This window comes from Oncorhynchus mykiss, chromosome 27, assembly GCF_013265735.2.
Source record: "Oncorhynchus mykiss isolate Arlee chromosome 27, USDA_OmykA_1.1, whole genome shotgun sequence".
Lineage (NCBI taxonomy): Eukaryota > Metazoa > Chordata > Actinopteri > Salmoniformes > Salmonidae > Oncorhynchus > Oncorhynchus mykiss.
This window is the reverse complement of record NC_048591.1, coordinates 39,657,440-39,801,618: the sequence shown is the minus strand read 5'-3', so window position 1 is coordinate 39,801,618 and position 144,179 is coordinate 39,657,440. Positions and strand designations below refer to the sequence as shown.

The 144,179-nt window shown below is 43.2% G+C and overlaps 5 protein-coding genes across 8 annotated transcripts in view; 2 read left to right on the top strand and 3 right to left on the bottom strand.

Moving 5' to 3' along the window:
* The window catches only part of LOC110507223 (ventricular zone-expressed PH domain-containing protein-like), a 156,891-nt gene extending 136,461 nt beyond the window's left edge, over positions 1–20,430 (bottom strand). Inside the window, exon 1 of the mRNA XM_036965017.1 lies at positions 20,307–20,430. The gene's annotated coding sequence lies outside the window, so the exon portion shown is untranslated. The remainder of the gene's footprint in view (positions 1–20,306) is intronic.
* Positions 20,431–26,984: 6,554 nt separating this feature from the next.
* On the top strand, positions 26,985–47,052 carry LOC110508032 (lysosomal amino acid transporter 1 homolog). Its single transcript, XM_021588473.2, has 8 exons — positions 26,985–27,665; positions 27,858–28,223; positions 28,645–28,774; positions 31,141–31,228; positions 42,193–42,302; positions 42,512–42,607; positions 44,822–45,007; positions 45,142–47,052. The coding sequence occupies exons 2-8, from the start codon at positions 28,024–28,026 to the stop codon at positions 45,256–45,258; spliced, it is 927 nt and encodes a 308-aa protein (XP_021444148.1). The 5' UTR covers positions 26,985–27,665; positions 27,858–28,023; the 3' UTR covers positions 45,259–47,052.
* A 3,926-nt stretch (positions 47,053–50,978) lies between these two features.
* LOC110508033 (Golgi integral membrane protein 4) lies at positions 50,979–86,901 on the top strand. 3 transcript variants are annotated; one of them, XM_036964982.1, is made up of 16 exons: positions 50,979–51,695; positions 71,832–71,906; positions 72,030–72,079; positions 75,954–76,007; positions 76,091–76,241; positions 76,400–76,482; positions 79,172–79,255; positions 81,260–81,478; positions 81,633–81,962; positions 82,655–82,977; positions 83,126–83,202; positions 83,401–83,465; positions 84,496–84,696; positions 84,826–84,888; positions 85,020–85,088; positions 86,229–86,901. In XM_036964982.1, exons 1-16 carry the CDS (start codon positions 51,509–51,511, stop codon positions 86,364–86,366), a joined length of 2,169 nt encoding a protein of 722 aa, XP_036820877.1. In that variant the 5' UTR covers positions 50,979–51,508; the 3' UTR covers positions 86,367–86,901. The 3 variants fall into 3 exon arrangements, with proteins under 3 accessions (XP_036820877.1, XP_036820879.1, XP_036820878.1); XM_036964983.1 differs by having other exon boundaries at positions 50,980–51,695; positions 84,496–84,654; XM_036964984.1 differs by lacking the exon at positions 84,496–84,696.
* Positions 86,902–100,406: 13,505 nt separating this feature from the next.
* On the bottom strand, positions 100,407–107,058 carry LOC110507222 (acidic leucine-rich nuclear phosphoprotein 32-related protein). The gene is made up of 7 exons (XM_036964981.1): positions 106,880–107,058; positions 105,261–105,390; positions 104,603–104,696; positions 104,372–104,499; positions 103,714–103,856; positions 102,590–102,787; positions 100,407–100,584 (listed from the first exon to the last, which is right to left on the bottom strand). The coding sequence occupies exons 1-7, from the start codon at positions 106,888–106,890 to the stop codon at positions 100,467–100,469; spliced, it is 822 nt and encodes a 273-aa protein (XP_036820876.1). The 5' UTR covers positions 106,891–107,058; the 3' UTR covers positions 100,407–100,466.
* A 13,000-nt stretch (positions 107,059–120,058) lies between these two features.
* On the bottom strand, positions 120,059–133,630 carry LOC110508028 (serpin peptidase inhibitor, clade I (neuroserpin), member 1). Of its 2 annotated transcripts, XM_036965220.1 has the most exons (8): positions 133,346–133,630; positions 131,615–131,845; positions 129,732–129,926; positions 128,684–128,888; positions 128,370–128,467; positions 122,981–123,067; positions 121,363–121,452; positions 120,059–120,897 (listed from the first exon to the last, which is right to left on the bottom strand). In XM_036965220.1, the coding sequence occupies exons 1-8, from the start codon at positions 133,596–133,598 to the stop codon at positions 120,821–120,823; spliced, it is 1,236 nt and encodes a 411-aa protein (XP_036821115.1). In that variant the 5' UTR covers positions 133,599–133,630; the 3' UTR covers positions 120,059–120,820. The 2 variants fall into 2 exon arrangements, with proteins under 2 accessions (XP_036821115.1, XP_036821114.1); XM_036965219.1 differs by lacking the exons at positions 120,059–120,897; positions 121,363–121,452 and adding an exon at positions 121,487–121,620 and having other exon boundaries at positions 133,346–133,615.
* Between the last annotated feature and the right edge of the window lie 10,549 nt (positions 133,631–144,179).

Below are 144,179 nucleotides of genomic sequence, written 5' to 3'. Positions count from 1 at the left end.
AGAGAGGGCAGTGACTGTTTGGTAATAATGGCTAGTTGACATGTTTATCTCCTGCACAGAGAGGGCAGTGACTGTTTGGTAATAATGGCTAGTTGACATGTTTATCTCCAGCACAGAGGGCAGTGACTGTTCGGTAATAATGGCTAGTTGACATGTTTATCTCCAGCACAGAGGGTAGTGACTGTTTGGTAATAATGGCTAGTTGACATGTTTATCTCCTGCACAGAAAGGGCAGTGACTGTTTGGTAATAATGGCTAGTTGACATGTTTATCTCCAGCACAGAGGGCAGTGACTGTTCGGTAATAATGGCTAGTTGACATGTTTATCTCCAGCACAGAGGGTAGTGACTGTTTGGTAATAATGGCTAGTTGACATGTTTATCTCCTGCACAGAGGGTAGTGACTGTTTGGTAATAATGGCTAGTTGACATGTTTATCTCCTGCACAGAGAGGGCAGTGACTGTTTGGTAATAATGGCTAGTTGACATGTTTATCTCCTGCATGTTTTCACATTGACTAATGTATGTTGTCTCAGTCATGTTGTCTCTAAGTCCTATAACAGGAATGTGTGCTTGTGCGTGTAGGAAGAATATCACATCCTGGTATACTGGCATCAGAACAGGACAGAATGCTGCCTGGGGTCTACACACACACACACAAAAAGACACACACAAACAGACACACACACACACACACACACAGACACACACACACACACACACAAACACACACACACACACACACACACAAACAAACAGACACACACACACACACACACACACACACACACACACACACACACTCTTAGTTATGCACATAATTACGGCGTGGCTTTGTGATATGGGGCAGCAAGAGAGGGGGATGAGGGAGGGAGCTTAGTTTCTATTCCAGGGAATGTTTACAAGGAGTGTTTGAATTCCAGAATTCACTCAACTAAAAGACCAAACGAAACCAGATAAATATTCACTTTCCAACCCTTCGAATAGCTCTACTGTTAATCACCATAGGATCAGAATGGCAGAGCTCCACCTGTGTGACATGTTTTGCATGTTATTTTGGCATAACATGTTTTTGCCGATTACACACTGAAAGTGAATGCTTAGACAAAAGCATCAAACCCTTAACTTTTGTAACCATGCCTTAAACAAAGGCACCAAAAGTACAAACACATTTTCTGCTTTGCACTTTGTTTGCAATTCTGCAACACACCTTGCAAAACACTACATTCTGTTTCTTACATTTGACACTTCATTCAATAATGAAATCTCTTGCAATCATTGGGAAAACACTTCTATTCAAAATGCAAAACATACCTGAAATTGGTAACACCCCCCCCCACACACACACACACACACACACACACACACACACACACACACACACACACACACACACACACACACACACACACACACACACACACACACACACACACACACACACACACACACACACAAAAACACTTCTACAGTAATTGAACACCAATTAGTCTGAGCCTTTCCACTACAAATAGACCTCAGGTAAGATCACCTCTTTTGTGAGAACTATGCAAACATGGAGGCAGTGAGAGTGAGAAGAGTAGGAGGAGGACGAGGACAAGAACAAAGAAGGGGACCAGGCAATAGACAGAGACATATTTCCGACAACATTAGGGCCACTTTGGTGGACCATGTCATAAATCATGGCCTGACGATGAGGGAGGCTGCGCAGAGAGCCAGCCCAACCTGAGTCGCTACACGGTAGCATCCATAATACAGACATTTAAACTGGAGAACAGGTATGTCTCCAACTTTCTACACTAGACTGTACCTATGTAATTGTTGCACATCATTCTGCATCACAGTACATTACACTGTAGTCCTTCAATATTATGTCTATGCTCCTCAGTGAACAAAAAATAAATTGATATAGTGCTGTGAAGTACATGTAATACAGTTTCAATGTTACTGTGTACAGTATGTAAAAAAGAACCTAACCAATGACATCATATGCATTTTCTATAGAACTGCCAGACAGTTCTGTGGGGGCACGTGCCTTGCCTGTAGCTTGTAGTTTGACTGAATGTGTCTCACCCAACCCACTCCCCCACCCCCAACCCCATCCTTGTGTGAAAATGAAGACATTGTAGTCCTGTGTTTTGAGTTACACCATATTCACGGTACAGTGTATGCATTTTCTGTTACAGAGAGTCTCAACTTTGATGCAGCTGCACAGCCTCATAAGTTCATTTTCATTGATGAAGCTGGATTCAATTTAGCTAAAATCAGGAGTTGGGGCCGAAATGTTATAGGACAAAGAACTATTGTGAATGTCCCTGGGCAGCGTGGGGGAAATATCACCTTTTGTGCCGCCATTAGTCTGCAAGGAGTTCTCCATCACCATGCCACCCTCGGTCCCTACAATACTGCACACATTATCATATTTCTGGATGCACTACATAATGCAGTTGTACAGGACGGACCAGAGCAGCCCTGGTTTGTTGTCATCTGGGATAATGTTAGTTCCCACCGAGCTGCTCTGTTCAGGGACTGGTTCACCTACCACAATGACTTCAAAGTTGTATACTTGCCCCCTTACTCCCCATTTCTCAATCCGATTGAGGAATTATTTTCGGCTTGGCGTTGGAAAGTGTATGACCGACCAATCACATGCCCGCCTGCCTCTATTGCAAGCAATGGAAGAGGCATGCAGAGATATTGAGGTGGGGTCATTCCAGGGTTGGATACGGTACGCAATGCAATATTTTCCCCATTGCCTAGCCAGGGATGACATTGCTTGTGATGTGGATGAGGTGATGTGCCAGACCCTAATAGAAGACGGGATCCATAAACCATATTTTTTATTTACCATTGCACTGTACTTTTACTGTAATTATTTTGTTTACATACAGTAACATGTTGTATTGAGTACTGTAATTCTACTTTTCTTTGTGTTTTAGGTTGTTGTAAAAACCTGCAATGGCAAAAAAAATAAGCTGTATATATTTTTTTCTGAAGCCTTTCTATTTTTGTGTTAATTGAAATGTGAGTAGATGTACTGTACTGGAACAATCTTTCACAGAAGCTTGTATGAGAAAATGTAAAAGGTATACAAAGTACTAAAGACAGACAGTGTTTTGTATAAAGTACATCAGTGTGTTGCTGCTTTGAAAGAGTAATTCAAATGGTGTATGTGTGTATCATTTTGTTGCAAAAATGCCATTTTGAAAAAGGATTGTTAGGTTTTGATTGCAGAGTTTCATTTTGACATAGAAGTGAGATGTTTATCTCCAAGTGTTGTGTGCAGAGTTTTGACTAGAGGTCGACCGATTAATCGGAATGGCCGATTAATTAGGGCCGATTTCATGTTTTCATAACAATTGGAAATCGGTATTTTGGACACCGATTTGGCAAAAAAAAAATTACACCATTATTTAATCTTTATTTAATTAGGCAAGTCAGTTCAGAATACATTCTTATTTTCAATGACGGCCTAGGAACGGTGGGTTAACTGCCTTGTTCAGGGGCAGAACGGCAGATTTTTACCTTGTCAGCTCGGGGATTCAATCTTGCAACCTTACAGTTAACTAGTCCAACGCTCTAACCACCTGCCTCACGAGGAGTCTGACTGTTACGTGAATGCAGTAAGCCAAGGTAAGTTGCTAGCTAGCATTAAACTTATCTTATAAAAAACAATCAATCAATCATAATCACTAGTTAAATACACATGGTTGATTATATTACTAGTTTATCTAGCGTGCATATAATCGATGTGGTGCGTATTTGCGAAAAAGGACTGTCGTTGCTCCAATGTGTACCTAACCATAAACATCAATGCCTTTCTTAAAATCAATACACAGAAGTATATATTTTTTAAACCTGCATATTTAGCTCAAATAAACCCAAGTCAGTAGGCAATATTAACCAGGTGAAATTGTGTCACTTCTCTTGCGTTCATTGCACACAGAGTTTTCGGATATAAAGAGAGACTTTATTGAACAAAAGGAACATTTATTGAATAAATGAATGTCTTCTGAGTGCAAACATATGAAGATCATCAAAGGTAAGTGATTAATTGTATCTCTATTTCTGACTTGTCTAACTCTTCTACTTGGCTGGTTACTGTTTGTAATGATTTGTCTGCTGGTCAGTGTTCTCAAATAATCGCAAGGTATGCTTTCGCCGTAAAACATTTTTGAAATCTGACACCATGGTTGGATTCACCAGAAGTTCATCTTTAAACCTATGTAAAATAGTTGTATCTTTTCTGAATTTTTATAATGAGTTTTTCTGTATTTGAATTTGGCGCTCTGCAATCTCACTGGATGTTGGCCAGGTGGGTCCCACATAACCTCTCTAGGGTAAGTGGGAATATTGAAGACTCATGTGAAAAGGAACCACCAGCTTTCATATGTTCTCATGTTCTGAGCAAGGAACTTAAACGTTAGCTTTCTTACATGGCACATATTGCACTTTTACTTTCTTCTCCAACACTTTGTTTTTGCATTATTTAAACCAAATTGAACATGTTTCATTATTTATTTGAGGCTACATTTATTTTATTGATGTATTATATTAATTAAAATAAGTATTCATTCAGTATTGTTGTAATTGTCATTATTACAAATACATTTTAAAAAATCAGCCGATTAATCGGTATCAGATTTTTTTTGGGTCCTCCAATAAATTGGTATCGCCGTTGAAAAATCGTCATTGGTCGACCTCTAGTTTTGACACAATAAGCCAAATTCTGCAACAATTGTGTAAAGCACTTGTTGTAACTGATTGTGTGAGTCTCATTAATTACTAAAGAAAAAGTAACTGAGAATAGATCTCCTGGGGGCTATCCTGACAATAGCAGCATCGCAGGATGAATGAATAGAAGAAAAATGCTGCAGAACTGCACGAGTAGACAACCATGGGAGTGTTTGTGTGTGTGTACATACTTAGGGATGCTTCTGCAGTCTCTATTATTTATGTCCTGCAGTTACACAGCTGTGGAGCAGCAAGAGGGAGAAATGACAAGAAATTATCGGTCAGGACAGGGAATGGGTATACTGAGAGAGTATAACACACAAACACACACAAAGGTGACACATACAAGCAACACATCACTTTTAGAGGCCAGCATCTTCAGCCACAGAGAAAGAGAGAGAGAAAGACAGAAAGTGACAGAGTGACTGAGAGAAAGAGAGACAGACAAACAGAGTGACAGAGAGAGGGTGACAGAGAGAGTGACAGAGAGAGTGACAGAGCAAGAAAGAGAGTTACAGAGAGAGAGAGACAGAGAGAGCACTTGTGGTGAGTAAGCACAGCCCAGCTACAGCAACAGAGCACAGAGTAGGGCTGTTACGGTGACCGTATTACCGCCACACGGCCGGTCACGAGTCATGACGGGAGTGAAATTCCACGTGACCATTTAGTCACGGTAATCTCCAAGCTCTGATGGTTATTAGTAGCCTGCCAAACTTGCTAACTGCCTGGTACTAAGCACTCTACTGTCCCTCTAATCACTCTGATGTCAATGCAAATGTATCGCAAATCGAATCAAACACTTCATGAGAGCCCATGACCGCATGTTGCGCAACATTTCTATAGGCTGCGCAATTGTGTGAGAAAACAGAGTGATGGCCTCTACTAAAAAGAGGAGGATCCCATCAGCTTTCTATAGGCTAGGTCTACTATATTTATTTCTCAACTTTCCTAATATTAAGCAGATTGCTTCTCTTTACAACAGGAATATAGTGTACCTGGCTGGCATGAAAATGAACTATAGGAAAAGCGTCCTTCATTCACTATTTAATTGCACTGTTTCAAGACAGGTGCATGATAATAGTCCATTCTAAATCCAAACAAATTTCACACATATATTATTTTGTATATGTAAAGACAAGATTAAATCAATAATAGTCTGATGGGTGACCATATTAGCCTATCACATGTGAATGATGCCCAGCTTAAGGCAAGAAACTGCTGTCGTGACTGACGTGACTATCATTAATGCGATGATGGTTATCTTATCAAATCAATGAACTATGTTTAATTGATTACGTGATTATATTAATAATGTAACAATTAACTCAGTAACTTGGGACACCACAGGAAAACTTATTTAACGAGTTACTATCTCCCTAATTGAACTCTTATAAGATATATTCATATGTATAGATAACAGTTACTTACTAATGTTTTATTTATTTTATTTATTTTACCTTTATTTAACCAGGTAGGCAAGTTGAGAACAAGTTCTCATTTACAATTGCGACCTGGCCAAGATAAAGCAAAGCAGTTCGACAGATACAACAACACAGAGTTACACATGGAGTAAAACAAACATACAGTCAATAATAAAGTATAAACAAGTCTATATACAATGTGAGCAAATGAGGTGAGAAGGGAGGTAAAGGCAAAAAAAGGCCTTGGTGGCAAGGTAAATACAATATAGCAAGTAAAACACTGGAATGGTAGTTTTGCAATGGAAGAATGTGCAAAGTAGAAATAAAAATAATGGGGTGCAAAGGAGCAAAATAAATAAATAAATTAAATACAGTTGGGAAAGAGGTAGTTGATAGGGCTAAATTATATGTGGGCTATGTACAGGTGCAGTAATCTGTGAGCTGCTCTGACAGTTGGTGCTTAAAGCTAGTGAGGGAGATAAGAGTTTCCAGTTTCAGAGATTTTTGTAGTTCGTTCCAGTCATTGGCAGCAGAGAACTGGAAAGAGAGGCGGCCAAAGAAAGAATTGGTTTTGGGGGTGACTAGAGAGATATACCTGCTGGAGCGTGTGCTACAGGTGGGAGATGCTATGGTGACCAGCGAGCTGAGATAAGGGGGGACTTTACCTAGCAGGGTCTTGTAGATGACATGGAGCCAGTGGGTTTGGCGACGAGTATGAAGCGAGGGCCAGCCAACGAGAGCGTACAGGTCGCAATGGTGGGTAGTGTATGGGGCTTTGGTGACAAAACGGATTGCACTGTGATAGACTGCATCCAGTTTGTTGAGTAGGGTATTGGAGGCTATTTTGTAAATTACATCGCCAAAGTCGAGGATTGGTAGGATGGTCAGTTTTACAAGGGTATGTTTGGCAGCATGAGTGAAGGATGCTTTGTTGCGAAATAGGAAGCCAATTCTAGATTTAACTTTGGATTGGAGATGTTTGATATGGGTCTGGAAGGAGAGTTTACAGTCTAACCAGACACCTAAGTATTTGTAGTTGTCCACGTATTCTAAGTCAGAGCCGTCCAGAGTAGTGATGTTGGACAGGCGGGTAGGTGCAGGTAGTGATCGGTTGAAGAGCATGCATTTAGTTTTACTTGTATTTAAGAGCAGTTGGAGGCCACGGAAGGAGAGTTGTATGGCATTGAAGCTTGCCTGGAGGGTTGTTAACACAGTGTCCAAAGAAGGGCCGGAAGTATACAGAATGGTGTCGTCTGCGTAGAGGTGGATCAGAGACTCACCAGCAGCAAGAGCGACCTCATTGATGTATACAGAGAAGAGAGTCGGTCCAAGAATTGAACCCTGTGGCACCCCCATAGAGACTGCCAGAGGTCCGGACAACAGACCCTCAGATTTGACACACTGAACTCTATCAGAGAAGTAGTTGGTGAACCAGGCGAGGCAATCATTTGAGAAACCAAGGCTGTTGAGTCTGCCGATGAGGATGTGGTGATTGACAGAGTCGAAAGCCTTGGCCAGATCAATGAATACGGCTGCACAGTAATGTTTCTTATCGATGGCGGTTAAGATATCGTTTAGGACCTTGAGCGTGGCTGAGGTGCACCCATGACCAGCTCTGAAACCAGATTGCATAGCAGAGAAGGTATGGTGAGATTCAAAATGGTCGGTAATCTGTTTGTTGACTTGGCTTTCGAAGACCTTAGAAAGGCATGGTAGGATAGATATAGGTCTGTAGCAGTTTGGGTCAAGAGTGTCCCCCCCTTTGAAGAGGGGGATGACCGCAGCTGCTTTCCAATCTTTGGGAATCTCAGACGACACGAAAGAGAGGTTGAACAGGCTAGTAATAGGGGTGGCAACAATTTCGGCAGATAATTTTAGAAAGAAAGGGTCCAGATTGTCTAGCCCGGCTGATTTGTAGGGGTCCAGATTTTGCAGCTCTTTCAGAACATCAGCTGAATGGATTTGGGAGAAGGAGAAATGGGGAAGGCTTGGGCGAGTTGCTGTTGGGGGTGCAGTGCTGTTGACAGGGGTAGGAGTAGCCAGGTGGAAAGCATGGCCAGCAGTAGAAAAATGCTTATTGAAATTTTCAATTATGGTGGATTTATCAGTGGTGACAGTGTTTCCTATCTTCAGTGCAGTGGGCAGCTGGGAGGAGGTGTTCTTATTCTCCATGGACTTTACAGTGTCCCAGAACTTTTTTGAGTTAGTGTTGCAAGAAGCAAATTTCTGCTTGAAAAAGCTAGCCTTGGCTTTTCTAACTGCCTGTGTATAATGGTTTCTAGCTTCCCTGAACAGCTGCATATCACGGGGGCTGTTCGATGCTAATGCAGAACGCCATAGGACGTTTTTGTGTTGATTAAGGGCAGTCAGGTCTGGGGAGAACCAAGGGCTATATCTGTTCCTGGTTCTAAATTTCTTGAATGGGGCATGTTTATTTAAGATGGTTAGGAAGGCATTTTTAAAAAATATCCAGGCATCCTCTACTGACGGGATGAGGTCAATATCCTTCCAGGATACCCCGGCCAGGTCGATTAGAAAGGCCTGCTCGCTGAAGTGTTTCAGGGAGCGTTTTACAGTGATGAGAGGAGGTCGTTTGACCGCTGACCCATTACGGATGCAGGCAATGAGGCAGTGATCGCTGAGATCTTGGTTGAAGACAGCAGAGGTGTATTTAGAGGGGAAGTTGGTTAGGATGATATCTATGAGGGTGCCCGTGTTTAAGGCTTTGGGGAGGTACCTGGTAGGTTCATTGATAATTTGTGTGAGATTGAGGGCATCAAGTTTAGATTGTAGGATGGCTGGGGTGTTAAGCATGTTCCAGTTTAGGTCGCCTAGCAGCACGAGCTCTGAAGATAGATGGGGGGCAATCAGTTCACATATGGTGTCCAGAGCACAGCTGGGGGCAGAGGGTGGTCTATAGCAGGCGGCAACGGTGAGAGACTTGTTTTTAGAAAGGTGGATTTTTAAAAGTAGAAGTTCAAATTGTTTGGGTACAGACCTGGATAGTAGGACAGAACTCTGCAGGCTATCTTTGCAGTAAATTGCAACACCGCCCCCTTTGGCAGTTCTATCTTGTCTGAAAATGTTGTAGTTTGGAATTAAAATGTCTGAATTTTTGGTGGTCTTCCTAAGCCAGGATTCAGACACAGCTAGAACATCCGGGTTGGCAGAGTGTGCTAAAGCAGTGAAAAGAACAAACTTAGGGAGGAGGCTTCTAATGTTAACATGCATGAAACCAAGGCTATTACGGTTACAGAAGTCGTCAAAAGAGAGCGCCTGGGGAATAGGAGTGGAGCTAGGCACTGCAGGGCCTGGATTCACCTCTACATCGCCAGAGGAACATAGGAGGAGTAGAATAAGGGTGCGACTGAAAGCAATAAGAATTGGTCGTCTAGAAAGTCTGGAACAGAGAGTAAATGGAGGTTTCTGGGGGCGATAAAATAGCATCAAGGTATAATGTACAGACAAAGGTAAGGTAGGATGTGAATACAGTGGAGGTAAACCTAGGTATTGAGTGATGAAGAGAGAGATATTGTCTCTAGAAACATCATTGAAACCAGGAGATGTCATTGCATATGTGGGTGGTGGAACTAATAGGTTGGATAAGGTATAGTGAGCAGGACTAGAGGCTCTACAGTGAAATAAGCCAATAAACACTAACCAGAACAGCAATGGACAAGACATATTGACATTAAGGAGAGGCATGCTTAGTCGAGTGATCAAAAGGGTCCAGTGAGTGGAGAGGTTGGTTTAGGGTCACGGCGATTTAGACAGCTAGCCAAGCCAACCGGTAGCAAGCTAGCATAGGATGGAGTCTGTTGTTAGCCACCTCTTGCGTTCGGTCAGTAGATTAGTGGGGTTCCGTGTGGTAGAGGGGATTAATCCAAATCACACAACAACAAAAATAAGAACAATAGATATAGTTATAGAGGCCCGAGAAGAAAACATAATAATTCAAATAAATAAATTGTCCGATTGTCTATTCAGATAGCAGCCGGAAAGACAGCTAACGGTTAGCGGGCCGCAGATGGGCGTTCCGGTAACGTCGCGACAGAGGAGCCAGCCGGGTCTCCTTCAGGTAGATAACGTCGGCAGTCCGGTTGTGAAGGCCCGGTGGGGCTCCGCGTGGGCAGTGAAACGGGTCCGGATAGGTGACTGCAGCCCAGGAGTGAATGATGGAACTCAGGCGTGATTGACGGAGCTGGCTAGCACCGGAACAATCGATGTTTGCTCCGGAATCGACGAAAGCCGACTGTCACACGGATAGCAGCTAGCTAGCTGTGAGATCCGGGTATGAACGTCCAGAGAGCAGTTGAAATCCAGGGACATGGAGAGAAAAAAAAAATGGTCCGGTATGTTCCGTTTCCCGAGCCGCGCTGCGCCGTACAAAACTGGCGATAGATTTTCGATAGATTTTCGAACTAAAGGACAGCCGATGACCACAAACCGTGGTTAGCTTCTGATTAGCTTCTGGGCTAGCTCCTGGCTAGCTTCTGGCTAGTTTCTGGCCAGCCTCCTGGAGTTTCTGGCTAGCTTCCTGAAGGATTGCAGATCTGAGGTAAATAATACTTTTTTATAAATATAAATTGGTGAGGCTGGTTGCAGGAGAGTGTTTAGAAGAAGAGTTGATGGAAAATAAAAATAAAATGTATGTGAAAAAAAGTTGTAAATATATATATATACAGGACACGACAAGACGAGGACAAAAGACGTCTGAACTGCTATGCGATCTTGGAGAATGTATTTTTACCTCATATCAGTCTCATTCTGAACGTCGTAATATTCTATAAATCTGCACGAACCCTAGTCTACATGATGACACAGCTTACACAAATTGGCTTAATTATTTATTTACGAGCTAATTAAATAAATCACACAGAAATACATAAACAGCCACATTATAGGTTGAATTGATTTCTAAGATTATGCAATGAAAAGTCCCCAGTGGACTAACTCCGTATGACGGCTGGTTACACAATGAAAGGGGTGGGGAACGAAACAGAGGGAGAAGGAGAGACAAAATAATGCAACTGTCGTACAGGGTGTATACAGTTGAATAATACGCTCATCGTAAATATGGATATTTAGCACCCAAACAAACGCTCGTTCAGATTTAGAAATGCAATGTACATATTTACACTTGTATGTCTTTGTTGTCTCCCTCTGTTGAAATTTCCCAATCCGTTTGTGTCACACCCTGATCTGTTTCACCTGTCTTTGTGCTTGTCTCTACCCCCCTCCAGGTGTCGCCCATCCTCCCCATTATCCCCTGTGTATTTATACCTGTGTTCTCTGTTTGTCTGTTGCCAGTTTGTTTTGTTAGTGAAACCTACCACCGTTTGTTCCCCTGCTCCTGTCTGCTTCTTGCTCCTGTTTCCTAGTCCTTCCCGGTTTTGACCCTTCTGCCTGCCCTGACCCTGAGACTGCCTGCCGTTCTGGACCATTTGCACCTTCTCTGGATTACTGACCCCTGCCTGCCTTTGACCTGTCGTTTGCCTACCCCTATATTAGAAATACACTTTTGTTTCTTCGACACTGTCTGCATCTGGGTCATACCTGAAAAAATAACCCTAATTTATAAACAGTTCTTATTTGATTAATGATGGTCGGACCCATCTATATGAAGCTTGCCACAAAAGTGGACTTTGCGTTAGCCTTCAAAATAAAGGTATGGCATAATTCTACTATTGGTATTCATTTGCATCACAGTCAATGACATACTTCTATTTTGAAGGCAAACTGCAAATTCCACTATTGTGCCTAATCCTTATTGTGGCCAGATGAAGCTAGCTGGCTGCTTATAACGTTAGCTTGGGGCAACAGTGTTAAGTAGCTGGCTAGCTATTTATTTTCATGAATTGAAGTTCAATTTCAATAGCCGAACATCAAGTGGCTACCTAGCTAATACTTACTCACAAGGATTCCTAAATCATTGCTAAGAATAATGAAAATGACTGCAGTTTCTACTGGTCATTGCTTTCAAGCTGGTTGTATTGGTGCTAGCTAGGTACCAAGCTAAAGCTAGCTACCCCAGAAGTTGCGGTCGAACAAATGATGACACATTGTTCGTGGCCGGTGTTTTCTTGTTTGCAGACTTTCATGTACAGCTTTGACAGTTCTAATGTATCTTTATTGACACGCAAAGACCCAAACGGCGTTCCATAGTATGTATGTCATGAAGATAATAGTAGTGACGCTATTACTGTGTAACTCCGGTAGGGCAACATCTGAAAACGAGCGCACTTGGTAGTGTGTACCTGTGCTCAACCAGTTGGCGAAAGCCAACATCACCCACGACTTAGAACAGTTGATTGTCAAGGGCAATTAATTCCATTATCTTGGCTTTAATGGATTTCGCCTTTGAGTTGTCTCGCTGAAATGTTCTTACTCTTTCAAATGGACCCCTCAACTTGTTGACTGCACGATCCACACAGCAGACATTGTGTGGGCTAGGTGTTACATCTGCTCCTGCCACACCCTCTACTGGTCATCCTGTGTCTCCTTGACCTGCCGCCTCTCCCCCAGTGTTCTCTCCCTCTCCCTCTCTGTGTGTGCGTGGTTGTGTGGGCAGAGACAGGTGTGCTCGAGTCAGAGCAGATCCCCACCAGCTGCAACCTGTTCCATAATCAAGACCTCTACAAAAACTTAGTCCTGCCACTTCCACACTGCCAGATCGTAATCTCTGATCAGTCAGTCTATGTTTCTAGCCGTTTGTTACTATTGAGATCCTGTTATCCTGTTGTGCCTGTTTTCCTCGCCTGACACGGTTTTCCTCTCCGCTACAGTTCTGCCCGCTCCGACTCTGGTCCCTGTCTCCAGTCCCACGTCTCCTCATCCTGCTACTCTGCCCTGGATTCCCCACTTTACTGCTCCCTTGGATTCCCCTCCGGACCTGCTTACCCTGTCCCAACCCCTCTCGCTCCAGCCTCAGCACCTGGTTTCCTGCAACCTGCCCGAACTTCCCCTGGCCTGCACTCCATCTTCCCCCTGTGTTTCAATAAATACCTTGGTTACTTCATCCCAGTCTCCTCATCTGAGTCTGCTCTTGGGATTCCTTATTCCACTCCGCGTAACACTAGGTTACGAATGCTGTGTTGCATATATAACGCAACATTTTACGTGGAGTCATTACGTCATGTACCTACGTAATATAGGTATGCACGGTAGCATTGACATCGGTTTTTAACATCGGCGTAAAACTAGACAATCGGGCCGATACAGATGTTGCCATTTTTAGCTAATATCGGCCAATCCTGATATATCGTGCATCCCTATCACAAATAGTTTCATAATTATTGTAGTTTCCAGTCAATCTAAAAAACTGGAGGCCCTTACACTTCAATGTTGTGATGCAAAAATATATTAGCAAAATGCAAGGGTTTTACCAGGTATTGTTCATCCTGATCAGACAGGTTTTTTACATGGACGATGCATTGGAGATAATATACGATAACTACTAGAAATAATAGAACATCATGAAACATATAAGAAGGCAGGAATTGTATTTATAGCGGATTTTGAAAAGGCATTTGATAAAGTAAGACTGGATTTTATTTATAAATGCCTGGATATTCCAATTTTGGTAATTCTCTTATAAAATGGGTAAAAATAATGTATAGCAACCCCCGGTGTAAAATTGTAAATAATGGCTACTTCTCAAAGAGTTTTGTATTGTCAAGAGGAGTTAAACAAGGGTGTCCGCTGTCACCATATCTATTCGTTATGGCCATCGAAATGCTAGCTATTAAAATCAGATCCAATAACAACATTAGAGGATTAGAAATCCAAGGCTTAAAAACAAAGGTGTCCATGTATGCCGATGACTCAAGTTTTATATTAAGTCCATAAACTAGATCCCTGCAATGTCTCATTAAAGATCTAGATAACTTTTCTGTACTCTCTGGCCTAAAACCTAATTATGACAAGTGTACAATATTACGTATTGGATCCTTAAAAAATACAACTTTTACATTACCCTGCAGTTTACCTATAAAATGGGCTGATGGTGAAGTAGACATACTCGGGATTCATCACACAAAAGATATAAATAAGCTCTCCACAATGAATTTCAAAAGAAAACTTGTAAAAATAGACAAGATCCTGCAACCATGGAGAGGTAAATGCCTGTCTATTTATGGAAAAATTGCCCTGATTAACTCCTTAGTCATATCTCAGTTTACCCACTTGCTTATGGCGCTGCCTTCTCCTGATGATTCGATTTTCAAATCATATGAGCAAAAATATTTCGCTTTATCTGAGACACTAAACCAGACAACATAAAAATGTGCCTATCTATATAATGAATATAAATTGGGTGGGTTGAGATTATTAAATATAAAAGCACTAAACCTCTCCCTGAAAGCTTCACTCATTCAAAAGTTTTATTTGAACCCTAAATGGTTCTCAAGTAGATTACTAAGAAAAGCTCATCCATTGTTTAAAAATGGCCTTTTTGCCTTTGTGCAGATTGCCATGTCTCATTTTCGATTAACTGAAAATTATACTTTTTTCAAAGTATCTCTCTTTTTCAAACAAGCATTGCAGAACTGGCTATAATTTCAATGTCACCCCCCTGAAAAGATAGAACAAAAATTACAATAAATATTATGGCTGAAATCAAATGTGCTGGTTGATAAAATACATGTATTTATGGGAAAGGGTATTTTGTTCTTAAATTATATTGTAAATTGGAATGGTAGAGTTATGTCCTTCATGGAGTTATCAGAATTGTACGGAAAGGTCTGCTCAATCCAAGAGTACAACCATTTGATTAAAGCATTGCCCCAAAAATCGAGGAGGCGGGTGGCAGCGGGAGGAGGAAGGGAACTGGTCTGTCTGCCCAATATAAAGGATCAAAACTGGCAGAGGAATAAAACATAGCATAAATAGGAAAGTATACAAGTTTAATTTGAGGACCAGGATGTTGACAACTGTGCCATACAGATTGCAAAATAGTTGTGAAGAGATTTTTGATGTACCAATTCCATGGTATGAGTTGATATATAAAACAACGTAGGATTCAATACTTTGTGCTTTTGCTGAAATTATTATATATAATTCTTGCACCAACAAAATGTTGAATATTTGGGGCATAAAATCATTGAATCTCTGCAGATTTTGTTGTGAGGATACAGAATTAATAGACCATTTATTTTAGTATTGCTGGTCTCAGCTTCAGGAATGGCTGAAAATGCATAGCACTGATCTAAAATTGACCCTAGAAATAGTACTGTTAGGAGATCTGGAGAGACCGGGTCAGTCAATTACTAATATACTAATACTCTTAGTAAAAGTATTTATCAATCTGTAGATTCTATTCAATTAGATAGATTGAAATTGTACGTTAAACATCACAGCATAGTTGAAAGATATGTGTTGCATAGAAACCCAAAGTGGGTGGCCAGCAGAGATAGATGGGATATAGACAGCCTCCAGTATTTATGCTGCAGTAGTTTATGTGTCGGGGGGCTAGGGTCAGTTTGTTATATCTGGAGTACTTCTCCTGTCCTATTCGGTGTCCTGTGTGAATCTAAGTGTGCGTTCTCTAATTCTCTCCTTCTCTCTTTCTCTCTCTCGGAGGACCTGAGCCCTAGGACCATGCCCCAGGACTACCTGACATGATGACTCCTTGCTGTCCCTAGTCCACCTGGCTGTGCTGCTGCTCCAGTTTCAACTGTTCTGCCTTATTATTATTCGACCATGCTGATCATTTATGAACATTTGAACATCTTGGCCATGTTCTGTTATAATCTCCACCCGGCACAGCCAGAAGAGGACTGGCCATCCCACATATGCTCACTCTAATTCTCTCTTTCTTTCTCTCTCTCGGAGGACCTGAGCCCTAGGACCATGCCCCAGGAATACCTGACATGATGACTCCTTGCTGTCCCCAGTCCACCTGACTGTGCTGCTGCTCCAGTTTCAACTATTCTGCCTTATTATTATTCGACCATGCTGGTCATTTATGAACATTTGAACATCTTGACCATGTTTTGTTATAATCTCCACCCGGCACAGCCAGAAGAGGACTGGCCACCCCACATAGCCTGGTTCCTCTCTAGGTTTCTTCCTAGGTTTTGGCCTTTCTAGGGAGTTTTTCCTAGCCACCGTGCTTCTTCACCTGCATTGCTTGCTGTTTGGGGTTTTAGGCTGGGTTTCTGTACAGCACTTTGAGATATCAGCTGATGTACGAAGGGCTATATAAAATAAATTTGATTGATTGATTGATTGATTGATGGGCTGAGGGAAGCTGAGGGTTGGTATGTGGAATTGGAGACAAGTGGGAGTGGAGTTGCTGTGTGAGAGATAGAATGATGTCCATAGATATAAGTAAAAAAGAAAAAAAAGTCAAAATAAAACATAATAAAAGTACATTTGAATGACACTAAGTGGCAGTGTTTTTACAACTAATGCCGGTTTGCCTGAGGCTGATGCCGTGCAGCTGTTTGTACACATGCATATACACACACTCTCATTCAAATAAACACATACAAGAACACACACACACATGTAATAGTGCCATGCACACAAACATATACAGTTGGCATTGCTGTTATGATTTTAGTTGTCCTTGATGTCCTTTGTTTTAAATGTATTATTTTGTTTTATTTTTAAACATTTGTTTTGCATTGTTGTTTGCTGTTTTCTTCTGTCTTTTCCTTTTTTCTCTTTAGTTCATTATCTTGGCTGTTGGTGCATTGGGGGGGGTTCTTGGGGGGGGAATGGAATTGTAATTGTATTTTTTATTTATTTTTTATTTATTTTTCTTCCTGGCGGGGACTGTGGGAGGGGTCTCAAATGGTTGAGGGAAAGCTAATGGGAATCTGTTGAATGACTGGTATGATGTAGTTATTGAGCGGCTTCACTGTATTCAATAAATAATAATACAAAATTTAAAAATAGTTTCATATTTAATCATATAAGTTTTACAACATTTAGAAGAGCCTTTGAATGCATACACTTTCAGAGATACAGTTATTTAGTTATACCGTCCTTAATGATATCACAAAACAACAAGTGATTTGACATGATTATTGTTTGGAGCCCCACCAACCATTTCCCACATGCTTTATGAATAAATATTGTTTCATTATCCAGTTTTGGATGTTTGGGCAGATTCTCTCTCTACATACAAAGGATTTTTGAGTTCTCCATACTGCTGTGCATGAGAAAGAAAGTTCACAACCGATCGTTAAAGTCCTAGATCCGGACCCATTTCCCCCCCTTCGTCTCTGGTGGGAGAGAGAGGAGGGGGGGCTCTCTTTGATCCTCACCCAGGAGGAAAAGTCATGACAACAGCCATGCGTTTTTTGTGCAACTTTTCCAAATCATAGTCACACACCTCATATAGCCTAGCCCATAGACCTATATGTTTTGATAAGGTTTGTATCACAACTAAAGTGGCCAAATAATTTCTTAAAATTAAGCACATTAATCCGCTTTACATCGGGTGTAGATGTCACAGTCGTGTGTATAGGTGGCAGGGAAGTCAGGCGAAGGAGAATCAAAACTTGGAATGGAGTAGTTTAATAACTTAAAATACATAACTACAAAACCATGAAATACAATGAGACAAAGTGGGTACAAGGACCCGTCGCACACCAAATACAAAACACGAATACTGAACATAAAACAATCTCTGACAAAGACATGAGGGGAAACAGAGGGTTAAATACACAACAGGTAATGAATGGGATTGAAACCAGGTGTGTAGGAAGACAAGACAAAACCAATGGAAAATTACAAATGGATCAATGATGGCTAGAAGACCGGTGACGTCGACTGCCGAGCACCGCCCGAACAAGGAGAGGCTTCGGCAGAAGTCGTGACAGTAGAGCTTAACTGGCATACATAAGCAGCGCGTGAGTTTCAAGTTTGAGGAAGATAATTTTCACCATAAAAATGCACCTTTATATTAAAAGCATTTTATGCATAATCGCATTTGCGGTCACTTCTGAGAATTATGTTTTCCTGCTAATGGAATATTCATGCTTATAGCCTACTGCTGTGTGTGGATTGCTGCACTTATAATGTTAAGAAATAGCCTAATAGTTTATCAACATTTTAAGCTAAACGCTCTGATCTATTGCGTCAGGCTCATTGCTTAAAACAGTTTTTTATGCTAGTGGTTGTATTATTTTGGGATCTATCGCATCCCACAACTGTCCCAGACTATGTTTAGAATATTTATTTCTAGCACAGAATAGAATAGATCAACTTTTGTACTATGGGGGATAGTAGATTGATAAAGGTTTGTCCTTTTGTTGTTCGTTAGACCTACTCATCTTGTTGGCTGACGAAAAGTAAATGACAGTTCTTCCAATATCTTCAATATGCGCCACAAAGTTGTGTCCCCGATGTGTCAGTCTTCACTTGTAGCCTGTGAGAAAGACCCAATCACATGACGGAGAACCATGGGTGTCAGAGGTGCTTCGGCACGCAGCCGGGAGAAGGGAATTATAATTAGTACATTTAGCCCAAGGGCAAAACGACCACTGCCCACAAAATACATGGATATTTTTAGAGGGCATTACGGCCACACAATGGGGATGCAGCCGGGAAATTCAAGGCATTATCAAGTGCTTGTCAAATTGTCAATGAGAGATTAGTGAACTGTGTACAGCCTGCGCAAAAAAACACAGTAGAGCTTATGCCTTTCATGCGACTTTTTTCAAAACATCAATAGAGTCCCATCATGCAGCCTTAAAATGTACTAAAATCAATACATGTACATTTGCCCAACATTTGTATCACAACTAAAGTTACATAAATAACTCTAAATTAAACATATAGTTGTACCTGTTTCTTTGGTAACCGCTCAACACAGAATAGCCATGTGCGCACTCCCTCAAATAATTTGGAGAAATATCCTTTGATTGTATTCTTCATACTATATAATAATGCCACGGAATTCTAAGCAAATCTCGTTTGAAGATGCTCCCCCAAACCCCATTTATCCACCTCAGTCACAACAGAGACAACTGAGGGGTCCCAGAATCCCTAACATACACACACAGAGATAAAACAACATAACACATTCACAAGCCACCATGTCTCTCACACATACTATTTGATACCAGCAGCCCATTTCATCATAAGTCAAGCAGTCAGTGAGGGTTACATCATCTGTCCCTTGAATTGAATTGAATTGAGAGAGCGAGAGAGAGAGAGAGAGGGGGGGGGGGGGGGGGGGGGGGTGAGAGAGAGAGAGAGAGAGAGATCTGGTGTTTTGGGGGTGGTAGAGCTACTGCCTATATATCCACACAAAAACACACACAAACACACACATTAATTATTTAAGCCTCTGGATTCGACAGTTGGCAGTTATAGTCCAGGCTGCAGCTTAGCCTAAAAGCAGAAGTATGTATGGTAAACCTAGACAGTTTTGAGCACTGCTGGTGCTCTAATGTAGAGTGCACTCTGCAATGTGTCCCTCTCCACTCCACTGCTCAGAACTCCATGACCTTGAGGAGCAGAGACTGGAATGTGAGCCAGCCACTCAGGAGAGGGGACGCAGAAACTCTGCATGACACAACACAGGATGGTTCATTCACCATGTCAGGTATTGCACCTCAGCTTCCCATGTCAGAGGCTGAGAGGCATTCCATAGCTATGGCATGGAGCCCTTTAGGTCTCGCTAGAAAAATGAGAATGGGACACTCAGGCAGCAGTGACAGCGAAAGAGAGAGGGGTGCAAATAACACCCATGGAAACGCAAGCATCATTCCGCATTAAAAATATTTTTAAAAAACACTTAAAACATTAGATATATACAATAGAAATGGTAGGTCATATCAATTACACCAGTATATCGATGTTCTCTCAAATGGCCTAGTATACAAATGCGCCGTCAAATTACAAAACAAACCCGGCGCCTCTGTCTGGATGTACTTGTTTCCCTCCATATGGACCAGCATTTTTCGTTACAGGAGTTTTGTTACATTATCATTCAACAATTCCACATTTACAGACCTTTATGTATGATTTTTGACCTCTATAATATCCATTTGATGACACACACTCCGTGTCCTTAAACTTTTCCGACATAGCAAGAGATGTCACACATTTCCATGGTATGCTATCGTGTTTAACCGGGCATTACTAAACAACAACAACGGCACAAATCCCGGTAATAACATTTTAAATCGCTCACCCTTTATTCTGTAGAAGTCAGTCAGTTTTGTGGGGGAAAGAAAGAAGCCTTTTAAAATCCGTTAAAAACCGACTAAACGTATAGACTTCACCCGCGGTCCCACGAGACGTTTTCTCCTCACTTACAGTCCTCGTGCGCTGTGAAAAGCGCGCCATCCGGTGGTAAAGATTCGCGCTCGGGGCAACAGGTGGATTTGTTCATCCATTCCCAGGGAATTTGGACAATTTGTACGAGATTATATTATATAGTAAAACTAGTTTATAAACGGTTTATGAATCCATTACACGTTAGACATTATCAATGACTAAAAGTGCACTTGTCTATAGGCCTTTAGACTCTGTTAGCTAAATGATTCCGGCAACTGTGGGCTACATACTTTGTGTTATTTTCTGGGCCAGGTATATGCCTGTGTCCCCTGGCCAAAACTGGTATACATACTGCATTACCATCAGATTTAAAATGTCAGGCACAGATCTGGCCCACACACTGTAAACCATCAAATTAGAATGGTGTGACCCCGCTCTGACCCACACATTATGGAATGATTGATTGTTGAAGGTATGGCCCAGATCTGAAACAAATTATTGTAAAACAGAAAGATGCGCCCCAGGTCTGGCCCACATACTGCACAAAGGTATGGCTGACTTCCCGCCTAGGTCCCCAGTCCAAATATGGACAAGATGCAGGCTACATTAAACCAGCTAAACCAACATTAAACCAGATAAACCAGCATTAAACCAGCTAATCCAGCATTAAAACAACTCTACTCCCCAAATTGTTTTCAGATACTCTGCTATTAAATACTGTACTTAAAAGAGAAGAGAGCAGATGAAGTCAAACCAAAAAAATCTGGTTTATTACAAGTTGCAACAGGGAACATGAAGTGTAGCCCACAAAAGCCCATAAATATTTCTAAAATAAGTAACATTGACTAGAATTGGATTAGTGCCACAAATGCTAAAAGGTGAGCATTTTAAAATGTTAGCCAGATAAACAACAACAACAAAAGCATGGACTGCTGTTATATATGGTCCATAGACAGTTTACAGGGTAAAAACATTTGGTTGAACTATCCATTTAATTACTGTTTCCCCTTCCCATGGGAAGCCCTCTGATGTTCATGGGATTCATTGTTTTTCTGTATTTAATATCAGATTTTTGCACGGTTCTATTGTATACACTATTTGTGTGCCCAGTGTAAGTAGGGATGGAGGTCACCAGTTGGCTTCAAACGCTAAAATTATATAAAATAATAAAAAAATCTAATCTACTGACTTTGAACTGTGTCTGCTATTCGGGAACATTCTATTTAAACATTTTAACAAAGCACACCATCAGTTATTCAAGTAAGAACAATTTATTAATAATAACAATCCCTGAGAAGTCTACCTGTGTGTTGAAAGGGAAGATGTGTCTATCCTCAGTGTCAAATGAACACATCCTCCCCGTCTCTCCCTCCACCAGGTGGCACATACCATTCTCCACCCTAAAATATACCCCTCTCGCAGCAGTTGTCTCCCTCACTTGAGATACTTCTGTACATTTTCATTAAGTTCAATGCTTTTTAGATTCGGATAGTGGTTGGTTACCACATATATTCCAAGCTCACAAGAGTGAATAGGGTAGTTAAATAAATACTATTTGTGTTCATACTCCCAATAATTAACATACAGTGCCTTGCGAAAGTATTCGGCCCCCTTGAACTTTGCGACCTTTTGCCACATTTCAGGCTTCAAACATAAAGATATAAAACTGTATTTTTTTGTGAAGAATCAACAACAAGTGGGACACAGTCATGAAGTGGAATGACATTTATTGGATATTTCAAACTTTTTTAACAAATCAAAAACTGAAAAATTGGGCGTGCAAAATTATTCAGCCCCCTTAAGTTAATACTTTGTAGCGCCACCTTTTGCTGCGATTATAGCTGTAAGTCGCTTGGGGTATGTCTCTATCAGTTTTGCACATCGAGAGACTGAAATGTTTTCCCATTCCTCCTTGCAAAACAGCTCGAGCTCAGTGAGGTTGGATGGAGAGCATTTGTGAAAAGCAGTTTTCAGTTCTTTCCACAGATTCTCGATTGGATTCAGGTCTGGACTTTGACTTGGCCATTCTAACACCTGGATATGTTTATTTTTGAACCATTCCATTGTAGATTTTGCTTTATGTTTTGGATCATTGTCTTGTTGGAAGACAAATCTCCGTCCCAGTCTCAGGTCTTTTGCAGACTCCATCAGGTTTTCTTCCAGAATGGTCCTGTATTTGGCTCCATCCATCTTCCCATCAATTTTAACCATCTTCCCTGCCCCTGCTGAAGAAAAGCAGGCCCAAACCATGATGCTGCCACCACCATGTTTGACAGTGGGGATGGTGTGTTCAGCTGTGTTGCTTTTACGCCAAACATAACGTTTTGCATTGTTGCCAAAAAGTTCAATTTTGGTTTCATCTGACCAGAGCATGTTTGGTGTGTCTCCCAGGTGGCTTGTGGCAAACTTTAAACAACACTTTTTATGGATATCTTTAAGAAATGGCTTTCTTCTTGCTACTCTTCCATAAAGGCCAGATTTGTGCAATATACGACTGATTGTTGTCCTATGGACAGAGTCTCCCACCTCAGCTGTAGATCTCTGCAGTTCATCCAGAGTGATCATGGGCCTCTTGGCTGCATCTCTGATCAGTCTTCTCCTTGTATGAGCTGAAAGTTTAGAGGGACGGCCAGGTCTTGGTAGATTTGCAGTGGTCTGATACTCCTTCCATTTCAATATTATCGCTTGCACAGTGCTCCTTGGGATGTTTAAAGCTTGGGAAATCTTTTTGTATCCAAATCCGGCTTTAAACTTCTTCACAACAGTATCTCGGACCTGCCTGGTGTGTTCCTTGTTCTTCATGATGCTCTCTGCGCTTTTAACGGACCTCTGAGACTATCACAGTGCAGGTGCATTTATACGGAGACTTGATTACACACAGGTGGATTGTATTTATCATCATTAGTCATTTAGGTCAACATTGGATCATTCAGAGATCCTCACTGAACTTCTGGAGAGAGTTTTCTGCACTGAAAGTAAAGGGGGCTGAATAATTTTGCACGCCCAATTTTTCAGTTTTTGATTTGTTAAAAAAGTTTGAAATATCCAATAAATGTCGTTCCACTTCATGATTGTGTCCCACTTGTTGTTGATTCTTCACAAAAAAATACAGTTTTATATTTTTATGTTTGAAGCCTGAAATGTGGCAAAAGGTCGCAAAGTTCAAGGGGGCCGAATACTTTCGCAAGGCACTGTAAGCCTTGTCCTGAGACAGAAGGATGTTCATTGCCAAAGCGATGCAGTCGCTAATCTTAACTACTGCAGTTGTCTCCCTCATTCAAAGCTTCAGAGCTGATTCCAGTATCTTCTGTTTAAAGGATGGCCACATGCACACGCCATTCATCACCGACTCCACCTCCACATCTCCACATCTCCATTTTCATTTCTCTTCATAAATTCAACAACTTTGTAAAGGGCTTTTGGGGAAAATTATGAATAAATGTTTAAAGATAATCGTAATTCTACAATACTCTACCCCAGGGATTCGCAAACTTTTTCGGCCCACGACCCCATTTTGATATATAAAACTTCTCGCGACCCCAACCATATGAAAACAAATATGTAATTAACAGCCAATGTTTACTTTTTTATTTGGGGCTATGGCAGGCAATTGAAAAGCAGTCTAAAAGTATTTCTGACTGTCTTCACAACTCACCATCACATCATTTTAATGTGGAGCTATGACAGTCCATTGAAAATTAGTATGACATAATTAATGTATCTTACCACCGTTTATGAGATGGGTGTGGCTTGACGCATGTCGTGTCCAAGCTCCTCAAAGTCAAGGGGCGTGGTCAACAGTGCGCACCTCATCTCTGCTGTCACATCCAACCTGGATCGATATTTGGTTAGCTTCACACAGGCAACTGGTAGCCTACCATGAGTTTTATGGTGCTTTCAAGGCAACTGGGAACTCTGAAAAATACGACGTCAAATAATGACGTCAGTGATCTTTAGGTCGGAAATCGGAGCTCAAGAAATAGGTCCGAATTCCCGAGTTGGAATTCGGAGTTGGATGACTATTCAAAACTATTTTTCCCAGTCGGAGCTCGTTTCTTTACAAGTTCACAGTTTTCTTGAACGCATTAAACACGGAAGTCGGAGTTGTCAGAGTTCCCAGTTCCCCGCAGGGTATATTCCCTGTTGTTCGTCAAAATGTTCGTGGTCATCTCGGCCTTCATGTAACAGTACAAATTTAGACCGTCCCCTCGCCCATAGCCGGGCCTTCTGCACACATCAAAAGTCACCCTCGCTCCACAAAAGCCGCGGCCCTTGCAGAGCAAGGGGAACTACTACTTCAAGGTCTCAGAGCAAGTGACGTCACTGATTGAAACGCTATTTAGCGCCCACGCTAACTAAGCTAGCCGTTTCACATCTGTTACACTCGACGTGCACACTTCCTCCTTTTTCCGCAGCAACCAGTAATCCGGGTCAACAGCATCAATGTAACAGTACAAATTTAGACCGTCCCCTCGCCCATACCCGGGCGCGAACTAGGGACCTTCTGCACACATCAACAGTCACCCATCGTTACCCATCGCGCCACAAAAGCCGCGGCCCTTGCAGAGCAAGGGGAACTACTACTTCAAGGTCTTGGAAGTGACGTCACTGATTGAAACGCTATTTAGCGCCCACGCTAACTAAGCTAGCCGTTTCACATCTGTTGACTTTCCTCCTTTTTCCGCAGCAACCAGTAATCCGGGTCAACAGCATCAATGTAACAGTACAAATTTAGACCGTCCCCTCGCCCATAGCCGGGCGCGAACTAGGGACCTTCTGCACACATCAACAGTCACCCTCGAAGCATCGTTACCCATCGCTCCACAAAAGCCGCGGCCCTTGCAGAGCAAGGGGAACTACTACTTCAAGGTCTCAGAGCAAGTGACGTCACTGATTGAAACGCTATTTAGCGCCCACGCTAACTAAGCTAGCCGTTTCACATCTGTTACATTCACAGCTATCGTCCATTTGGAGAGCATAAGCTGGGGAGTTTTTGAGTCATTCAGTCAGAGCATACATTCTTCGTTTAACAGTGTTATCTGACAAAGGTATTGTTGTGAGTTTCTGTCCCTCTGCCTCCCCACACATTGTTTTCACCATATCAATTGCGGACAGTAATATCAAAGTCTCTTCAATAGTGTGTGGTTTTATAGTGTTGCAGGCTTAGCCATTCACTGTGGGAATTATTCAAGTGCAACGGTCAAGTGCGGCCCTTTCCCATGATCTATGGGCGCTCTCCGGTTGAATCTAATCTTTTAGATTTTAATAATTTTTGAAAGGTTTTTACGGTTAACCACATTACAATAATTTTGAGATACAAAGACGATATTATAATACATATATTTTTTTGTATATATTTTATTTTCTTAGGGATTTTGGAAATTCTCCCACAACCCCATTTTCACATTGGGCGACCCAAATGGGTCACGACCCCTAGATTGGGAACCGCTGCTCTAGCCTGTGACACTTTTCTACTTCCTGTGAGGGAGAGGAACAACATCAACATTGCGTTGATATGGTAACTTCACCTATTTTTGCACATTTTCATTAAATTCAATGCTTTTAATTAACTTGACATCCTCACAAACATGGGTTAGGCCATGAATGTTGTAAACCACATACTGGAGGACCATACAATTGTCTAAAGTGCTGCACAAATGAGAGAATGAAAATGGCAACATAGACATCTCCTTGGATGCATTTATCCCAACCTGAATAGCCAGTGTGGGACTTAATCGTCTTGATGATAACTCTAGCTGGAGTATCACAGGTAACAGAGGTGACAATTAGAGAGAACTGTTTACCTTTGATGACAAACCCCTTTGCAACTCATTAACTAGATCTCTCTGTAAGGATCGGCGCTGGGAGAGGAGAAGCAAGTACAAGGAGTGAACATTTAATGGATAACAGACAAGAAACTAACAAGGACAGCGTCTGGACAGGGGAAAACGTAACGACATCAATGCTGACAAGGGGAACAAACTGAGGAACAGACAGATAAAGAAGGGGAAATCAACAAAGTGAAGGAGTCCAGGTGAGTCCAATGAGTCGGATGCAGTCGTTTCGACGTATCTATCTGGGACTTTAGACCAGGTTTTTAACACATCCTCCCCATCTCTCCCTCCACCAGCTGGCACTGAAACACGAGTGAGTGAGGTATTGCTTCCCACCAGGAGAAGAAGAGCGTCAGATGAATCCTTGGGTTTTCTTGTGGTGGTGTCTGCTGGGGCCAGTGTCTTGCATGATCTTCAGGAATCTGGTGGACAACGGGCCTCCCGAATGGCGCAGTGGTCTAAGGCTCTGCATCGCAGTGCTAGCTGTGACACTAGAGATTCTGGTTTCGAGTCCAGGCTCTGTCGCAGCCTGCTGCGACCGGGAGACCCATGTGGCGGCGCACAATTGGCTCATCGTCGTCCGGGTTAGCGACTCCTGTGGCAGGTCGAGCGCAGTACATGCTGACATGGTCACTAGGTGTATGGTGTTTCCTCTGACACATTGGTGCGGCTGGCTTAAGGGTTAAGTGGGCATTGTGTCAAGAAGCAGTGCGGCTTGGTTGGCTTGTGTTATGGAGGAAGCACGGCTCTCGACCTTTGCCTCTCCCGAGTCTGTACGGAGATGCAGCGATGAGACAAAACTGTACTAACAATTGGATACCATGAAATTGGGGAGAAAAAGGGGTAAAAAAAAAAATGTTTTAAAGGAGTCTGGTGGACTAGAGGTAGACAAGAGCAAAGCAACTGTTGAGGTTGCCTATTGACTATAATGATATGCATATAGCCTATTGACTATAATGATATGCATATAGCCTATTGAATATAATGATATGCATATAGCCTATTAGACAAACCAACAGAATATGTAAAATGACAAATAACGTTCTCCAAACTATAATAGGTTGTAGGCTACCCTAAATTTATCCAAGTTAATGATAATGAAAAGACTTCAACTCAATTAGTTATGGGCTGGACGTTGGCTCTCTGTAGGATGCTTATCACACCACTGCATAACACCCAGCAGATGGTGCTAAATCCTTATTCTTGTGGTTCTCAGTTCTGTGTTTTTGGCAGAAAATGCGGAAGTGAAATAATGGAATTTGATGCCATTCCGGAGGACAGGAATAGGCAACATGACTTTATATATTACAATACAATAACATTAATAGGAAATTAAATAGACAAGCGGAATATATCGCTCAATCAAATCATCACGACAGCCGTGTTGAGATGGAGAGCCGTCGCACAGTAACACGAAGGTCGAGAAATCAACACACCAGGTGAGAGATGAGCTGCATTTGCTTTGTTGACAACGTAACAAAGTATCAACATTGTATCAGAGTTGCATTTTGTTGCTGAAACCAAAAGAGCAGTAACAATGCATTTAATTTCTTACTTCTCCCGACACCACTCCTCCTAATCTCCACTGCCAATTCGTAATTCTATCCATGGTCATGTATATTGCCTTGCAGATTGATCAAATTATATCTATTTCGGAAAGCGCCACACGCCTGTAGCCTAGGTGTGGTGCATCCGATGGTGGGCTCGAGGGCGTTTTGTGTCAACAAACGAAAAGTTCCACATCATCGCGCTCGGATTCTTCCACGGAGGCAGAGGGACTGAAGGTGGGACGCCCCCATGGCCCACGCCCGCTTCCCGGGAAGGATTGCAAACGTGGCTGCTAACCTGACTTCCCCGGTGCTGGGTCGACCACTGTGCTCTAATGGGACGCCCTGGATCCTCTATCTGTTCGAGCAATGCGTGGATAATGTGTGGGAATACTGGAGCGTAGTCATCGGGCTGATCTCAATGTTCTGTTTCTTGCTGTCTACTCTACCGTAAGTTTCAATATTCTGTTTCTTGCTGTCTACTCTACCTTAAGTTTCAATGTTCTGTTTCTTGCTGTCTACTCTACCGTAAATTTCAATGTTCTGTTTCTTGCTGTCTTCCGTAAATTTTCCACTGCTGCAGTGGGAAGGCGTTATATAAGGAAAAAGTATATTGTCTTTACAATACTAATTCAAATAAATTATCACAGATGTTGTGATCAACGTTTCTCTGACCTCCAATGACAGATGAATTAGCCCATTATTGATGTATTACCATAGCAATGAGAGAGAGTCTGTGTGGCTCTGCAAAACCAAGTTTATGAGACCTCTAATCCAAGAGATCTAATCCAAGTATCTGTTTACATGCCACATCACTCTCCTTTTCTTACCCCTTCTCTGCCTCCATTTAATATCTTGTTGTCCCCCCCAGACAAATCTATGAGGCTTATCGCAATGGTAAAGTGGAGGAGGCCATGTCGTTTGGCTTTCTGCTCTTCCTCTTCAGTGGGGACCTCAGCAGTCTAATAGGCTGCGTCCTGACCAGCCAGCTGCCCATCCAGGTATCTAACAAAAGGCACAACTTCAACTTGGTCTGCAAAGTATGAGTATGGGCAGAGGCATAAGGGAATTATTGGTTTGATTACTATATCACTTTCTGCCCAGGCATGCCCTGATGCATTGTATAGCTGCTGCATTGAATAGCTGCTGCATTGAAGCACAATGGAGTTGGTGTCACTGCATTTACATTCTATCCCAAAGGCATGTTTTCCTTTTAACTTTTCCCTGACCCTTGCCTATATGCTTACCAGCAGAGGGTGCCACTGTCAATCATATTTTATTGTTCTCTCTTTCTCTGTCTCTCGCAATTCAATTCAATTCAAGGGCTTTATTGGCATGGGAAACATGTGTTAACATTGCCAAAGCAAGTGAGGTAGATCATTTTTATTGTTTATTTCACTTTTGTATATTAACAGTAAACATTACACATACAGAAGTTTCAAAACAATAAAGACATTACAAATGTCAAATTATATAGTGGGGCAAAACAAGTATTTAGTCAGCCACCAATTGTGCAAGTTCTCCCACTTAAAAAGATGAGAGTCCTGTAATTTTCATAATAGGTACACTTCAATTATGACAGACAAAATGAGAAAAAAAATCCAGAAAATCACATTGTAGGATTTTTTATGAATTTATTTGCAAATTATGGTGGAAAATAAGTATTTGGTCACCTACAAACAAGCAAGATTTCTGGCTCTCACAGACCTGTAACTTCTTCTTTAAGAGGCTCCTCTGTCCTCAACTCGTTACCTGTATTAATGGCACCTGTTTGAACTTGTTATCAGTATAAAAGACACCTGTCCACAACCTCAAACAGTTACACTCCAAACTCCACTATGGCCAAGACCAAAGAGCTGTCAAAGGACACCAGAAACAAAATTGTAGACCTGCACCAGGCTGGGAAGACTGAATCTGCAATAGGTAAGCAGCTTGGTTTGAAGAAATCAACTGTGGGAGCAATTATTAGGAAATGGAAGACATACAAGACCACTGATAATCTCCCTCGATCTGGGGCTCCACGCAAGATCTCACCCCGTGGGGTCAAAATGATCACAAGAGCGGTGAGCGAAAATCCCAGAACCACACGGGGGGACCTAGTGAATGACCTGCAGAGAGCTGGGACCAAAGTAACAAAGCCTACCATCAGTAACACACTACACCGCCAGGGACTCAAATCCTGCAGTGCCAGACGTGTCCCCCTGCTTAAGCCAGTACATGTCCAAGCCCATCTGAAGTTTGATAGAGAGCATTTGGATGATCCAGAAGAAGATTGGAAGAATGTCATATGGTCAGATGAAACCAAAATATAACTTTTTGGTTAAAACTCAACTCATTGTGTTTGGAGGACAAAGAATGCTGAGTTGCATCCAAAGAACACCATACCTACTGTGAAGCATGGGGGTGGAAACATCATGCTTTGGGGCTGTTTTTCTGCAAAGGGACCAGGACGACTGATCCGTGTAAAGGAAAGAATGAATGGGGCCATGTATCGTGAGATTTTGAGTGAAAACCTCCTTCCATCAGCAAGGGCAGATTAAATGTGGCTGGGTCTTTCAGCATGACAATGATCCCAAACACACCGCCCGGGCAATGAAGGAATGGCTTCGTAAGAAGCATTTCAAGGTCCTGGAGTGCCCTAGCCAGTCTCCAGATCTCAATCCCATAGAAAATCTTTGGAGGGAGTTGAAAGTCCGTGTTGCCCAGCAACAGCCCCAAAACATCACTGCTCTAGAGGAGATCTGCATGGAGGAATGGGCCAAAATACCAGCAACAGTGTGTGAAAACCTTGTGAAGATTTACAGAAAACGTTTGACCTCTGTCATTGCCATCAAAGGGTAATTAACAAAGTATTGAGACCAAATACTTATTTTCCACCATAATTTGCAAATAAATTCATTAAAAATCCTACAATGTGATTTTCTGGATTTTTTTTCTCATTTTGTCTGTCATAGTTGAAGTGTACCTATGATGAACATTACAGGCCTCTCTCATATTTTTAAGTGGGAGAACTTGCACAATTGGTGGCTGACTAAATACTTTTTTGCCCCACTGTATATACAGTGTTGTAACAATGTACAAATGGTTAAGGAAAATAAATAAGCATAAATATGGGTTGTATTTACAATGGTGTTTGTTCTTCACTGGTTGCCCTTTTCTTGTGGCAACAGGTCACAAATCTTGCTGCTGTGATGGCACACTGTGGAATTTCACCCAGTAGATATGGGAGTTTATCAAAATTGGATTTGTTTTCGAATTCTTTGTGGATCTGTGTAATCTGAGGGAAATATGTCTCTAACATGGTCATACATTGGGCAGGATGTTAGAAAGTGGAGCTCAGTTTCCACCTCATTTCTCTCTCTCTCAGATTGTGACAGTAGTGTTCTACATCTTCACTGATCTCCTGCTCATCTCCCAGTTCCTCTACTACAAGATAAAGAACAACTCATCTAAAAGTAAGGCCTGCCGGATCACGATATTACACTGTCCGCCCAATATGGAAACGCAAGAGAATGCCATGGTTGTGTATGTGTGAGAATCAGCATTGTTCCTTGCATTGTAGTGAGAGTGCTGTAGGTTCATATTTCCATTGTAAGTGTAATTCTGAGGGTGCAGTCTGTGTACTCACATTCTGTGTTACATGTATACCTTATTGACAATGCTAACAGCTATGCCAAGTTATCCATGCCTAATGTGTGTGTGTGTGTGTGTGTGTGTGTGTGTGTGTGTGTGTGTGTATATGTGTGTGTGTGTATGTGTGTGTGTGTGTGTGTTTTCAAGTAAAATAGTTCCCACTAAAAGTTGATGACTGACAAATTCTCACATTGTAAAGCTCCTTTGTCAGTCCAGTTTGCAGCCGAGGGCTGTGAAACAAAAGGAAGACATATTGGATTACTTAACAGTACGAGTGTGTGTGTTTGTGTGTGGCTGTGTGGGTCAATTAAAACCGAGAGAGGGAGGTCCTTCCCCACTTTCTCCATAACTCCGGTATCTAACAGGTATTTGCATTTATTATGGATCCCCATTAGTTCCTGCCAAGGCAGCAGCTACTCTTCCTGGGGTCCAGCATATATTAAGCGAGTAGTATACATTATGATAAACATTTTAAATACATTTTACAACAGATTTCACAATACATTAAGTGTGTGCCCTCCGGCCCCTACACTACTACAACATACAATCCAGTGTATAGTGTGTGAATAGTGTGTATGTGTGTGTATAGTAGTGTGTTTGTGCCTGTGTGTGTATAGTAGTGTGTATGTTATGTGTGTTTGTACCTGTGTGTGTATAGTAGTGTGTATGTTATGTGTGTTTGTACCTGTGTGTGTATAGTAGTGTGTATGTTATGTGTGTTTGTACCTGTGTGTGTATAGTAGTGTGTATGTTATGTGTGTTTGTACCTGTGTGTGTATAGTAGTGTGTATGTTATGTGTGTTTGTACCTGTGTGTGTTATGTGTGTTTGTACCTGTGTGTGTGACTCTTCTGTCCTCGCTTTTCCATAAGGTGTATTTGTATCGTTTAAAAAATATATTTTACTGCTTTTTTAAAATGTTTTATTAAACCTTTTTTTTTTACCAGGTAAGTTGACTGAGGACACATTCTCATTTACAGCAATGACCTGGGGAATAGTTACAGGGAAGAGGAGTGCGTGCTGCGTGAGTTACTTGATGTGGAATAGAGTTCCGTGTAGTCAATCTCTCCTCTACATTGAGCTATGAGAGATTGACATGCATATTATTAATGTTAGCTCTGTGTACATTTAAGGGCCAGCCGTGCTGCCTTGTTCTGGGCCAGTTGTAATTTGTAAGTCCCTCTTTATTGCAACAAAACTGTAGCCTGTAGGACCTGACTTGTTGATATTGTTGTTAAGAAGGTAGAGCTGCGCTTTATTATGGACAGACCTCTCCCCATCTTAGCTAATGTTGCATCAATATGTTTTAACCATGACAATTTACAATCCATTCCCACATTATTCATTACAAGATTCAGCTCAGGCTTAGGGTTTAGTGAGTGATTTGTCCAAAATACAATTATTTTAGTTTTAGAAATATTTAGGACCAGCTTATTTATTGCCACCCATTCTGAAACTGACTGCAGCTCTTTGTTAAGTGGTGCAGTGATTTCACTCGCTGTAGTATCTGACGTGTATAGTGTCGAGTCATTCGCATACATAGACACACAGGCTTTACTCAGAGTCATGTCATTAGTAAAGATTGAAAAAAGTAAGGGGCCTAGACAGCTGCCCTGGGGAATTCCTGATTCTACCTGGATTATGTTGGAAAGGCTACCATTAAAGATGAAAGAAAAACCCTCTGTGTTCTGTTAGACGGGTAACTCTTAATTCACAATATAGTAGGGGTCGTAAAGCCATTACATCCTAAGTTTTTCCAGCAGCAGACTATGATTGATAATGTCAAAAGCTGCACTGAAGACAAACATAACAGCTCCCAAAATATTTGTATTATCAATTTCTCTCAGCCAATCATCCGTCATTTGTATAAGTGCCATGCATGTTGAATGCCCTTCACTATAAGCGTGCTGAAAGTCTGTTGTTCATTTATTTACTGTAAAATAGCATTGTATCCAGTCAAACACATTTTTTTCCAAAAGTTTACCAAGGGCTGGTAACAGGCTGATTGGTCGGCTATTCTTGGGTAGCGGAATTACTTTTGCTTCCCTCCAGGCCTGAGGGGGCACACTTTTTTGTAAGCTTAGATTGAAGAGATGGCAAATAGGATTGTCAATATTGTCTATCATCCTCAGTAATTTTCCATCCAAGTTGTCCAACACGGGTGGCTTGTCATTGTTGATATACAACAATTTTTTAAATCTTTTCCACACTCACTTTACAGAATTCTAAATTACAATGCTTGTATTTCATAACTTGGTCAGTTATACTTGGATGTGTAGATTCAGCGTTTGCTGCTGGCATGTCATGCCTTAATTTGCTAATCTTGCCAATTAAAAAAATAATTAAAGTAGTTGGCAATATTTGTGGGTTTTACAGTGAATGAGCCATCTGATTCAATGAATGATGGAGCTTTTTGCCTTTTGTACAACATTTTTATTTAAGGTGCTCCAAAGCTATCCCTCTTTATATAATTTATCTTTGTCTCATAGAATAGCTTTAAAAAAAATGTTCTGTTTAGTCACATGATTTCTCAATTTGCAGTAGTTTTGTCAATCAGTTATGCAGTCAGACTTATTTGTCATTCCTTTTGCCTCATCCCCCTCAACCATAACATTTTTCAAATCCTCATCAATCCTTTGGGATGTAACAGTTTTTATAGTGCATGCTTACTAGTAACTGGTGTACGCAATTTCTTAAATATTTCAAGTGCGGCGTCTGGTTGCTCCTCATTACACACCACAGACGAGGAAATATTATTTACATCATCAACATAGGAATTACTACAAAACCTCTTGTAGGACCTCTTATACACAATATTTGGACCAGCCTTTGGAACTTTGGTTTTCCTAGCTATGGATACCATATTGTGATCACTACATCAGATGGATTTGGAAACTGCTTTACAGCAGATTTATGCAGCATTAGTAAAGACGTAATAAATACATGTGGATTTCATTCATGTGCAGTTCGTAAACACGCTGGTAGGTTGACTTATAACGAATACTGACTGTTAAGCCCTTGGTGGTCTATAGCAGCTTCCTACAATAATGGGGTTTAGGTGAGGCAGATGAACCTGTAGCCATATTACTTCAACATTACTTGACATGAGATCCTCTCTAAGCTTTACAGGAATGTGGCTCTGAATATCGACCGCAACACCACCCCCGTTGGCATTTCTGTATTTTCTGTAGATGTTATAACCATGTATTTCTACCACTGTATCATCAAAGGTATTATCTAAGTGAGTTTCAGAGAGGGTCAGTATATATGAGTGTCAATGTTTAATAGCAAGTTATTGATTTCATGAAACTTGTTCCTTATTGTTATTGTTGCTCCTTAATTATTTGTTACATTTTAATTTAGATTTTTTTTTCTTAACTATATTGTTGGTTAAGAGCTTCTAAGTAAGCATTTCACTGTAAGGTCTACCTACACCTGTTGTATTTGGCGCATGTGACAAATTCAATTTGATTTGATTTGTTCCTTAGGCTATATACACTACATGACCAAAGTATGTGGACACCTGTTCATAAAAGATCTCATCCGAAAATGATGGGTATTAATATGGAGTTGGTCCCCCCTTTGCTGCTATAACAGCCTCCATTCCTCTGGGAAGGCTTTCCACTAGATGTTGGAACATTGCTGCAGGAACTTGCTTCCATTCAGCCATGAGTATTAGTGAGGTCAGGTACTGATGTTGGGCGATTTGGCCTGGCTCGCAGTCGGCGTTCCAATTCATCCCAAAGGTGTTTGATGGGGTTGAGGTCGGGGCTCTGTGCAGGCCAGTCAAGCTCTGTTGCCACAAAGTTGGAAGCACAGAATCCTCTAGAATGTCAAACTGAATGTATGCTGTAGCTTTAAGATTTCCCTTCACTAGAACTAAGGGGCCTAGCCCAAACCATAAAAAACAACTCCAGACCATTATTCCTCCTCCACCAAACTTTACAGTGGGCACTATGCATTCAGGCAGGTAGAGTTGTCCGTGAGTCATCACTCCAGAGAACACGTTTCCACTGCTCCAGAGTCCAATGGCGGCGGGCTTAACACCACTCTAGACGATGCTTGGCATTGCGTATGGTGATCTTAGACTTGTGTGTGGCTGCTCGGCCATGGAAAGCAATTTCATGAAGCTCCCGATGAACAGTTTTTGTGCTTATGTTGCTTCCAGAGGCAGTTTGGAAATTGGTAGTGAGCGTTGCAACCGAAGACAGACAATTTTCTGCGCTATGCGCTTCAGAATTCGGCGGTCCTGTTCTGTGAGCTTGTGTGGACTACCACTTCGCGGCTGAGCTGTTGTTGCTCCTGGACATTTCCACTTCACAACAACAGCACTTACAGTTGACTGGGGCAGCTCTAGCAGGGCAGACATTTGACGAACGGACTTGTAGGAATGACAGTCACTGAGCTCTTCAGTAAGGCCATTCTACTGCCAATGTTTGTCTATGGCAAGTGCATGGCGGTGTGCTCGATTTTATACACCTGTCAGCAACGGGTGTGGCTGAAATAGCCAAATCCACTCATTTGAAGGGGTGTCCAAATACTTGTACGTTAATGTGGGCTATTTTTTAGCACCTTTCTGAGATGCTTGATTGTTTTACATGATCGGCTTATCAGAAGTTGACATGCCAGTGATATTTACAGTATGTTGGAGCTGATAGTACAGAATGAGCTGCACACAGTGGACTTCCTACTAGGACACACGCCTCAGTGCTAACAGTGTAACTCTGGTTCATAGACATATGATAACTACATACAATAGCTATAGGATCGACAGAGGCGTTCAGGGGACTTAGAGGGACATACAGTGCCTTGCGAAAGTATTCGGCCCCCTTGAACTTTGCGACCTTTTGCCACGTTTCAGGCTTCAAACATAAAGATATAAAACTGTATTTTTTTGTGAAGAATCAACAACAAGTGGGACACAATCATGAAGTGGAACGACATTTATTGGATATTTCAAACTTTTTTAACAAATCAAAAACTGAAAAATTGGGCGTGCAAAATTATTCAGCCCCTTTACTTTCAGTGCAGCAAACTCTCTCCAGAAGTTTAGTGAGGATCTCTGAATGATCCAATGTTGACCTAAATGACTAATGATGATAAATACAATCCACCTGTGTGTAATCAAGTCTCCGTATAAATGGACCTGCACTGTGATAGTCTCAGAGGTCCGTTAAAAGCGCAGAGAGCATCATGAAGAACAAGGAACACACCAGGCAGGTCCGAGATACTGTTGTGAAGAAGTTTAAAGCCGGATTTGGATACAAAAAGATTTCCCAAGCTTTAAACGTCCCAAGGAGCACTGTGCAAGCGATAATATTGAAATGGAAGGAGTATCAGACCACTGCAAACCTACCAAGACCTGGCCGTCCCTCTAAACTTTCAGCTCATACAAGGAGAAGACGAATCAGAGATGCAGCCAAGAGGCCCATGATCACTCTGGATGAACTGCAGAGATCTACAGCTGAGGTGGGAGACTCTGTCCATAGGACAACAATCAGTCGTATATTGCACAAATCTGGCCTTTATGGAAGAGTGGCAAGAAGAAAGCCATTTCTTAAAGATATCCATAAAAAGTGTCGTTTAAAGTTTGCCACAAGCCACCTGGGAGAGACACCAAACATGTGGAAGAAGGTGCTCTGGTCAGATGAAACCAAAATTGAACTTTTTGGCAACAATGCAAAACGTTATGTTTGGCGTAAAAGCAACACAGCTGAACACACCATCCCCACTGTCAAACATGGTGGTGGCAGCATCATGGTTTGTGCCTGCTTTTCTTCAGCAGGGACAGGGAAGATGGTTAACATTGATGGGAAGATGGATGGAGCCAAATACAGGACCATTCTGGAAGAAAACCTGATGGAGTCTGCAAAAGACCTGAGACTGGGACGGAGATTTGTCTTCCAACAAGGCAATGATCCAAAACATAAAGCTAAATCTACAATGGAATAGTTCAAAAATAAACATATCCAGGTGTTAGAATGGCCAAGTCAAAGTCCAGACCTGAATCCAATCGAGAATCTGTGGAAAGAACTGAAAACTGCTGTTCACAAATGCTCTCCATCCAACCTCACTGAGCTCGAGCTGTTTTGCAAGGAGGAATGGGAAAAAATTTCAGTCTCTCGATGTGCAAAACTGATAGAGACATACCCCAAGCGACTTACAGCTGTAATCGCAGCAAAAGGTGGCGCTACAAAGTATTAACTTAAGGGGGCTGAATAATTTTGCACACCCAATTTTTCAGTTTTTGATTTGTTAAAAAAGTTTGAAATATCCAATAAATGGCGTTCCACTTCATGATTGTGTCCCACTTGTTGTTGATTCTTCACAAAAAAATACAGTTTTATATCTTTATGTTTGAAGCCTGAAATGTGGCAAAAGGTCGCAAAGTTTAAGGGGGCCGAATACTTTCGCAAGGCACTGTAAATTAGGTTACATACACTAGGACTTCCAACGCTCCTGGGACATTGTACATTTTGTTCTACAGCACTACAACAACTCAGTGACACAATGGTAGTGATTATCTGAGCAGGGCTTGGGTCATTGATAAGTCATTTTCTCAACGCAGCCTTGAAATGCGTGGACAGAGTCCAGGAGCCAAGATTATATGGATGGACTGTCATTCTTGTAGAGCATCTTATAAGTTATGCCAACAGAGTTACAGTAGTCTTTTAGCCAGATGTATAATGCCAGTAGCCTGCTGAATCTCTCACAGCCGTGACCCAATGATGGTACCGGGCCTGAAATAATTGGCCGCTTTTTGGAAACTTTAAGAAGCTAGAATGAAGCTAGAAAGGAAACTGAACAGAGGGCGAAGGCGCAGGTACCTTTGGATCCGATCATGAAGCAGAAGCCCCCAGGGATGAAGGTGCCGGAACCTCTGGATCCAGGGCGAAGAAACTGTTTGAAGTCTGTGTCCAGTCCTGGCTTTCCATCACCAAGGAGGGCCCCATTGCCAGATGCCTCTGCTTTCGACTTCCACAGTGAGTGACGTATCTTTATGGCTGGTTGATAAGATCAAGAACAGGAACATCCACCAAGTCATCCAGAAGCAGCTTACTGACTCCATTTTCCAGGGAAGAGGCAGACACCTTCGGAGAGGGATCCCTGCCGAGAAACGTCCAGTTGGCTGTGGAGAGCCGTCATGGCGGAGACATTTCCACCAGGCCAGAGTGGCGTCCGGCTACTGGAGTAGAGGAGAAAGAAAAAGTAGGCAGGTGTGGATTCCCCGGTAGCTGGTGTAGTATTCCCCAGTAGCGTGTGTAGTATTCCCCAGTAGCGTGTGTAGGACTCCCCAGTAGCGTGTGTAGGACTCCCCAGTAGCGTGTGTAGGACTCCCCAGTAGCGTGTGTAGTATTCCCCAGTAGCGTGTGTAGGACTCCCCAGTAGCGTGTGTAGGACTCCCCAGTAGCGTGTGTAGGACTCCCCAGTAGCGTGTGTAGGACTCCCCAGTAGCGTGTGTAGGACTCCCCAGTAGCGTGTGTAGGACTCCCCAGTAGCGTGTGTAGTATTCCCCAGTAGCGTGTGTAGGACTCCCCAGTAGCGTGTGTAGGACTCCCCAGTAGCGTGTGTAGGACTCCCCAGTAGCGTGTGTAGGACTCCCCAGTAGCGTGTGTAGGACTCCCCAGTAGCGTGTGTAGGACTCCCCAGTAGCGTGTGTAGGACTCCCCAGTAGCGTGTGTAGGACTCCCCAGTAGCGTGTGTAGGACTCCCCAGTAGCGTGTGTAGGACTCCCCGGTAGCTGGTGTAGGACTCCCCGGTAGCTGGTGTAGGATTCCCCGGTAGCTGGTGTAGGATTCCCCAGTAGCTGGTGTAAATTCACTACTTGTTTGCTAAGAATAGCCACTTTGCCCCTGTAGTCCTCTGCAAATAAACAGTTAAAAGTCTGGGCAGTCCACATTGTCCTTGAATAGAGCTAAATAAACACAGCTCCAGCAGGGTTGAAAACATTCAATAGCGACTTCCATTTCAGACTGTCAGACAGCTAGGCGAGCTGGGCTTCTATGTCTCTGTCCTTATAAGGATTTTTCAACTAAGTGAACAAGAGCACACTCCCCCTTTAAATCCTCTCACAGCGGTGAGCACGCAAGCAGTGTCTCTGCATGTACTGTTGGTAGCAGCATCGGCTAACGTTGGTAGCTATACAACACAGTTCCAGTATAGATTGCAGGCTAACGTTGGTAGCTATACAACACAGTTCCAGTATAGATTGCAGGCTAACGTTGGTAGCTATACAACACAGTTCCAGTATAGTGTCATGACGTTGGCCTGTGGGTAAGGTTTATGACCCCCCATGAATACCTTTCTCTATTTCCTCTCTTGACTCTACAGAAGGACTCTTGAATAGCCTTTAAACATGTTAAACATAGAGAGTCTGAACAGAAATGGGTTGTAAAACTATGAAGCACACCCTTCTCTCCCTCCACTATATAAGCCCTTTACGAAAATATAACTTTCTGTTTCGATGACATAAGGGCGACTGTCCTATGTTGAAAGTGTTCAGATTATAAACTGTTCCGAGGACGTGAGGACGACGGTCCCACGTTAAAAGGACTAACATGTCAACTACAGAACTAAGCCATCCTCAGCGTGAGCTTTGGCTGTGAATGGTATGAACTTTGAACTATTATTCACTCCAGAAGTGATACCTCCTAGCCGTTGAGTTAGCAGCGGCCACTGTAAACATGGGCTAGGAAATGACAAAGGACCTGCACTAACAAACAACACGATACTGCAGAGTATTCAGTTTACAACCAGAGACACCTTTCAAAGGACAAGGAAGATCTCTGTTGGGCAACACGGCCTTCTATCTACCACCAACCTACCGAAGCGCAGCTCAGAGTAAATATTTATTGCATTTTCCTTTTCCAAATGGACGCATAAGATACTGTAGAATAGAATGCATAAGATACTGTATTTACGATAGCATAGCATCTCCCTTTGTTACGCAAGTCTTCAAGTCTTCCTTCTCTTTCATTCAACCCCCCCCCCCCTTGTGTAACCAGACGTGTATCTGTTCCATCCACCAGGGATGTTTCATTTATGACATAATTTGTAATCAATGTGTGATCCATTCGGTATATAAGATTATGTGTGATTTGTTGGATATTTAGTTAAGAAATAATTAAACCCAATTTTGTATTGCTGATTAAACTTGTTAGCCAGGGTTTGTGAAGATAACCAAGAATTTACAACTTTCAGATGAGACTAAACAAGGTGATGATTAAGTATTGACGTAAAAGATTACCAGGTCTTTAAGAGTTTATTCAGAAGATAACAGCTCTAGAAACATTATTTCGTGGTGCCTCGACTTTCTAGTTAATTACAATTACATGATTAGTTTAATCAGGTAATATTAATTACAGAGAAATGATTTTATAGAATAGCATGTCATATCACTTAATCCGGCATAGCCAAAGACACGACAACAGGTTGCAGGCTAACGTTGGTAGCTATACAACACAGTTCCAGTATAGATTGTAGGCTAACGTTGGTAGCTATACAACACAGTTCCAGTATAGATTGCAGGCTAACGTTGGTAGCTATACAACACAGTTCCAGTATAGATTGCTGGCTAACGTTGGTAGCTCTACAACACAGTTCCAGTATAGATTGCTGGCTAACGTTGGTAGCTATACAACACAGTTCCAGTACAGATTGCAGGGAAGAAAGTGTGTCTGAAATCGGTCACCTCTACAATACAAATACCTAGGTGTCTGGTTAGACTGTACACTCACCTTCCAGACCCACATCAAACATCTTCAATCTAAAGTTAAATCTAGAATTGGCTTCCTATTTTGCAACAAAGCATCCTTCACTCATGCTGCCAAACATACCCTTGTAAAACTGACCATCCTATCAATCTTCGACTTCGGCGATGTCATTTACAAAATAGCCTCCAATACCCTACTCAACAAATTGGATGCAGTCTATCACAGTGCCATCCGTTTTGTCACCAAAGCCCCATATACTACCCACCATTGCAACCTGTACACTCTCGTTGGCTGGCCCTCGCTTCATACTCGTCGCCAAACCCACTGGCTCCATGTCATCTACAAGACCCTGCTAGGTAAAGTCCCCCCTTATCTCAGCTCGCTGGCCACCATAGCATCACCCACCTGTAGCACGCGCTCCAGCAGGTATATCTCTCTGGTCACCCCCAAAACCAATTATTTCTTTGGCCGCCTCTCCTTCCAGTTCTCTGCTGCCAATGATTGGAACGAACTACAAAAATCTCTGAAACTGGAAACACTTATCTCCCTCACTAGCTTTAAGCACCAACTGTCAGAGCAGCTCACAGATTACTGCACCTGTACATAGCCCACCTATAATTTAGCCCAAACAACTACCCCTTTCCCTACTGTATTTAATTTATTTATGTATTTTGCACCCCATTATTTTTATTTCTACTTTGCACATTCTTCCACTGCAAATCTACTATTCCAGTGTTTTACTTGCTATATTGTATTTACTTTGCCACCATGGCCTTTTTTTGCCTTTACCACCCTTATCTCACCTCATTTGCTCACATCATATATAGACTTGTTTATACTGTATTATTGAGTGTATGTTTGTTTTACTCCATGTGTAACTCTGTGTTGTTGTTTGTGTCGAACTGCTTTGCTTTATCTTGGCCAGGTCGCAATTGTAAATGAGAACTTGTTCTCAACTTGCCTACCTGGTTAAATAAAGGTGAAATAAAAAATAAAATCAAAAAACGTGAGGTACAGCAACACTGTGGGTGCGTCTGTGTGTGTGACCCATGTGTGTCTCTCTCTCTCTCCCAGAGCGCCCCATGTTGAAGTGGTTGTGTTTCCTGTGGTGTGGGGCTTCCACTGTGGCCCTGCTGATTCTCCCCAAGTTCATCACTGACAACAACACCTCTGCCAACACTGAGGTGTGTGTGTGTGTGTGTGTGTGTGTGTGTGTGTGTGTGTGTGTGTGTGTGTGTGTGTGTGTGTGTGAAGGCGATATCACCCCATGTGAGTTGTATCTCATCCTATATATTTCAATTCAAGGGCTTTATTGGCATGGGAAACATGTGTTAACATTGCCAAAGCAAGTGAGGTAGATAATATATAATAATATATATCTCTCTCTCTTCAGAGTGCCTCTAACAGCGTGGAGATTTCTGGTTATGCCTGTGGATACGTGGCCTCCATATTCTACCTCTCCTCTCGTTTTCCACAGCTCTACAAAAATGTAAGTGACAGTCTATGGGTGTGATTATGGAGGTAAGATGTGACAGGATGGCAGGGTTAGGGGACATGAGGAGTGAGAGGGAAGAGGGTGACAGGAGGGGAAGGAAGGGGTGATAAAGGGTTAGGGTTAGGGGACATGAGGAGTGAGAGGGAAGAGGGTGACAGGAGGGGAAGGAAGGGGTGATAAAGGGTTAGGGTTAGGGTTAGGGGACATGAGGAGTGAGAGGGAAGAGGGTGACAGGAGGGGAAGGAAGGGGTGATAAAGGGTTAGGGTTAGGGGACATGAGGAGTGAGAGGGAAGAGGGTGACAGGAGGGGAAGGAAGGGGTGATAAAGGGTTAGGGTTAGGGGACATGAGGAGTGAGAGGGAAGAGGGTGACAGGAGGGGAAGGAAGGGGTGATAAAGGGTTAGGGTTAGGGGACATGAGGAGTGAGAGGGAAGAGGGTGACAGGAGGGGAAGGAAGGGGTGATAAAGGGTTAGGGTTAGGGGACATGAGGAGTGAGAGGGAAGAGGGTGACAGGAGGGGAAGGAAGGGGTGATAAAGGAAGGCTGAATGTAGTTGGGGCCAGAAGAGAAAAAGGAATGCTGTTGTTTGATTTTTAAAAATGAGAACCAGGCGTGAGAGACTGGTGTTTTGTACTGAGTGATGTCACAGCATCTGGACTGGTGTTTTGTACTGAGTGATGTCGCAGCATCTGGACTGGTGTTTTGTACTGAGTGATGTCACAGAATCTGGACTGGTGTTTTGTACTGAGTGATGTCACAGCATCTGGACTGGTGTTTTGTACTGAGTGATGTCACAGCATCTGGACTGGTGTTTTGTACTGAGTGATGTCACAGCATCTGGACTGGTGTTTTGTACTGAGTGATGTCACAGCATCTGGACTGGTGTTTTGTACTGAGTGATGTCGCAGCATCTGGACTGGTGTTTTGTACTGAGTGATGTCACAGCATCTGGACTGGTGTTTTGTACTGAGTGATGTCACAGCATCTGGACTGGTGTTTTGTACTGAGTGATGTCACAGCATCTGGACTGGTGTTTTGTACTGAGTGATGTCACAGCATCTGGACTGGTGTTTTGTACTGAGTGATGTCACAGCATCTGGACTGGTGTTTTGTACTGAGTGATGTCGCAGCATCTGGACTGGTGTTTTGTACTGAGTGATGTCACAGCATCTGGACTGGTGTTTTGTACTGAGTGATGTCGCAGCATCTGGACTGGTGTTTTGTACTGAGTGATGTCACAGCATCTGGACTGGTGTTTTGTACTGAGTGATGTCACAGCATCTGGACTGGTGTTTTGTACTGAGTGATGTCGCAGCATCTGGACTGGTGTTTTGTACTGAGTGATGTCACAGCATCTGGACTGGTGTTTTGTACTGAGTGATGTCACAGCATCTGGACTGGTGTTTTGTACTGAGTGATGTCGCAGCATCTGGACTGGTGTTTTGTACTGAGTGATGTCACAGCATCTGGACTGGTGTTTTGTACTGAGTGATGTCACAGCATCTGGACTGGTGTTTTGTACTGAGTGATGTCGCAGCATCTGGACTGGTGTTTTGTACTGAGTGATGTCACAGCATCTGGACTGGTGTTTTGTACTGAGTGATGTCACAGCATCTGGACTGGTGTTTTGTACTGAGTGATGTCGCAGCATCTGGACTGGTGTTTTGTACTGAGTGATGTCACAGCATCTGGACTGGTGTTTTGTACTGAGTGATGTCACAGCATCTGGACTGGTGTTTTGTACTGAGTGATGTCACAGCATCTGGACTGGTGTTTTGTACTGAGTGATGTCGCAGCATCTGGACTGGTGTTTTGTACTGAGTGATGTCACAGCATCTGGACTGGTGGCTCCTGCAGAGAACTCACTGTCACTCCCAATGTGATAATAGTTCCTAGGGATGGCCTTGGGGGAGGGGGAGAGCACAGTACAAACACACACACACATTTTTATATATTGAGTGTCTTTGTGAGCATGCATGACTTACCAACAACAAATCATGCATACTAACACATTGTCAAACAATGTGAAAATATGTTCGGAACTAATATTATTTTGGAATTTAACAAAAAAGTAGTTAAAATGAAGAAGTAATAGAATGGGGTTAAATGATTAACTACATAACATGTTTTGAAGACTCTAAGCCTTAAATCTTCACTTTCTCTGTTGGTTTTGAGGTCTAAAAGATAACATCTCCCTGTTGTTTCCAGTTTAAGCGACAGTCTACAGAGGGCACGTCGTACATGCTGTTTGCCCTGGCCATGATGGGCAACGGGACCTACGGGCTCAGTGTCATTGTGGTTCTACCAGCTCTGGCCGGCTCCAAACAGGCCTTCATTCTCAAACATCTGGCCTGGCTCATCGGCAGCCTGGGAGTCCTCCTCCTAGACTTCTTTGTATCTTTTCTTTTTCTCCGAGATCATCATTTCACAAAAAAATGGATAAGGATAAAGAAGTGAAAGTGTTATTTTTGTCTCTGGAATATTGTTGACTTGTTGTGGTGTGTTTGAATGAGCCTTAACTCTCCCAGGTCACCGCCCAGTTTATCATCTATAGGAAGAACCACTCCGCTAAAACCATCAAGAAGATGAACGTTCCTGAAGTAGAACCTCTGCTCTGTGAAGAGGAGGAACTGTCCACATTCTAGAAAACACATGAATGAAGGTGTATCGTTAGAACACATGATTGAAGTTCTAGAGTGAGAACACATGATTGAAGTTCTAGAGTGAGAATACTTGATTGAAGTTCTAGAGTGAGAATACTTGATTGAAGTTCTAGAGTGAGAATACATGATTGAAGTTCTAGAGTGAGAATACATGATTGAAGTTCTAGAGTGAGAATACATGATTGAAGTTCTAGAGTGAGAATACATGATTGAAGTTCTAGAGTGAGAATACTTGATTGAAGTTCTAGAGTGAGAATACTTGATTGAATACATGATTGAAGTTCTAGAGTGAGAATACATGATTGAAGTTCTAGAGTGAGAATACATGATTGAAGTTCTAGAGTGAGAATACTTGATTGAAGTTCTAGAGTGAGAATACTTGATTGAAGTTCTAGAGTGAGAATACTTGATTGAAGTTCTAGAGTGAGAATACATGATTGAAGTTCTAGAGTGAGAACAGTAAGAGATTTCCAGAAATCGTCTCCATAATGCTGAGTGGAGACCTAGAATAATCCAACCAATGTTCCCTCCATTTAAATCCAGGTGAATTAAAGGGGGCGTCTTATGTTTGAGGAATGTAATCTCAGTAGAACCATTCTCTATATCTTTGTAAGGGGGCTCATATGATCTATTCCCTATGTTTTTCTTATTACACTAAAGGCCTATAGGGTGTGTCTCAGTGTCACATTCCTCTAGTCTATGTTTGTCAATGGTTAGAGGTCCTGTGTTTTCCAGGATAAGATTGTCAATACACTCTGAACTGTTCACACAGCATTGTCGTCTAGGTAAACAGTACAAGAAGGAATCATAACAGGGATTGTTCCTGTATGTAGGTTTAAAAAGATCATACATTGCACCAATGGTAGTGTATCACATTGACTATTGATGTGCCACAAAGTAGTGGGCTGCACCAACAGTAATCTATTTTTCACTTGTGGTGAATTTGTTATAGTTCACCTTGGTTTGTTGTAGGAGCAGATTCCGTTGTAATTGAATCCCTATATAAGTTGTAGTTGGTAAATTGCTTGGAGTGTTACACAGTGTTTAGATTGTGAATATGCAGTGGGTTAAGCCTGATATCCTGTGCCTTGCATCTACATATATTTCTGTGTTGTTGCAGTGGAGGTCGGAGGGCTGTTTGACGTCTTCACACTGGTGCTTTTAAAGCAGACAGTTCTTTGGCTGAAATCTAACCTTTAGATAAACATCCTCCTTTCCTTATGTTATGGCCCAGTTATGTTACCTTTCAGTGGCCACAAATAATGGAAGGAAGGAAGAGGGAGGGTTTTTGGCAGCATTCAGTCACAGCCTTGAGCATTGTGTTCTCACCCCTTATTGTGGAGTTGTATCCAGGAACTGTTTCATAAGTTGATGTGCCATAACTTGGTAACATGGAGTCATGATGAGAGAATAGAGCTACTGATTACCGATGGTCACAGCACTTTATTAGTCTGTCATGGTTGTGATTGGTTGATTGACACCACAGAGTTCTCTACCTTGTCTTTCAGTGGGGGTGGGGGGGTTGTTTATCTGACCCGGGTTACCCCATCTTGTTTGAACCGGGTGAAAAGTGATTGTATTCCTTTTGGAACCAGGCTGCCTCCCGGGTGTGAGCCAGGTGCCCCGCTCTGGCCGGCGGCGAAGTCGGCACAAAACAAAAGTGATGTAATTAAGCATCGTGTAATGAGTAGGATTATGTGTTTTCAAATGCTAAAGTGATTACTATTGATAAAAACAATCCTTTATCTGCCTTCCCAATAAAAACTAGTTTGAAAATTCTAACATTTTATTTGATAGAAAATAGATGTATGTTTCTGGACAATGTACCTAGCTGACCTGTTGACAACGTGATTGAGCGGCGCAGATTACTGTTTGATTTGAGAAGTGCACTCCTCCCTCCCCGCTTTCGCCTGATGACGTGACAGGCCATTGCCCGGTTCAACCCAAGCCAGTGTAATAGAACTCCCTCAGTGACATAGGAGTCATGCCTGGTGAAAATGTAAATCAAAGCCAATCAAAAAACAATTGTTGCATGATCCGAATACAACAGGTGTCGACTTTACCGTGAAATGCTTACTTAGTTGTTCAGTTGTGCACTGGGGCCTCCCACTCCTCTTTCTATTCTGGTTAGAGCCAGTTTGCGCTGTTCTGTGAAGGGAGTAGTACACACATCTTCAGTTTCTTGGTAATTTCTCGCATGGAATAGCCTTCATTTCTCAGAACAAGAATAGACTGACGAGTTTCAGAAGAAAGTTCTTTGTTTCTGTCCATTTCGAACCTGTAATCGAACCCACAAATGCTGATGCTCCAGATACTCAACTAGTCTAAAGAAGGCCAGTTTTATTGCTTCTTTAATCAGTACAACAGTTTTCAGCTGTGCTAACATAATTGCTAATGATCAATTAGCCTGATAAACTTGGATTAACTAACACAACGTGCCATTTGGAACACAGGATTGATGGTTGCTGATAATGGGTCTCTGTACACCTACATAGATATTCCATAAAACATCAGCCGTTTCCAGCTACAATTGTCATTTACAACATTAACAATGTATACACTGTATTTCTGATCAATTTATGATATTTTAATGGACAAAAAATGTGATTTTCTTTCAAAAACAAGGACATTTCTAAGTGACCCCAAACTTTGGAACATGTTGGCAGGGGTAAAGTAACTATGCATAGATATTTCACCTTTATTTAACCAGGTAGGGGGTCAATGCAAATAGTCCAGGTAGCTATTTGATTAACTGTTCAGCAGTCTTATGACTTGGGGGTAGAAGCTGTTAAGAAGCCTTTTGGACCTAGACTTGGTGCTCCGGTACCGGTTGCCGTGCAGTAACAGAGAGAACAGTCTATGACTTGGGTGACTGGAGTCTTTGACAATTTTTAGGGCCTTCCTCTGACACCGCCTGGTATGGTGGTTCTGGATGGCAGGAAGCTTGGCCCAAGTGATGGACTGGGCCGTATGCCCTACCCTCTATAGCGCCTAGCGGTCGGATGCCAAGCAGTTGCCATACCAGGCGGTGATGTAACCAGTCAAGATGCTCTCAATGGTGCAGCTGTATAACGTTTTGAGGATCTGAGTACCCATGACAAATCTTTAATCTCCCCTGAGGGGGAATAAGAGTTGTCGTGCCCTCTTCACTACTGCCTTGGTGTGTTTGGACCATGATAGTTTGTTGTTGATGTGGACACCAGAGAGCTTGAAGCTCTCAACCTGCTCCACTACAGCCCCGTCGATGTGAATGGCGACGTGCTCGGCCCTCCTTTTCCTGTAGTCCAGACTAGTTAAGCGTTGGAAGGAAATATAAAGGAGTGCTTGTGTTTTAGGAGTGAAATGTGATTAAACATGATGTGACAAAGTACAGTATTTATTGTACGAGATAGTCTAGAGTTACAGCTGGGCTTTAAAAAGCACAGTTGTGATTGGTGGACTTTCCATGTAAACTTTCAGCCAACCACAATATGAAGCAATAAATGAGTGTAAAATAAGGACTATTACTACTTTTACGTGAAGTATTGAAAAATATCAACATTTAGGCTTTGGAAAAATTGGCTTTTGCAATATGGCTGACCAGCAAATAAATGTGGCCATGAAACAGCAGGAAATCCATGAATGAAGAGAAATTATGATGACACTTATTTTCTCTGTGATAAACCCCGTAGATAGTTGAAAATGTAGTTTCTTATTTTTATATTATTTTAAAGGGTAATGAATTATTGGTTGTATCAGATGTAACTTTTTTTTTCCTTTCTCTTGATAAATTAAGTTTTAATTCTGGTTAGCTCAAAGCCTTTCTTCAAAGTGTTTCCTATAGATATCTTCCAAATCAGAAAATGGAATAGTGAGATATTTATTTATTTACAGTCTCAAGAACAAGGAAAATGTCTGAAAGTGTTTTTACTTGAATAATGACACTGTATTGCTCTTTTAAGATAACATGGTATTTTCTTTTCTTTATGCTTTAGCCTATGTTACATGCAATATTTATTTAATTAAAGATATGCCCCAGTATCTCAGCTTTGTAGCTCATTGTACACAAGTTAAGCATTCCAATATGATGTTTATGTAACAAACAAACATCTCAATAAAATGCAATATATATCAAATGTGTGTTTAGTTTTTTTCTTTTGAGGCAAGACAACACACACAATTTAGTATTTTGTGTAATATTTGGCAGGCACACAGTTTCAGAAAATATGTATTACAGATATAGTAATTAAAATATATCTACAAACTATAAATATATGGTTAAGTCATCCTATACCATCTACCTTCTACAGTAGCCTTTGATAAGTTGGTGGTTAACCCTTAAATGGGATGCACAGTCTCTGCAACACATCATGTGCATTTTGTAATTGAAATATTCAACATCATACAGTATGTCCCAATGTCCCGATGTCCCAATGTCCCAATGTCCCAATGCTATGAGGTGTTTGATGGGTTGAGATTGGCGTTGTTTGGGTCGAGAAGATGAGGGCAACCACACCTTTAGACCCAAGGGAGCGAACGGATTTCATTGGGAGCAGTGTTTCCTCTGGAAAAATGTGTAGCAGTGGGGGCAAAAATGTTGGGGGGGTGAAGGACAGAAGCTCAGTTCTGGTGACTTTGCTGACTGACATTCTACTCCAAAATGAATGAAAATAAAATTATGCTAAAATATAAATTCCACCTCCAGAAATGAGCCCAATAACATATTGGTAAAATGATTACCCGTGGGGTAATCCATCTGTACGTGGGGTAATCCGCAGGCCGTGAGGTAATCCATCTGTACGTGAGGTAATCCATCTGTACGTGGGGTAATCCATCTGTACGTGAGGTAATCCATCTGTACGTGGGGTAATCCATCTGTACGTGAGGTAATCCATCTGTACGTGAGGTAATCCATCTGTACGTGAGGTAATCCATCTGTACGTGAGGTAATCCATCTGTACGTGGGGTAATCCATCTGTACGTGAGGTAATCCATCTGTACGTGGGGTAATCCATCTGTACGTGAGGTAATCCATCTGTATGTGGGGTAATCCATCTGTACGTGGGGTAATCCATCTGTACATCTCACAGAAACGACTTTGTCGCTATTCCCCCCTCCCACTACTTGCCACTACTCTTTCTGAACTAAAAAAACTAATCTGTCTCATCACAATTTTTTAAGTCACTCCCCAAAAATAATTTTGAGGTAGGGTGGCATTTTACCCCAAATAGATCCCCACTCTCTTACTTAAATAAAGGTGGAATAAAAATGTAATTAAAAATGATTGTGCCGTGGCGGGTCTAACGGTCGTCTCGCGCCGAACTGCGCATGTGCAGCCCGTCAACTCAAAGGCAACTCCTAAATAAACTCCTATTAAAACGTATCAGTTTGTCACTTTCACGAGGTTGGAGTACTAACATGTTCAAATACGTAAGAGGTTTGCTCGAATCTAAGTTGTGGCTTTAGATTTCGAGAAAATAAATAGTTAAGTAAGATTTTTTTTTACTTATCTTATTGATTTATCAATCCCCAAACCCCGGCCTGGTCTGTTTTGCATGAGTTCCCGGAAGTCTCGTGATGTTGCGCCTCTGGGTTTAGAAACTCTGTGCTCAAATCCTCCAACACCCCGCCCACACGATCCCAAAATTGTTTGACCGAACCCTACGTGACCAATGAGAAAAGTAAATTCCGTGGAGGGCGGGTAGTTGGCTTTCATTGGGGAATGACTTCCTAAGTAGTTGCTGTTGGGTGGTGTCTTCGCTGCTTAGGTGACACGTAACTAAAGTTAAAGGTGCTGTAAAGGCCTCGGAAATATCTGGATTTTGACTTCTGCTACAGGGCTTGGCAAAGTCTGAACACATTGCACTATTACATCCTATCTGGGTTTGTTTCGGAATAGAGTAGTGCGCATTGTTTCTACATTACCCACATTAACAAAGTCTGCTTCTTATGAAATATCGGAGAGAGTTTGCTGTGTGTAGTGTAGTCAAGCAAAAATCCAAGGAGAAGTAACAACAAACTGGGATTCCTTCGTGGATGTGGCTACACCGTGTTGTGGGCTAAAATGAGTCCAACATCTTCACTAAACTTTCCCCAACTCTAAAGTGTTTCTGCGCCCTCTGTCTAATAATGCTTGGGGACGACTGAAGTGATAAGGGGCTTGAGAGGTAGTAGTATAAAGTTTAGCTGAACTTTCCACAGAAGTGACCGGGAGATTGTTTGTGCAGGCAGCGAGGAGAGGAGCTATTCAACCATGGGGAACGGAGTGTGTTCTCGGAGGCAGCGGAGAATCTTCCAGTCTCTCCTTCTAATCACCGTGGTGTTCGGGATTATTTACGGGGGGATGATATCGTATGAGATGCACAAACAGCTGAAGAGGACAGAGGCGATGGCTGCCAAGTACCAGCAGCATCAGGAGTCGCTCTCGGCGCAGCTTCAAGGTAAACGTTTTCCCCAGCCGACGTTTTAAAAAGATAAGGAGAGAGCAGTTGCGATTTTAGAATTTTTAATCTTGGTGGGGCAAACAAAACAAACACTGTGCATGCCAGCAAATCCACTAACTAACGCAACACTGATGAATAGATCATTTGTGGTATAACGGTGACACATGGTGTCCACAAACTGTTAGGGCCTACATAAAGCTGTCCCAACATCTTACCACTGCTACAACTGGCTATCGGAGCCTTGTCTGGCAGCGAAACAGTTCATTCAGCTTAATTTACTGCCTTTAAAAAATATATATGGCTGATTTATGTGGTTTCTAATGTCAATTGAGATGTACAAAATATGGCATATGCGGGACGACAAGCGGATAAGGGGCAATCTGTAATTTCGATTAAGACATTTAATGAGCGGGCTAGGATGGATGTAGTCATAACTTTGTTTAGCACTTTTGAAATGTACAGTGACAGAATTCAGAACATGGGCCGTTCTTAGTGTTCTCCCTGTACTCCAAGTCAGAACCATAGGATAAATAAACAGGGCATATAAGCAGACATTGAAAGCTCTTACAATATTCGATTATTACATTTCTCTAAAACCGGTTATAGGCTACCACGTCAGAACAGTAGGTGAAATTAAGAGGGGGAAATAGACCAATTTATTAGGGTGAGGCACATGGGTTACTAACAGCTTACTACACAACATACACTTATTACTTTCTTAGCTACAGTATACATATCTCCCTGGAATATTTTTGTAAACATTTTTAGATTGAACCTTTATTTAACTAAGCAAGTCAGTTAAGAACAAATTCTTATTTACAATGACGGCCTACCCCGGCCAAACCAGGACGACGCTGGGCCAATTGTGCGCCACCCTATAGGACTCCCAATCACAGCCGGATGTGATACAGCCTGGATTCGAACCAGGGACTGTAGTTATGCCTATTGCATTGAGATGCAGTGCCTTAGACCGCTGCGTGACTCGGGAGCGAAATTACATATTATTACATAATTTATGCAGCAGCATACAATACATTTTTGGACTCGCCTTGTTATGCTATGCTCACTTGAACAGGAAGGTGGCGCAGCAGTCCTTTGTGGGCAAATTTATGGCAATTGGGAATTTCTCGCATGGAATAGCCTTCATTTCTCAGAACATGAATAGATTGACGAGTTTCAGAAAGTCTTTGTTTCTGGCCATTTTGAGCCTGTAATCGAACCGACAAATGCTGATGCTCCAGATACTCAACTAGTCTAAAGATGGACAGTTTTTTTGCTTCTTTAATCAGAACAACAGTTTTCAGCTGTGCTTACATAATAGCAAAAGGTTTTACTAAGGATCAGTTAGCCTTTTAAAATGATAATCTTGGATTAGCTAACACAACATGCCATTGGAACACAGGGGTGATGGTTGCGGATAATGGGCCTCTGTACACCTATGTAGAAATTCCATTAAAAATCATCCATTTCGAGCTACAATAGTAATTTACAACATTAACAATGTTTACACTGTATTTCTGATCAATTTGTTATTTTAATGGACAAAAAGTGCTTTTCTTTCAAACAAGGACATTTTCTAATTGACCCCAAAGGTTTGAACGGTAGTGTATATATTTTTATTACATTTATTTTAGCTAACAATGTGGGGCTCAAAACAGATGGGTCTCTGCCCCACCTAACCCTGAATGATGGGTCGTCACTGGGAGAGAGGGAGGAGCTCAGGGACTTTATTTTAATTACTTTCTTGGCCTTCTTTACCGATATCTGCTTTTACTAAAATATACAATTGTATCAGTTGCTTTTAAAACAAGTGTCAAAGTTTTTAGCTGTCACAGCGGTGGCTTCTTGTTGACTTAGTTGGCATTGGCTGGCTCAGATAACTGTATTGAGCGTAGAGGTCGACCGATTAATCGGAATGGCCGATTAATTAGGGCCGGTTTCAAGTTTTCATAACAATCGGTAATCTGCATTTTTGGATGCCGATTATGGCCAATTTATATTGCACTCCACGAGGAGACTGCGTGGCAACGCGAGTGCAGGCAGCAAGGAGCCAAGGTAAGTTACGAGCTAGCATTAAACTTATCTTATAAAAAACAATCAATCTTAACATAATCACTAGTTAACTACACATGGTTGATATTACTAGTTTAACTAGCTTGTCCTGCGTTGCATTTAATCAATGCGCTGCCTGAAATTGTGTCACTTCTCTTGCGATCAGTGTAAGCAGAGTCAGTCAATATTTAGTCTTAGGGTTGCCACCTGTTCGATAGAATACGGTACGGTTCCGTATTTCACTGAAAGAATAAATGTTTTGTTTTCGAAATGATAGTTTCAAGATTTGACCATATTAATGACCTAAGGCTCGTATTTCTGTGTGTTAAAATATTATAATTAAAATCTATGATTTGAGATTTGATAGAGCAGTCTGACAGGGCGGTGGTAGGCACCAGCAGGCTCGTAAGCATTCATTCAAACCACACTTTCCTCCGTTGCCAGCAGCTTTTCACAATGCTTGAAGCACAGCAGTGTTTATGACTTCAAGCCTATCAACTCCTGAGATTAGGCTGGCAATACTATAGTGCCTATAAGAACATCCAATAGTCAAAGGTCTATAAAATACAAATGATATAGAGAGAAATAGTCCTATAATAACTACAACCTAAAACTTCTTATCTGGGAATATTGAAGACTCATGTTAAAAGGAACCACCAGCTTTCATATGTTCTCATGTTCTGAGCAAGGAACTGAAACGTTAGCTTTATTACATGGCACATATTGCACTTTTACTTTCTTCTCCAACACTTTGTTTTTGCATTATTTAAACCAAATTGAACACGTTTAATTTATTTGAGACTAAATTTATTTTATTTATGTATTATATTAAGTTAAAATAAGTGTTCATTGTTCCTTCAGTATTGTTGTAATTGTCATTTATTACATATATATATATATATATATATATATATATATATATATATTAATAAAAAATCGTCCATTTAACTCATCAGCTGAGTTTAGCACACATCAGTCCCCAAGCTAGGCTATAGCCTAGAATAGATATGTACCGGGGCCTAAGAGGTTATTTTGAGTTTGGTCAAGAGGAGTTTCTTGATAAAGGAATAATGGCTCTATAGTAGGACACACACTTGGTGGCCTTAGTGTCCCAAGGCATGCTCTGCACCTCTGGAAACCTCACTTGCCAGCTCAACATCAGACAGGTCACTAGGCTAGCTTCCTAAACACGTAGGTCACTCCTCTACAGTCGGTTTCTCTAAGTAGGCCCTGGCCTTCGGATGATGAAACCACCAATCTGATGTTTGGTTGTACAGTTGTACTTTCTAGGATAGTTCAACATGGACACTGTTCAATTTCCACATACTTTGTTGTATAATTGAGGCACGGCTACACACATGGTTCTTGCTCCATGTTTTACATGTACTGTATGCCTGGTTGGACAGTGAAGTAAGAACACATGGACCATTTCAAATGGATTGGATAGCCCTTCACTCACGTTCTGTCAGGGGGTAACTCACTTCAGCCACCTCACTTTGGTGTGGAGGGGTGATTATGTTCTCTTCACTGTCATTCAATATCTACTCTCTGCTGTTAATAGCCTTAATGTGACCTACAGTATATTTAGAGATGGACTGTTACACAGCCTGTGGGGGAAAATCGATTGACAGTTTTTTTTTTTTTTACAACAGAGCAGCTCTTAACTGATGAACGCTACTAGGGTTTTTGCTGGCCTCAACTCTGCCAACGGCTCTGGTAGCCGAGTTGTACTCAGTAGACTACTCTCTATTTAAAGGTTCTCTACTAGGCATTTAGCAGACACACGCATGTGGAACATTTTACAAGAACTGCATTGAAGTGGGAAGCTAAGTTTTAATCAAAGGGATTTTTTTTTTTATCATTCAGAAATACATTGTTATATTAGGAGCCCTAATCTGAAATGTGATTTTTCTTATGAAACAGCAGAAGGGTGAATGTTGTAGAGACACTAGACAGTGAAACATAAGGACGAGTGTTTAATTTTATATCCCACTGAAAGAGAAAGAGGCCACTGAGGATGGCTCTGGAACTGTCCTAACCTTTCACCCCTCACTCCTATCACATACTCACTCCTGTATGTGTGTGTGGGGGAAATACAAAGGGAGAGAGAAGGATTTTATTGCCATGAGGAGAGAGACCTTGCATGCTCAGTCATCTCTTTGCCTTCACCAGTTGTGTTGGAGGAGGTGGCCATGTCTGGATACCCAGGTGTGGAGTTGTCACCCAGAGGAGAGGGAGCGGCTCAGTTAGGGATACCTGAGAGGGACAGGTGAAGGTGACTCTAAAGACCTCCTGGAGGGCTATGGTGCATAGAGATGATGTAATTGTTATTATACATTATGTAGACGTCAGGGCTCCTCTTTCACCTCGCCATGATAAGACCACTGTGTCCAGAAGTCCTAAAGGCCCTTCCTCTCAGACCAACACCTACCTGGTTTCTCCCCTGGCCAGGTGAGTAGTCGGAGTACGGGGGAATTGTAGCCGACTACACAGGTTCCATCTGCACCTGTAGAATGCCCTGTCTGTTTGAAGATTGAGACCGATCTCACCTGTATAGGGTTGCCCAGGTGAGAGCGTATTGGATAGATGGACTTGAGCCCAGCTCTACCAACCAGAGGTCCAGTCCCTACTGGTCTGTCTCACCTGTATAGGGTTGCTCAGGTGAGTAGAATTACAATGGAGGTGGAACCCAGCCCACCACACACACCTCCCCTCGAGGCCCAAGAGTTCCGGGAGAGGTCTATGAGAGTGTGTGATCTGACTCTGGGCCCAGTTCACTCCAAAGGTCAACTTCATAGTGTGCCTTCTGTTCTCTCTCTCCATACACTTTATCCGCCATAAGGGACTGTATTAACCATTGGGGGACTCACTCTTGTGGGACCTCTGCCATGCTCACTGAGCTGTTATTTTGGGTGCTTTTAAGGTATAGTGTAAATGACGGGAAATTCCACATTAACAGAATTACTCTTTGACTCATTTTTGTTTTTTCGCTTTAAAATCTATGCCAAACAAAAACCATTAATTTCAAAGTTTAACAAACTATACAACTCTATGCACAAGGACTACTTTTAACCATTTTCACCAAAACATGTCCAAAATGAATTTAAAGCTGCGCTATGCAGAAATCGCTCCGCCATTTCCTGTTTGCAAAAATTCTAATAGTTTGCCTAATTTCAGTTTGACAAAACAATCAACTATAGTGTATTGAACCATTGTACCATCTGAACTACTGTGACGTCTTTTCCACAAATATTTTCAGCTGTTTGAAGCGGGTGTAGAAAACCCTTAACAGGATTGGCCCCTTTTAAAAAAAATAAAAAATGTTAGCCTAAAATGTCATACTCAAATCTAACTTCCTGTAGCTCAGGACCTGAAGCAAGGATGTGCATATTCTTGATACCATTTGAAAGGAAACACTTTGAAGTTTGTGGGAGAATTGTAGGAGAATATAACACGTTAGATCTGGTAAAAGATTAGATCTGGTAAAAGATTAGATCTGGTAAAAGATAATACAAAGAAAAAAACATGTGATTTATTTGAATTTTCCCCCCCATCGTGAAAGGCAAGAGAAAGGCCATTATCTGACTTTGGACTCTAAGCGCACTTTAGATTTTGGCCACTAGAAGGCAGCAGTGTATGTGCAAAGTTTTAGACTGATCCAATCAACCATTGTATTTACAGTGCCTTGCGAAAGTATTCGGCCCTCTTGAACTTTGCGACCTTTTGCCACATTTCAGGCTTCAAACATAAAGATATAAAACTGTATTTTTTTGTGAAGAATCAACAACAAGTGGGACACAATCATGAAGTGGAACGACATTTATTGGATATTTCAAACTTTTTTAACAAATCAAAAACTGAAAAATTGGGCGTGCAAAATTATTCAGCCCCTTTACTTTCAGTGCAGCAAACTCTCTCCAGAAGTTCAGTGAGGATCTCTGAATGATCCAATGTTGACCTAAATGACTAATGATGATAAATACAATCCGCCTGTGTGTAATCAAGTCTCTGTATAAATGCACCTGCACTGTGATAGTCTCAGAGGTCCGTTAAAAGCGCAGAGAGCATCATGAAGAACAAGGAACACACCAGGCAGGTCCGAGATACTGTTGTGAAGAAGTTTAAAGTTACAAAAAGATTTCCCAAGCTTTAAACATCCCAAGGAGCACTGTGCAAGCGATAACATTGAAATGGAAGGAGTATCAGACCACTGCAAATCTACCAAGACCTGGCCGTCCCTCTAAACTTTCAGCTCATACAAGGAGAAGACTGATCAGAGATGCAGCCAAGAGGCCCATGATCACTCTGGATGAACTGCAGAGATCTACAGCTGAGGTGGGAGACTCTGTCCATAGGACAACAATCAGTCGTATATTGCACAAATCTGGCCTTTATGGAAGAGTGGCAAGAAGAAAGCCATTTCTTAAAGATATCCATAAAAAGTGTCATTTAAAGTTTGCCACAAGCCACCTGGGAGACACACCAAACATGTGGAAGGAGGTGCTCTGGTCAGATGAAACCAAAATTGAACTTTCTGGCAACAATGCAAAACGTTATGTTTGGCGTAAAAGCAACACAGCTCACACCATCCCCACTGTCAAACATGGTGGTGGCAGCATCATGGTTTGGGCCTGCTTTTCTTCAGCAGGGACAGGGAAGATGGTTAAAATTGATGGGAAGATGGATGGAGCCAAATACAGGACCATTCTGGAAGAAAACCTGATGGAGTCTGCTAAAGACCTGAGACTGGGACGGAGATTTATTTTCCAACAAGACAATGATCCAAAACATAAAGCAAAATCTACAATGGAATGGTTCAATAATAAACATATCCAGGTGTTAGAATGGCCAAGTCAAAGTCCAGACCTGAATCCAATCGAGAATCTGTGGAAAGAACTGAAAACTGCTGTTCACAAATGCTCTCCATCCAACCTCACTGAGCTCGAGCTGTTTTGCAAGGAGGAATGGGAACATTTTTTAGTCTCTCGATGTGCAAAACTGATAGAGACATACCCCAAGCGACTTACAGCTGTAATCGCAGCAAAAGGTGGCGCTACAAAGTATTAACTTAAGGGGGCTGAATAATTTTGCACGCCCAATTTTTCAGTTTTTGATTTGTTAAAAAAGTTTGAAATATCCAATAAATGTCGTTCCACTTCATGATTGTGTCCCACTTGTTGTTGATTCTTCACAAAAAAATACAGTTTTATATCTTTATGTTTGAAGCCTGAAATGTGGCAAAAGGTCGCAAAGTTCAAGGGGGCCGAATACTTTCGCAAGGCACTGTATCTTCAAAATGTTGTTTTGAGTCTGCCAAAATATGCATAATTGGTCTGTGCAGATCCTGAACTTTGGTGACTGATTACGGTAAAATCTCTCTCAGGGTTTTATGCAACCACATATTTAAAAAACTATTTTATATCTCTGCTCCGAATTAAGATTAAAAGATGCCTGCATAAAGAATGGGGTGTCGGCTATGATATGACACATTGACTGTTGAAAAATCTATTTTGCTTATCAAACTACAGTAAGTGAAGTGGATTTACACCCGGTAACGGAATTACAGTAACGGAATTACAACTTGGGTCCCTGATCTGTACCGCACAGAAATTCATAATTACGGATGTTTCACAAGTTTGGACATCACAGTGCGGCACAGTTGAGTAGAGTGCAGTACAATACAGCTGAGCACAGGGTACAATGTACTGTACTGTATTGGACTGTACTGGACTGTACTGTACTGTATTGGACTGTACTCTACTGGACTGTATTGGACTGTACTGTATTGGACTGTGCTCTACTCTACTGTATTGGACTGTACTGTACTGCATTGGACTGTACTCTACTGTATTGGACTGTACTCTACTGTATTGGACTGTACTCTACTGGACTGTACTGTATTGGACTGTGCTCTACTCTACTGGACTGTATTGTACTGGACTGTACTGTATTGTACTCTACTCACTGTACTGAAGGGAGGACAGTAGCAGGTGAACCGACTGTACTGTACTGTACTGTACTCACTGTACTGAAGGGAGGACAGTAGCAGATGAACCAACTGGACTGTACTGTACTCTACTCACTGTACTGAATGGAGGACAGTGCAGGTAAACCAACTGGACTGTACTGTACTCTACTCACTGTACTGAATGGAGGACAGTAGCAGGTGAACCTACTGTACTGTACTCTCTGTACTGAATGGAGGACAGTAGCAGGTGAACCTACTGTACTGTACTGTACTCACTGTACTGAAGGGAGGACAGTAGCAGGTGAACCGACTGTACTGTACTGTACTGTACTCACTGCACTGAAGGGAGGACAATAGCAGGTGAACCAACTGGACTGGACTGTACTGTACTCTACTCACTGTACTGAATGGAGGACAGTAGCAGGTGAACCAACTGGACTGTACTGTACTGTACTCTACTCACTGTACTGAATGGAGGACAGTAGCAGGTGAACCTACTGTACTGTACTCACTGTACTGAAGGGAGGACAGTAGCAGGTGAACCTACTGTACTGTACTGTACTCACTGTACTGAAGGGAGGACAGTAGCAGGTGAACCGACTGAACTGTACTGTACTCTACTCACTGTACTGAATGGAGGACAGTAGCAGGGGAACCGACTGAACTGTACTGTACTCTACTCACTGTACTGATTGGAGGACAGTAGCAGGTGAACCTACTGTACTGTACTGTACTCACTGTACTGAATGGAGGACAGTAGCAGGTGAACCTACTGTACTGTACTGTACTCACTGTACTGAAGGGAGGACAGTAGCAGGTGAACCAACTGGACTGTACTGTACTGTGCTCACTGTACTGAAGGGAGGACAGTAGCAGGTGAACCAACTGGACTGTACTGTACTCACTGTACTGAAGGGAGGACAGTAGCAGGTGAACCAACTGGACTGTACTGTACTCTACTCACTGTACTGAAGGGAGGACAGTAGCAGGTGAACCAACTGTACTGTACTGTACTCTACTCACTGTACTGAAGGGAGGACCGTAGCAGGTGAACCAACTGGACTGTACTGTACTGTACTCACTGTACTGAAGGGAGGACAGTAGCAGGTGAACCGACTGGACTGTACTGTACTCACTGTACTGAATGGAGGACAGTAGCAGGTGAACCAACTGGACTGTACTGTACTGTACTCACTGTACTGAAGGGAGGACAGTAGCAGGTGAACTAACTGGACTGTACTGTACTGTACTCGCTGTACTGAAGGGAGGACAGTAGCAGGTGAACCAACTGGACTGTACTCTACTCACTGTACTGAAGGGAGGACAGTAGCAGGTGAACCTACTGTACTGTACTGTACTCACTGTACTGAAGGGAGGACCGTAGCAGGTGAACCAACTGGACTGTACTCTACTCACTGTACTGAATGGAGGACAGTAGCAGGTGAACCTACTGTACTGTACTGTACTCACTGTACTGAATGGAGGACAGTAGCAAGTGAACCAACTGGACTGTACTGTATTGTTCTCTACTCACTGTACTGAAGGGAGGACAGTAGCAGGTGAACCAACTGTGGACTGTACTGTACTGTACTCTACTCACTGTACTGAAGGGAGGACAGTAGCAGGTGAACCAACTGGACTGTACTGTACTCTACTCACTGTACTGAAGGGAGGACAGTAGCAGGTGAACCGACTGGACTGTACTGTATTGTACTCTACTCACTGTACTGAATGGAGGACAGTAGCAGGTGAACCAACTGGACTGTACTGTACTGTACTCTACTCACTGTACTGAAGGGAGGACAGTAGCAAGTGAACCAACTGGACTGTACTGTACTGTACTCACTGTACTGAAGGGAGGACAGTAGCAGGTGAACCAACTGGACTGTACTGTACTCTACTCACTGTACTGAATGGAGGACAGTAGCAGGTGAACCAACTGGACTGTACTGTACTGTACTCACTGTACTGAAGGGAGGACAGTAGCAGGTGAACCAACTGGACTGTACTGTACTCTACTCACTGTACTGAAGGGAGGACAGTAGCAGGTGAACCAACTGGACTGTACTGTACTCTACTCACTGTACTGAAGGGGGGACAGTAGCAAGTGAACCAACTGGACTGTACTGTATTGTTCTCTACTCACTGTACTGAAGGGGGGACAGTAGCAGGTGAACCGACTGTACTGTACTCACTGTACTGAAGGGGGGACAGTAGCAGGTGAACCAACTGGACTGTACTGTACTCTACTCACTGTACTGAAGGGAGGACAGTAGCAGGTCACCCAACTGGACTGTACTGTACTGTACTCTACTCACTGTACTGAATGGAGGACAGTAGCAGGTGAACCAACTGGACTGTACTGTACTCTACTCACTGTACTGAAGGGGGGACAGTAGCAAGTGAACCAACTGGACTGTACTGTACTCACTGTACTGAAGGGGGGACAGTAGCAGGTGAACCAACTGGACTGTACTGTACTCTACTCACTGTACTGAAGGGAGGACAGTAGCAGGTGAACCAACTGGACTGTACTGTACTGTACTCTACTCACTGTACTGAATAGAGGACAGTAGCAGGTGAACCAACTGGACTGTACTGTACTCTACTCACTGTACTGAATGGAGGACAGTAGCAGGTGAACCAACTGGACTGTACTGTACTCTACTCACTGTACTGAATGGAGGACAGTAGCAGGTGAACCAACTGGACTGTACTGTACTGTACTCTACTCACTGTACTGAAGGGAGGACAGTAGCAGGTGAACCAACTGGACTGTACTGTACTCTACTCACTGTACTGAAGGGGGGACAGTAGCAAGTGAACCAACTGGACTGGACTGTACTGTACTCACTGTACTGAAGGGAGGACAGTAGCAGGTGAACCAACTGTACTGTACTCTACTCACTGTACTGAAGGGGGGACAGTAGCAAGTGAACCAACTGGACTGTATTGTACTCTACTCACTGTACTGAAGGGAGGACAGTAGCAGGTGAACCAACTGGACTGTATTGTACTCTACTCACTGTACTGAATGGAGGACAGTAGCAGGTGAACCAACTGGACTGTACTGTATTGTACTCTACTCACTGTACTGAATGGAGGACAGTAGCAGGTGAACCAACTGGACTGTACTGTACTCTACTCACTGTACTGAAGGGAGGACAGTAGCAGGTGAACCAACTGGGCTGTACTGTACTGTACTCTACTCACTGTACTGAAGGGAGGACAGTAGCAGGTGAACCAACTGGACTGTACTGTACTGTACTCTACTCACTGTACTGAATGGAGGACAGTAGCAGGTGAACTGACTGGACTGTACTGTATTGTACTCTACTCACTGTACTGAAGGGGGGACAGTAGCAAGTGAACCAACTGGACTGTACTGTACTGTACTCTACTCACTGTACTGAAGGGAGGACAGTATCAAGTGAACCAACTGGACTGTACTGTACTCTACTCACTGTACTGAAGGGAGGACAGTAGCAGGTGAACCAACTGTACTGTACTCACTGTACTGAATGGAGGACAGTAGCAGGTGAACCAACTGGACTGTACTGTACTGTACTCTACTCACTGTACTGAAGGGAGGACAGTAGCAGGTGAACCAACTGGGCTGTACTGTACTGTACTCTACTCACTGTACTGAAGGGAGGACAGTAGCAGGTGAACCAACTGGACTGTACTGTACTGTACTCTACTCACTGTACTGAAGGGAGGACAGTAGCAGGTGAACTGACTGGACTGTACTGTATTGTACTCTACTCACTGTACTGAAGGGGGGACAGTAGCAAGTGAACCAACTGGACTGTACTGTACTGTACTCTACTCACTGTACTGAAGGGAGGACAGTATCAAGTGAACCAACTGGACTGTACTGTACTCTACTCACTGTACTGAAGGGAGGACAGTAGCAGGTGAACCAACTGGACTGTACTGTACTGTACTCACTGTACTGAATGGAGGACAGTAGCAGGTGAACCAACTGTACTGTACTCACTGTACTGAATGGAGGACAGTAGCAGGTGAACCAACTGTACTGTACTCACTGTACTGAATGGAGGACAGTAGCAGGTGAACCGACTGTACTGTACTGTACTGTACTCACTGTACTGAAGGGAGGACAGTAGCAGGTGAACCAACTGGACTGTACTGTACTGTACTCTACTCACTGTACTGAATGGAGGACAGTAGCAGGTGAACCAACTGGACTACTGTACTGTACTGTACTCTACTCACTGTACTGAAGGGAGGACAGTAGCAGGTGAACCAACTGGACTGTATTGTACTCTACTCACTGTACTGAATGGAGGACAGTAGCAGGTGAACCAACTGGACTGTACTGTACTGTACTCTACTCACTGTACTGAATGGAGGACAGTAGCAGGTGAACCAACTGGACTGTACTGTACTCTACTCACTGTACTGAAGGGGGGACAGTAGCAAGTGAACCAACTGGACTGGACTGTACTGTACTCACTGTACTGAAGGGAGGACAGTAGCAGGTGAACCAACTGGACTGTACTGTACTCTACTCACTGTACTGAATGGAGGACAGTAGCAGGTGAACCAACTGGACTGTACTGTACTCTACTCTACTCACTGTACTGAATGGAGGACAGTAGCAGGTCACCCAACTGGACTGTACTGTACTCTACTCTACTCACTGTACTGAATGGAGGACAGTAGCAGGTGAACCAACTGGACTGTACTGTACTGTACTCACTGTACTGAATGGAGGACAGTAGCAGGTGAACCAACTGGACTGTACTGTACTGTACTCGCTGTACTGAAGGGAGGACAGTAGCAGGTGAACCAACTGGACTGTACTGTACTGTACTCACTGTACTGAATGGAGGACAGTAGCAGGTCACCCAACTGTTTTGTGACTTATGATTTCCCATTGTAGCCATCCAGTTGCAGTAATTCACTTACAAGATTGGTAACTCAGTTACAAGATTTAATTAATAAACACAATTGATATCAGTAAAATCACAAACTAAAATCACAAACCATTACTTGTTACTTCTGTTTTTACTTTTATTTAACTAGGCATGTCAGCTAAGGCAGAACGTTCAGGGGCAGAACATCAGCTCGGGGGTTTGAACTTGCAACCTTCCAGTTACTAGTCCAACGCTCTAACCACTAGGCTACCCTGCTGCCCCACTGTTAAGCAAGGGGGAAAAAATGTTAAAATACCTTCCAGATAAGTGGGTTTTTTGGTAACGGGATTAAGAGGCAATATTTCTTAGATTTACAGACGGTAAACAATTTATCCAAAACAAATGATGTTGATATTAGTTGGCAGGGGTCTTTATGTCAACATGATTGTGTTTTTAATGTATTTCTGAAACCTTTAAGACTTTTTCTGGTAGATGTTGTCGAAGACCCCTTTCCCATCTGTTTATCCATTAAATCAAAGCCTTTATGCCTCATTTTTAAGATGGAACGTTTTAGAAACATTTATATTTGCCTTTAATTTGCCTTTAATTTCCCCAAAGTATAAACTCTTAGCTTTAACTTGACACCCAATTTGAAATCATCCTATGAACTTCCCATGTTGGTGCTCATGGCTCCTTTTACATGGACATGCCTTGAAGCTGCTGAGATTGAGACCTGGGAAACGGTTGTTTTTTCCTGGTTCAACAGGGCTTTCACTTGATTTGTTCCTTGAACAACATGGCTTTCTCTGGGTTTGAACACTTGACTCACTGTTGTTCTAGACTTGATTCAGTGCCTCTCCCTCTCCGCCTTGCCCCCCCTTCCCCTTTGTCAGCCCCCCTTCCCCTTTGTCAGCCTCTCTTCCCCTTTGTCAGCCCCTCTTCCCCTTTGTCAGCCCCTCTTCCCCTTTGTCAGCCCCTCTTCCCCTTTGTCAGCCCCTCTTCCCCTTTGTCAGCCCCTCTTCCCCTTTGTCAGCCCCTCTTCCCCTTTGTCAGCCCCTCTTCTCCTTTGTCAGCCCCTCTTCCCCTTTGTCAGCCTCTCTTCCCCTTTGTCAGCCTCTCTTCCCCTTTGTCAGCCTCTCTTCCCCTTTGTCAGCCTCTCTTCCCCTTTGTCAGCCTCTCTTCCCCTTTGTCAGCCTCTCTTCCCCTTTGTCAGCCTCTCTTCCCCTTTGTCAGCCTCTCTTCCCCTTTGTCAGCCTCTCTTCCCCTTTGTCAGCCTCTCTTCCCCTTTGTCAGCCTCTCTTCCCCTTTGTCAGCCTCTCTTCCCCTTTGTCAGCCTCTCTTCCCCTTTGTCAGCCTCTCTTCCCCTTTGTCAGCCTCCCTTCCCCTTTGTCAGCCTCCCTTCCCCTTTGTCAGCCTCCCTTCCCCTTTGTCAGCCCCTCTTCCCCTTTGTCAGCCCCTCTTCCCCTTTGTCAGCCTCTACTCTCCCTACCTCTTTCACCTACCTCTCTCTTCTGTCTCCCAGTAGTGTGAGTTTTTTCTTCACAGTTTGACTCCTGACTTCTCCTCAATCTATTGAACACTGACTGGCTTGACAGACAGAGATGCGTGGCCTAACTGAAGAGAGATCACTGAGAAAGGAACACAGTGGAGCTGTAAAGCTCAGACTGCTCTCTCATGTCTCTGTTTTGGTCTCTTGTAAAGGATGGTCCCAGTCTATGGGTATCTCTCAATAGTCTAACCTTTCTTCCTCTCTTCATTTCCTTCACCCACACTAATCTGAGAAGAGGACAGGTGAAAGTACAGGTAGGCTGCCATATTGCTTCCACTCCCCTTGTGTCCAGTGTCCGTATTGAGATGTAGCCTACCCAGAGTGTATGTTGTGGAATTTAACCCTAGCATTAAAGGGAGTTAGAAGCACTGTTGCTCTGTTTAATAAGTACACACTGTAAACCTGTGATGTTGTATAATGAATGTATAATAGGTCTTTGTTAAGCTGCCTATTGTAATCAAGCCACTGTAAAGGCACTCTGATAACAGTAAAGGCGCTCTGATAAGGAAAGGGGACACCTAGTCAGTTGTACAACTTAATGCATTCAACTGAAATGTGTCAGTACCTGTAAGGAAAAGTTGAATCTGCTGCTCAGATTTTCCAGGTGGTATTACAGGGATATTTTCCTTGGGTTTTCATGGTGTCACTCTAACCCTTTAAAGTCTGGGGAAACACAATGGCCAGGTATTCTGCCACACATTGTTTATGGCCAAATAGCATTCCAGTTTGCTCAGATTTTTGGTTAATTATCTCTCTCTCTTGCTATATATGTATATGTGTGTGTGTGTGTGTACAGTGGGGCAAAAAAGTATTTAGTCAGCCACCAATGGGGCAAGTTCGCCCACTTAAAAAGATGAGAGGCCTGTAATTTTCATCATAGGTACACTTCAACTATGACAGACAAAATGAGAAAAAAAATTCCAGAAAATCACATTGTAGGATTTTTTATGAATTTATTTACAAATTATGGTGGAAAATAATTATTTGGTCAATAACAAAAGTTTATCTCAATACTTTGTTATATACCCTTTGTTGGCAATGACAGAGGTCAAATGTTTTCTGTAAGTCTTCACAAGGTTTTCACACACTGTTTCTGGTATTTTGGCCCATTACTCCATGCAGATCTCCTCTAGAGCAGTGATGTTTTGGGGATGTTGCTGGGCAACACGGACTTTCAACTCCCTCCAAAGATTTTCTATGGGGTTGAGATCTGGAGACTGGCTAGGCCACTCCAGGACCTTGAAATTCTAATTACAAAGCCACTCCTTCGTTGCCCGGGCGGTGTGTTTGGGATCATTGTCATGCTGAAAGACCCAGCCACGTTGCATCTTCAATGCCCTTGCTGATGGAAGGAGATTTTCACTCAAAATCTCACGATACATGGCCCCATTCATTCTTTCCTTTACACGGATCAGTCGTCCTGGTCCCTTTGCAGAAAAACAGCCCCAAAGCATGATGTTTCCACCCCCATGCTTCACAGTAGGTATGGTGTTCTTTGGATGCAACTCAGCATTCTTTGTCCTCCAAACACGACGAGTTGAGTTTTAACCAAAAAGTTATATTTTGGTTTCATCTGACCATATGACATTCTCCCAATCTTCTTCTGGATCTTCCAAATGCTCTCTAGCAAACTTCAGACGGGCCTGGACATGTACTGGCTTAAGCGGGGGGGACACGTCTGGCACTGCAGGATTTGAGTCCCTGGCGGCATAGTGTGTTACTGATGGTAGGCTTTGTTACTTTGGTCCCAGCTCTCTGCAGGTCACTCACTAGGTCCCACCGTGTGGTTCTGGGATTTTTGATCACCGTTCTTGTGATCATTTTGACCCCACGGGGGGAGATCTTGCGTGGAGCCCCAGATCGAGTGAGATTCAGTGGTCTTGTATGTCTTCCATTTCCTAATAATTGCTCCCACAGTGGATTTCTTCAAACCAAGCTGCTTATCTATTGCAGATTCAGTCTTCCCAGCCTGGTGCAGGTCTACAATTTTGTTTCTGGTGTCCTTTGACAGCTCTTTGGTCTTGGCCATAGTGGAGTTTGGAGTGTGACTGTTTGAGGTTGTTGGCAGGTGTCTTTTATACTGATAACAAGTTCAAACAGGTGCCATTAATACAGGTAACGAGTTGAGGACAGAGGAGCCTCTTAAAGAAGTTACAGGTCTGTGAGAGACAGAAATCTTGCTTGTAGGTGACCAAATACTTATTTTCCACCATGATTTGCAAATAAATTCATAAAAAATCCTACAATGTGATTTTCTGGATTTTTTTTTTCTCATTTTGTCTGTCATAGTTGAAGTGTACCTATGATAAATTACAGGCCTCTCTCTCTTTTTTAAGTGGGAGAACTTGCACAATTGGTGGCTGACTAAATACTTGTTTGCCCCACTGTATGTATATTTATATACACACATACACACACTACCGTTCAAAAGTTTGGGGTCACTTACAAATGTCCTTGTTTTTGAAAGAAAAGCAATTTTTTGTCCATTAAAATAACATTAAATTGATCAGAAATGCAGTGTAAACATTTTTAATGTTGTAAATGACTATTGTAGCTGGAAACAGCAGATTTAAAAAAAATGGAATACATTGGCGTAGAAGACAGGCAGATTTTTTATGGAATATCTACATAGGCGTATAGAGGCCCATTATCAACAACCATCATTCCTGTGTTCCAATGGCATGTTGTGTTAGCCTTTTAAAATGATAATCTTGGATTAGCTAACTGATTCTTAGAAAACCCTTTTGCAATTATGTTAGCACAGCTGAAAACTGTTGTACTGATTTAAAGAAGCAAAAAAACTGGCCTCCTTTAGACTAGTTGAGTATCTGGAGCATCAGCATTTGTGGGTTCGATTACAGGCTCAAAATGGCCAGAAACAAAGACTTTCTTCTAAAACTCGTCAGTCTATACTTGTTCTGAGAAATGAAGGCTATTCCATGTGAGAAATTGTCAAGAATCTGAAGATGTGTGTACTACTCCCTTCAGAACAGCGCAAACTGGCCCTAACCATAATAGAAAGAGTGGGAGGCCCCGGTGCACTGAGCAAGAGGACAGGTACATTGGTGTCTAGTTTGAGAAACAGATGCCTCACAAGTCCTCAACTGGCAGCTTCATTAAATAGTACCCGCAAAGCACCAGTCTCAACGTCAACATTGAAGAGGCGACTCCGGGATGCTGGCCTTCTAGGCCTGTATAGGACTATTTCCCTCTATACCATTTGTATTTAATTAACCGTTGACCATTGGTGGCTGTTCTTATAGGCACTTTAGTATTGCCAGTGTAACAGTATAGCTTCCGTCCCTCTCCTCCCTGGGCTCCGAACCAGCAACACAACGACAACAGCCACCACATCGAAGCAACGTTACCCATGGAAAGCAAGGGAAACAACCACCCCAAGGCTCAGAGCGAGTAGTGCGCGCTAGCTAGCCAGCCATTTCACTTTGGTTACACCAGCCTCATCTCGGGAGTTGATAGGCTTGAAGTCATAAACGGCGCAATGCTTGACGCACAACGAAGAGCTGCTGGCAAAACACACGACAGTACTGTTTGAATGAATGTTTACGCGCCTGCTTCTGACTACTACCGCTCAGATACTTGTATGCTCAGTCAGATTATATGCAACGCAGGACATGCTAGATAATATCTAGTAATATCATCAACCATGTGTTAACTAGTGATTATGAAGAAAATGGTTTTTTATAAGATAAGTTTAATGCTAGCTAGCAACATACCTTGGCTTACTGCATTTGCGTAACAGGTGTAACAGTCTCCTTGTGGAGTGCAACGAGCGAGAGGCAGGTCGTTATTGCGTTGGACTAGTTAACTGTAAGGTTGCAAGATTGGATCCCTCGAGCTGACAAGGTGAAAATCTGTCGTTCTGCTCCTGAACAAGGCAGTTAACCCACCGTTTCTAGGCTGTCATTGAAAATAAGAATGTGTTCTTAACTGACTCGCCAAGTTAAATAAAGATTAAATAAAGGTGTAAAAAAATATATATAATTATTAATTATAATCGGTGCCCAAAATGACCAATTTCTGATTGTTATGAAAACTTGAAATCGGCGCTAATTAATCGGCCATTCCGATTAATCAGTCGACCTCTACTCCAGAGTACAGGCCTTGGTGTAATGCTCATTCCCTTGACGATAAAGGCGAATCCGACCATCAAATTCCGTGACACGTCAGTGAAGAGCACTTCTTGCCAGTCCTGTCTGGTCCAGCGATGGTGGGTTTGTGATCATAGGCGACGTTGTTGCCGGTGATGTCTGGTGAGGACCTGCCTTACAACAGGCCTACAAGCCCTCAGTCCAGCCCCTCTCAGCCTATTGAGGACAGTCTGAGCACTGATGGAGGGATTGTGCGTTCCTGGTGTAACTCGGGTAGTTGTTGTTGCCATCCTGTACCTGTCCCGCAGGTGTGATGTTCGGATGTACTGATTCTGTGTAGGTGTTGTTACACGTGGTCTTCCACTGCGAGGACGATCAGCTGTCCGTCCTGTCTCCCTGTAGCACTGTGTTAGGCGTCTCACAGTACGGACATTGCAATTTATTGCCCTGGCCACATCTGCAGTCCTCATGCCTCCTCGCAGCATGCCTAAGGCACATTCATGAAGATGAGCATGGACCCTGGACATCTTTCTTTTGGTGTTTTTCAGAGTCAGTAGAAAGGCCTCTTTAGTGTCCTAAGTTTTCATAACTGTGACCTTAATTGCCTACCGTCTGTAAGCTGTTAGTGTCTTAACGACCGTTCCATGTGCATGTTCATCAGTTGTTTATGGTTCATTGAACAAGCATGGGAAACCGTTTTAAACCTTTTACAATGAAGATCTGTGAAGTTATTTGGATTTTTACAAATTATCTTTTAAAGACAGGGTCCTGAAAAAGGTCAGTTTCTTTTTTTTGCTGAGTGTGTGTGTGTGAGAGAGCTCTGTGACGACATACTGTGGAGTTCCACACCTGACCTTCAATCAACAATGGCAATGCCAGAATACACATTCTGAACCAATACTGAACACGCTCACTCATTCAGACGCAGCAAAGGATCTGTTTGCTTGTTCTAAGCCATTTTTGTGTGTTTTTAAATCTAAATGTTTGTATCATAGACGTCTTTCTGTTTAGCTTCAACTCCAGATGGCTCTGGGAGAACAACCTAGCACATTAACACTGTTTTCTGTTTCCCCCTGTCTTTTTCCTCCCTTCTCTCTTTCCCTCTCTCTTTCTCCTCCCTTCTCTCTTTCCCTCTCTCTTTCTCCTCCCTTCTCTCTTTCCCTCTCTCTTTCTCCCTCCCTTCTCTCTCTTTCTCCCTCCCTTCTCTCTCTTTCTCCCTCCCTTCTCTCTCTTTCTCCCTCCCTTCTCTCTCTTTCTCCCTCCCTTCTCTCTCTTTCTCCCTCCCTTCTCTCTCTTTCTCCCTCTCTTTCTCCCTCCCTTCTCTCTTTCTCCCTGTCTTTCTCCCTCCCTTCTCGCTCTTTCTCCCTCCCTTCTCGCTCTTTCTCCCTCCCTTCTCTCTTTCTCCCTCCCTTCTCTCTCTTTCTCCCTGTCTTTCTCCCTCCCTTCTCGCTCTTTCTCCCTCCCTTCTCTCTCTTTCTCCCTCCCTTCTCTCTCTTTCCCTCTCTTTCTCCCACCCTTCTCTCTTTCCCTCTCTTTCTCCCTCCCTTCTCTCTCTTTCCCTCTCTTTCTCAGTGGTGTATGAGCATCGCTCGCGTCTAGAGAAGTCTCTGCAGAAGGAACGTCTGGAGCACAAGAAGGCCAAAGAGGGTGAGGGAGACAAAACGGCAGCCAATAGAATATACATTACTACATGAAGTACTTTAATTCTCAATTTTACACTCTTTACAACCATGTTGATTCCATCATGTCTTCCCCTTTTGTCTCCAACAGATTATCAGGTGTTTAAACTTGAAGCCCAACAGTCACTGAACAAGGAGAAGGTAGGCCTGAGTCCCCAACTCTAGTAGTCGAGATGGAAAGTTATGCAGTTAAATTCAGCATTAATGTGCCCATCTGTTTAGTGGGACTGTTAAATGATTCTGTCTGACTGCCAACATCTCTCCAGACTGAGGAGCAGTTGTATTCCAATGGTTTTATTAGGTCAGCGGCACTGATGTCACTTTCTGCTGTGGGCTGAAATGCCTCTGATTTGGTTGGGGGATGTTATTCATAATATTATAGGAGGAGTGGAGACAGGCATTGTAAATATTGTTGATATTATAGGAGGAGTGGAGACGGGGATTGTAAATGTTGTTGATATTATAGGAGGAGTGGAGACGGGGATTGTAAATGTTGTTGATATTATAGGAGGAGTGGAGACGGGGATTGTAAATGTTGTTGATATTAAAGGAGTGGAGACGGGGATTATAAATGTTGTTGATATTAAAGGAGGACTGGAGACAGGGATTGTAAATGTTGATATTAAAGGAGGACTGGAGACAGGGATTGTAAATGTTGTTGATATTAAAGGAGGAGTGGAGACAGGGATTGTAAATGTTGTTGATATTAAAGGAGGAGTGGAGACGGATTGTAAATGTTGTTGATATTATAGGAGGAGTGGAGACGGGGATTGTAAATGTTGATATTAAAGGAGGAGTGGAGACGGGGATTGTAAATGTTGTTGATATTAAAGGAGGAGTGGAGACGGGGATTGTAAATGTTGTTGATATTAAAGGAGGACTGGAGACAGGGATTGTAAATGTTGATATTAAAGGAGGACTGGAGACAGGGATTGTAAATGTTGTTGATATTAAAGGAGGAGTGGAGACAGGGATTGTAAATGTTGTTGATATTAAAGGAGGAGTGGAGACGGATTGTAAATGTTGTTGATATTATAGGAGGAGTGGAGACGGGGATTGTAAATGTTGATATTAAAGGAGGAGTGGAGACGGGGATTGTAAATGTTGTTGATATTAAAGGAGGAGTGGAGACGGGGATTGTAAATGTTGTTGATATTAAAGGAGGAGTGGAGACAGGGATTGTAAATGTTGTTGATATTAAAGGAGGAGTGGAGACAAGGATTGTAAATGTTGATATTATAGGAGGAGTGGAGACAGGGATTGTAAATGTTGTTGATATTAAAGGAGGAGTGGAGACAGGGATTGTAAATGTTGATATTATAGGAGGACTGGAGACAGGGATTGTAAATGTTGTTGATATTAAATGAGGAGTGGAGACAGGGATTGTAAATGTTGATATTAAAGGAGGAGTGGAGACAGGGATTGTAAATGTTGATATTATAGGAGTGGAGACAGGGATTGTAAATGTTGATATTAAAGGAGGAGTGGAGACGGATTGTAAATGTTGATATTAAAGGAGGAGTGGAGACAGGGATTGTAAATGTTGATATTATAGGAGGAGTGGAGACAGGGATTGTAAATGTTGTTGATATTAAAGGAGGAGTGGAGACGGATTGTAAATGTTGTTGATATTATAGGAGGAGTGGAGACGGGGATTGTAAATGTTGATATTAAAGGAGGAGTGGAGACGGGGATTGTAAATGTTGTTGATATTAAAGGAGGAGTGGAGACAGGGATTGTAAATGTTGTTGATATTAAAGGAGGAGTGGAGACGGGGATTGTAAATGTTGTTGATATTAAAGGAGGAGTGGAGACAGGGATTGTAAATGTTGTTGATATTAAAGGAGGAGTGGAGACAGGGATTGTAAATGTTGTTGATATTAAAGGAGGAGTGGAGACGGGGATTGTAAATGTTGATATTATAGGAGGACTGGAGACAGGGATTGTAAATGTTGTTGATATTAAAGGAGGAGTGGAGACGGATTGTAAATGTTGATATTATAGGAGGAGTGGAGACAGGGATTGTAAATGTTGTTGATATTAAAGGAGGAGTGGAGACAGGGATTGTAAATGTTGATATTATAGGAGGACTGGAGACAGGGATTGTAAATGTTGTTGATATTAAATGAGTGGAGACAGGGATTGTAAATGTTGATATTAAAGGAGGAGTGGAGACAGGGATTGTAAATGTTGATATTATAGGAGTGGAGACAGGGATTGTAAATGTTGATATTAAAGGAGGAGTGGAGACGGATTGTAAATGTTGATATTAAAGGAGGAGTGGAGACGGGGATTGTAAATGTTGATATTAAAGGAGGAGTGGAGACAGGGATTGTAAATGTTGATATTATAGGAGGAGTGGAGACAGGGATTGTAAATGTTGTTGATATTAAAGGAGGAGTGGAGACAGGGATTGTAAATGTTGTTGATATTAAAGGAGGAGTGGAGACGGATTGTAAATGTTGTTGATATTATAGGAGGAGTGGAGACGGGGATTGTAAATGTTGATATTAAAGGAGGAGTGGAGACGGGGATTGTAAATGTTGTTGATATTAAAGGAGGAGTGGAGACAGGGATTGTAAATGTTGTTGATATTAAAGGAGGAGTGGAGACGGGGATTGTAAATGTTGTTGATATTAAAGGAGGAGTGGAGACAGGGATTGTAAATGTTGTTGATATTAAAGGAGGAGTGGAGACAGGGATTGTAAATGTTGTTGATATTAAAGGAGGAGTGGAGACGGGGATTGTAAATGTCGATATTATAGGAGGACTGGAGACAGGGATTGTAAATGTTGTTGATATTAAAGGAGGAGTGGAGACAGGGATTGTAAATGTTGATATTATAGGAGGAGTGGAGACAGGGATTGTAAATGTTGTTGATATTAAAGGAGGAGTGGAGACAGGGATTGTAAATGTTGATATTATAGGAGGACTGGAGACAGGGATTGTAAATGTTGTTGATATTAAATGAGTGGAGACAGGGATTGTAAATGTTGATATTAAAGGAGGAGTGGAGACAGGGATTGTAAATGTTGATATTATAGGAGTGGAGACAGGGATTGTAAATGTTGATATTAAAGGAGGAGTGGAGACAGGGATTGTAAATGTTGTTGATATTAAAGGAGTGGAGACAGGGATTGTAAATGTTGATATTAAAGGAGGAGTGGAGACAGGGATTGTAAATGTTGATATTATAGGAGGAGTGGAGACAGGGATTGTAAATGTTGATATTATAGGAGGAGTGGAGACAGGGATTGTAAATGTTGATATTAAAGGAGGAGTGGAGACGGATTGTAAATGTTGATATTAAAGGAGGAGTGGAGACGGGAATTGTAAATGTTGATATTAAAGGAGGAGTGGAGACAGGGATTGTAAATGTTGTTGATATTAAAGGAGGAGTGGAGACGGGGATTGTAAATGTTGTTGATATTAAAGGAGGAGTGGAGACAGGGATTGTAAATGTTGATATTAAAGGAGGAGTGGAGACAGGGATTGTAAATGTTGTTGATATTAAAGGAGGAGTGGAGACAGGGATTGTAAATGTTGTTGATATTAAAGGAGGAGTGGAGACAGGGATTGTAAATGTTGTTGATATTAAAGGAGGAGTGGAGACAGGGATTGTAAATGTTGATATTAAAGGAGGAGTGGAGACAGGGATTGTAAATGTTGTTGATATTAAAGGAGGAGTGGAGACAGGGATTGTAAATGTTGATATTATAGGAGGAGTGGAGACAGGGTTTGTAAATGTTGTTGATATTATAGGAGGAGTGGAGACAGGGTTTGTAAATGTTGTTGATATTAAAGGAGGAGTGGAGACAGGGATTGTAAATGTTGTTGATATTAAAGGAGGAGTGGAGACAGGGTTTGTAAATGTTGATATTATAGGAGGAGTGGAGACAGGGATTGTAAATGTTGTTGATATTAAAGGAGGAGTGGAGACAGGGATTGTAAATGTTGTTGATATTAAAGGAGGAGTGGAGACAGGGATTGTAAATGTTTGTCATTTGTTAAACAGCAGGACTCCAGCAGCAGGTTGAACTCATTACATGGGCAGCACCAGATGCTGAAGGTCAGTAGACGCGCGCACGCACGCACACACACACACACACACACACACACAAACTGACCCATCCTCTGTCCTTGTTGTTTTAGAAGCAGCTTGAGGACCTGAAGAAGCAGCACTATGAGCTGCAGGAGCAGCATCAGATTCAGGGAGAGGACCACGGCAAGGCCTTGGACGAACACAAGGACCGCTTCGACAAACTACAGCAGACCAAAGAGATGGAAGCCTCCAAACTCAAAGGTACAGACACACACACACACACAAGGACATGAGTAAATACTAGCATGCCTTTGTCTCCCTCTCCTGACTTTAAGCGGTTTTGGAGTTGATACAATGGTATAATAAGATTTGTAATAAGTATGGTACATGGTGTCTATGTGTTTGTGTTATTACTGTAGAGAATGTGTATAATCTGCGAGAGGAGAATAGGCAGCTGAGGAAAGCTCACCAGGACATCCATGTCCAATTGCAGGATGCACGGGTGAGTACTGGGAATTAGTGCTGAGCGATTAACCCAAATTTCATGTTTTTTTGGGGGGTGGGCGGTTACTAAACAAGAAATTGACCGACGTCGGTTCAATTACTTGAATTACATGTATAATTTCTTGGGGTCAAATGTGCCGTTTCTCTGGAGAGAAATCAAATCATTCACGAGAGAATTCAACTTTAGAACTATGGGACGCTGGGCTGAAGGGAGTTGAAGGTTTCATGAAACAAATATTCAACCTAGTTCAGCGCAGAAAAGTCGTAATTAACAACAACAACAACAACCATAATCGATAGCGGCAGTTTTTTTTCCTGCTCGTGACACCGGTCAGAGAGGTCAGAGAGGAAGAGGCGAAGCGAGAGGTTTCACTCGACAGTTTGTCCAAAATAATCCCAAGGCGTTTGACTTATTTTGGACCTAAGCTTGTTTCCTGCCTTCTCACCTTTTGGGACAACGACTCCCATTGTTAGAGCGGGGAGACATGAGCATTTCATAATTACATACAGATGTCAGGACGGATACACTTTTATGCCTACTATGTTAGATACACGAAGACCGCACACAACGACGGACATAGACAGTTCGCAAAAGTATGCCTTCTCTATTTTGAATAACTAGTCAAATGATTTTGTCAGATAACTCTGCAGCATTCTTAGGCAGGCAAGCTAAATAGGATAACTAAAGTATGGCGAGAAGAGGGATGCTGGCTGGCTGGCTGGCTGAGAAATAATAGTCATCAAAATAAAAACTAAGTAATAAACGCAACTGATACACAACTATTGATGTTGTCGTGACTTGACATTAATCTGAAGACGGTTATTTATCTAATCATCTAAATATGTTTAATTGTTAGCTGATTTCAATGGATCATGTAACAATTAACCTACTAGGATTTGGGGCACCACTAGAGCGGTTCATTAGAGTTACGATCTCCCAAATGAAACTCTTAAAGATATGTACCTATCACATCTAATAACACTCCTTCTTAATTATTATCTCGGATCAGATCATCATTCTGAACCGTTGTAACTTCTTTGCATCTGCAAAAACCTTATGATTCAGTACTACACAAATTGGTTTAATTATTTATTTACTAGCTAATTAAATGGTAACACAGGAAAAACACACACTTAACACGTTAAAACAGGTCCCTAGTGGACTGACGACAATATAGCTGCTTGTTACAAAAGACATGGAGAGGGAGAGAGGGACAAAGACACTTAACGTTGGTACATTTAGAAACTACTCTCACTTATAGTACTCCTGTACTTTGCACACAAACTGCCTCCTGCTTGGAGTAAGAAATCATGAATGTATTGGTTTCTCTCTGTCGACGGGCCGCCTTGGAAAAGGGTTTGGGCCTTTTCGCCGCATGCTTGTAAGGCTCTGATTCTCCAAAAATGGTTACAACAAGTCTTCTATTGTTGTCCTCTGTAGTCGTCCGTTATCCGGTGACTTGTCGCGTCGTCCTGAATAGAACTACAGAGTTGATTTTCCTTCCGTTCGCTCCTGAAGATGCTTCTTTGAAGATAGCCAGCCGTGTCGATGGTTCCCAGTGGGGTGATGAGAGTAGCGTAGTACGATGGTTTGAGCAGTGTAGTAGAATGGTCCCACTTAAATTCGCTTATCTAGATATTTTACTGAGGACAGCTAATCAACCGTACCAGTGATTGTCCGCGAGCTAAGTTTATCGTCTCTACCTTGTGTTGAGATTCACAGTTCAAACCACTTTAAACGTGCAGCTGCAGCTCTACGTCTCTCTGGTATGATGTGTTAATTCTAAACCCAGCATTTCATACAGTTTGTTCGAAAGGGCGGTTCCGTCAGGCGAGACGTTCTCTGACCTCACTCGGCGTGACTTGTCACTGTGCAAAGTTTGTTAAAACAATTCTCTCTTATGGCTCCTAAAATCACATCCCTCTCTTAACAAAAACACTCATCATTTTTCATATAGCATGCACAACGCATAGGATGGACACTTCATACATGTAGTGCGTATACTTTCCAAGTTACAGTATTTCCTGTATAACATTTTTAATGACATCACAAAATGACATTAGTGTCCTATAGATTGGCTCTGACCATTCCCCACCTTCTATGTTACAAATATTGTTCCAGTATTCGCTTTCGAATGTGTTTGAGTTTCAGCGTGAAAACAATTAATTCCTCTGGTGAACATTGGAGACGGAGAGCTGATTGTTCTGTCCTTGATTTACAACAGGCAGTGAGTTGTTTATCCCCCCCCCTAGTTCTGGGGGTCTGGTTGAAGTTATTCATTGCAAACCTGATCTGACCAATTTGGATCCTCACAGGACAGTCATGGCAATGTCTACCAAATGTGGACCTGACAGAGACAATGGAATATTTTTAATGTTTTGGTAATTGAATGTTCACTATTTTTGGCTTTGGAAAAATTATTGTTATTTCGTTCATTTAAAAATGCATTTAATGTTTAAAAAAATAATCAAAAACCCAGATTATTTTTTTAATCGAACCTAAACCAAACCGACCTCAAAAAGTACTTGTTATTCAGCCCTACTGGTAACCACAGAGCTTGGTCAACCTCGAATTGTTTATGTAAAAAAAACATAGATATAAAATATGGAAGAAGTTCTCTTAAGGCCATTGGATAGCTAGGAGGATCCATGACCATGTTATGTATTATATTTTATTATTATTACAGATAGTACATAAGGACTTGAAGGCTGCCCATGATCAGCTTGCACTGACACTAGAGGACCACAAGAGTGCGCTGGCCGCAGCTCAGGTAGGTGCACACTACTGTGTGGGGATATGATGGTTCTTTCTAACATATCTGGGGACTATCCTGGTTTCTAACATGATATCTAGGGACTATCCTGGTTTCTAACATGATATCTGGGGACTATCCTGGTTTCTTACATGATATCTGGGGACTATCCTGGTTTCTAACATGATATCTAGGGACTATCCTGGTTTCTAACATGATATCTGGGGACTATCCTGGTTTCTAACATGATATCTGGGGACGATCCTGGTTGGTTTCTAACATGATATCTGGGGACGATCCTGGTTGGTTTCTAACATGATATCTGGGGACGATCCTGGTTGGTTTCTAACATGATATCTGGGGACGATCCTGGTTGGTTTCTAACATGATATCTAGGGACGATCCTGGTTGGTTTCTAACATGATATCTGGGGACGATCCTGGTTGGTTTCTAACATGATATCTAGGGACGATCCTGGTTTCTAACATGATATCTGGGGACGATCCTGGTTGGTTTCTAACATGATATCTAGGGACGATCCTGGTTGGTTTCTAACATGATATCTAGGGAGGATCCTGGTTGGTTTCTAACATGATATCTAGGGAGGATCCTGGTTGGTTTCTAACATGATATATGGGGACAATCCTGGTTGGTTTCTAACATGATATATGGGGACGATCCTGGTTGGTTTCTAACATGATATCTGGGGACGATCCTGGTTGGTTTCTAACATGATATCTAGGGACGATCCTGGTTGGTTTCTAACATGATATCTAGGGACGATCCTGGTTGGTTTCTAGCATGATATCTAGGGACTATCCTGGTTTCTAACATGATATCTAGGGACTATCCTGGTTTCTAACATGATATCTGGGGACGATCCTGGTTGGTTTCTAACATGATATCTGGGGACGATCCTGGTTGGTTTCTAACATGATATCTAGGGACGATCCTGGTTGGTGTCTAACATGATATCTAGGGACGATCCTGGTTGGTTTCTAGCATGATATCTAGGGACGATCCTGGTTGGTTTCTAACATGATATCTAGGGACGATCCTGGTTGGTTTCTAACATGATATCTAGGGACGATCCTGGTTGGTTTCTAGCATGATATCTAGGGACGATCCTGGTTGGTGTCTAACATGATATCTAGGGACGATCCTGGTTGGTGTCTAACATGATATCTAGGGACGATCCTGGTTGGTTTCTAACATGATATCTAGGGACGATCCTGGTTGGTTTCTAACATGATATCTAGGGACGATCCTGGTTTCTAACATGATATCTAGAGACTATCCTGGTTTCTAACATGATATCTAGAGATTATCCTGGTTTCTAACATGATATCTAGAGACGATCCTGGTGAAAGACAGGAGGGCGTGACTCTTGATGGGTCTGTGTGGGCCTGTGTGGGTCTGGGCAGCGGGAGGACGGGCATCGGGTGGGTTGGTTCACCAAGGGGTGTCTGAGCTTGAGCGGCACATCAAAAGCGTTCTTTTAAGCTAATCAAGCGGGAAAATATAATGGGTCGATTTGGAGCGAGAGAAAGAGAGTGAGAGGGAAAGAATGTAATAATTCTACAGCTTTCTGTCAGAAAAGCAATGTTTGATAAATGGGTTATTTAACTGGTCCAGTCCATTTGCTGGACAAGGGGGAGAAAGGACTGTACCGTTTAAATCAGGAAAGGGGGGGGGGGGTGATGTAGCCTGGCTAATGGTCCTTCACTCAGATGTCTTGCCTTCTGTAGGTGGGCTGTCCCTCTGCATGTCTGCTGCCTGTCCCCCTTGCAAGAGGACCTCTCATTTCTCAACCTCTGACCCCTGATCTTCTGGCTTCCTTGATGCTGTCTTCCTGGTTCTGAGGAGGCTGCCTCCTAACGCTCTTCTAACCTTCAGCTAACCTTTGCTCATGCAAGTGCCCTTCAATAAATCTGACTTAATGTTGTTTGCATGTCCTGACCTCACTGTTTCCTTATGGTTATTTAATAGTTGACTTAAGGTTGTCTGATGGTCTTTCCTCAGGTCCAGGTAGATGAATTTAAGCATCTCAAAGAGACCCTGATCAAAATGCCAAGCCTTCGACATGGTCAAAACCCCGCCCACCAACAGGCCCAGCCTGCTGCTCTATTGGCCAAGGCCCATGAACAGGGCCCACCCCTACCACATCCAGCTGCCTTATTGGCTGAGCCCCACATAGAAGCACACACCCACGAGGAAGACCATGGGGACACACAGTCTAGGGTAGAGGAGGCTGCTCTTTTTTGCCACATCCTTCAATGTTATTTTGTGACACATTGTCTCTCACACACACACACACACACACACACACACACACACACACACACACACACACTCTCTCATCCTCTCTAACCCACTCTGTTATTTTACCAACCAGTTGCATATACAGGAGGAGGTGGTGGGCGAGCCAGAGTTCCAGTCTCAGCCTGCCGGGTCCCACCATGCAGAGAAGGAGAAAGAGGGATATGGAGAGACTGAGGGGGAGGCAGAGAGGAGTAGAGAGCTAGGGGAGGCAGAGAGGAGAGAGCTGGCGGAGGGGGAGGCGGAGAGGAGGAGAGAGCTGGCAGAAGAAGAGATGGAGCAGGCGGGGCAGCCTCAGAAGCTGGAGGAGGAATCTGAACAACCGCAGGAGGACGAGGGGTTGGAGGCAGAACACGACCAGCCAGACAACAACGCTCTGAACCGTCAGAGACGCCAACCACAACAGGTAAGAACTAGTTAGAGACACTTAGAACTGCTTGATACAAAGTCTTTAGAACCACGCTAGTACTGCTCAGTGGTGGGAAAAGTACCCCCCATTTAAGATACCGTCATAGAAAATGACTCAAGTGAAAGTCACCCAGTAAAATACAACTTGAGTAAAAGTCTAAAAGTGTTTGGTTTTGAATATACTTAAATATCAAAAGTAAATGTAATTACTGAAATGTACTTAAGTATCAAAAATAAAAAGCAAAAGTGTGAATAATTTCTAATGACCTACATTAAGCAAACCAGTAAACACAATTTTTTAATGTACGGATAGCTAGGGGCACACTCCAACACTGACATCATTTACAAATGAAGCATTTGTGCTTAGTGAGTCCACCAGATCAGAGGCAGTAGGGATGACCAGGGAAGTGTGTGAAGTGGACCATGTTCTGTCCTGCTAAGCATTCAAAATGTAATGAGTACTTTTGGGTGTCAGGAAAAATGTATGCAGGAAAAAGTACATCATTTTCTTTTAGAATTAAGTAAAAGTTGTCAAATGTTAATTGTAATGTGCAGATACCCCCAAAAAACGACTTAAGTTGTACTTTAAAGTATTTTTACTTAAGTACTTCACACCAATGTACTCCTTAATACAATATCTTTAGAACAGCATGTTGTCTCATTGTCTCATTGTCTGTCTGGTTTCCCCAGGATCCACAAAGTGACATCCATCTCGTCCCTGAGACCCACCTCCAGCAGGAGGCCCACGTGGAGCGTGTGAAGTCTGCCTACGAGCAGCAGCGCCTGGAGGCTGAGCGGGCCCAGAGGACGAGGGAAATCCAGCTGCGCCAGGAGGCCCTGCAGGCCCAGAGGTCGAGGGAGCTCCAGCTGCGCCAGGAGGCCCTGCAGGCCCAGAAAATGAGCGTGCAGAGGGAGAGAGAGATGCGTCTGCGAGCTCAGCACGAGAGAGAGGAACAGCACCAGCATCAAGAGGAGTCCCGTCGGGAACAGCTACTGAAGGAGGAGCAACTCAGGTCAGAGGGCAAGGGGCAGAGGTCAAAGGTTATGTAGAGATCACAAAGAGGTATTTAGTTAAATTCAATACAATTAATCAATTACTTACTGAAAACAATTTGACCCCATATGGAATAATGTTACAATATGTTATGTTATATTGTTCAGGAAGAAGAGTGACTATGAGAACACAAACAATGACATCGTCCAGGGTGATGAAGAACCTCATATTGATGATGACGAAGGTGAGATAATCAAGTCACAAAATGTTCTGTCTGGATTCTGGAACCATTTTTAAAGAGGGAGACTGCTATTGACATTTAGACAAAATTAGTTTTTGTTTTTTTTTTGTAAAAAAAAAAATCCTCTGCATTTTTGACTGAGTAATTGTGATTGTATTGGCATACTTACCCTGACTCACTGTTGGTTTACTGTGTGTACAGAGAGGGACACCCACTTGGAGAAGGAGAACCAAGAGGAAGAGGACCACCGAGTACCACAGCGACAGGTCAGACAGATATTTAAATGTCTAGTCTCTATCAACCACTGATTTCAATGACTGTCACATGGTCTGAGGTGAATCTGACCCAAGTTTGAACTTTCGTTTTCACTCTGTTATTTATTATTTGACATGTTTTTATTATATTTATGAATCATATTCAAACTTGATATTATCATGTTCAAACATGTTCTACTCCTTCAAAGTTAAATGATTGAATTGACATTAGTTGACTCTGACTCGGTACATGTCTTTCTAAGGAGTCCTAAAGCCGTAGTTAGTGATGTAGTGAATTATGGAGGATCTGTTGGCACTGGAGGGCTCTCCTTCCCTGCCTGACACAAACATCAGCCTCAACCCCTACTCTCTCCTTCCCTGCCTGACACAAACATCAGCCTCAACCCCTACTCTCTCCTTCCCTGCCTGACACAAACATCAGTCTCAACCCCTACTCTCTCCTTCCCTGCCTGACACAAACATCAGCCTCAACCCCTACTCTCTCCTTCCCTGCCTGACACAAACATCAGCCTCAACCCCTACTCTCTCTTTCCCTGCCTGACACAAACATCAGCCTCAACCCCTACTCTCTCTTTCCCTGCCTGACACAAACATCAGCCCCAGCCCCAACCCCTACTCTCTCTTTCCCTGCCTGACACAAACATCAGCCTCAACCCCTACTCTCTCCTTCCCTGCCTGACACAAACATCAGCCTCAACCCCTACTCTCTCTTTCCCTGCCTGACACAAACATCAGCCTCAACCCCTACTCTCTCCTTCCCTGCCTGACACAAACATCAGCCTCAACCCCTACTCTCTCTTTCCCTGCCTACTCTCTCGCTCTCGCTCTCTCTCTCCCTGCCTGACACAAACATCAGCCTCAACCCTAGCCACAGCCTCTTGGGTATTGGCCTAGTGTTCTTTCCGTGTGTGTGTGCTTTCATAGATAGTAGAGCAGAGAAACCCACCCCAATCTGAACTGTGATATGCACAGTTTCACACACACTGACAATCTGTCGCTCTCCATCCCTCCCGTCCTGCAGGGGGCAGTAGAGGGGGAGGTGGACCCAGAGGATGACCCTAATAACCAGGGGGAGGATGAGTTTGATGTGGCAGAGGAGCAGCATCTTCAGCACAGGGAGGAAGAGGAGGCAGACATACATCTCAACCCCAATCACCCAGCCATAGATGAGGAACTGGTGGTGAGAGAAGGAGGGAGGGAGGAGAGAAGAGAGGGAAAGGAAGTAAGGAGACAACAGAAGTAGTCAGAGATATACCAGGATGACAAACTTAGGCTCTGATACAAGCAACAGGTAAAAGTTGTTCCGGTGACTTTGCCATGGTAACAGTTGTCATGGTTTCTGTGTTTGCAGATGGCGGTAAACCCCGATCAGCAGGAAGACAACCTAGATGACCAGTATCCGGAGGAGGACGAGGTACACACACACACCCACACACACACACACACACACACACACACACACACACACACACACACACACACACACACAGAGGTTCAAACAGGGGGAGGAAGAAGACATGGTCTGATGGTGGTTAACCCTGTTAGGTGCAGGAGGATTTGGCCGGGGGGCAGAAGACGGAGGAGGAGCCATACAACGAGGAGAAAGGAGAACACGTGAGTCTAGGAACACTATGGAATATTGTACGTGGAACCTTGAGTGAGAAAACAGCTGTGGGTTTGTCCCAGAGCAGGAACCTGTAGATAAACCTTCACTCTCTCAGCATAGTCCCAGAGCAGAGACCTGTAGATAAACCTTCACTCTCTCAGCATAGTCCCAGAGCAGGGACCTGTGGATAAACCTTCACTCTCTCAGCATAGTCCCAGAGCAGGGAACTGTGGATAAACCTTCAGACTCTCTCAGCATAGTCGTGTGTTGGTTGGGTGTGTGCACATGCCCCATGTCTAGTTACCCCCCCATGTGTGTGAATGATCTGACACTGCTCCAGCATGGTCAGTCTGTCACCGTTCCACCACAATGTTCTAGAATGATCCGCCTGTTTTCCTGGTTCTCACCTTGCTGCTCTAGAGTGTTAGGTCAGTGGCAGGTCCTAGAGTTATGTATATGTATCAGGCTGCTCTAGAGTGTTAGGTCGGTGGCAGGTCCTAGAGTTATGTATCAGGCTGCTCTAGAGTGTTAGGTCGGTGGCAGGTCCTAGAGTTATGTATCAGGCTGCTCTAGAGTGTTAGGTCAGTGGCAGGTCCTAGAGTTATGTATCAGGCTGCTCTAGAGTGTTAGGTCGGTGGCAGGTCCTAGAGTTATGTATCAGGCTGCTCTAGAGTGTTAGGTCGGTGGCAGGTCCTAGAGTTATGTATCAGGCTGCTCTAGAGTGTTAGGTCGGTGGCAAGTCCTAGAGTTATGTATATGTATCAGGCTGCTCTAGAGTGTTAGGTCAGTGGCAGGTCCTAGAGTTATGCATCAGGCTGCTCTAGAGTGTTAGGTCGGTGGCAGGTCCTAGAGTTATGTATCAGGCTGCTCTAGAGTGTTAGGTCGGTGGCAGGTCCTAGAGTTATGTATCAGGCTGCTCTAGAGTGTTAGGTCGGTGGCAGGTCCTAGAGTTATGTATCAGGCTGCTCTAGAGTGTTAGGTCAGTGGCAGGTCCTAGAGTTATGTATCAGGCTGCTCTAGAGTGTTAGGTCGGTGGCAGGTCCTAGAGTTATGTATATGTATCAGGCTGCTCTAGTCTAGAACATTGCTCCACTCCACATCCTGTCTATGGTCTTACCCACCTGGTGAATGTGTGTGTTCTGCTGCAGGAGGAGGTGAAAGACCAGGAGGTCCCAGCAGGAAAAGAGGGAGAACACAGAAAGGAAGAAGAGCTCAACGAGGAAGAGAACTACGAGGAAGAGGTGGGGGTTGGACAGGACAAGCGGCCCAATCGAAGGGAGATGTGAGATGAATAGAGACATTGACCAATGAGAGTGCCTTTCCCCATCACTGGGAGCCAATCAGATCTCTCTCTATTGTGTCTCTCTAAGTCACCCACTTGTCATTCCCTTCTGTGTTGGACTCAAACTGATGAACTTCTGAACATAATTATTGTACTGGAACTGGGAATACAATCTATAAGTCTGTCTGTCAGTCTGTCTGTCCATCCAGTGACATCAGACAGACATGAGAAGGTCATGTTACTGTATGCTATGTGTTTGTGCTCAGATTGAACGTTTGTCTATTTGAGTGTCAGGCTTTTACATTTTTGTTTTTAACAGAGTTGTATTTACAGTTTTTTTTTTATTTTATTTTTTTTTACAGCAAATTCCTCTCAATGTATGTTTTAGTAGGACCTGCTTTCCAATCTTCTGTTTATTTATTGTAGATATGATGATCGTTATGGGTGGAGTTGAACGCTCTATGAAAGTAATTGTCATTACTGCAGGAGAAACCTACACTATCATTGATGCCAATAATAGTAAAAAAAACTAAAAAAAACAAACATTTTCATTCTTCTGTTTGCTTGTCTACGTTGCTTGTCTACGTTGCTTGTCTACGTTGCTTGTCTACGTTACTGGCTAAGCATTGCCAGTAAATCACAAAGTCCTTTCATAGTTTCTCTGATCATCTTAGTTTGAACCCCGGACTGTTGATCTAAATCACAAATATCCACTTGACCTTTGACCCCTATCCGTTAACACTAATTGTACAATGTATAGAGAAATACATCCACCTGCCTCTATGTTTATTTGGTAACAAGAAAAAGATAATGTGGTTGAACATACATCAAGGCATCTCCTAGACCAGGTATTCTCAAACTGGGTTACGTTCAACGCCGTCGGGGGATACGCCAAATACATTTTATTTATTTTTCACATTTTCAAAAGATCCATTTTATATTTTCCAATGGGATTGTACATTTGGGTGAGGTTTTCTCACCTGAATCGCCTCGTTTCACTGCCCCAATTTTTTTTAACCGTTTAGTGTAGAGAGAAATATCAACAGCATGTCAAATACAGGTAACCTAGTCAAATAATTAACATCCAATCACATTAACTGTTACTCTCTCGCGGGAATTCCGCTAACGGTCCATATGTAGCCGTACGTAGCTGCTGCTCATTCCGTTTGCTCGAAAATGTTTTTTAAAAAAGTAAGGCCCGCGTCCATAGAAACACATACCAGCCCTGCTGGTAGTACTGCTAACACCAGCCCTGCTGGTAGTACTGCTAATACCAGCCCTGCTGGTAGTACTGCTAATACCAGCCCTGCTGGTAGTACTGCTAATACCAGCCCTGCTGGTAGTACTGCTAATACCAGCCCTGCTGGTAGTACTGCTAACACCAGCCCTGCTGGTAGTACTGCTAACACCAGCCCTGCTGGTAGTACTGCTAATACCAGCCCTGCTGGTACTACTGCTAACACCAGCCCTGCTGGTACTACTGTTAACACCAGCCCTGCTGGTAGTACTGCTAACACCAGCCCTGCTGGTAGTACTGCTAACACCAGCCCTGCTGGTAGTACTGCTAATACCAGCCCTGCTGGTAGTACTGCTAATACCAGCCCTGCTGGTAGTACTGCTAATACCAGCCCTGCTGGTAGTACTGCTAATACCAGCCCTGCTGGTAGTACTGCTAATACCAGCCCTGCTGGTAGTACTGCTAATACCAGCCATGCTGGGAGTACTGCTAACACCAGCTCTGCTGGGAGTACTGCTAACACCAGCTCTGCTGGGAGTACTGCTAACACCAGCTCTGCTGGGAGTACTGCTAACACCAGTTCTGCTGGGAGTACTGCTAACACCAGCTCTGCTGGGAGTACTGCTAACACCAGCTCTGCTGGGAGTACTGCTAACACCAGCCATGCTGGTACTACTGCTAACACCAGCCATGCTGGTACTACTGCTAACACCAGCCATGCTGGTACTACTGCTAACACCAGCCCTGCTGGTACTACTGCTAATACCAGCCCTGCTGGTACTACTGCTAACACCAGCCCTGCTGGTACTACTGCTAACACCAGCCCTGCTGGTACTACTGCTAACACCAGCCCACAAGTTGTTCTGCTTCCACGAGCACATCCAATGTATCAGTAATTCTAAATTTGTTGTGATCTGATGCAGCAAATATGATGAGAACTATATTGGGAGAAGTGCCTTTCCTCAGCCACAGTGTGTTATATGTGCAAAAGTACCATCTCACAACTCGATGAAACCTTCACTCTTGCGCAGACATTTAGAAACAAACATGCCAATTAGAGAAATAAGCCACAGGAGTTTTTTTGAGCGAGAAATAAGAGATGTATAAAAGCAACAGATTCCATTAATAAGAAGGGGCTAGAAGAGTCTTATATGCTGAGCTACCAACTGGCTAGGACAGGCAAGCCCCATACTATTGTGGAGGACTTAATTCTCCCTGCTGCTGCAGATATGGCTGGAACAATGCTGGGGGAAAAGCCCCAAAACTATACAGACAATTCATTCATCAAACAACACTGTTTCACGACGCATCAGTGACATGGCAGGAGATGTTTTGAAACAGTTACTGCAAGCCAGTGAATTCTATGCGTTACAGCTGGATGAGTCAACAGACGTGGCGGGCCTGGCACATGTCCGTTACGTTGATGGGGGGTCATTTAAGGAAGACGTCCTCTTCTGCAAAAAACAGGAGAGGATATTTTTTAAAGTACTGGACAGCTTTGTGACATCAAGTGGACTTTGATGGTCAAGATGTGTTGGTATCTGTACTGATGGCGCAAAAGCCATGACAGGGAGACATAGTGGAGTGGTAATGCGAGTGCAAGCAGTTGCTCCTGACGACACCACTTGGGTACACTGGAGCATCCACCAAGAGACAGCTTGAAAGACGTTTTGGACACTACAGTGAAAATGGTTAAGTTGAAATAAGGCCCCTGAACTCATGTATTTTCTGCACTATGCAATGATATGGGCAGCGACCATGTAACGCTTTTACAACATACAACAGAAGTGTGCTGGTTATCAAGGGGCAAAGTATTGACACGTTTAAAAAATTTTTTTATTTAGAGACGAGTTTAAAGTTCTCTACTGACCATAATTTTCACTTGTCTGACCGCTTGCAGGATGATGAGTTTCTCACACGACTGGGCTATCTGGGTGAGGTTTTTTTCTCCCCTGAATGATCTGAATCTAGGATTACAGGGACTCTCCGCAACTATATTCGATGTGTGGGACAAAATTGAGGCTCTGATTAAGAAGTTGGAGCTCTTCTTTGTCTGTATTAACAAGGACAACACACAGGTATTTCTATCATTGTATGATTTTTTTTGTGTGCAAGTGAACTCAAGCTTACAGACCATGTCAAATGTAATATAGAGAAGCACCTGAGTGAGTTGGGTGGGCAATTACACAGGTACTTACCCAAAATGGATGACACAAACAACTGGATTCGTTATCCCTTTCATGCTCTGCGTCCAGTCCACTTACTGATATCTGAACAAGAGAGCCTCATTGAAATTGCAACAAGCGTTTTTGTGAAAATGTTATTTAATCAGAACCCACTGCCAGATTTCTAGATAGGGCTGCGCTCAGAGTATCCTGCCTTGGCAAATCATGCTGTTAAGACACTAACGCCCTTTGCAACCACATACCTATGTGAGAGTGGATTCTCGGCCCTCACTAGCATGAACACTAAATACAGGCACAGACTGTATTTGGAAAATGATTTAAGACTGAGACTCTCTCCAATACAAGCCAACATTGCAGAGTTATGTGCATCCTTTCAAGCACACTCTTCTCGTTAACCTGTGGTGAGTTATTCACAAGTTTTGATGAACAAATAAGGTTTCATATGTAAGATGGTTACATAAAGAGCAAAATGATTGATTATTATTTGTGCCCTGGTCCTTTAAGAGCTCTTTGTGACAAAAACCTCACACTCATTCTTTAATAATTGTATCATATAGTGTTTGGCAGGCTTACAATGATGGGCTGACCCTGGTATGCAGCTGAAGGTTGAGTGTTTGAAGGGGTACGGGACTAAAACACGCTGTCCTAGAGGATGGTGTCTGAGGAATAAACATAGTGAGTCAACATGTTGAATCCTGCTGAGCAGCTACAGAGAGGTGAAATGATACGGTCCATCTCACCCTTAGGAAATCAAACTGCTCTGAAGAGAACAACATTAAATAAGAGAAGTGAGAGCGAGAGAGAAAAGGAAGGGGAAAATACTTGAAACACACATTTCACCTCTCTCCCACCTTTACCCCAAGGCCCAAGCTGATCTCATCATCCATGCCTCCTCTTCCTCTGTGGTGTCACACTCCTGTGTTCCCCAGGGGGGTTCTGGGATGTTAGAGGAGTGGGAACATTTTCAGAGGTGACTCATTACTGTGCTAATAGCAGGCTGACAACACACACACACACACACACACACACACACACACACACACACACACACACACACACACACACACACACACACACACACACCCTACAGTCATGCAGGAGTGTTCAGTGATGCTAAGGCCTGTCATCTGAAGTCATGGAGGCTGTTCTCTCCTATTGGATGGCTTCAATTATTTCATGGTTGAATAACTAGGCATGAATCATTTAAATTTCTCTCCTATTGCCAGAGGCCAAATCCTAACTTGAGAGAGGAATAAATATCCAATCCCTCTCCCCCCTCTATTTAAAAAACATAACAATAAAACACAGTTTTACACACATAAGACAACACAAAACAATATAAATAATATACTCAACTAGAAGAAATACATGTAAAAAAGAATAGCTACGAAGAAGGTGTTCAACACACCTGGCAAAAGGCTACAACGTTTAAAGGGCAATCTGTAGTACAGGGACAGAGCAAACACCTCGCCATTGTTCCTGTAAACAGACAAGGGATAAGGGTGGAGAAATGCAACCACACTCATAGACAGTCATGGCCACAGACCGACCATCCACTGTACCAAAAATAAAGTTGACAATGCTTTAAAATATATATTTTGGTTAATGTAAGTGCAAACAAAACAGGGCAAAACAACCTCACATTTTAGTCTCTGACAGGGCAAGATGAACAAGGCACCCGCAAGTCACATTCATTATGAATCAATATCATCAACCTTAATCCCCCCCCCCCAAAAAAACAAAGAAATGCTCATCCAACCACTAAGTCACAGGGGAGTCAAATACAGACGTATTGTTGTTTTAATAGGAATGACATCAGAGGATGGACTGTTTAAAGTGGGACCAGAACCAAGCCTGATAAAACAGTTTGGGGTTCCCACGTGTATCTAGTTTCAGAGAGCACCACACATCTCCCACCCAATACAGATGGGGGAGCTGCCATCTTCCAGTTCTGTAGTATTAGCCGTCTAGCTAAAAGAGTTGTATAAGCAACAGTGTCCGACTGGATTCTTGACAGGGGTTTACCCAAGGGCAGTACTCCAAAAAGGGCTGTAAGGGGAGACGGATCTAAAACAGTGTCATATACAGAGACTGAATTTTTTTCCCATTCCTCCTTGCAAAACAGCTCGAGCTCAGTGAGGTTGGATGGAGAGCATTTGTGAACAGCAGTTCTCAGTTCTTTCCACAGATTCTCGATTGGATTCAGGTCTGGACTTTGACTTGGCCATTCTAACACCTGGATATGTTAATTTTTGAACCATTCCATTGTAGATTTTGCTTTATGTTTTGGATCATTGTCTTGTTGGAAGACAAATCTCCGTCCCAGTCTCAGGTCTTTTGCAGACTCCATCAGGTTTTCTTCCAGAATGGTCCTGTATTTGGCTCCATCCATCTTCCCATCAATTTTAACCATCTTCCCTGTCCCTGCTGAAGAAAAGCAGGCCCAAACCATGATGCTGCCACCACCATGTTTGACAGTGGGGATGGTGTGTTCAGGGTGATGAGCTGTGTTGCTTTTACGCCAAACATAACATTTTGCATTGTTGCCAAAAAGTTCACTTTTGGTTTCATCTGACCAGAGCACCTTCTTCCACATGTTTGGTGTGTCTCCCAGGTGGCTTGTGGCAAACTTTAAACAACACTTTTTATGGATATCTTTAAGAAATGGCTTTCTTCTTGCCACTCTTCCATAAAGGCCAGATTTGTGCAATATACGACTGATTGTTGTCCTATGGACAGAGTCTCCCACCTCAGCTGTAGATCTCTGCAGTTCATCCAGAGTGATCATGGGCCTCTTGGCTGCATCTCTGATCATGATTAACTGTATGAGCTGAAAGTTTAGAGGGACGGCCAGGTCTTGGTAGATTTGCAGTGGTCTGATACTCCTTCCATTTCAATATTATCGCTTGCACAGTGCTCCTTGGGATGTTTAAAGCTTGGGAAATCTTTTTGTATCCAAATCCGGCTTTAAACTTCTTCACAACAGTATCTCGGACCTGCCTGGTGTGTTCCTTGTTCTTCATGATGCTCTCTGCGCTTTTAACGGACCTCTGAGACTATCACAGTGCAGGTGCATTTATACGGAGACTTGATTACACACAGGTGGATTGTATTTATCATCATTAGTCATTTAGGTCAACATTGGATCATTCAGAGATCCTCACTGAACTTCTGGAGAGAGTTTGCTGCACTGAAAGTAAAGGGGCTGAATAATTTTGCACGCCCAATTTTTCAGTTTTTGATTTGTTAAAAAAGTTTGAAATATCCAATAAATGTCGTTCCACTTCATGATTGTGTCCCACTTGTCGTTGATTCGTCACAAAAAAATACAGTTTTATATCTTTATGTTTGAAGCCTGAAATGTGGCAAAAGGTCGCAAAGTTCAAGGGGGCCAGATACTTTCGCAAGGCACTGTATATCAGAGAAACATTTAAATATTAATTCCCAGAAACCTGACAGTTTATGACAGCCCCAAAACATATGATACAGTTTGGCTGGTTCCACCTTACATCTGACACAGGTAGGATCAAAATCAGAGAATATTCTTCCAAGTTTGGCCCCCGACCAGTGGATACGGTGAACCACCTTGAATTGAATGAGGCTGTGTCTAGTGCTAAAAGAGGACGAGTGCACCCTGTGCAGCACAGATTCCCAGGCGTCTTCCCCAAGTTCCTCCACCAAAATCCTTTACCCATCGAGTCTTTAAAGGCACCAAAGAAGGGTTCTGTAAGTCATCAATGATTGAATATATGTCTGCAATTACGCCCCCTAGGAAACTTGTTTAGCTCAAAGAAGCTCTCTATAGCTGCACTCGCAGGCCTATGGGGAAATGCAGGTGTGCTAGCTCTGACAAAGTTCCTAGTCTGTAGATAGGGGAAGAAGTGGGTTTGGGGAAGCTTGAACTTTTCCTGTAGCTGAGCAAAAGAGGCAAATGTATCATCAAAGAATAATTGGGCAAGTGAAGGCCCAGTGAGTACCAGATGCCAAAAGCCCCATCATTTAAAGATGGAGGAAATAAAATGTTCTGATTTGATTGGGCCTGATAGAGAAAAGCCTGGGAGGTTAAAGGCTAAACTAATCTGATTCCACGTTTTAAGAGACTGCTTTCCAACACACATTTTGCCTAGGGACACTGGGAGAGACGAGCACAACACAGAGGAAAGTGCTGCAGGTTTACACGATTCAGACTCCATCTGGACCCAGAGTGGTCTCGGGCCAGTAGGATCAGTCTGCAGCCAGTACAGAAGGGCTCTGAAATGTGCAGCCCAATAGTATGTCTGAAAATTAGGACAAAATGTTAGTCTGTACCAAAGCCATGGGAGAAAAATAACAAATCTTTATCCACACAATGAATCTGGGGCCAAAGCCAAATTTATAAAGGGCAGCTGTTATGTAGTCCCATTCAACATGGTCAAAAGCTTTTTCCTCATCAAGCGAGACCACCATCTCCGGGTCCCCCGACGCTGGGGACTACAGTATATTCATAAGGCGTCTAATATTGAAGAAAACGAATGCTTATTTCTCACAAAGCCAGTCTGGTCAGAGAGCATTACTTGGTGTAGTGAGCCTTCCATACGGATGGCTAAGAACTTGGCTAGGATTTTGTAATCACAGTTTAAAAGCGAGATTGGGCGATAGGATCCACATTCCAGGGGTCTTTGTTTTTCTTTCATAGTAATGAAATTGAAGCCTGGTAAAAATCTAGGCGGTAGCTTTGATGTATTAAGGCACTCTGCAAATAATCGAGACAGGAATGGGCAAATCAGACCGGAAAACGTCCTTTAGAATTAGGTTGGAAAACCATCTGGACCCGGTGATTTACCACTTTTCATTGCGGACACTGCTGATGCAATCTCCTCAGGTGTCAATTCTTCATCTAGACAGTCATGGGAGTCTGTATCAATTGAAGGCATATTCAGACCATTAAAGAATGAATCAATCAGCAAAGGTTCTTGAGGAGATTCAGAGGTGTATAGCGCAGAGTGAGATTGTTTGAATTGATCATTGATCTCTTCATGTATAACTGTGGTGGCACCAGACGGGATCCTTATTTGTGGGATTAAACGTGAGGCCTCAGATTTACGGATCTGATGTGCAAGGAGTTTACTGGGCTTGTTGCCTTGTTCATACACTCTGTACTGAGCTCGCAAGAGTAACTGTTCAGCTTGTCTGGTAGAGAGCTCATCAAGTAGTTGTTAGTTGGTAGTTGGCGCTCTTTATGTAGATCAGAGGAAGGATCCGTAGCATACTTCTCATCCAATGCAGCTATGACTTCGCTCAGGTCTCGAAGCCGCTGAGAGAGAGCTTTGTTTTTGTTGGCTGTATAAGAAATCATTTGGCCACGTAGGTATGCTTTGAGAGATTCCCATATGGTAGAGCAGGACATAACTGGTGTTGAATTAGTTTCTAGGAATAAGGTGATTTCAGAAGAAATGAAATTGACAAACTCCTTATCTGAGAGTAAAATGGGGTTAAGGCGCCATTGATAACACATAGGAGGTCGCTGGGGAACCTCTAGTTCAAGCACTAATGGTGATTGGTCAGAAATAACAACACTTTCATAAGTACACCGCCGAAGGTTAGGCAGAAGTTTTTTTATCCAAAAAGAAGTAATCAAGGCGGGAGTATGTTTGATGAACATGAGAATAAAAGGAATACTGTCTATCTGTAGGCTGTAGGAAACGCCAGGCCTCAAACATAGCATATTTCTGAAGAAAAGATTGAATAGGTAGGGCACATTTAGATGGGCCTGTAGTTCTTTGTGAGTACTTTTCAAGAACTGGGGACATTGTACAGTTGAACCCCCCCCCCTAAAATCAACAAATGGGAATCTAAATTGGGTATAGCAGATAAAAAGGTAGAAATTAAACTTGTGTCATCCCAATTGGGAGCATAAATACAAACCAAAACAAGAGAGGTAGAAAACAGTTTACCGGTTACTATGACATTTTGCCCCTTAGGATCATCAATATCCTCAATAACCTAACTACAAAGCGAGTAGATTTATCAAACAAAATGGCAGCACCTCCTGATTTACTATGAAAGTTAGAGTGGAACACTTGACCAACCCAGTCCTTACGCATCCTAAAAGTCTCACCAGTCCTCAAGTGAGTCTTGTAGAAATGCAACATTTGCATTCAAACCCTTTTAAGTGTGTTAACACCCTCTTACGTTTCACAGGGTTGTTAACCCCTTTGATGTTCCACAAAATGTACTTGATCGTATTATTTTGGCCACCCTGAACACTCCCGTTATACAACCCTGTCATTAGAGCATAGAGTGGAAAAGCAATGAAGACCGAAAACCCCCAGAATAACTTGTCTCAGAGTAATAATGTATGGTGTGAAATACTTTGAAAAAGTACAGATTTTTTTAAAAAGAACGCAGAATGAGAACATTAGAACTGAAGAATTCAACCCCCCCCCATCCCAGACAATACCCCCCCAAACGAGGTACAAGCCTAAATACAACATGTTCTCTTTGCACAGTATGTCTGTGAGAGTGAGGTGTTAAACACAAACCCACAGTCCCACTCTTTAAAGTCATGTTTTGTGTTAGTGGATCAAGCAGCAAAAAGAGAGAAAAAAATAAACAATGAATCCCGTGTGCTCAAAATGACGAAAGCACCACTTGCAGATGTACATGTATATAATTATATTCCCATTCTTATAACAGGCATTGAGAGAGAAAATAAATCACATGTATCAAGGCTCTCAACCAAAAACCTAATTGGAAGTAAGCGAATCGTAGTAAGATGATAATATATATATATATATATATATATATATATATATATATATTTGAGACACTATGTAAACAAACTGAATAGGGGACTGACACAGCCTGGAAACCAAGGAGTTAAGTAAACCCTTAATACACTGACATTAAAGTGACTGAATGCTTGTAAGGCCAAGCACACTAGATGATCAAAACATTAGACCACATCAAATAAGTCTGAGTGAGTTCGCCAACTCCCCAACTATACAAGACTAGTACGTTATAAAGTACGTTATAACTAAACATAGATGTACCACAGTTGGGGAACTTACTTACTATCCACTGTTCCACAGCAACAGTTTCTGATCTATGATCACAACTCTCCTGTACCTTTTTCAGGTCTGCAGCCAGGCATTTCACGTCAGCCTCCAGGGAGGTAGTTAAATCAGAGACACAGGGGTCTCCAGTGCTGCAATCGTCGTAGTGTGCACCTCTGATGTTGTGTTGAGTGATGTGATTATTGGCACCGTCTCGTTCCGCAGGATGGTTAGATCTGCTTTTAAAGTATCAAAAACCTCCTGTATTCAGGCCTCAATCGTAGCAACTTCCTCCGTTTTCATTTTAACTATCTCAGAGCGTAGTAGTTTGATGGCCTCGAGAATGTTCATTTCAGCGCCGCCAGGCCAGGCCGCACCCCCGGGTAAAGTGTGAGTCTCTGGGCCCTCAGACTCAGGAGATGGCGGTGATGAGAGTAGATCTGGTAGGCCGGGTTTTTTCTAAGTCATGTTTTTGGCCATGCTGACATTCGAAAGCAAAGTGTTCTTGGTTTTTTATTTGACCTTTATTTAACTAGGCAAGTCAGTTAAGAACAAATTCTTATCTTCAATGACGGCCTAGGAACAGGAACACTGCCTGTTCAGGGGCAGAATGAAAAATGTATACCTTGTCAGCTTGGGGGTTTGAACTTGCAACCTTCCGGTTACTAGTCCAATGCTCTAACCACCTTTTACGGAAAGGGATCACAAAACTAATATTAGAAAATAAATACGGTTTTGCTGCAAAATTCACATAAACTTTAAGAATATTGTGGGAGCAAACGGAAAACACGTCAGTCGCACATTGTGCCCCTAGCGGCCCCAAGTTTTTTTTATTTTGACAAAGATGCATGATTTATATGAAGGTTTGATTTAAACATACACCTCAATTTAGTATTCAGCCCCAAAAGAATGCCCAACTATGTAGTATTCAGCCCCAAAGGAATGTCCCAACTATGTAGTATTCAGCCCCAAAGGAATGTCCCAGCTATGTAGTATTACTAATAGTATTCAGCCCCAAAGGAATGTCCCAACTATGTAGTATTACTAATAGTATTCAGCCCCAAAGGAATGTCCCAACTATGTAGTATTCAGCCCCAAAGGAATGTTCCAACTATGTAGTATTACTAATAGTATTCAGCCCCAAAGGAATGTCCCAACTATGTAGTATTACTAACAGTATTCAGCCCCAAAGGAATGTCCCAACTATGTAGTATTACTAATAGTATTGCAAGTACCATCATGCAGCCTTGGTGTTGTCCAGAGAGACTAAGGTAATGGACACTCAGTGTTCTAGAGTTGTTGTCTAGAGAGACCAAAGTAATGGACACTCAGTGTTCTAGAGTTGTTGTCCAGAGAGAACAAGGTAATGGACACTCAGTGTTCTAGAGTTGTTGTCTAGAGAGACCAAAGTAATGGACACTCAGTGTTCTAGAGTTGTTGTCCAGAGAGACTAAGGTAAAGGACACTCAGTGTTCTAGAGTTGTTGTCCAGAGAGACCAAGGTAATGGACACTCAGTGTTCTAGAGTTGTTGTCCAGAGAGACTAAGGTAAAGGACACTCAGTGTTCTAGAGTTGTTGTCCAGAGAGAACAAGGTAATGGACACTCAGTGTTCTAGAGTTGTTGTTCAGAGAGACCAACGTAAAGGACACTCAGTGTTCTAGAGTTGTTGTCCAGAGAGAACAAGGTAATGGACACTCAGTGTTCTAGAGTTGTTGTTCAGAGAGACCAACGTAAAGGACACTCAGTGTTCTAGAGTTGTTGTCCAGAGAGAACAAGGTAATGGACACTCAGTGTTCTAGAGTTGTTGTCCAGAGAGAACAAGGTAATGGACACTACCATAGACACTACCACTACCATGTAAATATTCTGTAGGTTTCTGATTGTCTATGGTCTTACCCACCTGGTGAATGTGTGTGTTCTGCTACAGGAGGAAGTGAAAGACCAGGAGGTCCCAGCAGGAAAAGAGGGAGAACGCAGAAAGGAAGGAGAGATCAATGAGGAAGGGAACTACGAAGAGGAGGAGGAGGAGGAAGGGGGATGGGCCAAGCGGACCAATCAAGAGCGTGCGTGAGAGCAGGAGTCTGTTTGAGTCCAGAACCACAGGGAAGTGATATCAACACCATTATTAAAAAAGAATACAGACGCTACTGGATATGAATGAATGAACTGCTGTTGACAGACAGGATGGGACATTCTGAATGTGACCTGTTAACGTGCGTATCCTGTCTCTTGAGTCACAGAGGTCATTAAACAGTCATCATAAGAGGAGTACTGTCGAAAAGAGAAAAAGAGAAGCCGAGACGGATGGAGGGTGATGGAGGGAGCGAGATGGAGGGAGGGAGAGAGATGGAGGGAGGGAGAGAGATGGAAAGTGGGAAGGAGATGGAGGGAGATGGAGGGAGGGAGAGAGATGGAGGGAGGGAGAGAGATGGAGGGAGGGAGGGAGGGAGAGAGATGGAGGGAGGGAGAGAGATGGAGGGAGGGAGAGAGATGGAGGGAGGGAGGGAGGGAGGGAGGGAGGGAGGGAGGGAGAGAGATGGAGGGAGGGAGAGACATGGACGGAGGGAGAGACATGGAGGGAGGGAGAGACATGGAGGGAGGGAGAGAGATGGAGGGAGGGAGAGAGATGGAGGGAGGGAGAGAGATGGAGGGAGGGAGAAAGATGGAAAGTGGGAAGGAGATGGAGGGAGGGAGGGAGGGAGATGGAGGGAGGGAGAGAGATGGAGGGAGGGAGAGAGATGGAGGGAGGGAGAGAGATGGAGGGAGGGAGAAGGATGGAGGGAGGGAGAGAGATGGAGGGAGGGAGAGAGATGGAGGGAGGGAGAGAGATGGAGGGAGGGAGAGAGATGGAGGGAGGGAGAAGGATGGAGGGAGGGAGAGAGATGGAGGGAGGGAGAGAGATGGAGGGAGGGAGAGAGATGGAGGGAGGGAGAAGGATGGAGGGAGGGAGAGAGATGGAGGGAGGGAGAGAGATGGAGGGAGGGAGAGAGATGGAGGGAGGGAGAGAGATGGAAAGTGGGAAGGAGATGGAGGGAGGGAGGGAGGGAGATGGAGGGAGGGAGAGAGATGGAGGGAGGGAGAAAGATGGAAAGTGAGAAGGAGATGGAGGGAGGGCGAGACATGGAGGGAGGGAGAGAGATGGAAAGTGGGAAGGAGAGAGGGAGTTGGAGGGTCAGAGGGATGTCTGTGATGCCTGTGTTGTACATCCAGTTGGATGTGTTGTGAGGCTCGAGGAGGCTGACTGTTGACCCCACTGTTCTCTGTGTCAGTAGGACAGTGTCATGTAGCTTCCTGATAGAATCTCTCTCTCTCTCTCCCTCCCTCGCCCCCCCCCCCCCTCCCTCCTCCCCACCACCCTCCCTCCCTCCTCCCCCTCCCTCAACGCCAAGTTCCAACATGAGCCTCAGTGTCTTCCTAGATCAGCCAAATGCCTAACAGCCCAGTCACATAACCCGGTACAAGTAAAAACAACTCTTAACAGTATAAAAACATCTTCTATATTCAGTCATAAAATATACACAATATACAGTATTAGTAGGCCTACTAAAATGTTGTCAGTGTATTATTTATGGAATTACTTTGATTATTATTTATGGAATTACTTTTATTATTATTTATGGAATTTCCAAAGCCCCTTAGTTTGATGTCACAGAACGTTACACATCCTGGTGGCTGCTGGGAGTTGGAGTCCAGGGGGCATGGAATCTTCTGGCAGCTTGGGGATTCCATCCAGAACTCTTAGTTTTGGCAAACAAGAGAACACACTGCAGAGAGGAGAGGGCAACTAAGGGTTAAGACAAAAAAATATAAATAATTCTTGACATTCTATAATTTTCCTCTGTCTCCCACTATCTCCTTACCTCCTCTCTCTCCCTCTCTCCCTCACCTCCTCTATCCCTCTATCCCCCACCTCCTCTCTCTCCCTCACCTCCTCTATCCCTCTATCCCCTCACCTCCTCGCTCTCCCCCTATCCCCCTCACCTCCTCCCTATCCCCCTCACCTCCTCCCTATCCCTCCCACCTCCTCCCTATCCCTCCCACCTCCTCCCTATCCCTCTATCCCCCTCACCTCCTCCCTATCCCTCTATCCCCCCCACCTCCTCTCTCTCCCTCTATCCCCCCCACCTCCTCTCTCTCCCTCTATCCCCCCCACCTCCTCTCTCTCCCTCCCTCTATCCCCCCCACCTCCTCTCTCTCCCTCCCTCTATCCCCCTCACCTCCTCTCTCCCCCTCATCTCCTCTCTCCCCCTCACCTCCTCTCTCCCCCTCACCTCCTCTCTCTCCATCTATCCCCCTCACCTCCTCACCTCCTCCCTATCCCTCTATCCCCCCACCTCCTCTCTCTCCCCCTCCCTATCCCTCCCACCTCCTCTCTCTCCCTCTATCCCCCCACCTCCTCTCTCTCCCTCTACCCCCCCCCCTCCTCTCTCTCCTCTCTCTCCCCCCCACCTCCTCTCTCTCCCCCTCCCTATCCCTCCCACCTCCTCTCTCTCCCTCTATCCCCCCCACCTCCTCTCTCTCCCTCTATCCCTCACCTCCTCTCTCCCTCTCAACTCCTCTCTCTCCCTCTATCCCCCTCACCTCCTCCCTATCCATCCCACCTCCTCTCTCTCCCTCCCACCTCCTCTCTCTCCCTCCCACCTCCCCTCTCCCCCTCTCCCTCCCACCTCCTCTCTCTCCCTCCCTCCCTCCCACCTCCTCCCCCTCCCTCTATCCCCCTCTATCCCCTCACCATCTATCCTCCTCACCTCCCCTCCCTCCCTCTATCCTCCTCACCTCCTCTCCCTCCCTCCTCCATCTCCTCACCTCCTCCCCATCCTCCATCCTCCTCACCTCCTCTCCCTCCATACTCCTCACCTCCTCTCCCTCTATCCTCCTCACCTCCTCTCCCTCTATTCTCCTCACCTCCTCTCTCTCCCTCCATCCTCCTCTCCCTCCCTCCATCCTCCTCTCCCTCCCTCCATCCTCCTCTCCCTCCCGCCATCCTCCTCACCTCCTCTCCCTCCCTCCATCCTCCATCTCCTCACCTCCTCTCCATCCTCACCTCCTCTCCCTCCATCCTCCTCACCTCCTCTCCCTCTATTCTCCTCACCTCCTCTCCCACCCTCCATCCTCCTCTCCCTCCCTGCATCCCCATCTCCCTCCCTCTATCCTCCTCACCTCCCCACCCTCCCTCTATCCTCCTCACCTCCCCTCCCTCCCTCTATCCTCCTCACCTCCCCTCCCTCCCTCTATCCTCCTCACCTCCCCTCCCTCCCTCTATCCTCCTCACCTCCCCTCCCTCCCTCTATCCTCCTCACCTCCCCTCCCTCCCTCTATCCTCCTCACCTCCCCTCCCTCCCTCTATCCTCCTCACCTCCTCTCCCTCCCTCCATCCTCCACACCTCCTCTCCTCTCCCTCCATCCTCCTCACCTCCTCTCCCTCCATCCTCCTCACCTCCTCTCCCTCTATCCTCCTCACCTCCTCTCCCTCTATCCTCCTCACCTCCTCTCCCTCTATCCTCCTCACCTCCTCTCCCTCTATTCTCCTCACCTCCTCTCCCTCTATTCTCCTCCTCTCCCTCCCTCTATCCTCCTCACCTCCTCTCCCTCACCTCCATCTCCCCTCCCTCCCTCCCTCCATCCTCCCTCTATCCTCCTCACCTCCTCTCCCTCACCTCCCTCTATCCTCCTCACCTCCTCTCCCTCACCTCCATCTCCTCTCCACCTCCTCTCCCTCCCTCCATCCTCCATCTCCTCCTCTCCCTCCCTCCCTCTATTCCCCCTCACCGTGCACGGTAGTCCTGTATGTAGTTGACAGGGTTAGATCTGAGTGTGAGGGAGTGGAGTGGGCTGGTTCCCAGAGCCCCCAGTCCCCTCAGTGTGGAGATGCTGTTCTCAGAGAGACACAGGTGCTCCAGGGCCGGAAGCTTTGGCAGCTGACGTATACATGTCAGGTGGTTACGATGCAGATTCAGGCTTCGGCACCTACACAGTAAAAAAGAGTGTGTGTCACGATCGTCGTATTGAGGAGACCAAAGCGCAGCGTGATGTGAATACATATTTTTAATGAAAGACGAAAAAACACGAAGTACACTAACCAAACAAACAAACAAACAAACAAACAAAATAACAAGATGACCGTGGCCGCTATCAAAACTGAGTGCTAACATGCAACATCACATAGACAATAACCCACCAACCACGATACAAAACAGGCTACCTAAATATGGTTCCCAATCAGAGACAACGACAAGCACCTGCCACTGATTGAGAAACATGTCAGGCCAAAACACATAGAAATAGACAAACTAGACATACAACATAGAATGCCCACTCATATCACACCCTGACCAAACAAAACATAGAAACAAACAATGCAAATAATGGTCAGAGTGTGACAGGGTGTAAAAAATTAGTGTTGACTTATTTTAACCCAGGAGGAGTGTTTTCAACATTATGAGGAGTCAATAAGCTCCTAGTGTCGGAATTAAATCGTGTAAAATGATGCAGTCATTGCCGTTGTAAATTCAACTCAATTCAGTAATTAAATAACACTGGAGAGTGTAACTAAACCAGCGTTAAATATTATTAGACATTTATGTGTGAATTTTAACACCATTTTGAGTCTAATTAACTCTGAAAGTGTGATACTACCTGTAGAGTAACTTTAACACTATGTGGACTGGGACCAAATGTTATCTGAAACAGTGTTGAATTCAACTCTATAGGAGTTAAATTCACACTTTTATTTTTACTGTGTAGAGGAAAGAGGACAGAACTACGGTTGTCACTATATGAAGTGAAGATTTGTATTGTGGCTAGTGTAGTAATTTGCAAGCGTATATTGATGCTTTGTATATAGTGTAGTATAATGGCAGGCTTATAGATGGGCATTGTGGGTAGTGTAGTACCTTGGCAGGCATATAGAACTCAGGTCTGTGAGGGAGTTATTGATCAGTTGCAGTCTCTCCACTCGGATCAGCCTCCTCAGGATCCGACTGAAGTTTTCCTGCTGGAACGGATCTCCCAAGTCCTGATAGGACAGGTTCAGCTCCTGGGAATACCAGGAATACAGGGAGAGGTTACACACACACACACACACACACACAGCACACACATGCACACACACACACACACACACACACACACACACACACACACACACAACACACACATGCACACACATGCACACACACACACACACACACACACACACACACACACACACACACACACACACCATACACATGCACACACATGCACACACACACACACCATACACACACACACACACACACACACACACACACACACACACACACACACACACACACAGTAACTCACCACACAGTAACTCACCACACAGTAACTCACCACACAATAACTCACCACACAGTAACTCACCACACAATAACTCACCACACAGTAACTCACCACACAATAACTCACCACACAGTAACTCACCACACAATAACTCACCACACAGTAACTCACCACACAGTAACTCACCACACAGTAACTCACCACACAGTAACTCACCACACAGTAACTCACCACACAGTAACTCACCACACAATTCTCCCAGTTCTCTTGAAGCCTCTCCTCCCACCTCTGCCCTTCTTCCTCTCTCCTCTTCCTCCTCCCCCTTTCCAAGGGGATGTCATCCTTTCTCAGAAAGAGGTCCTCCACTGATGGCCCTGGTTGATATAATGATGACAGCAGTTACTTATGAGAGCTGAGATGAGAGCAAAATAAAATTATTAAAAGGTCAAAGGTTGCCAAGGTGGTGACCTCTCTGACCTTCTCTGACCCTGGGACAGGAGAGCTGGTCTCCTTTGACATCACTCTCCTCAAGCCGCTGCCACGACACGAACCTGAACCGGCTGGACGGCAGCTGAGAAACGAGAGGAGAGAGAGGAGAAGGAGAGATGAATAAGAGGAGAAAGAGGAAGAGGAGAAGGAGGACGAAGAGCAAAAGGGTTTTAAGCATTGTTTTGCAGACTGGGATCTGAATATGAGAGCCTTTATTGAGGGTCTCTGTTGGGTCCCTGTCTCTGCCTCCACACCTGGGCTTTGACTGTGACCATAACCCCCCCCCCAACCTAGCCACGTGGGGGACTAGACCCATGCTTGGTGACCCCTGACATCAGAGCCAGCCTTGGAGCCTGTGACTCATCTATAGCATTCTAAACAAGCCCTGACCCTTCTGTGTTGGCAGCTAGGAACTGGATAGGTGTGAGCAATACAGTGATGGCTGCGTCTAGGTTTGACATGGAAGGGCTATGGGGTTGAGGCTGTTTTCAGAACAGACAGTATTGGACCAGGCATACTGTTGCAGGATGAGAGGGGTATGTTGTGGGGGGAGGAGCTTTGTAATGGGGTGTCAGAAGATAGGAGGGTACAAGAGCAAGGACGGAGGACTGGAGGGTGAGAATGTGACGAAAAGCGTGACACTCACAGGGGTTTTGACGATTCCGGAATCTGGACTCTGGTCCACGGAGAGGGGTGTGTGTGTGACGCTGATTTCAGAATACTGGGAGGAGTGGGATTTGGGAAAACTGCCACTGCTTGTGTTCACACCTGAGGAACTGGGAGAGAGGGACAACAACACATCTGAGGAACTGGGAGAGAGGGACAACAACACATCTGAGGAACTGGGAGAGGGGGACAACAACACATCTGAGGAACTGGGAGAGGGGAACAACAACACACCTGAGGAACTGGGAGAGAGGGACAACAACACACCTGAGGAACTGGGAGAGAGGGACAACAACACACATGAGGAACTGGGAGTTAGGGACAACAACACACCTGAGGAACTGGGAGAGAGGGACAACAACACACCTGAGGAACGGGGAGAGGGGAACAACAACACACCTGAGGAACTGGGAGAGAGGGACAACAACACACCGGAGGAACTGGGAGAGGGGGACAACAACACACCTGAGGAACTGGGAGAGAGGGAAAACAACACACCTGAGGAACTGGGAGAGAGGGACAACAACACACCTGATGAACTGGGAGAGAGGGACAACAACACACCTGAGGAACTGGGAGAGAGGGACAACAACACACCTGAGGAACTGGGAGAGGGGAACAACAACACACCTGAGGAACTGGGAGAGAGGGACAACAACACACCGGAGGAACTGGGAGAGGGGGACAACAACACACCTGAGGAACTGGGAGAGAGGGACAACAACACACCTGAGGAACTGGGAGAGAGGGACAATGAGGGAGTTTGAGGGTGAAAGATGTAGGAAGGATTGAGTGGGATGAAAGTGAGAAGGGAATGGGAGGGGAAGGGGGGAGAGGGTAGGAGGAGTGTGAAAACAGAGAGATGGGAGAGAAAGAGAGAGGGAAAATAAACAGCTTCAGAGCCAAAAGGAAAAATGTAAATAAATAAATAATGAAAGGTCAAATTAAAATAATCCTAAACATAATAAACATAACATATTCTTCTCTTCAGTACTATGTTTTTCTATCATAGGCCTAAACATAACATATTATTCTCTTCAGGACTATGTTTTTTATCATAGGCCTAAAGCCTCGGAGAATTTTGTCTGTTTCTGTCGCCCACTCTTCAGGGACGCTGGTAGAAATGAAACTCCTCACGTCCATCCACATTGCTGAAACCCTGACACGCAGCCGTCAGGTTTCGGTTACCGTGAACTCTGCCTTGCGCACCGGATTAGAGCCGTCGCCATAACAGCGGATACCCGACCAGGTGTCATTAGTTAATAATAGCTGCATAAAAGGAACCTCGATAGTAATGTCTTCATAATTATTATCGTCTGTTTTCGTGTAAAGTACTAATAATTGTGAGATTTTTATTTTATTTTGTCATATACACATTGTCTAGACTATATAACCTATAGGCTTGTTGCATGAAAAAATAACCATGGGCATAAATAATGCAGCCTAGGCTAATGACATTCTGAAGAATTCAAAATCATACCAAATAACCAAATAAGGCATTTAGCTTGTTAAGCGTACATTTGTAAACGTTCTCCAACTTGAAGCACTGCTCAATGAAGAATGACAACACAAAGCTATTAAATGACCTCTTTTACCTACCTTTCTGACATCTCCCAAAGTTATACCAAATTTCCTTGGCCTTTAGCGCGTAATGAACGGAGCGGAGTCGTACAACCCTGCGGTTTCCCATGGGAGCGAAATGCCCTGTTAGACCCGAGGTAACGACTGCTCCGGTGTCTGGATGCACACAGACACTAGCTTCGGTGTAGCACTCGTGTAGCGGGCTGAGGCAGGTCAACCGGGGCAGGTGCACATTGCTTGGCAACGCGGTGAGTCCGGTGCAGGTTGTGCCATAGTTATCTCCGTGTCTCACAGGCAGGGGGGAAGTGAACAGGGGTCATTTAGATTCCAGTACATAAAGACATAGACTAGGCCAGGCTAGCAGCGGTAGAAATGATCAAATACATAAAGGTTAAAAGCATTCGGACTGTTATGTATTTCACCAGGACATTCTCAGTTAGCTTTCCTACACTAGTTACCACGGAGAGTAACCTGTGGAGCCCTTAACACTCAAATAAATACCTTTTTGGGGGATTTGTACAATTACTGAAGGAATCTCTTGTCTGTTTGTTGTGACTCGGCCTAGGGGTTGTCACGTAGTCATGTTTTGATTGAGTAGCATTCCTTCAATAAATAAACAAGAATGTTATTGATTTATTTTAGACACAAAGGTGATCATTCTTATTTCGTGTTATTGCATCCTTTGAATACAGGAATTAGCTGTTTTGTTTTGTAGGAGAAAACCATAAAATACGCTGTAAGAGAGTGAGAGATCAATGTTACATTCCCAAAAACACGATTGAGTTTGAGCGCAAAGGAAATCAGTCTCTGTGCGTGAAGCGAATGACGTATTTCCATCGTTCGTTCGTTCTGGTGTAAGACCTCCAACAACCTTCGATTCAATTAACTGCTGGGTCATGCGCATGCTGATCAATCATCCCCTGGCACCGTACGTGCTGCCGGGTGGTGCACATTCTTAGACCTGAATAACAAATGAAAAGATATTTGGGAAGAAAGGTGTTTCGTATCCCACTCGCTGATACACTGTGACTGAACAGACTGGCTATGCCATCTCTGACATTGACCTCTCAATAGTGAATGTCGATAGTCTATAAACCCCTCCTCTGGGCAGGGGGTGTAAGGTACGTCAGTGTGCCCATAGCGGGATGTAGAGGTTCTAAGGGTGATGCCCATAGCGGGATGCAGCATCCCCTGAAATAAACCGATTTTTTTAAAGTAGTGCACTGGACCTTTACTAGTCCTGTATTACTAGTCCTGTATTACTAGTCCTGTATTAACAGACCTTTACTAGTCCTGTATTAACATACCTTTACTAGTCCTGTATTACTAGTCCTGTATTAGCAGACCTTTACTAGTCCTGTATTAACAGACCTTTACTAGTCCTGTATTAACAGACCTTTACTAGTCCTGTATTAACAGACCTTTACTAGTCCTGTATTAACATACCTTTACTAGTCCTGTATTACTAGTCCTGTATTAACAGACCTTTACTAGTCCTGTATTAACAGACCTTTACTAGTCCTGTATTACTAGTCCTGTATTACTAGTCCTGTATTAACAGACCTTTACTAGTCCTGTATTAACAGACCTTTACTAGTCCTGTATTACTAGTCCTGTATTAACAGACCTTTACTAGTCCTGTATTAACAGACCTTTACTAGTCCTGTATTAACAGGCCTGTATTACTAGTCTTGTATTAACAGACCTTTACTAGTCCTGTATTAACAGACCTTTACTAGTCCTGTATTAACAGACCTTTACTAGTCCTGTATTACTAGTCCTGTATTAACAGACCTTTACTAGTCCTGTATTAACAGACCTTTACTAGTCCTGTATTACTAGTCCTGTATTACTAGTCCTGTATTACTAGTCCTGTATTAACAGACCTTTACTAGTCCTGTATTAACAGACCTTTACTAGTCCTGTATTACTAGTCCTGTATTGACAGACCTTTACTAGTCCTGTATTACTAGTCCTGTATTAACAGACCTTTACTAGTCCTGTATTACTAGTCCTGTATTAACAGACCTGTATTACTAGTCCTGTATTAACAGACCTGTATTACTAGTCCTGTATTACTAGTCCTGTATTAACAGACCTGTATTACTAGTCCTGTATTAACAGACCTGTATTACTAGTCCTGTATTACTAGTCCTGTATTACTAGTCCTGTATTAACAGACCTGTATTACTAGTCCTGTATTACTAGTCCTGTATTACTAGTCCTGTATTACTAGTCCTGTATTAACAGACCTGTATTACTAGTCCTGTATTACTAGTCCTGTATTACTAGTCCTGTATTAACAGACCTTTACTAGTCCTGTATTAACAGACCTTTACTAGTCCTGTATTAACAGACCTTTACTAGTCCTGTATTAACACACCTTTACTAGTCCTGTATTAACAGACCTTTACTAGTCCTGTATTAACAGACCTTTACTAGTCCTGTATTAACAGACCTTTACTAGTCCTGTATTAACATACCTTTACTAGTCCTGTATTAACATACCTTTACTAGTCCTGTATTACTAGTCCTGTATTAACAGACCTTTACTAGTCCTGTAATAACAGGCCTTTACTAGTCCTGTATTAACAGACCTTTACTAGTCCTGTATTAACATACCTTTACTAGTCCTGTATTAACAGACCTTTACTAGTCCTGTATTAATAGTCCTGTATTAACAGACCTTTACTAGTCCTGTATTACTAGTCCTGTATTAACATACCTTTACTAGTCCTGTATTAACAGACCTTTACTAGTCCTGTATTAATAGTCCTGTATTAACAGACCTTTACTAGTCCTGTATTACTAGTCCTGTATTAACAGACCTTTACTAGTCCTGTATTAACAGACCTTTACTAGTCCTGTATTACTAGTCCTGTATTAACAGACCTTTAATAGTCCTGTATTACTAGTCCTGTATTAACAGACCTTTACTAGTCCTGTATTAACATACCTTTACTAGTCCTGTATTACTAGTCCTGTATTAACAGACCTTTACTAGTCCTGTATTACTAGTCCTGTATTAACAGACCTTTACTAGTCCTGTATTAACATACCTTTACTAGTCCTATATTACTAGTCCTGTATTAATAGACCTTTACTAGTCCTGTATTACTAGTCCTGTATTAACAGACTTTACTAGTCCTGTATTAACATACCGTTACTAGTCCTGTATTACTAGTCCTGTATTAATAGACCTTTACTAGTCCTGTATTAACAGACCTTTACTAGTCCTGTATTACTAGTCCTGTATTAATATACCTTTACTAGTCCTGTATTAACAGACCTTTACTAGTCCTGTATTACTAGTCCTGTATTAACAGACCTTTATTAGTCCTGTATTAACATACCTTTACTAGTCCTGTATTAACATACCTTTACTAGTCCTGTATTACTAGTCCTGTATTAACAGACCTTTACTAGTCCTGTATTAACAGGCCTTTACTAGTCCTGTATTAACAGACCTTTACTAGTCCTGTATTAACATACCTTTACTAGTCCTATATTAATAGACCTGTATTAACAGACCTTTACTAGTCCTGTATTAACAGGCCTTTACTAGTCCTGTATTAACAGGCCTTTACTAGTCCTATATTAATAGACCTTTACTAGTCCTGTATTACTAGTCCTGTATTAACAGGCCTTTACTAGTCCTGTATTAACAGGCCTTTACTAGTCCTGTATTAACAGGCCTTTACTAGTCCTGTATTACTAGTCCTGTATTAACAGGCCTTTACTAGTCCTGTATTAACATATCTTTACTAGTCCTGTATTACTAGTCCTGTATTAACAGACCTTTACTAGTCCTGTATTAACAGGCCTTTACTAGTCCTTTATTAACAGGCCTTTACTAGTCCTGTATTACTAGTCCTGTATTAACAGGCCTTTACTAGTCCTGTATTAACATATCTTTACTAGTCCTGTATTACTAGTCCTGTATTAACAGACCTTTACTAGTCCTGTATTAACAGGCCTTTACTAGTCCTGTATTAACAGGCCTTTATTAGTCCTGTATTAACAGGCCTTTACTAGTCCTGTATTACTAGTCCTGTATTAACAGACCTTTACTAGTCCTGTATTACTAGTCCTGTATTAACAGACCTTTACTAGTCCTGTATTAACAGGCCTTTACTAGTCCTATATTAATATACCTTTACTAGTCCTGTATTATTAGTCCTGTATTAACAGACCTTTACTAGTCCTGTATTAATAGGCCTTTACTAGTCCTGTATTAACAGGCCTTTACTAGTCCTGTATTAACAGGCCTTTACTAGTCCTATATTAACATACCTTTACTAGTCCTGTATTACTAGTCCTGTATTAACAGACCTTTACTAGTCCTGTATTAACAGGCCTTTACTAGTCATGTATTACTAGTCCTGTATTAACAGACCTTTACTAGTCCTGTATTACTAGTCCTGTATTAACAGACCTTTACTAGTCCTGTATTAACAGGCCTTTACTAGTCCTATATTAATAGACCTTTACTAGTCCTGTATTACTAGTCCTGTATTAACAGACCTTTAATAGTCCTGTATTAACAGACCTTTACTAGTCCTGTATTACTAGTCCTGTATTAATAGACCTTTACCAGTCCTGTATTACTAGTCCTGTATTAACAGACCTTTACTAGTCCTGTATTAACAGACCTTTACTAGTCCTGTATTACTAGTCCTGTATTAACAGGCCTTTACTAGTCCTATATTAACAGACCTTTACTAGTCCTGTATTACTAGTCCTGTATTAACAGACCTTTACTAGTCCTGTATTAACAGACCTTTACTAGTCCTGTATTACTAGTCCTGTATTACTAGTCCTGTATTACTAGTCCTGTATTAACATACCTTAACTAGTCCTGTATTAACAGACCTTTACTAGTCCTGTATTAACAGACCTTTACTAGTCCTGTATTAACAGACCTTTACTAGTCCTGTATTAACAGACCTTTACTAGTCCTGTATTACTAGTCCTGTATTAACAGACCTTTACTAGTTCTGTATTACTAGTCCTGTATTAACAGACCTTTACTAGTCCTGTATTAACAGGCCTTTACTAGTCCTGTATTAACATACCTTTACTAGTCCTGTATTAACAGACCTTTACTAGTCCTGTATTAACAGACCTTTACTAGTCCTGTATTACTAGTCCTGTATTAACAGACCTTTACTAGTCCTGTATTACTAGTCCTGTATTAATAGGCCTTCACTAGTCCTGTATTAACAGACCTTTACTAGTCCTGTATTACTAGTCCTGTATTAACAGGCCTTTACAATTCCTGTATTAACAGACCTTTACTAGTCCTGTATTAGCAGACCTTTACTAGTCCTGTATTAACAGACCTTTACTAGTCCTGTATTAACAGACCTTTACTAGTCCTGTATTAACAGATCTTTACTAGTCCTGCATTAGCAGACCTTTACTAGTCCTGTATTAACAGACCTTTACTAGTCCTGTATTAACAGCTTTACTAGTCCTGTATTAACAGACCTTTACTAGGCCTGTATTACTAGCCCTGTATTAACAGGCCTTTACTAGTCCTGTATTACTAGTCCTGTAATAACAGACCTTTACTAGTCCTGTATTAACAGACCTTTACTAGTCCTGTATTTACAGACCTTTACTAGTCCTGTATTAACAGACCTTTACTAGTCCTGTATTAACAGACATTCACTAGTCATGTATTTACAGACCTTTACTAGTCCTGTATTACTAGTCCTGAATTAACAGGCCTTTACTGGTCCTGTATTAACAGACCTTTACTAGTCCTGTATTACTAGTCCTGTATTACTAGTCCTGTATTAACAGACCTTTCCAATTACTGTATTACTAGTCCTGTATTAACAGACCTTTACTAGTCCTGTATTAACAGACCTTTACTAGTCCTGTATTAACATACCTTTACTAGTCCTGTATTACTAGTCCTGTATTAACAGACCTTTACTAGTCCTGTATTACTAGTCCTGCATTAACAGACCTTTACTAGTCCTGTATTACTAGTCCTGTATTAACAGACCTTTACTAGTCCTGTATTACTAGTCCTGTATTAACAGACCTTTACTAGTCCTGTATAAACAGACCTTTACTAGTCCTGTATTTACAGACCTTTACTAGTCCTGTAATAACAGACCTTTACTAGTCCTGTATTACTAGTCCTGTATTACTAGTCCTGCATTAACAGGCCTTTACTAGTCCTGTATTACTAGTCCTGTAATAACAGACCTTTACTAGTCCTGTATTACTAGTCCTGTATTTCTAGTCCTGTATTACTAGTCCTGTATTAACAGACCTTTACTAGTCCTGTATTACTAGTCCTTTATTAACAGACCCTTACTAGTCCTGTATTAACAGACCTTTACTAGTCCTGTATTACTAGTCCTGTATTAACAAACCTTTACTAGTCCTGTATTAACATACCTTTACTAGTCCTGTATTACTAGTCCTGTATTAACAGACCTTTACTAGTCCTGTATTACTAGTCCTGTGTTAACAGACCTTTACTAGTCCTGTATTACTAGTCCTGTATTAATAGACCTTTACTAGTCCTGTATTTACAGACCTTTACTAGTCCTGTATTAACAGACCTTTACAAGTCCTGTATTTACAGACCTTTACTAGTCCTGTATTACTAGTCCTGTATTACTAGTCCTGTATTAACAGACCTTTACTAGTCCTGTATTTACAGACCTTTACTAGTCCTGTATTAACAGGCCTTTACTAGTCCTGTATTACTAGTCCTGTAATAACATACCTTTACTAGTCCTGTATTACTAGTCCTGTATTACTAGTCCTGTATTAACAGACCTTTACTAGTCCTGTATTACTAGTCCTGTATTAACAGACCTTTACTAGTCCTGTATTAACAGACCTTTACTAGTCCTGTATTAACAGACCTTTACTAGTCCTGTATTACTATTCCTGTATTAACAGACCTTTACTAGTCCTGTATTACAAGTCCTGTATTAATAGACCTTTACTAGTCCTGTATTTACAGACCTTTACTAGTCCTGTATTAACAGGCCTTTACTAGTCCTGTATTACTAGTCCTGTATTAATAGACCTTTACTAGTCCTGTATTTACAGACCTTTACTAGTCCTGTATTAACAGACCTTTACTAGTCCTGTACTTACAGACCTTTACTAGTCCTGTATTAACAGGCCTTTACTGGTCCTGTATTACTAGTCCTGTAATAACAGACCTTTACTAGTCCTGTATTACTAGTCCTGTATTACTAGTCCTGTATTACTAGTTCTGTATTACTAGTCCTGTATTACTAGTCCTGTATTAACAGACCTTTACTAGTCCTGTATTAACAGACCTTTACTAGTCCTGTATTAACAGACCTTTACTAGTCCTGTATTACTAGTCCTGTATTAACAGAACTTTACTAGTCCTGTATTAACAGACCTTTACTAGTCCTGTATTACTAGTCCTGTATTAACAGACCTTTACTAGTCCTGTATTACTAGTCCTGTATTACTAGTCCTGTGTTAACAGACCTTTACTAGTCCTGTATTACTAGTCCTGTATTAATAGACCTTTACTAGTCCTGTATTTACAGACCTTTACTAGTCCTGTATTAACAGACCTTTACAAGTCCTGTATTTACAGACCTTTACTAGTCCTGTATTACTAGTCCTGTATTACTAGTCCTGTATTAACAGACCTTTACTAGTCCTGTATTTACAGACCTTTACTAGTCCTGTATTAACAGGCCTTTACTAGTCCTGTATTACTAGTCCTGTAATAACATACCTTTACTAGTCCTGTATTACTAGTCCTGTATTACTAGTCCTGTATTAACAGACCTTTACTAGTCCTGTATTACTAGTCCTGTATTAACAGACCTTTACTAGTCCTGTATTAACAGACCTTTACTAGTCCTGTATTAACAGACCTTTACTAGTCCTGTATTACTATTCCTGTATTAACAGACCTTTACTAGTCCTGTATTACAAGTCCTGTATTAATAGACCTTTACTAGTCCTGTATTTACAGACCTTTACTAGTCCTGTATTAACAGGCCTTTACTAGTCCTGTATTACTAGTCCTGTATTAATAGACCTTTACTAGTCCTGTATTTACAGACCTTTACTAGTCCTGTATTAACAGACCTTTACTAGTCCTGTACTTACAGACCTTTACTAGTCCTGTATTAACAGGCCTTTACTGGTCCTGTATTACTAGTCCTGTAATAACAGACCTTTACTAGTCCTGTATTACTAGTCCTGTATTACTAGTCCTGTATTACTAGTTCTGTATTACTAGTCCTGTATTACTAGTCCTGTATTAACAGACCTTTACTAGTCCTGTATTAACAGACCTTTACTAGTCCTGTATTAACAGACCTTTACTAGTCCTGTATTACTAGTCCTGTATTAACAGAACTTTACTAGTCCTGTATTAACAGACCTTTACTAGTCCTGTATTACTAGTCCTGTATTAACAGACCTTTACTAGTCCTGTATTACTAGTCCTGTATTACTAGTCCTGTATTAACAGGCCTTTACTAGTCCTGTATTAATAGTCCTGTATTAACAGACCTTTACTAGTCCTGTATTACTAGTCCTGTATTAACAGACCTTTACTAGTCCTGTATTACTAGTCCTGTATTAACAGACCTTTACTAGTCCTGTATTAACAGACCTTTACTAGTCCTGTATTACTAGTCCTGTATTAACAGACCTTTACTAGTCCTGTATTACTAGTCCTGTATTAACAGGCCTTTACTAGTCCTGTATTAACAGACCTTTACTAGTCCTGTATTAACATACCTTTACTAGTCCTGTATTAACAGACCTTTACTAGTCCTGTATTACTAGTCCTGTATTAACAGACCTTTACTAGTCCTGTATTACTAGTCCTGTATTACTAGTCCTGTATTAACATACCTTTACTAGTCCTGTATGACTAGTCCTGTAATAACAGACCTTTACTAGTCCTGTATTACTAGTCCTGTATTAACAGACCTTTACTAGTCCTGTATTAACAGACCTTTACTAGTCCTGTATTACTAGTCCTGTATTAACATACCTTTACTAGTCCTGTATTACTAGTCCTGTATTACTAGTCCTGTATTACTAGTCCTGTATTAACAGACCTTTACTAGTCCTGTATTACTAGTCCTGTATTAACAGACCTTTACTAGTCCTGTATTACTAGTCCTGTATTAACACACCTTTACTAGTCCTGTATTAACATACCTTTACTAGTCCTGTATTAGCAGACCTTTACTAGTCCTGTATTAACAGACCTTTACTAGTCCTGTATTAACATACCTTTACTAGTCCTGTATTAACATACCTTTACTAGTCCTGTATTAACATACCTTTACTAGTCCTGTATTACTAGTCCTGTATTAACAGGCCTTTACTAGTCCTGTATTAACAGACCTTTACTAGTCCTGTATTACTAGTCCTGTATTAATAGTCCTGTATTAACAGACCTTTACTAGTCCTGTATTACTAGTCCTGTATTAACAGACCTTTACTAGTCCTGTATTACTAGTCCTCTATTAATAGACCTTTACTAGTCCTGTATTACTAGTCCTGTAATAACATACCTTTACTAGTCCTGTATTACTAGTCCTGTATTACTAGTCCTGTATTAACAGACCTTTACTAGTCCTGTATTACTAGTCCTGTATTAACAGACCTTTACTAGTCCTGTATTAACAGACCTTTACTAGTCCTGTATTAACAGACCTTTACTAGTCCTGTATTACTATTCCTGTATTAACAGACCTTTACTAGTCCTGTATTACAAGTCCTGTATTAATAGACCTTTACTAGTCCTGTATTTACAGACCTTTACTAGTCCTGTATTAACAGGCCTTTACTAGTCCTGTATTACTAGTCCTGTATTAATAGACCTTTACTAGTCCTGTATTTACAGACCTTTACTAGTCCTGTATTAACAGACCTTTACTAGTCCTGTACTTACAGACCTTTACTAGTCCTGTATTAACAGGCCTTTACTGGTCCTGTATTACTAGTCCTGTAATAACAGACCTTTACTAGTCCTGTATTACTAGTCCTGTATTACTAGTCCTGTATTACTAGTTCTGTATTACTAGTCCTGTATTACTAGTCCTGTATTAACAGACCTTTACTAGTCCTGTATTAACAGACCTTTACTAGTCCTGTATTAACAGACCTTTACTAGTCCTGTATTACTAGTCCTGTATTAACAGAACTTTACTAGTCCTGTATTAACAGACCTTTACTAGTCCTGTATTACTAGTCCTGTATTAACAGACCTTTACTAGTCCTGTATTACTAGTCCTGTATTACTAGTCCTGTATTAACAGGCCTTTACTAGTCCTGTATTAATAGTCCTGTATTAACAGACCTTTACTAGTCCTGTATTACTAGTCCTGTATTAACAGACCTTTACTAGTCCTGTATTACTAGTCCTGTATTAACAGACCTTTACTAGTCCTGTATTAACAGACCTTTACTAGTCCTGTATTACTAGTCCTGTATTAACAGACCTTTACTAGTCCTGTATTACTAGTCCTGTATTAACAGGCCTTTACTAGTCCTGTATTAACAGACCTTTACTAGTCCTGTATTAACAGACCTTTACTAGTCCTGTATTAACAGACCTTTACTAGTCCTGTATTACTAGTCCTGTATTAACAGACCTTTACTAGTCCTGTATTACTAGTCCTGTATTACTAGTCCTGTATTAACATACCTTTACTAGTCCTGTATGACTAGTCCTGTAATAACAGACCTTTACTAGTCCTGTATTACTAGTCCTGTATTAACAGACCTTTACTAGTCCTGTATTAACAGACCTTTACTAGTCCTGTATTACTAGTCCTGTATTAACATACCTTTACTAGTCCTGTATTACTAGTCCTGTATTACTAGTCCTGTATTACTAGTCCTGTATTAACAGACCTTTACTAGTCCTGTATTACTAGTCCTGTATTAACAGACCTTTACTAGTCCTGTATTACTAGTCCTGTATTAACACACCTTTACTAGTCCTGTATTAACATACCTTTACTAGTCCTGTATTAGCAGACCTTTACTAGTCCTGTATTAACAGACCTTTACTAGTCCTGTATTAACATACCTTTACTAGTCCTGTATTAACATACCTTTACTAGTCCTGTATTAACATACCTTTACTAGTCCTGTATTACTAGTCCTGTATTAACAGGCCTTTACTAGTCCTGTATTAACAGACCTTTACTAGTCCTGTATTACTAGTCCTGTATTAATAGTCCTGTATTAACAGACCTTTACTAGTCCTGTATTAATAGTCCTGTATTACTAGTCCTGTATTACTAGTCCTGTATTACTAGTCCTGTATTAACAGACCTTTACTAGTCCTGTATTACTAGTCCTCTATTAATAGACCTTTACTAGTCCTGTAATACTAGTCCTGTATTAATAGTCCGGTATTAATAGTCCTTTACTAGTCCTGTATTACTAGTCCTGTATTAATATACCTTTACTAGTCCTGTATTACTAGTCCTGTATTAATAGTCCTTTACTAGTCCTGTAGCACTAGTCCTGTATTAATAGACCTTTACTAGTCCTGTATTGCTAGTCCTGTATTAATAGTCCTGTATTAATAGACCTTTACTAGTCCTGTATTACTAGTCCTGTATTACTAGTCCTGTATTAATAGTCCTGTATTAATAGACATTTACTAGTCCTGTATTACTAGTCCTGTATTAATAGTCCTGTATTAACATACCTTTACTAGTCCTGTATTACTAGTCCTGTATTAATAGACCTTTACTAGTCCTGTATTAACAGACCTTTACTAGTCCTGTATTAACAGACCTTTACTAGTCCTGTATTAACAGACCTTTACTAGTCCTGTATTACTAGTCCTGTATTACTAGTCCTGTATTAACAGACCTTTACTAGTCCTGTATTAACAGACCTTTACTAGTCCTGTATTAACACACCTTTACTAGTCCTGTATTAACACACCTTTACTAGTCCTGTATTACTAGTCCTGTATTACTAGTCCTGTATTAACAGACCTTTACTAGTCCTGTATTACTAGTCCTGTATTAACAGGCCTTTACTAGTCCTGTATTAACAGGCCTTTACTAGTCCTGTATTACTAGTCCTGTATTAATAGTCCTGTATTAACAGACCTTTACTAGTCCTGTATTAACAGACCTTTACTAGTCCGGTATTAGTAGTCCTGTATTAACAGACCTTTACTAGTCCTGTATTACTAGTCCTGTATTAACAGGCCTTTACTAGTCCTGTATTACTAGTCCTGTATTACTAGTCCTGTATTAACAGACCTTTACTAGTCCTGTATTACTAGTCCTGTATTAACAGACCTTTACTAGTCCTGTATTACTAGTCCTGTATTACTAGTCCTGTATTAACAGACCTTTACTAGTCCTGTATTAACAGACCTTTACTAGTCCGGTATTAGTAGTCCTGTATTAACAGGCCTTTACTAGTCCTGTATTACTAGTCCTGTATTAATAGTCCTGTATTAACAGACCTTTACTAGTCCTGTATTAACAGACCTTTACTAGTCCGGTATTAGTAGTCCTGTATTAACAGACCTTTACTAGTCCTGTATTACTAGTCCTGTATTACTAGTCCTGTATTACTAGTCCTGTATTAACAGACCTTTACTAGTCCTGTATTACTAGTCCTGTATTAACAGGCCTTTACTAGTCCTGTATTACTAGTCCTGTATTAATAGTCCTGTATTAGGAGTACTACATTGTTCTGTAATGATATGGTTATTCTGCCTTCAGCTCTCTTTCCATCATCTGCAATGAGGGGGAGGAGAAGAGGTTAGCCTCTGAGATGCAGCCTCATTCCCTAGTCTTGTCTGTCCTCCAGTGTGCCCTTGACTACTTCTGTGATCAGATCTCTCTCTCTCTCCATGCCAAATGATGGCTCTATCTTGGCCAAAAATAACATTGCTCAGATTTGGCCTAGGCCGACTCTGTTCTTGCTACTGTGGTATTTCAATGAGGTATAGTGATGTATCCAGAGGGCTTGTCAAGGTCATTTACAGTCTTATCTTGACTGTTATATGTCCATTTACCTCAGAAGATCATTAGAAATGATGTAACTACTATTACTAATACTGTTGTACAGCGTTACTACACTGGTATAACAGGTACTTAATGTAAAGTAGTTTTACCAAATACAATTCAATGCAATTACATACAAAAAGACATCAGACAATTGTAACTGGAACACGTTGATATTTATTTCCGTAAAAGAGTGAATATAGCTGGTCTCCAAATCCACCTGCACGCCTCTTCACAAGACCACACTATTTTAAACTGTCTTCAAAAGCCTGCACTAAATCAACAACTCATAAGGCATGTTAGTTCATCAGTATTTTAGCCGGGTACTTCTAGCGTGGGGGGGGGGGGGGGGGGGGGGGACTAAAATAGAATTACTAAGATTCTGTGTTTACATACGTATATATATATATTTAATCTGCACAAGTTTTTTTTTTTTTTTTTTTTGCAATAAATATCTAGTCTTATATATAACACGGTAGTAAATGTACAGGAATATAATGGCGTTGATTTGGGAGACACCTGAAACGACAGAGCATGTGTGTGTGTGAGGCTAGTGAAATTAAAGGGGCAGTGCACAGATGTCTAATGGCTGTCTACTGATCCAATAGACCATAGAAACCATTTAACTTTTCTTTATATATATTTACATCTCTCTCTCCCTCTCTCTTACCAAGTGGTTAAAGCTTACAGTATCAAAACACAGTCACATTATTTGTATATATCAATATATATCAAATAGAATATAGAATATAGAATAGGAATCATGTACATTCTCGATAAGAGTATAAAAACACAGCCGACGATGGGGAGAGGAAAGGTTGCGTTTATGGCGTCGTTTTGCCTGGATCTGATTGGCTTTGAGCATATGACCTCATAGCAGGATAGCAGCACACTGGAATCCCATTGGTCGTCGTCATAGTTACATGGAGTCATTGTCGAAGTCGGTAGGCTCAATGACCTCTGGTGTCATAACCCTTCCCATGAACAGGATAGAACCTGGAGGGGAGGAGAGAAAGAAACCGTCAGAGAAGACACTAGGGTCAGGCACATAGAGGAGGAGAGAAAGAAACCGTCAGAGAAGACACTAGGATCAGGCACATAGAGGAGGAGAGAAAGAAACCGTCAGAGAAGACACTAGGGTCAGACACATAGAGGAGGAGAGAAAGAAACCGTCAGAGAAGACACTAGGGTCAGACACATAGAGGAGGAGAGAAAGAAACCGTCAGAGAAGACACTAGGGTCAGGCACATAGAGGAGGAGAGAAAGAAACTGTCAGAGAAGACACTAGGGTCAGACACATAGAGGAGGAGAGAAAGAAACCGTCAGAGAAGACACTAGGGTCAGACACATAGAGGAGGAGAGAAAGAAACTGTCAGAGAAGACACTAGGGTCAGGCAAATATGTTATGTAATCAGACAGAGACAAACAGAGGGACGGACAGACGGACAGTGTAACACACACCTGTCCTGCGGTTTCTGATGATGAAGAAGAAGGGATGATCAGCCATGACCTGAGGGTACAGAACCAGAGTCCTGGTGAGGGCTATCATTCCTACAGGACACAGAGAGGGAGAGAGAGAGAACATTCATGACCTGAGGGTACAGAACCAGAGTCCTGGTGAGGGCTATCATTCCTACAGAACACAGAGAGGGAGAGAGAGAGAGAAAACATTCATGACCTGAGGGTACAGAACCAGAGTCCTGGTGAGGGCTATCATTCCTACAGGACACAGAGAGGGAGAGAGAGAGAACATTCAACACACTGGAAGAATCTCAGTTGCATCCTCCTCTCTCCTCGCCTCCTTCTCAAAACCCATTAGATGAGAAAGCCAGAGGTCCTGCCCCTCTGACCTTCTCCTCCAATGGGTTTTGAGAAGGAGGAGATGATGAGTATGCAACTGAGATTCTCCCAGTGACATTTAAATCTACTGACACCGAACAGTAAGCAGGAGGGGGCACTGTTTGCATACCATCCATATGGAACGCAACACAGTACTGCATTGCGAAGACAACACATTACTGCATTGGGAAGACGACACAGTACTGCATTGGGAAGACGACACAGTACTGCATTGGGAAGACGACACAGTACTGCAGTGGGAATACGACACAGTACTGCAGTGGGAAGACAACACAGTACTGCATTGGGAAGACAACACATTACTGCATTGAGACAACACAGGAGATTGACAAGAACAATAGAAAAGAGACTGGGATAGAAAGAGAGAGATAGAGAGAGAGATAAAGAATGGGGACTAATAGGTAGAGAGAGGGATAAAGAAAGAGAGAGAAAGAGATTGATAGAGAGATAAAGAGAGGGTTAGAGAGAGAGAGCGCGCGAGAGAGAAATAGAGACTGGGGACTAATAGGTGGAGAGAGGGATAGAGATAGAGAGAGAGAAAGAGATTGATAAAGAGATAAAGAGAGAGAGAGAGAGGGTTAGAGAGAGAGAAATAGAGACTGGGGACTAATAGGTGGAGAGAGGGATAGAGATAGTGAGAGGGAGACTGGGGACTAATATGTGGATAGAGGGATAAAGAAAGAGAGAGAAAGAAAGAGATTGATAGAGAGAGAAGGATAGAGACGGGACTAATCGGTGGAGAGAAAAATAGAGAGAGAGACTGGGGACTAATATGCGGAGAGGGGGATAAAGAAAGAGAGAGAAATAGAGAGAATGATAGAGACGGGACTAATCGGTGGAGAGAAAGATAGAGATAGAGAGATAGTGAGAGGGATAGAGAGAGAGAGAGGAATAGAGAGAGAGAGAAATAGAGAGAAGGATAGAGACGGGACTAATCGGTGGAGAGAGGGATAGAGATAGAGAGATAGTGAGAGGGATAGAGACAGGACTAATCGGTGGAGAGAAAGATAGAGATATAACAGGTGGATACAGAGAAGAAAACATTTAACAGCAAAAGAGAGAGAGAGATGCAGAGAATGAAATAATACTGTCAAAGCGAAGGTCAAACTGAGAAGAAAAAAAGAGACGAAGAGAGAGCAGAAAGACGGTAGATAGTAAGGGTAGACCCTGCAAACAGAATGTCATTTCAGGAATGATGATGATGCAACTATAAGGTCACCTGATCCTGCAGCTCCCTCCGCCCCCTCCTCGGTCACCTCCAGGTAGGCTTTCTGCACCGCCTTTCCAATGAACAGGTCCTTACCATCTGGACCACACACACACACACACACACACACACACACACACACACACACACACACACACACACACACACACACACGGTAAAGTATAAACACAAAGAGGAGACTCATTTCACACTCTGACATGTGAAGTGTTTCTACCACTCTAACGGAGACGGTTAAAGATCTCTCCCTGTCTATTTTTACCCTCTGACGGGCGGTGCTGTTCTGTCAATCTGACGGACCCACTCAGATCCCGGTACTTTGGTAGATATTCAGACCGACCCACTCAGATCCCGGTACTTTGGTAGATATTCAGACCGACCCACTCAGATCCCGGTACTTTGGTAGATATTCAGACCGACCCACTCAGATCCCGGTACTTTGGTAGATATTCAGACCGACCCACTCAGATCCCGGTACTTTGGTAGATATTCAGACCGACCCACTCAGATCCCGGTACTTTGGTAGATATTCAGACCGACCCACTCAGATCCCGGTACTTTGGTAGATATTCAGACCGACCCACTCAGATCCCGGTACTTTGGTAGATATTCAGACCGACCCACTCAGATCCCGGTACTTTGGTAGATATTCAGACCGACCCACTCAGATCCCGGTACTTTGGTAGATATTCAGACCGACCCACTCAGATCCCGGTACTTTGGTAGATATTCAGACCGACCCACTCAGATCCCGGTACTTTGGTAGATATTCAGACCGACCCACTCAGATCCCGGTACTTTGGTAGATATTCAGACCGACCCACTCAGATCCCGGTACTTTGGTAGATATTCAGACCGACCCACTCAGATCCCGGTACTTTGGTAGATATTCAGACCGACCCACTCAGATCCCGGTACTTTGGTAGAGATATTCAGACCGACCCACTCAGATCCCGGTACCTTGGTAGATATTCAGACCGACCTACTCAGATCCCGGTACTTTGGTAGATATTCAGACCGACCTACTCAGATCCCGGTACTTTGGTAGATATTCAGACCGACCCACTCAGATCCCGGTACTTTGGTAGAGATATTCAGACCGACCCACTCAGATCCCGGTACTTTGGTAGATATTCAGACCGACCCACTCAGATCCCGGTACTTTGGTAGATATTCAGACCGACCCACTCAGATCCCGGTACTTTGGTAGATATTCAGACCGACCCACTCAGATCCCGGTACTTTGGTAGATATTCAGACCGACCCACTCAGATCCCGGTACTTTGGTAGATATTCAGACCGACCCACTCAGATCCCGGTACTTTGGTAGATATTCAGACCGACCCACTCAGATCCCGGTACTTTGGTAGATATTCAGACCGACCCACTCAGATCCCGGTACTTTGGTAGATATTCAGACCGACCCACTCAGATCCCGGTACTTTGGTAGATATTCAGACCGACCCACTCAGATCCCGGTACTTTGGTAGATATTCAGACCGACCCACTCAGATCCCGGTACTTTGGTAGATATTCAGACCGACCCACTCAGATCCCGGTACTTTGGTAGAGATATTCAGACCGACCCACTCAGATCCCGGTACCTTGGTAGATATTCAGACCGACCTACTCAGATCCCGGTACTTTGGTAGATATTCAGACCGACCTACTCAGATCCCGGTACTTTGGTAGATATTCAGACCGACCCACTCAGATCCCGGTACTTTGGTAGAGATATTCAGACCGACCCACTCAGATCCCGGTACTTTGGTAGAGATATTCAGACCGACCCACTCAGATCCCGGTACTTTGGTAGAGATATTCAGACCGACCCACTCAGATCCCGGTACCTTGGTAGAGATATTCAGACCGACCCACTCAGATCCCGGTACCTTGGTAGAGATATTCAGACCGACCCACTCAGATCCCGGTACCTTGGTAGAGATATTCAGACCGACCCACTCAGATCCCGGTACCTTGGTAGAGATATTCAGACCGACCCACTCAGATCCCGGTACCTTGGTAGAGATATTCAGACCGACCCACTCAGATCCCGGTACCTTGGTAGAGATATTCAGACCGACCCACTCAGATCCCGGTACCTTGGTAGAGATATTCAGACCGACCCACTCAGATCCCGGTACCTTGGTAGAGATATTCAGACCGACCCACTCAGATCCCGGTACTTTGGTAGATATTCAGACCGACCCACTCAGATCCCGGTACTTTGGTAGATATTCAGACCGACCCACTCAGATCCCGGTACTTTGGTAGATATTCAGACCGACCCACTCAGATCCCGGTACTTTGGTAGATATTCAGACCGACCCACTCAGATCCCGGTACTTTGGTAGATATTCAGACCGACCCACTCAGATCCCGGTACTTTGGTAGAGATATTCAGACCGACCCACTCAGATCCCGGTACCTTGGTAGATATTCAGACCGACCTACTCAGATCCCGGTACTTTGGTAGATATTCAGACCGACCTACTCAGATCCCGGTACTTTGGTAGATATTCAGACCGACCCACTCAGATCCCGGTACTTTGGTAGAGATATTCAGACCGACCCACTCAGATCCCGGTACTTTGGTAGAGATATTCAGACCGACCCACTCAGATCCCGGTACTTTGGTAGAGATATTCAGACCGACCCACTCAGATCCCGGTACCTTGGTAGAGATATTCAGACCGACCCACTCAGATCCCGGTACCTTGGTAGAGATATTCAGACCGACCCACTCAGATCCCGGTACCTTGGTAGAGATATTCAGACCGACCCACTCAGATCCCGGTACCTTGGTAGAGATATTCAGACCGACCCACTCAGATCCCGGTACCTTGGTAGAGATATTCAGACCGACCCACTCAGATCCCGGTACCTTGGTAGAGATATTCAGACCGACCCACTCAGATCCCGGTACCTTGGTAGAGATATTCAGACCGACCCACTCAGATCCCGGTACCTTGGTAGAGATATTCAGACCGACCCACTCAGATCCCGGTACCTTGGTAGAGATATTCAGACCGACCCACTCAGATCCCGGTACCTTGGTAGAGATATTCAGACCAACCCACTCAGCTCAAGGTACCTTGGTAGAGATATTCAGACCAACCCACTCAGCTCAAGGTACCTTGGTAGAGATATTCAGACCGAACCACTCAGATCCCGGTACCTTGGTAGAGATATTCAGACCGACCCACTCAGCTCAAGGTACCTTGGTAGAGATATTCAGACCGACCCACTCAGATCCCGGTACCTTGGTAGAGATATTCAGACCGACCGATGGTCGTTGCTAAGTGATAGTGTACTGTCTCCTCCATGGTCGTTGCTAAGTGATAGTCTACTGTCTCCTCCATGGTCGTTGCTAAGTGATAGTGTACTGTCTCCTCCATGGTCGTTGCTAAGTGATAGTCTACTTTCTCCTCCATGGTCGTTGCAAAGTGATAGTCTACTGTCTCCTCCATGGTCGTTGCTAAGTGATAGTGTACTGTCTCCTCCATGGTCGTTGCTAAGTGATAGTCTACTTTCTCCTCCATGGTCGTTGCTAAGTGATAGTCTACTGTCTCCTCCATGGTCGTTGCTAAGTGATAGTGTACTGTCTCCTCCATGGTCGTTGCTAAGTGATAGTGTCGGCTTCGGCGTTGTGCTGTTGATTTCTGATCATTTTTTAAACCTATGAAGATGTCCAGTGAAAGCAGATATGTGTTGACGTCACAACACAGTAAAGGCCTGGATACACATTATCCCCAATGCTAATCAATACAAAAGGTCTGTTAAATTGGCGGCTCTGTTTGCAGCTGGTCCTGTCACAGGGAACAAAACTCTGATGTTTTGTTACATCAGCGACATTTAGAGAATAAAGGCACCAACATGGTGTGGTTCTAAAATCTGAAGGCTTTTAATATAGGTCTCTGTGTCAGAGGGATGTCTGCTATTCTCCCTGGTTATAACTGGTTAGCTCTCTGTTGATAGGAAGTGATGTCAGAGCTATCTGTTGGATTGGAATAGTTTGTACAGGTTCTCTGTTGATAGGAAGTGATGTCAGAGCTATCTGTTGGTTTGGAATAGTTTGTACTGGTTCTCTGTTGATAGGAAGTGATGTCAGAGCTATCTGTTGGATTGGAATAGTTTGTACTGGTTCTCTGTTGATAGGAAGTGATGTCAGAGCTATCTGTTGGATTGGAATAGTTTGTACTGGTTCTCTGTTGATAGGAAGTGATGTCAGAGCTATCTGTTGGTTTGGAATAGTTTGTACTGGTTCTCTGTTGATAGGAAGTGATGTCAGAGCTGTTTGTTGGTTTGGAATAGTTTGTACTGGTTCTCTGTTGATAGGAAGTGATGTCAGAGCTGTTTGTTGGTTTGGAATAGTTTGTACTGGTTCTCTCTTGATAGGAAGTGATGTCAGAGCTATCTGTTGGTTTGGAATAGTTTGTACTGGTTCTCTGTTGATAGGAAGTGATGTCAGAGCTATCTGTTGGATTGGAATAGTTTGTACAGGTTCTCTGTTGATAAGAAGTGATGTCAGAGCTATCTGTTGGATTGGAATAGTTTGTACAGGTTCTCTGTTGATAAGAAGTGATGTCAGAGCTATCTGTTGGTTTGGAATAGTTTGTACTGGTTCTCTGTTGATAGGAAGTGATGTCAGAGCTATCTGTTGGTTTGGAATAGTTTGTACTGGTTCTCTGTTGATAGGAAGTGATGTCAGAGCTATCTGTTGGTTTGGAATAGTTTGTACTGGTTCTCTGTTGATAGGAAGTGATGTCAGAGCTATCTGTTGGTTTGGAATAGTTTGTACAGGTTCTCTGTTGATAGGAAGTGATGTCAGAGCTATCTGTTGGTTTGGAATAGTTTGTACTGGTTCTCTGTTGATAGGAAGTGATGTCAGAGCTATCTGTTGGATTGGAATAGTTTGTACAGGTTCTCTGTTGATAAGAAGTGATGTCAGAGCTATCTGTTGGATTGGAATAGTTTGTACAGGTTCTCTGTTGATAAGAAGTGATGTCAGAGCGCATCCCTAAAAGTACAGGGTCCAAGGTTACAAGGATGACACATGGATCATTCACGTGAACATGTAAACACAGAGTATTAGCCTGGAATCTTTCTCCAGGAAGTTGGTCAGTTTCTCTGATGCTGTTTGATGTTACGTCATATTGTATAATTACATTAGAATGATGAAACCTACCGCTGCTTGTTCCTCAGACTTTTCCCCACAACCACTTCAATTAAATACCAATAATAACATCTCATCTGTCATGGGAGAGGTCTGTTTGTTTGTATGTGTGTGTGTGTGTGTGTCTGCGTCTGTCAGTGTGTGTGTGTGTGTGTGTCTGTGTGTGTGTGTGTGTGTCATGGGCAAGGCTTTTACTCGCCATCTCACCTGTCATGGCAGAGAGGTCAGCGTCTTTACTGAAGATGTTCTTGATGCCCAGATCCTGCAGAGCCTCCTTCAGGTCTACCTTCTGCTCAACCTTAAACCTGACAACACACACACACACACACACACACACACACACACACACACACACACACACACGCACACACACACACACACACACACACACACACACACACACACACACACACACACACACACACACACAACGGAACAAGTGTGTGTGAGCCAGTGTGTGTCTCACATCCAACCTGACAACAGATAAACAGAGATGTGCGTGTGTGTGTTTTGTCCTCTACCTGGGCAGGTAGACCTCCACCTTCTGCCTCTTGACGTTGTTGGCCCACTCCTCCAAGAGAGGGGCTCTGATGATTGGCTCCAGGACTGCCAGGGGGACTTCCTGTCTGGGTAACACCACCAGCATGCTCATGTCCTCTCCTTCATAGGGCATCTCCAACACCTGGTACACACCACCTGCCTCGGATGAACCATCACTGAACTCACCTGACACACACACAGACACAGACAGACACACACACATACAGACAGATACACACAAACATGTAGGAAATTTCAGAGACATATTTATTTTCTGTTTAAAATAAGGACAATATCAGAGGTTGTGGTTGTGATAAAGAGAAGAGAGACTAGATAAGAATAGCACATTTCATTTTTTGTGCAAAAGGGTTTGTATGTGTGTGTGTTTGTGAGAGTGTGTGAGTGTAAGTGAGTGTGTAAGTGTGTGAGTGTAAGTGAGTGTGTGTGAGTGTGTGTTTGTGAGAGTCAGTGAGTACTAGCTCAGCTCTTTCAGTAAAACTCTGAAATTAGGCCGTCTGGTTGGAGGGAGTAGCAGCATGACATGGGGTCGGTCTTCAGAGTTTAAAGTTTGAGAGTGTGTGTGTGAGTGTGTGACAGTGTGTGTGTGTGTGAGAGTGTGTCTGTGTTTATGTAAGTGTGTGTGTGTGTGTGTGTGTGTGTGTTTGTGAGAGTGTGTGTGTGTGTGTGTGAGAGTGTGTGTGTGTGTGTGTGTGTGAGAGAGAGTGTGTCTGTGTTTATGTAAGTGTGTGTGTGTGTGTTTGTGAGAGTGTGTGTGTGTTAATGAGAGTGTGTGTGTGTTAATGAGAGTGTGTGTGTGTGTTTGTGAGAGTGTGTGTGAGTGTGTGAGAGTGTGTGTGTGTGAGAGAGTGTGTCTGTGGTTATGTAAGTGTGTGTGTGTGTGTTTGTGAGAGTGTGTGTGTGTTTGTGAGAGTGTGTGTGTGTTTGTTTGTGTGATAGATTTATATACAGGTGTCTTCTGGCAGACCTGTTTCTATTCCTACTGGTACATGAGAGTTCACACACACACACCATAGTAGAAGTCTCCCTGCTGGTACATCATGTGTGTCTGGGCCTCGCTCCCGTCGTCTTTGCTGAAGGAGAAGGTTCTGGTGTTTTCTGGTCTGAACTGGTTCTTCCAGCTGCCCCGGAAGTACACAGCGTTGACCAGGGTCAGCTGGGTCACACTGCTGAAGTCATCAGCTGACAACAGGTCACGGATCTTACCTGGAGACACACACACACACACACACACACACACACACACACACACACACACACACACACACACACACACACACACACCCACCCGCGGGGTAACTTATATACAATGACTTTGGAAAGTGTTCAGACCCCTTTTTCCACGTTACAGCCTTATTCTAAAATTGATTACATTGTTTTTCCCCCTCGATCTACACACAATAACCCATAATGACATCACAATACCCCATAATGACATCACAATACCCCATAATGACATTACTATACCCAATAATGACATCACAATACCCCATAATGACATCACAATACCCCATAATGACATCACAATACCCTATAATGACAAAGCACAACAGGTATTTAGAAATTTGTGCTAATTTACTGAAAATAAAAAACAGAAATGTCACATTTACATAAGTATTCAGACCCTTTACTCAATACTCTGTTGAAGCATCTTTGGCAGCGATTACAGCCTCGAGTCTTCTTGGGTATGACTCTACAAGCTTGGCACGCCTGTATTTGGGGAGTTTCTCCCATTCTTCTCTGCAGATCCTCTCAAGCTCTGTCAGGTTGGATGGGGAGTGTTGCTGCACAGCTATTTTCAGGTCTCTCTAGAGATGTTCGATCAGGTTCAAGTCCGGGCTCTGGCTGGGCCACTCAAGGACATTCAGAGACTTGTCCCGAAGCCACTCCTGTGTTGTTCTGGCTGTGTGCTTAGAATCGTTGTCCTGTTGGAAGGTGAACCTTCACCCCAGTCTGAGATCATGAGCGGTCTTGAACAGGTTTTCCTCAAGGATCTCTCAGTACTTTGCTCCGTTCATTTTTTACTTGATCCTGACTAGTCTCCCAGTCCCTGCCGCTGAAAAACATCCCCACAGCATGATGCTGCCACCACCAAGCTTCACCGTAGGGATGGTGCAAGGTTTCCTCCAGGCATGATACTAGGCATTCAGGCCAAAGAGTTCATTCTTGGATTCATCAGACCAGGGAATATTGTTTCTCATGGTCTGAGAGTCTTTAGGTGTCTTTTGGCAAACTCCAAGCGGGCGATCATGAGCCTTTTACACAATTGATTTTGATTCCACACAAACCACACGCATTGATTCCACACAAACCACACGCATTGATTACACACAAACCACACGCATTGATTCCAAACAAACCACACGCATTGATTACACACAAACCACACGCATTGATTACACACAAACCACACGCATTGATTCCAAACAAACCACACGCATTGATTCCACACAAACCACACGCATTGATTCCAAACAAACCACACGCATTGATTACACACAAACCACACGCATTGATTCCACACAAACCACACGCATTGATTACACACAAACCACACGCATTGATTACACACAAACCACACGCATTGATTACACACAAACCACACGCATTGATTACACACAAACCACACGCATTGATTCCAAACAAACCACACGCATTGATTACACACAAACCACACGCATTGATTACACACAAACCACACGCATTGATTCCAAACAAACCACACGCATTGATTACACACAAACCACACGCATTGATTCCACACAAACCACACGCATTGATTACACACAAACCACACGCATTGATTACACACAAACCACACGCATTGATTACACACAAACCACACGCATTGATTACATACAAACCACACGCATTGATTACACACACAGACTCACTCTCAGTGTGGTTCTCCACCCAGCCATTGATCTGCTCTGCCACGGCGGCTGATTCGCTGAAGTCCACCGTCTCCACCTCCGCCCGGAAGTACTTCCTCATCAGCCGCAGGAACTCCGGGTTAAAGGTCACTCCACTCTGCAGGAAGAGGGAGTTGGCCAATCGGATGATGTAGTGGGCGTCGTCTTCAGACAGAGCCCCTGTCAGGTTCTGGAGCAGAGAGAACTCCTCATCTGGGAGACGGACAGAGACACACAACCTTGTAGGTAGGTGGCTGTGTGTGTGTGTGTTCTGAGGTGTGTAAACCTGTAGGTAGGTAGGTAGGTAGGTAGGTGTGTCTGTGTGTGTGTGTGTGTGTGTGTGTGTGTGTGTGTGTGTGTGTGTGTGTGTGTGTGTGTGTGTGTGTGTGTATTAGAGGTCGACCGATTAATCGGAATGGCCGATTAATTAGGGCTGAGTTCAAGTTTTCATAACAATCGGAAATCGGTATTTTTGGGCGCCGATTTGACTTTTTTTTTGTTTTTACACCTTTATTTAATCTTTATTTAACTTGGCAAGTCAGTAAAGAACACATTCTTATTTTCAATTAAGGCCTAGGAATGGTGGGTTAACTGCCTCGTTCTGGGGCAGAACGACAGCTCGGGGGATCCAATCTTGCAACCATACAGTTAACTAGTTCAATAAAGACCTGCCTCTTGTTGCGCAAATACAGTAAGCCAAATCAATCAATCATAATCACTAGTTAACTGCACATGGTTGATGATATTACTAGATATTATCTAGCTTGTCCTGCGTTGCATATAATCTGACTGAGCATACAAGTATCGAAGTATCTGACTGAGCGGTGGTAGGCAGAAGCAGGCGTGTAAACATGAATTCAAACAGCATATTCGGGCGTTTTGCCAGCAGCTCTTCGTTGTGTGTCAAGCATTGCGCTGTTTATGACTTCAAGCCTATCAACTCCAGAGGTAAGGTTGGTGTAACCGAGCTAGTTAGCGCGCGCTAATAGCGTTTCAAACGTTACTCGCTCTGAGCCTTGGAGTGGTTGTTCCCCTTGCTCTGTATGGGTAAAGCTGCTTCGAGGGTGGCTGTTGTCGATGTGTTCCTGGTTCGAGCCCAGGTAGGAGCGAGGAGAGGGACGGAAGCTATACTGTTACACTGGCAATACTAAAGTGCCTATAAGAGCATCTAATAGTCAAAGGTATATGAAATACAAATGGTATAGAAAGAAATAGTCCTATAATTCCTATAATAACTACAACCTAAAACTTCTTAACTGGGAATATTGAAGTCTCATGTTAAAAGGAACCACCAGCTTTCATATGTTCTCATGTTCTGAGCAAGGAACTTAAACGTTAGCTTTTTTACATGGCACATATTGCACTTTTACTTTCTTCTCCAACACTTTGTTTTTTCATTATTTAAACCAAATTGAACACATTTCATTATTTATTTGAGGCGAAATTTATTTTATTGATGTATTATCTTAAGTTAAAATAAGTCTTCATTCAGTATTGTTGTAATTGTCATTATTACAAATAAATAAAATAAAAAAATTGGCCGATTAATCGGTATCTGCTTTTTTGGTCCTCCAATCATTGGTATCGGCGTTGAAAAATCATAAATCGGTCGACCTCTAGTGTGTATACCTGTAGGTAGGTGGATGTGTGTGTGTTCTGCAGTGTGTATACCTGTAGGTAGTTGGCTGTGTGTGTGTTCTGCAGTGTGTATACCTGTAGGTAGGTGGCTGAAGCCAACAGCCTGGCGTATCTGTGTGAGGGAGGCCCCGCGGGCCCCCAGCTCCACCATGCCCAGGGCCACAGCCACACTCAGGGGGGAGAAGATGATGTTGTCGTCCCCCCCCCGCGCCTGCAGCAGGTGGTACAGTCTGACGGAGAACTCTGCCGTGGTGTCCTCCGGAATGTCAGCGGCATGGCAACCCTGGCCCGGCAACAGGAGGAGGGGCAGGAGGCTGAGAATCAACATGGGAAAGCTGAGAGCTAGCGAGAGTGAGAGACAAAGAGAAAGAGAGAGAGAGAAAGAAAGAGAGAAAGAGAGAGAGAGAGAGAGAGAGAGAGAGAGAGTGGGGGGGTTAGCGGGAGGAGAGAATGACAGAGACGGAACATGTTTCAATCCGGCATGCCAATAAAGCATATTAGTGTCTGAATATAGATAGAGGAAAACACACAGGGATAAAACAGGGAGAGAGATGGAATGGGAGGGAAAAAAGAGTAGACAGACTGCTAAACAGCCAGTTATCCTACTGTACGACTGTAATTACATTTATACTGATAAACAGCCAGTTATCCTACTGTACGACTAACTACATTTATACTGAGAAACAGCCAGTTATCCTACTGTACGACTGTAACTACATTTATACTGATAAACAGCCAGTTGACCTACTGTACGACTGTAATTACATTCATACTGATAAACAGCCAGTTATCCTACTGTACGACTGTAATTACATTTATACTGCTAAACATGCCAGTTATCCTACTGTACGACTGTAACTACATTTATACTGATAAACAGCCAGTTATCCTACTGTACGACTGTAATTACATTTATACTGAGAAACAGCCAGTTGTCCTACTGTACGACTGTAACTACATTTATACTGCTAAACAGCCAGTTATCCTACTGTACGACTGTAACTACATTTATACTGAGAAACAGCCAGTTATCCTACTGTACGACTGTAATTACATTCATACTGATAAACAGCCAGTTATCCTACTGTACGACTGTAACTACATTTATACTGAGAAACAGCCAGTTATCCTACTGTACGACTGTAATTACATTTATACTGATAAACAGCCAGTTATCCTACTGTACGACTGTAACTACATTTATACTGAGAAACAGCCAGTTATCCTACTGTACGACTGTAACTACATTTATACTGATAAACAGCCAGTTATCCTACTGTACGACTGTAACTACATTTATACTGATAAACAGCCAGTTATCCTACTGTACGACTGTAACTACATTTATACTGAAAAACAGCCAGTTATCCTACTGTACGACTGTAACTACATTTATACTGATAAACAACCAGTTATCCTACTGTACGACTGTAACTACATTCATACTGATAAACAGCCAGTTATCCTACTGTACGACTGTAACTACATTTATACTGATAAACAGCCAGTTATCCTACTGTACGACTATAACTACATTTATACTGCTAAACAGCCAGTTATCCTACTGTACGACTATAACTACATTTATACTGCTAAACAGCCAGTTATCCTACTGTACGACTGTAACTACATTTATACTGATAAACAGCCAGTTATCCTACTGTACGACTGTAACTACATTTATACTGAGAAACAGCCAGTTATCCTACTGTACGACTGTAACTACATTCATACTGATAAACAGCCAGTTATCCTACTGTACGACTGTAACTACATTTATACAGTACCAGACAATAAGAGGACAATAGGATTGTGATACCCATTTCTAATTAGGGAGTTGTTCAACAATGGAAGTGTTCATGTGAATTTTTTTTTTTTTTTTTTTTTTTTTTTACCTTTATTTAACCAGGCAAGTCAGTTAAGAACAAATTCTTATTTTCAATGACGGCCTGGGAACAGTGGGTTAACTGCCTGTTCAGGGGCAGAACGACAGATTTGTACCTTGTCAGCTCGGGGGTTTGAACTCACAACCTTCCGGTTACTAGTCCAACGCTCTAACCACTAGGCTACCCTGCCGCCTACCTGCAAAAAAAGCAGAGAACCATTCACACAGCCCCAATACATGTATTTTGTTTATAGGGTATAAATGCAGTAATATTGACTAGGTCCTTTGGTTGGTTTTCAATTTCCCATGTTTTTTTTTTACCCCTACCCCTTTCAGATATACGCAAATGCAGGTACAGTATAAAAAGCAGGCATAGTAAAGGCGTGGTAAAATAGTGGGATTTTGGTCTGCCCTCTTTTCACTTGGACAAAAGGAACACCTACGTGAGAATGCTTTTCGGTAACTACTGCTCAGCGTTCAACACCATAGTGCCCTCTAAGCTCATTACTAAGCTAAGGACCCTGGGACTAAACACCTCCCTCTACAACTGGATCAACTGGATCCTTTCTGACAGTGAGGTTAGGCAACAACACAGCTGCCACGCTAATCCTCATCACAGGGGCCCCTCAGGGTTGCGTGCTCAGTCCCCTCCTGTATTCCCTGTTCACCCACGACTGCGTGGCCAAGCACAACTCCAACACCATCATTAAGTTTGCTGACAACACGACGGTGGTAGGCCTGATCATTGACGACGATGAGACAGCCTATAGGGAGGAGGTCAGAGACCTGGCAGTGTGGTGCCAGGAAAACAACAACTCCCTCAACGTGAGCAAGACCAAGCAGCTGATTGTGGACTACAGGAAAAGGATGGCTGAGTCTGCCCCCATTCACATCGACGGTGCTGTTGTGGAGCAGGTTGAGAGCTTCAAGTTCCTTGGTGTCCACATCCCCAACAAATTATAATGGTTCAAACACACCAAGACTGTCTTGAAGAGGGCACGACAACACCGCTTCCCCCTCAAGAGGCTGAAAAGATTTGGCATGGGTCCCCAGATCCTCAAAATGTTATACAGCTGCACCATTGAGAGCATCTTGACTGGCTGCAGTATGGCATCTGCTCGGCATCAGACCACAAGGCGCTACAGTCTGTAGTGCGTATGGCCCAGTTCATCACTGGAGCCAAGCTTCCTGCCATCCAGGACCTATTTACCAGGCGGTGTCAGATGAAGGCCCTACAAATTGTCAAAGGCTCCAGTCACCCAAGTCATAGACTGTTCTCTCTGCTACCATATGGAAAGCAGTACAGATGCACCAAATCTGGAACCAACAGGAACCTGAACAGCTTCTAACCCCAAGCCATAAGACTGCTAAATAGTTAGTTAAATAGTAACCAGATAGCTACCCATCTGAATTGACCCTGCTACGGTTTATTAAACTCAGCAAAAAAAGAAAGGTCCTCTCACTGTCAACTGCGTTCATTTTCAGCTAATTTAACATGTGTAAATATTTGTACCAACATAACAAGATTCAACAACTGAGACATAAACTGAACAAGTTCCATAGACATAAACCCGACGAGTTTGTGCCCATATGCGACATTGTTGCCGGGGATGTCTGGTGAGGACCTGCCTTACAACAGGCCTACAAGCCCCCAGTCCAGCCTCTCTCAGCCTATTGCGGACAGTCTGAGCACTGATGGAGGGATAACTCGGCAGTTGTTGTTGCCATCCTGTACCTGTCCAGCAGGTGTGATGTTTGGCTGTACCGATCCTGTGCAGGTGTTGTTACACGTGGTCTGCCACTGCGAGGACGATCAGCTGTCCGTCCTGTCTCCCTGTAGCGCTGTCTTAGGCGTCTCACAGTACAGACATTGCAATTTATTGCCCTGGCCACATCTGCAGTCCTCATGCCTCCTTGCAGCATGCCTAAGGCACATTCACACAGATGAGCAGGGACCCTGGCCACATCTGCAGTCCTCATGCCTCCTTGCAGCATGCCTAAGGCACATTCACACAGATGAGCAGGGACCCTGGCCACATCTGCAGTCCTCATGCCTCCTTGCAGCATGCCTAAGACACGTTCACACAGATGAACAGGGACCCTGGGCATCTTTCTTTTGGTGTTTTTCAGTCAGTAAAAATGCCTCTTTTAATGTCCTAAGTTTTCATAACTGTGACCTTAATTGCCTACCGTCTGTAAGCTGTTAGTGTCTTAACGACCGTTCCATGTGCATGTTCATCAGTTGTTTATGGTTCATTGAACAAGCATGGAAACAGTGTTTAAACCTTTTACACTGAAGATCTGTGAAGTTATTTGGATCTACTATTACTTTTATTATTACATGTTTTACTTTATAGTATTTCTCTATTTTCCTTCTGTCTGCACTGTTTTGGGATGGACCCGTGAGTATTTCACTGTTAGTCCACACCTGTTGTTGGTAGACCATGTGACACATAAAATGTGATGTGATGTTGATATGAGAAAAGAGGAGAGGAGGAGAGGGGGGAGAGGAGGAGAGGAGGAGAGGGGGAGAGGGGGAGAGGGAGGAGAGGAGGAAGAGGAGGAGAGGGAGGAGAGGGGGAGAGGGGGAGAGGGGGAGAGGGGGAGACGAGGAGAGGGGGAGAGGGGGAGAGGGGGAAGAGGAGGATAGGGGGAAGAGGAGGAGAGGGGGAGAGGAGGAGAGGGGGAGAGGAGGAGAGGGGGAGAGGGGGAGAGGAGGAGAGGGGGAGAGGAGGAGAGGGGGATAGGGGGAAGAGGAGGAGAGGGGGAGAGGAGGAGAGGGGGAGAGGGGGAGAGGGGGAAGAGGAGGATAGGGGGAAGAGGAGGAGAGGAGGAGAGGGGGAGAGGAAGAGAGGGGGAGAGGGGGAGAGGAGGAGAGGGGGAGAGGAGGAGAGGGGGAGAGGAGGAGAGGGGGATAGGGGGAAGAGGAGGAGAGGGGGAGAGGAGGAGAGGGGGAGAGGGGGAGAGGAGGAGAGGAGGAGAGGGATGAAACTGTCCTCCTCCAATGGGTTGTAACTACATTTGTGCTGTCGACTGTAGACAGAAGAAACTCTGTTTGGTGCCAATTTACTAAATGAGCTCATGCATATTTCATCTCCTGCTACATCAGATTTTTCTTCAAAATCTGCTTGCCTCAGTGCCATGAGAATGCCTGTGTGTGTGTGTGTGTGTGTGACTATGGACACTGCCTAACCCAACATAGAATATGTGGCATTTATTTTCTTTGCTCCATATCCCTCTCCCTCACTCCCTTCCGTCCTTTCCTCCAGTCCACTCTCCTCTCCCTCCCCGTCTACTTTCCTTTCCTCCAGTCCACACTCTCCTCTCCCTTCCTACCTACCTTCCTTTCCTCCAGTCCACACTCTCCTCTCTACCTACCTACCTCCCTCACTCACTCACTCACTCACTCACTCACTCACTCTCTACCTACCTTCCTCCCTCTCTACCTACCTTCCTCCCTCTCTACCTACCTTCCTCCCTCTCTACCAACCTACCTCCCTCTCTACCTACCTACCTCCCTCTCTACCTACCTACCTCCCTCCCTCTCTACCTACCTCTCTACCTCCCTCTCTCTCTACCTACCTCCCTCCCTCTCTACCTACCTACCTCCCTCCCTCTCTACCTACCTCCCTCTCTCTCTACCTACCTACCTCCCTCTCTACCTACCTACCTCCCTCTCTACCTACCTACCTCCCTCTCTACCTACCTCCCTCTCTACCTCCCTCCCTCTCTACCTACCTCCCTCCCTCTCTACCTACCTACCTCATGTTACACACAGTTCTTAAGGGGACTGGTGTGTTCTGGCTGCTCCTGCTGAACACACACGCAGTTCATGCAGTTTCATCCCTCTGCCTTTTACCGTTGCCTGGCAATGCTGTTTTCTGCACAAACAAAGAAAACAGGAGCATGCCGCTGCGTTTTTAACGTGATAGAGGGAATGAGAGAGAGGGACACATACAGAGGGGATGTCCCTCCCTGGTTCTCTGTTGTGTAATGCTGAGCTGCTGAATAGGTTCAGGTACCCTGCATGTTGTTTGTGTGTTTGGTGCTCCGTGTGTGTGTGTGTGTGTGTGCGTGTTACTATCAGATAGATGAGAGTCCCATGCTCCCACACTGGGCTAGAAGCTCCTGTGGGTGCTGGTGACTGGAGTGACATTGTACTTGAGACAACAATGATAGGACTGGATCAATACCGCAGCTCTGTCCTGGTACCCGCTACCCCACCCCAACCCACTCCGCCAACCCCCCTCTCCCTGACTGGCAGACAGGAGCCTACCCACTGGGCACAAACGTCAATTCAAAGTGTATTCCATGTTGGTTCAATGTAATTTGATTGAAATGACATGGAAACAATGTTGATTCAACCAGCGTGTGCCCAGTGAGTAGCCTAGCCTGCCACACAACATGTTCATTCTATCCCCTACAAAACACACAACTATCTTATCCATGCAGACTTCCCAAGTTCCGCTCTAGGAACTTACTTAAAACATGGAATGTGTTAATCATTCTAGAATCCTCTCCAGTGGAATGTGAGACACAGGGCTGTGACGGTAATTGAATAACGGTGTAACTGACAGTATTGGATGAAGGCCGTCATGAAAATGAATAACCGGCAAAACTGTTTAAATAGGCCTATATACATTTTTAGGATTTATTTTTATTAACCTTTTTTTCTAATGTCGATCAACTTGACCTAATAGCAGGGGCGTTTACTAATGATGATAAGCAATTGTTTTGCTAAGTAGTATGTCAATTCAAACTTTCTCCATCTCCTCCTCTTTCTCTTTCTGTCCTTTGATGCTGGAACTTGGCGCTAGATGCTGGAGCATCTAGATGCTGGAGCAGCTTGGCGCTAGCTGCTGGAGCAGCTAGATGCTAGATGCAGGAGCAGCTTGGTGCTAGATGCTGGAGCAGCTAGGTGCTAGATGCTGGAGCAGCTAGATGCTAGATGCTGGAGCATCTTGGTTCTAGATGCTGGAGCAGCTAGGTGCTAGATGCTGGAGCAGCTAGATGATGGAGCAGCCAGGCGCTAGATGCTGGAGCAGCTTGGTGCTAGATGATGGAGCAGCTTGGTGCTAGATGATGGAGCAGCTAGACGCTGGAGCAGCTGCCACTAGATGATGGAGCAGCTTGGTGCTAGATGCTGGAGCAGCTAGGCACTAGACACTGGAGCAGCTAGGCGCTAGATGATGGAGCAGCTTAGCGCTAGATGCTGGAGCAGCTAGATGCTGGAGCAGCTTGGTGCTAAATGATGGAGCAGCTAGGCTCTAGATGATGGAGCAGCTAGGCGCTATAGATGATGGAGAAGCTAGGCGCTAGATGCTGGAGCAGCTGTATGCTGGAGCAACTAGGCGCTGGAGCAGCTAGGCGCTAGATGATGGAGCAGCTTGGCGCGAGATGCTGGAGCAGCTAGATGCTGGAGCAGCTTGGCGCTAGAAAATGGAGCAGCTTGGCGCTAGATGATGGAGCAGCTAGGCGCTAGATGATGGAGCAGCTAGGCGCTAGACACTGGAGCAGCTTGGCGCTAGATGATGGAGCAGCTTGGCGCCAGATGATGGAGCAGCTAGGCGCTAGACACTGGAGCAGATAGGCGCTAAACACTGGAGCAGCTTGGTGCTAGATGATGGAGCAGCTTGGCGCTAGATGATGGAGCAGCTTGGTGCTAGACACTGGAGCAGCTAGGCGCTAGACACTGGAGCAGCTAGGCGCTAGATGATGGAGCAGCTTAGCGCTAGATGCTGGAGCAGCTAGATGCTGGAGCAGCTTGGTGCTAAATGATGGAGCAGCTAGGCTCTAGATGATGGAGCAGCTAGGCGCTATAGATGATGGAGAAGCTAGGCGCTAGATGCTGGAGCAGCTGTATGCTGGAGCAGCTGTATGCTGGAGCAACTAGGCGCTGGAGCAGCTAGGCGCTAGATGATGGAGCAGCTTGGCGCGAGATGCTGGAGCAGCTAGATGCTGGAGCAGCTTGGCGCTAGATAATGGAGCAGCTTGGCGCTAGATGATGGAGCAGCTTGGCGCTAGATGATGGAGCAGCTAGGCGCTAGATGATGGAGCAGCTAGGCGCTAGACACTGGAGCAGCTTGGCGCTAGATGATGGAGCAGCTTGGCGCCAGATGATGGAGCAGCTAGGCGCTAGACACTGGAGGAGATAGGCGCTAAACACTGGAGCAGCTTGGTGCTAGATGATGGAGCAGCTTGGCGCTAGACACTGGAGCAGCTAGGCGCTAGACACTGGAGCAGCTTGGCGCTAGATGATGGAGCAGCTTGGCACTAGATGATGGAGCAGCTAGGCACTAGATGATGGAGCAGCTAGGCACTAGATGATGGAGCAGCTAGGTGCTAGATGATGGAGCAGCTAGGTGCTAGATGATGGAGCAGTTAGGTGCTAGATGAAGGAGCAGCTAGGTGCTAGACACTGGAGCAGCTAGGCGCTAGATGATGGAGCAGCTTTGCGCAAGATGATGGAGCAGCTAGGCGCTAGATGATGGAGCAGCTAGGCGCTAGATGATGGAGCAGCTAGGCGCTAGATGATGGAGCAGCTAGGCGCTAGATGATGGAGCAGCTAGGCGCTAGATGATGGAGCAGCTAGGCGCAAGATGATGGAGCAGCTAGGCGCTAGACACTGGAGCAGCTAGGCGCTAGATGATGGAGCAGCTTGGCGCTAGATGATGGAGCAGCTAGGCGCTAGACACTGCAGCAGCTAGGCGCTAAACACTGGAGCAGCTTGGTGCTAGATGATGGAGCAGCTTGGCGCTAGATGATGGAGCAGCTTGGCGCTAGACACTGGAGCAGCTAGGCGCTAGATGATGGAGCAGCTTGGCACTAGATGATGGAGCAGCTAGGCGCTAGATGATGGAGCAGTTATGCGCTAGATGATGGAGCAGCTTGGCACTAGATGATGGAGCAGCTAGGTGCTAGATGATGGAGCAGTTAGGTGCTAGATGATGGAGCAGCTAGGTGCTAGACACTGGAGCAGCTAGGCGCTAGATGATGGAGCAGCTTGGCGCAAGATGATGGAGCAGCTAGGCGCTAGATGCGGGGTGTAGAGCACTACAGGCTATGACACTTCAGTAAAAAAATGGTTTGATGTGTGGACTTTTTTTTATACAAATGCACATTTTCATTGCTTTCTAGTAAATGCATACATTTTTTAAAAAGTTGGATGTGTCTGACTATTCATGAATTATTCAACAGCAGTCAAAGTTTGGATGTGTCTGACTATTAATTAATTATTCAACAGCAGTCAAAGTTTGGATGTGTCTGACTATTCATGAATTATTCAACAGCAGTCGAAAATGTTGTTGTAGCATGAGGCCTATATTGCACTAATGTTGTGTCAAATGGACAACACACCAATCCTCTCCAACCTGGCATGGTATCATTAGATACAGAATCTTTTCTTTATTTATAGACTAATCAAGGCTGACCAGCTCGGTCCTGGCCGATATGCTGCCCTAGGAGATACAAAATACAGTGTCGGCCCACAATGCACTTCATGAATGCCCATGTGGTAGCCTACCGTTTGTAAAACAGACAATTTATCATTAATCCCTATCATTTGGTTAAAGAAATGTATGTTAATGCATGTATTAATTACAGTAATTTACCGTTCTCATTCTCAGAGTGGAAATGTTGTTTACAGAGTTTATTTCACACCATAATTTACGCACCGAGCATGTCTAGTTTCTCGGTCCTGTCAATGTTGACAGAGCAGGCATAGAAGTACCTGTCCTGTTAATGTTGACAGAGCATGGCATAGAAGTACCTGTCCTGTTAATGTTGACAGAGAAGGCGTACCTGTCCTGTTAATGTTGACAGAGCAGGCATAGAAGTACCTGTCCTGTTAATGTTGACAGAGCAGGCGTACCTGTCCTGTTAATGTTGACAGAGAAGGCATAGAAGTACCTGTCCTGTTAATGTTGACAGAGCAGGCATAGAAGTACCTGTCCTGTTAATGTTGACAGAGCAGGCATAGAAGTACCTGTCCTGTTAATGTTGACAGAGAAGGCATAGAATTACCTGTCCTGTTAATGTTGACAGAGCAGGCGTATCTGTCCTGTTAATGTTGACAGAGCAGGCATAGAAGTACCTGTCCTGTTAATGTTGACAGAGCAGGTATAGAAGTACCTGTTCTGTTAATGTTGACAGAGAAGGCATAGAAGTACCTGTCCTGTTAATGTTGACAGAGCAGGCGTATCTGTCCTGTCAATGTTGACAGAGCAGGCATAGAAGTACCTGTCCTGTTAATGTTGGCATAGAAGTACCTGTCCTGTTAATGTTGACAGAGCAGGCGTACCTGTCCTGTTAATGTTGACAGAGCAGGCATAGAAGTACCTGTCCTGTTAATGTTGACAGAGGAGGCATAGAAGTACCTGTCCTGTTAATGTTGACAGAGGAGGCATAGAAGTACCTGTCCTGTTAATGTTGACAGAGCTGGCATAGAAGTACATGGCCTGTTAATGTTGACAGAGAAGGCATAGAAGTTCCTGGCCTGTTAATGTTGACAGAACAGGCATAGAAGTACCTGTCCTGTAAATGTTGACAGAGCAGGCATAGAAGTTCCTGTCCTGATTCTTGCAGATGTCAAATGTAGAAAAGTGCCCAGCACATTTTTGTCTTCCTCTCAAACAGTCAACGAAGTAGTTCCTCACAGTATTTGAAACATATTTCCAACGCTCTCCCGTGGATAATCAGAGTTGCTGGTGAACAGGCTATAGAGATGTTGCGTGTATTTGTCTCTATTTCAATGATTGTCAATTGTCTTCATACTATAGAATAGCCGTCCCATTCATACTTTTACTGTCAATTCATTATCTTAGAGCCTACTTTCAGGATTTTTTTATAAGTTTTAAGGAAAGGACAAATATTTGCTTGTGTCTGACATACTCTGGTGGCTTTGATTGATGGGTGCTTTTACTGAGGTGTGCGTGTGTGAGTTCGCTGATTCTATATATCTATAGGCCTATATGTTCATTCAGAAAGTTTCCTAAAGTAACCTTCCTGGACTCCATCTATTTAATG

What these genes read in the sequence shown, in the direction of transcription:
- LOC110508032 (XM_021588473.2), top strand. Translation starts at nt 28,024, where the DNA reads ATGGCCCACGCCCGCTTCCCGGGAAGGATTGCAAACGTGGCTGCTAAC. An exon ending in ACACCTCTGCCAACACTGAG is followed by an intron (nt 42,303 to 42,511) that starts GTGTGTGTGTGT and finishes CTCTCTCTTCAG; the next exon opens with AGTGCCTCTAACAGCGTGGA. An exon ending in TTCCACAGCTCTACAAAAAT is followed by an intron (nt 42,608 to 44,821) that starts GTAAGTGACAGT and finishes TGTTGTTTCCAG; the next exon opens with TTTAAGCGACAGTCTACAGA.
- LOC110508033 (XM_036964982.1), top strand. Translation starts at nt 51,509, where the DNA reads ATGGGGAACGGAGTGTGTTCTCGGAGGCAGCGGAGAATCTTCCAGTCT. An exon ending in TCCAATTGCAGGATGCACGG is followed by an intron (nt 76,483 to 79,171) that starts GTGAGTACTGGG and finishes TTATTATTACAG; the next exon opens with ATAGTACATAAGGACTTGAA. An exon ending in AGTATCCGGAGGAGGACGAG is followed by an intron (nt 84,889 to 85,019) that starts GTACACACACAC and finishes TAACCCTGTTAG; the next exon opens with GTGCAGGAGGATTTGGCCGG.
- LOC110507222 (XM_036964981.1), bottom strand. An exon ending in AGAACTGGGAGAATTGTGTG is followed by an intron (nt 103,857 to 104,371) that starts GTGAGTTACTGT and finishes TGGTATTCCCAG; the next exon opens with GAGCTGAACCTGTCCTATCA. An exon ending in ATACAGGACTACCGTGCACG is followed by an intron (nt 100,585 to 102,589) that starts GTGAGGGGGAAT and finishes TCCTCTCTGCAG; the next exon opens with TGTGTTCTCTTGTTTGCCAA.
- LOC110508028 (XM_036965220.1), bottom strand. Translation starts at nt 133,598, where the DNA reads ATGTTGATTCTCAGCCTCCTGCCCCTCCTCCTGTTGCCGGGCCAGGGT. An exon ending in GGTGGAGAACCACACTGAGA is followed by an intron (nt 129,927 to 131,614) that starts GTGAGTCTGTGT and finishes GTGTGTCTCCAG; the next exon opens with GTAAGATCCGTGACCTGTTG. An exon ending in GCAGGGAGACTTCTACTATG is followed by an intron (nt 128,889 to 129,731) that starts GTGTGTGTGTGT and finishes TGTGTGTGTCAG; the next exon opens with GTGAGTTCAGTGATGGTTCA.